This window comes from Polypterus senegalus, chromosome 9 (assembly GCF_016835505.1).
Source record: "Polypterus senegalus isolate Bchr_013 chromosome 9, ASM1683550v1, whole genome shotgun sequence".
NCBI lineage: Eukaryota > Metazoa > Chordata > Cladistia > Polypteriformes > Polypteridae > Polypterus > Polypterus senegalus.
The window spans coordinates 157,495,542-157,639,720 of NC_053162.1; the positions used below are offsets into that span (position 1 = coordinate 157,495,542).

Consider the following 144,179-nt stretch of genomic DNA (forward strand, 5'->3'; position numbering starts at 1 on the left):
ATTGAACACCATGGTTACTTCATTTGAGAAGTAGCAGCTTGATACAAAAGTCCCAAAACTCACTTTACTGACCTACACCCCAGTATAAAGACAGCAAGCGACTCTGGTGCAAAACTGCAAAAACATCAAAGAAAAGGAGCTGAACAAAGTGCAACTCTGCAAAAAATTAAACACTCTGTTACTGTGATCATCAGGCTTGGCAACACATAGCTGGAAGACAGCTCTGGCAGAGACGGAACAGATGTCTCCAGCCTCAACTGATCCTCCTCATTGATCACAGAAACGTGGAGACAAGTAGCAGGGTAAGTTGACTTGGATGTGCTAAGATACACTAGTAATCAACAGTGGGCATAAACACCCTATTAAGAAAGAGAAAGGAGATTCATTAATTTGGTCAATGTGAGTACACTGATTTGCTGCATCTGTGGAAGATATACAAATTTGGCAAGAGTTTTACCTTTTTTTTTGCATAAATATTCTTCAGCCAGACATTTAAAATTTTAAGCTTAGAACAATACCATTCAGTCTGGAGGTTATTATTGTGTTGAGAAGAAAATAAGCTGCTGGCATCACAACATAGGCAAAGAAAAAGTGGCTTCTCCAAAATTAATTTTAATTTATGGGCATTTTTAATGTTAAAACCTAAGAATCATAAAACACTGGTAAATAGTACCAGATGAACATTTTAACATGAATGTAGATTATGTGACAGTGGCATTTCTTGCCAGCTATGAAAATAATGTCAAAGTAAATGCAAAAAAGTCCCCTTCTATTAAATGTAAATCCAGCAGATATTTATAAGATGGAACTTTATGCCATAAATCTTGAAAGTTTATCTCCAAGTTTATATTATATATGATTTTTGAAAATAGTATTTTTTTAAAAGTGCTTTGCATATCAGTCTTTTATAGCTCCCTTCAAATCTATCTATCTATCTATCTATCTATCTATCTATCTATCTATCTATCTATCGCACGGCTTCTTCCTTATCTGTTGATATATCTATTACATTTTTGAAACAGTGCCTTCCTTGTCTGTCTGTCCATCTAGAGTGGCACAGGGCTTAGTATGCAGCATTCCTGCTTCAAATACAGTTTTGTTTGTTGTCTTAATGAAATCTACTTGTTCTCTGTGTTTTTGTGATTTTTATGCTGGGTACTCCGGTAATCCACCAGTATCCCAAAGACATGTGTGTTAGGTTAATTCTGAATTGCCATTATGTGGGTGGATGCATGTTGTTTTGTGTACAAGTAGGCCTAGCATCCTGGCCACAGCTGGTTAAAACCTAATGCATTAACACTGGCAGGAAAAGCTCAGGATTAAGCTTACTTCAGAATGGTATGTTAAAAACTTCTGGATTAGGCTGAAAAATGACTGTGTTAATTAAACTGAACTAGAGTCTATCAATATCTCTAAATGTGAAAATACTATAAAATACTATAATAAAATTATATGTACACACACACACACATATATATATATATATAGGTAGTGACATGTAGGAGGTGCATTAGAGCACCAAACCCCCCACACAACGACACAGACACAAGTATCAGGTTCAACTGCAAGACTTAACACAATCCAAATACCTTCAGCAGGTTTATTCACACAGTCATAGTTCAACAAAAGCACAATACAATTCTCTCCTCTTCTTTTTCTGTCTTTTTCTATCTCCGCCACTCCCAGATGAGCTTTGCCCAACCCTCACACCCGACTCCAGTTTGACTGAGTGAGGCATACACAGGACACAACAGGGCTGCATCAAAGCACTACAGATCCACCCATACATGTGGGTGTCTGTTTATATAGGTATTATATACAGGTATTATATTTGTATCCCAGGGATTCTGACATGTCTGGGGAGTAAACAGTCAGAATCAGTTGTCTCCCCCAGCTTCTTTAATATATTGGCAACCCTGTAGGGCAAGGTTCTTTGGTACCCCTCTGCTGGCATACCAGCATACTTCCTTTGATAATGGAATCTTTTGCAAGCCCTTTGGAGCATCCTGCCTAACTTCTTTATCATTTATTACTCCGGTCTCCTGACTGGATAAGCAACTGACATATATATAGTTGGGACATCATGTGTGTCCAGTTTAATTACCTGGGTTCGGTTAGAATGAAAAGGGGAAAAAAACTACACTGTTTGGTAAAATCAACTCAGCAAAAGCAGTTTAACTGAATTCTTCAGAATGGTCCTCTCTTCTTGAGTCCTTGGTCTGGTCTGACATTGATCTCCTGCTCAGGTTAATTTAAATAAAAAGGCAGAAGCTGAAGGGGTAGAGTGTTTGTCAGGTTGAGTGGAAGTGACATCATGGCCCTTCTGGATTGTGCTCCTCCATTCTAGGGCAAACAGAAATCAGGCTAATGGCAGTATCCCATCCACATCCTTTCCCCATAACAAGAGATGTCCCAAGCCCCTACTGATATTCCCCAAGCTCATGTGTTTGATTGGACAGTATATATATATATATATACAGTATATATATAATATATATATATATTATATATATATATAAATACACTGCTCACAAAAATTAAAGGAACACTTTTTTATTGGGCCTGGCATGAAATCAATTAAACCTGTCTGATAATTTTCTGGTTGGTTAAGCAGCTGAGGTCATTGTTAATCACTTTCAGCTGTATTGGTGTTCATGGACTTAACGACAGGTGCACTAAAGTGGCAACAATTAGAAAACCCTCAAAACAGGACTGGTTTTACATGTGGAGGTCATTTCAAGTTTCTCCCTCTTGATCTTTTTGGCTGGTTTTCCACTCGTGCTAGTTTTGGCTTGAGTAATTATCTCTACTGGCAGTATGAGGCGATTCCTTAACCCTACAGAAGTTGCACAGGTTGTCCAACTTCTCCAGGATGGCACATCCACACGTGCTGCAGCAAGAAGGTTTAATGTGTCTCCCAGCACAATCTCCAGAACATGGAGGAGATTTCAGGAGACTGGCTGTTATTCTCGGAGAGCTGGACAGGGCCGTAGAAGGTCCTCAACCCATCAGCAGGACCGATACCTGCTCCTTTGTGCAAGGCGGAACAGGCTGAGCACTGCTCGTGCCCTACAGAATGACCTCCAGAGGGCCACTGGTGTGAATGTCTCTACCCAAACAATCAGGAACAGACTTCATGAAGATGGCCTGAGGGCCCGACGTCCTGTAGTGGGCCCTGTGCTCACTGCCCAGCACCGTGGAGCTCGACTGGCATTTGCTCAAGAACACCAGAATTGGCAAGTCCGCCACTGGCCCTGTACTTTTACAGACGAGCAGGTTCACCCTGAGCAGCTGTGATAGACGTGAAAGAGTCTGGAGAAGACAAGGAGAACGATATGCTGCCTGCAACATCGTTCAACATGACAGGTTTGGTGGTGGGTCAGTGATGGTCTGGGGAGGCATATCCATGGAGGGACGCACAGACATCTACTGCGTAGGAAATGGTGCTCTGACTGCCATAAGGTATTGAGATGAAATCCTTGAACCCATTGTCAGACCCTACGCTGGTGCAGTAGGTCCTGGTTTCCTCCTAATGCACGACAATGCCCGGCCTCATGTGGCAAGAGTATGCAGGCAGTACCTGGAGGATGAAGGAATTGAAACAATTGAATGGCCTTCACGATCCCCTGACTTAAACCCAATAGAACATCTGTGGGACATTATGTTTCGGTCCATTAGGTGGCGCCAGGTTGCTCCTCAGACTGTACAACAGCTCAGGGATGCCCTCATACAGATCTGGGAGGAAATGCCACAAGACACCATCCGTCGTCTCATTAGGAGCATGCCCGATGTTGTCAAGCATGCATACAAGCTCGTGGGGGCCACACAAGATACTGAAAAGCATTTTGAGTAGCAGAAATTAAGTTTTTGAAAAAATGGACTAGCCTGCCACATCTTCATTTCACTCTGATTTTAGGGTGTCTACACAATTGAGCCCTCTGTAGGCAGAAAACTTTTATTTCCATTAAAAGACTTGGCATCCTTTTGTTCCTAAGACATTGCCCTGTCGTTATTTGTATAGATATCCAACTTCATATTGAGATCTGATATATCTAATGTGTTTCTTTAAAGTGTTCCTTTAATTTTTGTGAGCAGTATATATCCATCCATCCATTATCCAACCCGCTATATCCTAACTACAGTGTCACGGGGGTCTGCTGGAGCCGATCGCAGCCAACATAGGGCGCAAGGCAGGAAACAAACCCCAGGCAGGGCACCAGCCCAACACAGTGCACGCACACACACACACACCCACACACCAAGCACACACTAGGGACAATTTAGAATCACCAATGTACATAACCTGCATGCCTTTGGACTGTGGGAAGAAACCGGAGCACCCGGAGGAAACCCACGCAGACACGGGGAGAACATGCAAACTCCATGCAGGGAGGCAGGGAGGACCACCGTGCCGCCCATATATATAAATATACTGTATACATATATATATATATACATATATATATACACACATACACATAAAAAGTATGTGTATGTGCATGTGTGTGTGCTTGTGTGAGTACTTTTGTGTGTGTGATACTTGTGTGTATTTCAATGTACAGTATGTACAGTACCACATGATCATTTTTGTTTTGTTGTCAGTATATTATATTGAATGATGCCTGCAGTACTCTGTAAGTAAACTGAACTGAATTAATTTCTTTTTAACAATACTGAACATCCACATTGTAGATGAAGACTTATATTTTTATTACTAAAACGACTAGTGGGATTTCACTGAGTGAACAGCCATTAAACCCAGCCAAGATGTAAGATAACAGATTCCCTGTTCACTTTGCTACCATAACAAATGTCGCCTTTTGGGTCACACAGTCCGACTGCTGTCTGCCTATCTCAGTACAAGACGGATATCTCCAGCTCCATCTCAAGATTTCCTCTGTTGGCAGCATGTTAGCTAAATAAATAACAAATTAGTCTTTGGACTTATGGAATTAATTACTGCTGTCTCCAGCTTCTGAAAACAGAAAACAGGGAGCGTTTGCTTCTTTTTTATTGGATTCCCAGGATACTGCAGTGTGGATTCCATATTTACACTTGACGGACCATATCTTAAGGGATGGAAAGATTGAAATCCAGCCAAGCTATTAGAGCACAGGTTATTTTGTAGTAATTCTCTATCTTTATCTCTCTCTGCTGGTTTAATAGCCTTTTTCTGGATTACTGTAGCTTAATGACTTGCTTGCTCTGAGAAATTTTACTTAATGTTCTTTTAAAACGAGAGACATTTTAAAGGCTGATTAACAAGCAACACAAACTAATTCAGCTGTTTAAATTCCATTCCTGTAATTGTTCAGTTTCTAATTGGCACTACCCTTAGAAGCTCTCCTCCTCTTCCATGCTTCTCCAAAGCGTTGGTGCTTTGGACAGTTAACATTCCAACATAGTTGATGCATTAGTTTTCAAAAACACATTAATTAATTTCTGGGTTGTTTGAGCTTTTCTTGGTAGTATCAATGTTTTATGAGCCTATCCGGGTAGTATCAATATTTTATTTGATTACATGCTTTTTTTTAGTGTTGCTATGTTCAGTACTTGACTTTGTATCATACAACAGTCCACTAGTTTATTGATACAAGTGCCTATAAAAACTTTCCACATTTTATTATTATACATCATTGAATCACAATGGTGGCGCAGTGGTAGCGCTGCTGCCTCACAGTTAGGAGACCCGGGTTCGCTTCCTGGGTCCTCCCTGCTTGGAGTTTGCATGTTCTCCCCATGTCTGCGTGGGTTTCCTCCCACAGTCCAAAGACATGCTAGTTAGGTGGATTGGTGATTCTAAATTGGCCTTTGTGTGTGTCCTGCAGTGGGTTGGCACCCTGCCCAGGATTGGTTCCTGCCTTGTGCCCTGTGTTGGCTGCGATTGGCTCCAGCAGACCCCTGTGTTCAGATTCAGCGGGTTGGAAAATGGATGGATGAAATTAATTTGGCTTTTTTTGTCATTGATCGAAACAAAAAAACTTTAATGTCAAATTGAAAACAGATCTTTGCCAAATGGTCTAAATTAATTATAAATATAAAACTCAGCTATTCAAGTCAGTGTTTACAAGATGCATCTTTGGCAGCCATGACAGCCTTGAGTCTGTGTATACAAGTCTCTTTTTCTATCAGATTTGTACATCTGGACATTTCAATTTTTTCCCCATTCTTCTTTGCAAAACTGTTCAAGCTCTGACGGTTTGCATGGGCATCATGAGCGAACAGCAACAAATTTTTAATTGGATTGAGATCTAAACTCTGACTTTGCTGCTCCAGGACATTAACACTGTTATTTTTAATCCATTCCAGTGCATCTTTAATGTCATGCTTGGGGTTGTTGTCTTGATTGGAAATAATTCTTCTCCCAAGGCACAGGCTTCTTGCAGAATCCATCAGGTTTTCCTTCAGGACTTTCCTTTATTTTGCTCCATTAATTTTACCATCCTGCGGTGGGCTGTCACCCTGCCTGGGCTTGCTTCCTGCCTTGCGCCCTGTGTTGGCTGGGATTGGCTTCAGCAGACCCCCATGACCCTGTAGTTAGGATATAGTGTGTTGGATAATGGATGGATGAATGGATTTTACCCTCACAAGCCTTCAGGGGACAGCTGCAGAGAAGCACGCCAACAGTATGATGCATGCACCACCATGCTTTATGGTGTAGTGTTTGATTTATGCCAAACATGGCATTTAGTCTGATGGCCAAAAAGCAAAATTTTGGCCTCATCAGACCATACAACTGTCTTACACCTGACTTCATAGTTCCCATGTGCCTTCTGGCAAACACTAACTGAGATGTCACATGCATTTATTTTAACAGTGGCTTTCTCTTTGCCATTCTCCCATAAAGGTGTGACTGAATAAGCACCTAGCCATCAGCTGTTGTCTGCACAGTCTCTCCAATCTTGCAGTGTAGCTTGTAACTTCTTAGGAATTCCCAGAGGTCTCTTGGCCTCCCTCATTAGTCTTGTTCTTATATGATAACTCATTTTTTGTGGACAGCCTGCTCTAGGCAGATTTACAGCTGTGCCATACTCTTTTGATTTCTTCATGATTCCTTTAGCTGGAGTACAAGGGATATTCAGTGACTTGGATATTTTCATATCTTCATCCCCTGTCTTGTGCTTTTCAATCACATTTTCACAGAGTTGCTTAGAGTGTTCTTTTGTCTTCCTTGTGTAGTATGCTGACCTACCAAATGCTGTCACGTGCATTTATTGTATACTACAAACAATGGAAACCTCTTGACAACAGAGAGGTGGTCTCCATTTAACTAATAATGCAACTTCTTAAACCAGTAGGTACCCACGTGATCAGTTACTTTCTGTTATATATTTGTAATTAATTTACAAATGATGAAGATGATGAGATGAAGAGTCTCCATCTGTTGATCGTTCTCAAAAAAACAAATTAAATCTATTGAAATTCATTATTGTATAATATAAAATTCTAAATTCTTCTATAGGCATAAATACTTTATATAGGCTCCATTCATCCATTATCCAACCCGTTATATCCTAACTACAGGGTCATGGGGGTCTGCTGGAGCCAATCCCAGCCAACACAGAGCGCAAGGCAGGAAACAAACCCCGGGCAGGGCGCCAGCCAATTGCAGAGGCTCTATTGTATACTGTATAAAATAAAATTTGACAGATCATAAAATGAAAAGTCCTATATTCAGCATTTTGCACCTGCACTCAGTGAAGTGTGCAAAAAAATATCTGTTTTATATATATATATATATATATATATATATATATATATATATATATATATATATATATTCTGACATGTTTTAATACAGACAAACTCATAATTAGACAGTAGATGGAAGCATGTTACATAACTGAATTTTAGTTTAGCATAGAGCCAATAAGTGGATTTGAAATGCTTATTTAATGGTGTAGAGTCTAGCAGCTTATCTACACGATAAGAATTGCTGTCTGTTATGTTAATTGGTTTCAAATAAAAAGCTTTATTGTGTTTTATGATGTATCTTATGCTAATAAAAAATGCTTTAATCAGTGCTTTCTTCTTTTATCATTCAACATTGTGGTTCCTTTTGTTTTCACTTTAGATTATTTCATTTATAATCCATCATTTTTATGAATAACAATATTCGATATCTGGAGTGGATCTACCATTAGAGCATCATCAAGCCAAGGTGGACTAAACCAAGCTTGATGCAATAATTAAACCTTCACACACCAAAATGACCTAGGGGGACCCAACCACCCTGCTTGATGAAATGATCAAGTAAAGTGGGGAATACTGAGCAGAAACAAATTACTGGGTGTCTGCGCGCTGCATTGTTAAAAGTACGCTCTGTTAAGGAGGTAAGTCACCTAGGGACTGTGGAGGTCTTAATATGTGTATTCACAAGTCTTTGTCAACTATACTTTTAAAATAAATTATTATTTTGAATAGTGTCTTTGTAGAATAATACATTGACCTTTGTTTCATTTACATCCTCTTCTTTTCTTTAATTACCACATTGACGTATAAATTTGATCCTAAAGTTCATAAACTGCACATTTAAATAATATTCATAAGCTCTTGGTCCCTTAAATCCTGCCCAGATGAAATTATATTTATTTAATGGAGGGGTGGTTAATAATGCTCACATTATGAAATGGATGGGGAAAGTGGATTTGATCAGCTGTAGTGGATCAGCTCCTTCTGATGGTGTCCAATGTCACTCCTTTCAACAAGCGTATTATGAGACTCAGATTAAGGCACTCTCTGGCTTCCTTTTCTGTTGTCTCAGTGCATGCACCGGCCATGGTAAGTGATGTCTCAATGAGGAACACATTTTATTCTTGTCTTCGCTCAGTAGTTGATGAGTGCCCACAAAGTGGTACTCTTCTGGACATGTGTGATTTCAATGCAACCACTAGCACTATCAAGGCTGGCTATGAAGACTGTGTTGATCCCCATGGGTCCAGTGACCATGGTGAAAGTGGCTATATGTTCCTTGACTTTGCAAATGGTCAGGGGCTGCAGATCATTGGATCCTGGTTCCAGCACCCTGAGCTACATCATTAGACTTGGCACTCCAGTACTGGTGGTGTGGTGAAGGAGATTAATCACATCCTCGTTGGCCGACGCTGGAACCTCTTACAAAACTGCAGGGTCTACAGAAGTGCCCAGTTTTTTAATTCGGACCACAGATTTGTTGTTGCTACTCAGAAGATCCAGTAAGCTACCACCTACTAGAAAAATTAGGCTGGAACTGGCCAGATTCCAACATCAGGCTGTCTCTAACAAGTTTACACAAAGTTTGTGTGAGAAACTTACAGGCTTGGATGCAATTGCTGATTTTTTTTTTTTGAAATTTTATTAATTTTATTGCAATCACTCCATACAAATCAATCAATTTTTACAAAAAGTAAAATTAAGAACCAGTCGACCCCCACCCCTGAGAGAGAGAGCAGGGCAAACGGCGTAAAATTTAAGGCTTGTAAACATACCTAAATTAATAAGTTTGATAAGCCAATAGAGATGAATGCAGAAGACAAAGAAATACAGAAATAATTGCTTCCTCTGTGCTTAAGAGCTTATTTTAAAATATTACTGATTAGATCCTGCCATGTTTTGAAAAAAGTCTTTACAGATCCTCTAACTGAGTATTTGATTTTTTCCAATTTCAAATAGTGTAAAACATCGCTTTCCTACTGACTTAAAAGAGGAGAGTTTGGGTTCTTCCAGTTTAGCAGAATAAGTCTGCGTGCCAAAAGTGTAGTGAATGCAATCACAGTTTGTTTGTCCTTCTCCACTTTAAACCCATCTGGAAGAACCCCAAACACAGCTGTTAATGGGTTAGGAGGGATTGTGAGACCAAGACTGTCTGAGAGGTAATTAAAAATTTTGGTCCAGAATGATGTTAATTTGGAGCAGGCCCAAAGCATGTGAACCAGTGAGGCTGGGGCTTGGTTGCAATGTTCGCAGGTTGGATCATGCCCTGGAAACATTTTGGAGAGTTTTAGTCGAGACAGATGTGCTCGATATATAATTTTGAGTTGTATAATTGTATGGTTTGCACATATGGAGCTCGAGTGAATTCTCTGCATTGCTACTTTCCACTCCTTTTCTGATATATTAATTGAGAGATCTTTTTCCCAGTGTCCTCTTGGATCTTTGAAAGGGAGGGACTGTAAAATAATTTTATATATTGCAGAGATGGTGTCTGAGTCCTTGAGATTGAGCAATATTTTTTCCAGCATGGATGAGGGTGCAAGATGAGGAAAATCTGGAAGGTTCTGTTTAACAAAGTTCCTAATTTGAAGATAGTGAAAGAAATGTGTAGCTGGAATGTTAAATTTGGAATGTAAGTGTTCATAGGATGCAAAGACATTGTCTATTTAAAGATCTCTAAGCAAGTTAATCCCAAATTTTTTCCAGATATTAAAAACTACATATGTTCACGAAGGTTGAAAGAGGTGGTTCTCTTGCAGAGGTGGCACGCAATTGCTGATTTTAACATGATGTGGGAGACCTTCTCTGACAAGACCCTGAAGATTGCTGAGGGTTGTGTTGGTGTTACCTGTGTTCCCAGAAGGAGGTGCTTCATCTCGCAGGCTACCCTGAATTTTAATCGAGATGAGTTGCAGCGCTCAGCTTGATGGCAACTGAAGTCTGTATTGGGAACTGAGAAGGACAGCTGCAAAGGATCTAAAGGCAGATAAGAAGGCATTTATTACAGGAATCTGTGAGCAAGTGACACCATAAATGATCTAGACCCACGTCCTGCTTACAGATTAATCAATGCATTATGTACATACCAAATTTGTTCTCTTGGAGATTCGTAGTCAGGGCAGCTGAAGGAATGGTCTTTACGAATGACACTGCAGTTGTGACCCACTGGGCTGGCTACTTTGAGCAGCTGTTTGAAGTCGATCCTCTGGCTAGGACATTGGATATCTTCAGGTCGACGGTCCTTGAGTCTGATCCTCCAATTAGCTGTGAACCACCCACTTTCACTGAGATTGCACAGGTGGTGAACCAGCTGAGGGTAGGCAAGGCTGCAGGGATCTGTGGTATCCAGGGTGAACTTCTCCAGGCTGGTGGTAAGGTTGTCCTCTTGGCATTGAAAGTAATCTTTGCTTTCATTTGAGAGACAGGCATCATCCCAACTGACTGGAAAACAGGACTTGTCCTCCCTCTGGAAAGGAAAGGGTGATTGCCTGGATTACAGCAACTACAAGGGGATAACACTGCTCTTGGTGCCAGGTAGGTTCCTTGTTAAGGTTATCCTCAATAGAATCCATGATAACTTGCTCACCTATCAGCGATTGGAGCAGTCTGGTTTTATATCTAAGAAGTTTACCATCAACCGTATCCTGGCACCAAGGGTCCTCATGGAGTTTAAATGCAAATATTGGCAGAGTTTCTTTGCAGTCTTTATTGACTTTCGTAAATCGTTTGACTCAGTTGATCGAGCTGCCCTGTGGGAGATCCTGAGACTTTGCGTGATCCCCTCAAAGTTGCTGGATATCATGGCTGGCTTGTACACTGATACTGTGAGTGCTGTGCAGAGTGGAAGCAGAAGCTCAGCATTTTTCAAAGTTGATTCTGGGACTCCTAGGAATATAGAGAACAACATGTTAAACAATAAAAGGTGTGTTTTTGAATTTAGGAATCAAACATTGGTTCACTGTAGAAACCAGAACAAAAGGATAACAGATAAACTTCAAATCTAAGGTACTTAAATTAGGATTTATCCTTGAAAATATGTTTTTATGAACTTTGTTTTCATTTATTTTATTATATTCATTGTGGATGCTTCGGCTCAAATGCTGTTTCTGGTCTTGTCTGTGTGGACTTTTTACATTATCCCTGAGCTCAAGTAGGTTTTACTCATTGCACTTTATTTGTGAACAGTCTTAAAAATAAAGGTGCCAAAATGGTTCTTTAGAGAGATGCCATATGGGAGAACCATCCACATGAACGTTCCAGTATTGTATCAAGTATATGTTTAGATCCACAACAGGCTTAATTAGGAGCCATGAATAAATGACAGCCGGTTTGTTCCTGAAAAGATTTTTGCACACAATAACACTGGCAAAGTTCAGTTTTTCTTAATCTGTTAGTATTAAATTTAATTTTGTTAGTTTAAACAACCAATTTCATATGTGGAGAACTTTTCCAATGATGAAATAGTTCTTTGTCAAGCAAAGAGTCTAAAAAGAACCAAACAACCCAGTTAAGTGCTATTTTTGGATCATTATTTTTACAAGTGAAGATTAGGGTTTACTGGATATTCTGAACTGGCCCTGTATCAGCGTTTATGGGTGTAAATGTTAAATGTTAATGTCCTGTGGTAGAGAGTTGGACCATCCAGGATTCAATCAGTGAGTTATGAAAATTGACAAATGGATTATGATTTGCGGTTATACACTGATTCTTCTCTGTCTAACAAGTGCAATGAAATTATTATTGTAATTCTGATTTGTTCTTCTTTAACGGAAAAATGCAGAATTAAATTGAAATTAAGGAAAACAACAATGAATAATAAAGGGCTGTTGAAATATACCATAAGTCAATTCCTTTAAAACATGTACCATAGTATAGATAATGTTTAATAAACATGTCAAGGTACCTAAGGCAGTTACAGGAGCCCTTTCCATTGATTTCCCTTTGATTTTGACTGATTTGCAGTTCTCTCTAGAAGTACAAAACAAAATCATCTGTCCTGATGAGCATATTTTCCCAGAGGTCCCTTGTGTGTTAATCTATCTAGCTACATTTCCTAGCTACAGCTAGGAAAGGAAAATCCCAAAATATCCGAACACATTTCTCCAGTTTTGATGTCACTACACTGGTTGCCTGTGTCTTTCAGAATTGACTTTAAAATTCTGCTTATGGTTTATAAAGCCTTAAATAATCTCGCTCCATCTTATATATCGGAGTGTCTGACACCTTATATTCCAAATCGTAACCTCAGATCCTCAAATGAGTGTCTCCTTACAATTCCAAAAGCTAAACTTAAAAGAAGTGGTGAGGCGGCCTTCTGCTGTTATGCACCTAAAATCTGGAATAGCCTGCCAATAGGAATTCACCAGGCTAATACAGTAGAGCACTTTAAAACACTGCTGAAAACACATTACTTTAACATGGCCTTCTCCTAACTTCACTTTAACTTAATACTGATACTGTGTATGTTCAGTTCATCATAATTACTATTCATGGTGGCTCTAAAATCTGTACTGACCCCTACTCTCTCTTCTGTTTCTTTTTCCAGTTCCTGCCCCACCACCACCTACTCAAAGCATCATGATGCTCCAACAATGAGGGATGGATTAAAAGCCAGAAGTCTACGTGATCATCATCATCAAGTCCTTCCTTGAGAACCCTAAATACAAAGAGGACTGTTTCATTTATGTTAGGTAGAATGCCCAGAGGGGACTGGGCAGTCTAATGGTCTGGAATCCCTACAGATTGTATTTTTTTCTTCAGGCCGTCTGGAGCTTTTTTTGTTTTTTCTGTCCACCCTGGCCATTGGAACCTTAATCTTATTCTATGTTAATTAATGTTGACTTATTTTATTTTCTTACTGTGTCTTTTATTCTTCTATTCTTCATTATGTAAAGCACTTTGAGCTACATTTTTTTGTATGAAAAGTGTGCTATATAAATAAATGTTGTTGTTGTACATTAAGGATCGATTATTGTTGTAAACTACAGCACATATTTTTTTGTAAATTTAAAACCCCAATATGAAATAAGTAGCAGAGATTCCTCATTTTGGACAACTGTTTGAGGCATGTTGCATTGTCCAGAACAAAAAACAAAGACCTGCAAGTCCAGCTCAAGATCAATTGATCATTGCCAAATAATAGAGCTTTATGAGTTACAAACATGCTTTAGTTCGAAATGGATTAATGTCAACATACCACTAAGGTAGTGGTTTACCATTTACTAGAGTTCTTCTCAATTGTCTGCATACATTTCCTGAAAGTATGCCTCATCCAAAACTAGAAGCACAAATTCAAAAACACAGCTAGTCTTTTTCTCATAACTGAACGTAAATATCACACTGTGTTCCCATGTACATCCTCACTCAAACTACACTTTTTTGCAAAATTGCACAGTCTAGTGATGAACATACAGTAATTCAGTCTTCACAATTTGCACACTTGATGCACACATTAAATAAACTCTTTTCATCGTACTTTATCTTTTTTGTGCGTAGGTCAAGTTTTACAAGAAATATACAGTATATACCCATTAAAACAATAAACACAGCAAAACTTCTTAGGCTGGTTTGCAGTATTACTTACTTTCTCTGTAGACATGAAAAATAAAAAAATGAACAGTACTTGAAATGTATGGAAGCAATGGAGGAAGTATTTTAGGATGGAGAAGCTTTAATCCTCAACCGCTGTACATGATGCTAGTTATTTCATGGTTCTTCAGCCTCATTATACTCATCCTATGGAAATCCTCATAAAATTTATAGAGCTCCATGTATTTACATCCTTCTTCTGGCAATGCTCTTTCTCTTCTGTTTACATATGATAACCTACGCAACCCCCAACACTCAGCTTTTATCTCTAACTATTCCTGAAAGATACTGGCTAGTTTGGATGACTATCCAGGCAGTAACCTCCAGAATATATGAAAAAAATTCAAGGATCTTACCTCTTGGTGAACTTAAGGAACAATGGGAAATGGATTGTTCAGTAAACAGGTATGTAATTTGGCTTTTCACAAAAGACACTCAGTGGCAACTTTATTACAGTAAGTACACCTGTTTACCTTCTATTCATATACTACAGCCTCTAGAGAGAGAGAATGGTGAGATAAATAAAATTTAAAAAGCAAGCAGTGATTAACAGTTCTCAGAGCAAAAACCAACTAGTTAATGAGAATGGTCGGAGGAGAATGGCCACGCTCAGACAAGCTAACAGAGAGTCCACAGATACTCATTTTTAGTTCTTTACAATAGTGGTTTGCAGAAGGGCATATCTGCATGCAAAATGATTTGAACTTTAAAGCAGATGTGGCACAATAGCACAAGATGAGTAACAGATTCAACTACTCTCAACTTAGAAGAGGGATAATGAGGGCACATAGCTCATGAGATCATGAAAAATGGATATATTAAGATATTAAAATGTAGCCTCATCTGACGAATCTTAGTTTCTGCTGTGACATGCATTTTTATACTGTATTGAGGATTTTTTCTGTTTTGTGAATTGTATTGTATTGACCCCCTTCTTTTGACACCCACTGCACGCCCAATCTACCTAGAAAGGGGTCTCTCTTTGAACTGCTTTTCCCAAGCTTTCTTCCATTTTTCCCTACAAGGTTTTTTTGGGAGTTTTTCCTAGTCTTCTTAGAGTGTCAAGGCTGGGGGGCTGTCAAGAGGCAGGGCCTGTTAAAGCCCATTGCGGCACTTCCTGTGTGATTTTGCGCTATACAAAAATAAAATGTATTGTATTGTATTGTATGTAGATGGTAGAGTCAGAGTATAGAGAAAACAACATGAATACATGTATCAATCCTGTCTTATATCAAGGATTCAATCTGTAGGTGGTGCTGTAATGGTGTGGGGAATGTATTATTGGCATATATAAAACCTTGCAATGCCAATTACAGTAAGGGTCATTTGAATGCCTAAGTATTGCTTTTGACCATGTGTTTCTCTTGTTGCCTACAGTCTAACCTTTAATCAAATAGATACTTCCAGCAAAATAAAGGAACATGTCACAAGGATTGCATCATCTCAACCTAGTTCCACAAACATGACACAAAAATTTCTGCAATGGCCCGCACAATTCCTAGATTCCAATCTAACAGAGCACTCTTGGGATGAGGTGAATTGGGAGGTTCACAGCATGAATGTGAGGTCAATAAACCTGTGAAAATTGTATGAACAAAAATCCTTAAGGAATGTTTTCATCACCTTGTTGAACCTATATGTTGAAGATAGAGTACTAGTGCGTGTACCTAATAAAGTGGCCAGTGAGTGTACTCACTAGTTCAAGATGTACCAGGCATGTCAAAGCATAGTTGCAAATTTCTCATAATTCAAATATATCTTATCAAAATGTTTTCAGGGCCTGATCCAACCTAAGAGGAATGTCATCAAGTGCCTCCATCAGTAGGTCACATTTTATGAGAATGCGCAAAACATTTTGGGCAAAATATTTTGTATGCCTTTGTCAGATTGCTTTGAATCTAAAATCAGGACTAGAATGCTTTTATATAAATATATGAATAACTAGCAAAATACTTGCGCTTCGCAGCAGAGAAGTAGTGTGTTAAAGAAGTAATGAAAAAAAAAAAGGAAACGTTGAAAATAATGTAACATGATTGTCAATGTAATTGTTTTGTCACTGTTTTGAATGTTGCTGTCATGTATATATATATATATATATATACACATACATATATACACACATACATATACATACACACACACACATATATATATATATACCTGTATATATATATATATATATATATATATATATATATATATATATATATATATATATATATATATATATATATATATATATATATATATATATATATACCCTTTGGGGTGCGAGCAGCTGTTGCTGGAGGTGCCAGAATCCATCGAGGAAGAAAAATGGAAAACATTATTTGTACAAAATCTTAATTTATTTATCCATTCCTAAATAATTAAATGGGCAGGCTATTTTGTATCAGTGCAATACGCTGCTTGTTAAAACAGATGACTCCTGCTCTTACGTGCACTTAGTGCTGCGTGGGTATTATGAACTATCGTATCTGTTCAAGTTCTATTTAAATTTTAAATATAAGTAATTTTTATTTAGTCGACAGAAATATGTTTGGTAGGAATGTAAGTTAAATTTAGTCATCAATGAATACATTTTTCTTCACCATAGAAATTTAAAGACTAAATTCAACTTACATTCCTACCAAAGATAGTTCTGTCGACTAAATAGAACCTACTTATATCCAAATAGAACTTGAAAAGATATATTTTTTAGAATCTGATCGCGCATTTTAGATCGACTTGACGCGCACTACATCGAGCCCGCATGCTATTGTGCTCTCGCCTGTCTGCCTCAATAAGTCACCGTCGCTTCGCTCTTACTTTTTTGCTGTTCATTTAATCATGGCTAGTCGCGAAAAAATTAGAAAATGGAAGGAGGATTACACTGAGTATGGCTTTACCAAAACAATTATTGATGGCGAATAAAGTATTCATTATTCATAAAGCTTCAATTGGTGATCTGTTTTTCTGTGTTAACCTCATATTTTTTCATACTTCTTCTCAAACCAAGGGTGTGTGAAATCGGGATCGTCCGTCACAGGGGGTGTGAGTGTAAAATAAATCGGGAAGCGCTGATATAAATGTATGTGTATATATATATATATATATATATATATATATATATATATATATATATATATATATATATATATATATATATATATATATATATATATATATATATATATATATATATATATATATATATATATATTGAATATATTGAAATAGTTTTACAAATAATGCAAAAGTAGGCGCACGTGTTTAGCCTAATTCTGGGCTCATCAGGCATATACACTCACTGCACCCCCTCTCGGGAATCAAACCTCAGACATCAGCGCTAGAGGCGTGTGGTTTCTTTTATTTGACAGTATGTAGATCGGGTATATATATATATATATATATATATATATATATATATATATATATATATATATATATATATATATATATATATATATATATATATATATATATATATATATATATATAGTGGTGATTATTCTTGCCAAAATAATACGTCACAAAACAAAACAAAGTTTTGGGGACCGTCCCCGTATATTGTCATCCAGACAATAAAGAAATAAAGTGATTCAAACTCTTAAGTCAAACAATGAACATTTTACTGAATCCAAAATGGCAGATTTATAGCAAAAAGGATTATGGGACAGGAAATGGTTGACAGGAAGTGACGTTGCAACAGGAACCGATAAGACGGAAGTGAGGTGATTTGATGGAGCCGGAAGTGACATCATCATGGTTGGCCGGAAGTGACGTAATCGTGGCCATTTTGGAACCCGGAAGTTGAGGAATTATTTTTCTTCAGGTTTTCTGTTGACCAAAAGAGATTTAGGTAAGTACCACGTGATAACCCTCTATCTTGCGATGTTTCACTCACCTTTAGGCTCTTTGACTGCCTCCTAATCGCACATGTGTGACAATTTATATATATATATATATATATATATATATATATATATATATGATAACTCCTGTAGCCACAATAAATGCCTTTATTGAATAGACAAACCAGGGGTGAGCAAGTTCATTTGTACTGCAGCCACAGCCGCGACACACATAAAAAACATCAATAATAACTCATAAACCTGCAATATTATTTAGGAAAATCTAAACATTTTACTCACGAAAAATTTTGATTATTTGTAAACAAAATCCATCCTCCTCTCTTTCCTCAAAAACAGTTCAATCACTCTGTCGTACGGATTATCTGTGTGCTTCAGTTCCATTAAAAAGACCCTTTCTATCGCCATCGAAGCTAATGCTGAAAGTCGAACCTGCCCTGTTGTATTTCTGGCATAAGTTTTAATTAGCTTTAGGGCTGAAAATGTCCGCTCAACAGAAGCAGTGTACACGGGAATGGTCACCACCAAATATACCAAAGTGAACAGCTGCCCCATGCTCTCATTCAGATTCTTCTGATGAAGGAAGTCAAGGAGATCAGTGGGATATTTTCCTGCAAAATCATCCATGGCATGCATTACAGTCAGTTCTGTTTTTAGCAGAGACAGATCAAAAACCGCTCCATGGCTCTTATGTTAAACTGGAGAAGGCTGCATGCATGACATTTTTCTTGTATTCCCAAAAGTTCTGGGGCTCGAGTAGTGTGACAAACATCAGGTTTTCGTGGTCTTGAAATCTGGTCTGTGTGTGGCAAATAATATTGTCCAGAATCCTGCCATGGAGTTGGCCGTAGTGCATGCGTGGACGCTCAGAGCGCTTGCGGTGCATTCAGTGGCCTCGTAGAGTTCCTCGTACCGGCTTCTATCCAATCAATGGGTCTGAATACGGTGACGTTGCCGTACGCCTGCTAGAGGGCCCTACTGACACCAACTCAAAATGTGATTGGTTGAAGCAACAGGTTAATCGACATTTATTCTGTGTTAGAGTGTCTGCACAACAGATTGTGAAGGCCTCTTTGCCTGGCAACAAATGATGGTTGAAATGTGATTGGTTAAATGCTTTAATACGAAAATACATGCCTGGAAGCAGCACAACCATCGGAAAAGCTATGAAAGGAAGCGGACAGACTATTTGGAATTATTTAATAAGTATTCATGGACAAAATATAATTAACATCAGTTTGTGATTCAGATATTTTTACTTATGAATATGCTAAGCACAGTCCTTGACCCACGAATATTTACCTTATATGGGCAGGCACTCAATTACGTGGGAGGCGTGATGATGCGAGACGCAACTCCGCCTCCCATGGCCATCAAGCTGCAGTATATGGATGAAATAGGTTCCAGTTATGACCATTACGCGTAGAATTTCTAAATTAAAAATGCCCAACTTTTGTAAGTAAGCTGTAAGGAATGAGCCTGCCAAATTTCAGCCTTCTACCTACACGGGAAGTTGGAGAATTAGTGATGATGAGTGAGTGAGTGAGTGAGTGAGTGAGTGAGTGAGTGAGTGAGTGAATGAGTCAGTCAGTCAGTCAGTCAGTCAGTCAGTCAGTCAGTCAGTGAGGGCTTTGCCTTTTATTAGTATAGATATCAGATGGGATACAAGGGTGTTGTGAAAGATCTGTTATGATATTCCATATCACATTACTTAAAATGAAGATGTGTTTTGATCAGATAGAAGAATCCTAACCAACCTTTTATAAATCATGGGAAAGCAATGATTTATATTATCACAAACTGAAAAAAAGTTTAGTTCTATTTCTGATGATCAGCTGACATATTTTTCTGAATTTGGCAAGAATTTGTTTATACAATTCTAAAGTAATCATGCTGGGCCGTTTTTATTTGCTGTTTATTTTATTATAAACAATCACTTGGATGGGGGTTGAGTGCTGAGTTTCTTGCTTTGCCCTCAAAAATTATGATTGAATTTTCTATGTTTTTTGACTAGATAATGTTTTATGTGCTCTTTAAATTTAAATTAATTTTAAAACAAATTGTACAACAAACATTTCTAGTAATAAAATGCAATGCTTTTATCATTGTAACACATGGCGCACCACAAACTTGTGTAGCACCATCTGTTAGAATGGTAAATGTAATGCATCAAAGTGGAAGTGGGATTACATCAGGGATTGGCTCTGAGTCCTTTCTTATTTGCAATGGTGGTGGACAGGTTAACAGAAGAGATTAGACAGGAGTCCCTGTGGACTATGATGTTTGCTGATGACATTGTGATCTGTAGCGAGAGTAGGGTGCAGGTTGAGGAGACCCTGGAGAGGTGGAGATATGCTCTAGAGAGGAGAGGAATGAAGGTCAGTAGGAACAAGACAGAATACATGTGTGTAAATAAGAGGGAGGTCAGTGGATGAGTTTAAATACTTGGAATCAACAGTACAGAGTAATGGGGATTGTGGAAGAGAGGTGAAGAAGAGAGTGCAGGCAGTGTAGAATGGGTGAAGAAGAGTGTCAGGGGTGATTTGTGACAGACAGGTATCAGCAAGAGTGAAAGGGAAGGTCTACAGGACGGTAATGAGACCAGCTATGTTATATGGTTTGAGACAGTGGCACTGGCCAGAAAGCAGGAGACAGAGCTGATGATGGCTGAGTTAAAGATGATAAGATTTGCACTGAGTGTGATGAGGATGGACAGGATAAGAAATCAGTATATTAGAGGGCCAGATCAAATTGGACAGTTGGGAGACAAAGTCAGAGAGGCGAAATTGTGTTCGTTTGGACATGTGCAGAGGAACGATGCTGGGTATATTGGGAAAAGGATGTTAACGATAGAGCTGCCAGGTAAGAGGAAAAGAGGAAGGCCTGAGACAAGGTTTATAGATGAGATGAGAGAGGACATGTAGGTGGTGGATGTAACAGAACAAGATGCAGAGGGCAGGAAGATATGGAAGAAGATGATCTGTTGTGGAGACCCATAATGGGAGCAGCCGAAAGTAGAAGAAGAGATTCATAAAATACATTCCAATAGACCTTAGCAAACATTAATGCTAAGGTCCACGTTGGTTACTTAGATTTCAATCACCTTAGACAGGTTAGTACAGCTAGTATTGTGATAATGCAAATCATAACACAAGGCTTACAAAAGTATTGCAAGATAGGTATTAAAAAGTGGAGCTATTTAAAATTATGCAAACACAATTTGGATATTTGGATGTTGTATTTTCCCAGAGAGGCCTTGCATTGTGGTTAGTGAAGATATACGAACAGTTCTTACTTACATTAAACTTAAACTTCTTCTGTTTACAGTAATGAAAGACCAGAGACAGTTTACTTGTAGATGGAATTTTCAATAAGATAAAGACAATCTGCAAAAGCATAAATAAAACCCAAGGAGAGTACAAATAACATCACTTAACATGAACAGATTTCATACTTTAAATCACGTTTGGTATTTCATATACAACAATATTTTGTCTTGCTGACTTTGTTAAATATTTCTTTGCCATTATAACGCACCAATTTCTGGATCTTGGAAAACTAACATCTCATGTAAAGCACATGCTATTTGTCACGTGTGTTTTCAGAAACGCAATCTCCTTTTGTGTCCACAGCTCATAGGAATACCAGCTGGAAGAAGAGTGACCTCACTTTCAATCTGTCCCTTCCAAGAGGCTGTTGTAAAACCTCAAAGCTTTCAATTTAAGACCTGCACCTGAACAAGAACTAGCTCTGACTCAAAAGCGCTCTTCTCTCTTTGGAGACTTTTTGCTTTGATCCCAGCAGTTTAGCTCCTTTGCATGTTATTCACTTTCGGTTGTTTTTCAAATGCCATAATTAAATGGAGATACCAGGCTGTTACCTCACCTCTTCAGGTTGGCTCTCTCTTATTTATTGTACAGTTGATATTGTCTACATACTGTATTATAGTACAGTATATTAAGGTATATTTTACACAAAAGAGAATTAGATAGTATATTTTATGCATTAGATGACTGCGGAAAATGCCATCAAGCTATCACCTGTAGTCAATTAATCAAAGGCACATAGTACAAAGTGTTAAACTTTAATCAATAGGTATCTCAGGAATACATCAACGGGGCGGCACGGTGGCGCAGTGGTAGCGCTGCTGCCTTGCAGTTAGGAGACCCAGGTTCGCTTCCCGGGTCCTCCCTGCGTGGAGTTTGCATGTTCTCCCCGTGTCTGCGTAGGTTTCCTCCGGGCGCTCCGGTTTCCTCCCACAATCCAAAGACATGCAGGTTAGGTGGATTGGTGATTCTAAATTGGCCCTAGTGTGTGGTGGGTGTGTTTGTGTGTGTCCTGTGTTGGCTGGGATTGGCTCCAGCAGACCCCCATGACCCTATTCGGATTCAGCGGGTTAGACAATGGATGGATGGATGGAATACATCAACAATGATGCATTGTCCACCTATGAAGAAAACAGGCGAGGTAATCCAAAAACACTTCATCTTGATAGGTTTGGGTAAAATAGCAGAGAGCACGTCACACACTTAAATCTCAACTTGCACAATCTTCTCAGTTATAGGAGAGCGATGGCAGAAGTATCTCCACCTGCTTTTCAAATAATGCTAAAAAGACATTTCAGTCAGGCTGTCTGAGACATGCAATGAAATTCGCAGAAATGCCAAATATACCAAAGTGGGAACTTGCAGAATGTGCAGGCTTAGTAAAATTTTCCAGTTATTCACACACTTCTAGTCAGACTAGTCTGGTCTGAATACATTGCTGTCTTCTACAAACTTGCAAAGTAATTTTTTTTCACTTTATGTGTAAACAGTGGGATTTAAGAAAGAACACAACGGTAATTCACAACACATATACAAATACTATGACAGCATTCCAAAATAATAATGTTCAGCAATATATTTTCAAATTCTGGCACAAGGTCCTAAAAGAACATTCTCCAGTTCCCATTTGTTGTGAGACAAACGTTAATGAGACAGAATGCTCTGTTTGAATATGCCAACACATTACCCAACATGCAAACAAAATTGACTGTGGTTTATAATATACACCTAGCTTAGGCTGATATTTTGGAAATGCCAGCATCATCCACATTTGTAAACATCAGGGTTTGGTCATATTCATTAGATAAAATACTACTACATACGAACAAATTGTGTATAATTGGCATCTATGTCAAAGACCTTGTTTAGCCATTCTTTTTTGGTGACGTTATGGGGGGACTGTTTTATGGTATGTACCTGGTACATTTGTTTTCAGAATGGGTTGGCCTCAACTCTATGAGTATATGCTGAACTCAAACAATTAAAAAATAAAATAATAAATTGTATTATCAAAAGAATAGCAAAAATATGGACAATTAATTTTTATAAAATTTGAATCTTGAATGCATCTTTATTTTTTTTCATCAATCAAACAACCTAAAGTCGGCACCAATTTTCCAAAATGCCACTATGCATGCCAACTATTTCACTGAGCCAGCCCTGTAACCAAGGCAGGATGTTGCCTTCAAATTCTGTGGTTCTTTGATATACTGCATGTAGCTAGCTCTGGCTTGTTCATGGCAAGCGCCCATGTTAGCTATGTGGCTAACCTGCCACTTGAAATAAACACAGAGGTATTTTGGCATATGGCACCTACACAAATGTCTTTTTTTTTTAACAAAAGGTATTTATAATGTCTGAAACATGTTTATAATGTTTAAAATATCTAAAATTAGTGATATAACTGAAATCAGATTTTAGCTTTAGATTTACTGAAAATATGGACTTAATTAGGTAAGAAATGAAAGGTGAGTACAATTCCAAAGTTAGAGACCACTGAAATGATTTATGAGGCCCATGAGAAAAGGAGCATTTCAACATACCAGCAGGATATAATTCTACTTACAGCACTGATGTGTTGCCCCTATTGTAGATTAGAATTTCCTCTAGATATACTATGTAAAAATTAAAATCGTTTTTGCTGCTACAGCAGTCAAGTTTTCTGCAATCTAATCATTTCTGACAGTAGTCTACAGTCAGTGTTATAGACCTAAAGCAATTACTCATATCTGCTTAGGGACGGCTCGGTTTCAGTTTATTAAATCCTGATTTCAATAAACACAATTTATTCACCTTTTCTTGAAAATATTGTGAGGTTTTTCTTGGTTTTGAAGGTTTATTCTTGCCCACCAACATTGGACTCAGGAACCATATTTATAATTAAAACATAACATAATTTTGCAATAATAAATGTTTACTATACAGCAGATTATATATATATATATATATATATATATATATATATATATATATATATATATATATATATATATATATATATATATACTCAAAGTAAGTTTATCAGGTACACCTTGTTAGTACTGGGTTGGACCCCCTTTTGCCTTCAGGACAGCCATAGTTCTTCATGCCATAAATTCAACAATTGCTCACATTGGCAATGACAGTGAGACCTGGAAGGGTGTGGTTGGGAGGAATGGCCCCCCCGACCTGAACCTGAGCAGTGTTTTGTTATTGGACTTCTGTGTTCATCGTGGATTGTCCATAATGAACACCATGTTCAAGCATAGGGGTGTTCATATGTGCACTAGGCATCAGGACACCCAAGGCCTCAGTTCGATGATCGACTCTGTGGTCGTGTTCTCGGACCTGCGGCCACAAGTCTTGGACACTCGGGTGAACAGAGGGGCAGAGCTGTCAACTGATCACCAGCTGGTGGTGAGTAGGCCTCGATGATGGGGGAGGATGCCAGTCAAGCCTGGTAGGCCCAAATGTGTTTTGAGGGTCTGCTGGGAACATCTGGCAGAGTCTCCTGTCAGAAGTAGCTTTAACTCCCACCTCCAGCAGAACTTCGACCACATCCCGATGGAGGTGGGGGACATTGAGTCTGAATGGGCCATGTTCCACACCTCTATTGTTAATGTAGCTGACTGGAGCTGTGGCCATAAGGTGGTCGGTGCCTGTTGTGGCGGCAATCCCCGAACCCGTTGGAGGACACCGGCGGTGAGGGATGCCGTCAAGCTGAAGAAGGAGTCCTACAGGACCCTTTTGTCCTGTGGGACTCTGGAGGCAGCTGATAGGTACCTGCAGGCCAAGCGAAATGTGGTTTCGGTGGTTGCTGAGGCAAAAACTCAGGCATGAGAGGAGTTTGAGGAGGCCATGAAGATTGACTTTCTGACGGCTTCGAGGAGATCTTTTTCCACCATCCGGCGTCTCAGGAGGGGGAAGCAGTGCAGTGTCAACACTGTATATGGTGGGGATGGTGCGCTGCTGACCTTGACTCGGGAAGTTGTGGATCAGTGGGGGGAGTACTTCAAAGACCTCCTCAATCCCATTAACATGCCTTCCAATGAGGAAGCAGAGCCTGGTGACTCAGAGGTGGGCTCCCCTATCTCTGGGACTGAGGTTACCGAGGTGGTCAAAAAACTCCTTGGTGGCAGGGCCCCAGGGGTGGATGAGATATGCCCGGAGTTCCTCAAGGCTCTGGATGTTGTAGGACTGTCTTGGTTGACACACCTCTGCAACATCACATAGACATCAGTGACAGTGCCTCCGGATTGGCAGACCGGGGTGGTGGTCCCCCTCTTTAAGAAGGGGGACCAGAGGGTGTGTTCCAACTACAGATGGATCACACTCCTCAGCCTCCCTGGAAAAGTCTAGGAGTTTGCCCAACCAGTCTACATGTGTTTTGTGGACTTGGAAAAGGCATTTGACCATGTCCCTCGGGGAATCCTGTGGGGGACACTCCAAGAGTATGGGGTACCGGACTCCCTGAAAAGGACTGTTCAGTCTCTGTACGATCGGTGTCAGAACTTGGTCTGCAAGTTGGACTCCGTAAGGGCTGCCCTTTGTCATCGATTCTGTTCATAACTTTTACGGACAGACTTTCTAGGCACAGCCAGAGCATTGAGAGGGTCCAGTTTGGTGGACTAAGGATTGGGTCACTGCTTTTTGCAGATGATGTTGTCCTGTTTGCTTCATCAGGCCGTGATCCTCAACTCTCTTTTGATCTGTTCGCAGCTGACTGTGAAGCGGCTGGGATAGGAATCAGCACCTCCAAATCCGAGACCATGGTCCTCAGCCGGAAAAGGGTGGAGTGCCCTCTCAGAGTTGGGAGCGAGATCCCCAAGTAGAGGAGTCCAAGTATCTCGGGCTCTTGTTCACGAGTGAGGAAAGAATGGAGCATTAGATTGACAGGCGGATCGGCGCTGCAGCTGCAGTGATGCGGGCTCTGCATCAGTCTGTCATGGTGAAAAAGGAGCTGAGCCATAAGGCAAAGCTATCAATTTACCAGTTGATCTATGTTCCTACTCTCACCTATGGTCATGAGCTATGGACATTAACTTTGACAGGTGCACCACAGGCAGGGTGGCTCAAGAACATAAATAAGAAAAACATGCTGAAGACATTAATTGTTGGTGTTGCCTTAAAGTTTAAATTAATTTATAAAGTTTGTGATACAATCTTCTGGCTTCTCCGAACAAAAGAAGAAGTGATAACTGTTTGAAATGTCCTGCTCGACAATGGGAAAGGACACTATAGCTTAAAACCGCTTTATTCAGAAAACTTTTCCTTGTGTAATAACTTTGGGATGAATTAAATAAATTGACAGTTAAGAATTCTATGAAAATAGCTGGGAAGAGGCGAGGATGTATAATTATTATATTGTCTAAAATTTAAGTTAAACCTGACACGTTTTTCGATTTGGTGCTATAGAAATGATACAGTCTTAAAAATAAAGGTGCCAGAGTAGTTCTTCAGAGCGATGCTGTAGGGGAGTCATTTTTGGTTCCCAAAAGACCGGTCCACATGAAAGTTCCAGAAAGAACCTTTATTAACTTAGATACTTGAAAGGCACTGTACAGTAAATAACCATGAATAGATGGTAACAGATGTGTGAAATACCAATGGTTCCTGGTTTTTAAAGGACTCTCGCTGCATACCATAACACAGGCTAACTACTGGTTTTCTTAATGTGTTAGTGTCTTGCTAAGTAGCTTACCATACATTAAAGATTTTTTTCCACATTTTAGGAAGTTTTTCAAAGCACAAAGAACCAACTTAATATGCAAAGAAACCATCCCAGAATTAAATGGTTATTTTTCAAGCAATAGCTCTATGAGGAATCCAACAAAAGAACCGCATAGTGCCATTAAAGAAACAGGATTGTATTTATTATTTTCATTGAGTAAAACTAGTCTCCACTGAATTATGTAACGTTATTTTACCTGCTATGTTTCCCAGTTTTTCGGGAATACACTCTATAATTTGTCAAATTAACGAACTTTACAAGTTTAGTTTTCTGCGGCCGTTTGTTTCTACGGGAATAATCAAATGATCCAGTTGATAAACAAACCCCAAGAAACTGTTAAAAAAGAGGGAGCCTTGTAGACTAATGGGAAATGGAAAACGTTTTTCACACTGATAATCACCGACTTCTGAGGGAGCTTGAAATGGCGTTCTCTGGGTGAAAAATTATTTGCTTTCATACCTCTAGCATCACTGTAAACGTTGCTGTCATGCATGGTGTTAACCATGGTATAACTTTTCTTTCTTTCTTTCTTTCAAAGCAACGAGTCACTGGCGTTTTTTTTTTAAATGACACTTTTTTCCCCAAATGTAAATCAAGGGTGGCACAATTGTAAGCTGCAAATTGGGAATCAAACTAGATTTCCAAGAGCGGTAATCACTAACTATGTGAAGTTTAAGCGACTTCCTCGTGTCCACATGACCAGTTCCGTCTCATTCCCCCCAAACCCCCCCCAACACACACACATACACACAAGAGTATCGGGCTGATTGGCCCCCAAGTAAGTACGCTACAAATGAACGCAAGCTGTCTGGCGTTAAGTGCTATTAGTGTTTGTTAACGTTAATATCAGGTTATTTTTAATTCAGTAGGCAAGATACCAATATGCGGAAGACCTTGGAGCATCATTCTGTTTAAGGAGAGAGCTTGGCTGTAAAAATCGAGGATGATATGATTAAATAAAAGAGCATAGGCTCGCCATCATCACCCATTCACTGCAACGTTTATCTATCACTTATGGTCAACAGATAGTTGCTATAGTTCCTCTTAATGTTTACGAGAGGGAAAATGGAATCTTAATATCTAAAAGGGCATTGGAAAGAAATTGAATGAAGATAGCAAGCATTAAAATAAATAAACTGTAGTTTAAAATCCTTCTTCTTCTTCTTTTGGCTGCTCCCGTTAGAGGCCGTCATAGCGGATGATCTTCTTCCATATCTTTCTGTCTTCTGCATCTTGTTCTGTTACACCCATCACCTGCATGTCCTCTCTAACCACATCTATAAACCTTCGCTTAGTCCTTCCTCTTTTCCTCTTCCCTGGCAGCTCTATCGTTAGCATCCTTCTCCCAATATACCCAGCATCTCTCCTCTGCACATGTGCAAACCAACGCAATCTCGCCACTCTGACTTCGTCCTCCAACCATCCAACTTGAGCTGACCCTCTAATATACTCATTTCTAATCCTGTCCATCCTTGTCACACCCAATGCAAGTCTTAGCATATATAACTCTTCTACCTCCAGGTCTGTCTCCTGCTTTCTGGTCAGTGCCACTGTCTCTAACCCATATAACATAGCTAGTCTCACTACTGTCCTGTAGACCTTCCCTTTCACTCTTGCTGATACCTGTCTGTCACAAATCACTCCTGACACTCTTCCCCACCCATTCCACTCTGCCTGCACTCTCTTTTTCACCTCTCTTCCACAATTCCCATTACTCTGTACTGTTAATCCCAAGTATTTAAACTCGTCCACCTTCTCCAACTCTACTCCTTGCATCCTCACCATTCCACTGACCTCCCTCTCATTTACACACATGTATTCTGTCTTGTTCCTACTGACCTTCATTCCTCTCCTCTATAGAGCATATTTCCACCTCTCAGGGTCTCCTCAACCTGTTCCCTACTATCGTTACAGATTACAATGTTATCAGCAAACATAGTCCATGGGGACTCCTGTCTAATCTCATCTGTCAACCTGTCCATAACCATTGTAAATAAGAAAGGGCTCAGAGCTGATCCCTGATGTAATCCCACCTCCACCTTGAATGCATCTGTCACTCCTACCGCAGACCTCACCACTGTCACACTTCTCTCGTACATATCCTGTACAAATCTTACATACTTCTCTGCCACTCCTGAGTTCCTCATACAATACCACAGCTACTTTCGAGGCACTCTGTCATATGCTTTCTCCAGGTCCACAAAGATGCAATGCAACTCCTTCTGGCCTTCTCTATATTTCTCCATCAACACCCTCAGAGCAAACATTGCATCAGTGGTGATTTTTCTTTCTGCTGCTCACTAATCATCACCTCACTTCTTAACCTAGCTTTCTTTACTCTTTACTTCATGCTGTGACTCATAAATTTATCCCCCTGTAGTTACAACAGTCCTGCACATCCCCCTTATTCTTAAATATCTGCACCAGTACACTTCTTCTCCACTCCTCGGACATCCTCTCACTTTCCAAGATTCCATTAAATAATCTGGTTAAAAACATCACTGCCATCTCGCCTAAACACCTCCATACTTCCATAGGTATGTCATCTGGACCAACGGCTTTTCATTCACTTCATAGCTGTCTTCACTTCCTCTTTGTTAATCCGTTGCATTTCCTGATTCAGCATCTCCACATCATCCAACCTCTTCTCTCTCTCGTTCTATTCATTAGTCAGCCTCTCAAAGTACTCTTTCCATCTGCTCAACACACTCTCCTCGCTTGTGAGTACGTTTCCATCTTTATCCTTTATCACCCTCACCTGCTGCACATCTTTCCCAGCTCGGTCCCTCTGTCTAGCCAATCAGTACGTGTCCTTTTCTCGCTCCTTAGTGTCCAAGCTCTAATACAACTCATGATATGCCTTTTCTTTAGCCTTCACCACCTCTCTCTTCTCCTTGCGCCTTTTCTACTTGTACTCTTGTCTATTTTTTGCATCTCTCTGACTATTCCACTTCTTCTTTGCTATCCTCTCACTCTTTATACTCTCCTGTACCTCCCCATTCCACCAACAGGTTTCCTTTTCCTCCTTCCTCTTTCCAGATGTCACACCATGCACCCTTCTTGCTGTCACCCTTAATTCTTCACTGCCACCCAGTGCCTGTTTCACCTTCTCCCTAAACTCAGCCTTCCAGTCTTCCTTTTTCAACTACCACCATTTGATCCTTGGCTCTACTCTCACTCTCTTCCTCTTCTTGATCTTCAACGTCATCCTGCAGGCCACCATCCTATGCTGCCTAACTACATTTTCCCCTGCCACCACTTTGCAGTCTTCAATCTCCTCCAGTTTGACTCTTCTGCATAGGATGTAATCTACCTGTGTGCATCTTCCTCCACTCTTGTGAGTAACTCTATGTTCCTCCCTCTTCTTAAAATATGTATTCACCACAGCCATGTCCATCCTTTTGGCAAGATCCACTATCCTCTGACCTTTTTCATTCCTCTCCTTGACACCATACCTACCCATCATCTCCTCGTCTCCAATTCCCTTCACCAACATGCCCATTGAAATCCGCTCCAATCACCACTTTCTGTCCCTTGGGTACTGTTCATCACTTCATCCAACTCACTCCAGAAATCTTCTTTCTCATCCATTGCACACCCAACTTGCAGGACATATGCACTAACAGCATTCATTATCACACCTCCAATTAACAGCTTCATAATCATTACTCTGACTCTCTTTTCACCTCCAAAACACTCTTGAGATACTGTTCCTTCAGAATAACCTCTACTCCATTTCTCCTCCTATCCACACAATGATAGAACAATTTGAATCCACCTCCGATCCACCTGGCCTTACTCCCCTTCCATTTAGTCTCTTGTACACACAATATATCAACCTTCCTTCTCTCCATCATATCTGCTAACTCTGTCCCCCTACCAGTTATACCGCCAACATTCAAAGTTCCTACCCTCAGTTCCACTCTCTTTACCTTCCTCCTCTCCTCCTGCCTCTAGACACGTCTCCCCCCTTTTCTTCTTCTTCTTCTTCAGCAAACAGTAGCCCAATTTCTGCCAGAACCCTATTGGCTAACAGTACTGGTGGCAGTTGTTGTTAACCCGGGGCTCGACCGATCTGGTACGGAAATTTGTATTGTTATCCACATATTGATTTGGCAAAATTTTACACCGGATGCCCTTCCTGACGTAACCCTCCCCATTTATCCAGGCTTGAGACCAGCACAAAGAAACACACTGGTTTGTGCATCCCCATGGCTGGGTTTACTTTAAAATCCTAAAAACACTTAAAGGAAGGGAAGGAGTTTTCAAGATATATAATGCATATTATACCTTTCTACTAAATTCATTATTAAAATGTGTAATAAGTGAAACGTTTTTCACTTCTTCCTTTTAGTATATTACTGTTTAATATTTATCTACAGTTTAGATTGACAGATTTTGTTGCCTATGGCGGACTCATCAGGCTAGCTAGCTTTTCACTTACGGATTATCACATTGTAATCCAATTTTAAGGGTCACGGATCTTGAAAAACACCTGTTTCCTTTACACAGTAGTCCTTACTATAATTGAGCAATTTTAGTAATCAAAATGTGTTGCTGATTTCTTACCCTGTATTTTCATTCATGCTCCTGCCTTGGATATGGATTATACATAAGAATGTTTTGTTCTGCTAAAGGTTAATCGAGAAAAATACAATAAAATAAAAATCTTAACATTTAAATACCGATTACGAACAATTCTCTGCACGATGGTGCCGGGATGGGCTCCGTCCACCTTATCTCTAAACGGATTAAGCGAGTATATGCCAACTCTAACAAAACAGATAAATTGCCTTTAAAAATTAATCATTTGGTATCAGCTCATTTAGAAACTGTCTAAGACAACAGCTGACTTCAATCTTATTGTCTAAGTTTTAAAATGATCTTTACGAAGCTATCCTTATTTATGTATCTATTTATCACAAATTCTTTAAATAATAACCGGACAGTGTTAGGTTACATTTTCCAAGAGGTTATTTAGACTGATCAATCCCTCATCCGTTATTTTTAACAGACAGAAGATGCGGGCTCGATTCGCAAGTCTAACATATTTAAATGAGTATACGGGCGCGTGGAGTTGGTATTTACATGCACAACCTGGTTTACGATTTTAAAATGTAGAAACAAATCATTTTTTCACCTCGCCGCTGTGCCCTTCATATCATTAACTTTTCAATCGGCTAGTGTTACTGTGCCCTTAACTCACAAAAAGAAAATTGTCAGTGTTTCTTCCTGTAATAAAATCAAATAAAAATAAAAAGTTACTTTCGCATTTAAAGCATTTTTCAAATGGAAAAACGAGGCCGATATTATAAGTGTGAAACTTTCTTTTTAAGCAGTCGCCTCGGCAGCTTTCCACACGGGTGCGGTCCGTCACACGAGCTTTGATGTGCTGCCGTGCTCTTTTATGACGCGGTTACGTTGTGGCATCTTGTTACCCACATGCCAATGGGAAAGACTCTGAGGCTCCCCCGTCCCAAACCTGTTCAGCCCACCTAGATGCCGATGTCCTGTGCATGTGTGCTCTCCAGAGATGTCTTATTAATCTTTTGTTTATAGGCCTGTATTAAGGTGCCTAAGTGGTTCTTCAAAATGATGCCATATAGTTAAATAATTTTTGGTTTCGAAAAGAACCATTCACAGGAAGGTTCCAGAAAGAGCCTTTATTAATTTAAACCTGGAACAGGTTTCCTAAATAACCATGGATGTATGGTAACAGATTTCTGAAATACATGGGTTCACGATTTTAGAAGGTTGCTTGTTGCATACAATAACATTGGCTAAGTTATTTTTTCTTGATCTGTCAACTTTCTGCTAATCCGCATATTACACACCAAAGATTTCAGTTTTGTCCACATCTTTTGGAATCGTTTTAAAGCCTAAATAACCGAGTTCTAGAACCCTTCCCGGAATTAAATGGTTCTTTGTCAAACACTAGTTGTATAAGAAACCACACAACCCAGTACAGTGCCATTAAAGAACCGTTCTCTTTATGAGTGATAGGGTCATTATTGTTACCGCTACGGAGTACAATGAAAGTCTGATTGGTATGTGCCCATCAAAAGTTCGCCACTCTCCGGCACCGCATGATTAGTGAGCGTAGACATAAAGATACTGTCACCTTATTTTTTTACGGTTTTTCTACTGTAAATTTAACATTTGCTTACGGTGTTGGCTATAAAAGACTTGCCTCGAAACTTCTGTCTTCTTAACCTGAAAAATCTAATATAATCTAAAAGTGGCTCGATCAAATTACAATCGAGAAACTGCGCGCCAGTACCCAAAACATTTACACAAACCAAATAACAACAGGATTTAAAAAGTATATGCTTTCAGACAAAAGAAGAGGGGGCGGCATGGTGACAAGGGTTCAAGTACCGAAACCTCCCTGCGTGTAGTTTGCGCGTTCCCCCCGAGTTATCCGGTTGCACTCCTCTGGGATGCTTCGGTTTCCTCCCAGTGCTCAAAGACTTGCATGGTTAACATCTGACTGGTGTGTGTTCGCTCTTGGATGGACTGGCGCTCTGTCCAGGGTTTGTTCCTGCCAATTCCGCCCTATGCTTAATTAAGCTCCACAGACACCCGCGACCTGGTCCGGAATAAGCGGCTTATGACACGGCGTGTCAAAGGAAGACAGAAAAGGGCAGATAGCCACTCTTTCATAACAGAGCTTCGTATCCGGTCCACTTCGCATCGATTGCCTTCTGTGCGGTATGTGCATGTTCTTCTGTGTGTATGTTCTCCTAGGATTTACTCGCGTTTATGCCTTCAACCCGACAATGTTGAGTGCAGTAAGATTAAAGTGGTGGAATCAAAGTCGTGCTTAACGTCTTCATAGCACCTTATAGTTTGCAGGTGTGAATGTCGAATAAATACTTTTCTTGAAAAACGAGTAAACAGATAACTAAACATTTAGACGGAAAACGAAAAAACTCAATTAAACCAGTTAGAAATAAATTCTCATTTATGATTCATTTAAATTAAAAATGCGGACGAAAATAAACACAGGCACACAAATCAGGTATGTGTTTATCTATTGACGTTGTAGTCTAAAAAAAATCGAATGCTTTACTAAATACGAGTGATTGCTCATCACAGTTCCTCCTGATATATATTAGACGGTTAGATAACTAGGCTGGCGTGCTTATCAAAATGATCAACTGCCTGGGATCCTACACTACCACCCTGTTCGGTATCACTCGCGAAACGATAAGAAATTCTTCTCTTCAAACTTTGCAGACAACGAGAAAAAATGTTTTCGGTTTGGCAACACACGGTCGCTGTAAAGGTGGACGTTTTCCTATACTTTTCTGTTTTAAAAGACACTTCACTACTAAATATAAAATTCCTCCTCAGATTGAAATATCATTATTAAGGCACACTGAAAAAACGGTTTTTTTTTTTTGTAATTTAGGTTGCATGAAATGCATTAATGTAAAACAAGGTGTAAATAATGAAGTTGTTTTTGTTAAAATATTTTTTTCGCAGTATCAGCTCAGCTGATTTGAGCGGAGTATACAATTTGTTGGCTGAATTTGAGTATGCAAGCAGAGTTTACGTAAATGTTCTCCTGAAGTAAAAGTGTTTTTTTTTTTGTTTTTTTTTTAATAAATACATCTTGAGTCTCGATAGCTTAAGAACTGTAATGAGTTTGTCTAATATACGTGCTATCGATAGCCCCATATACTGTTTTGTTAAACTGGACTATTGGGAATATTGAAGCCGCATATCGTATTAAGTTCTACTTCGTGGATTCTCATATAGGTGACTCATTGTTATGCGCCTCAGCCGCAGCGCTCCGGGGGACCTTGTAGGATTCCCAGACTGAAGAACTGCACGTTTCTCTGTGGCTATCTGATGTCTTCAGTGTGCTCTTCACCAGCAGCTTAAATACTTAAACTTTCTGTTTATTGGGGGTTAAACTATGAAGTTTCCTTGATACGGTGTTCACCCCGTCGACACTCATAAGATGGCTCTTTAATGGCACTTTAATGGCTTGTGTGGTGAACCTTTGCTTGACAAAGAACCATTTTATTTTTAGAAGTTCTTTAAAAATACAAACGTACTGGCATTTCACAAATGTTACCATCTGTTCGTGGCTACTTGTGGAACCTGTTATGGATCTAAGAAAATCGTGGTTCTTTGTAGAGCTCTCTTGAGGATGGATCTCTTTTCCCCTCGGAAGAGCCACTCTGACGCCCTTATTTTTGAGTCTGCCGGGCGGCTTGCTGCTTTACACCCAATACTTCTGATTTCCTTTTAGACATGTTCTAAAAAGGATGCATACTCTTGTCCAGTGACTTAATGCTTATATGACTGATACAAACGATGTTTTATTCAAAAAGTGATTCATCCGTTAATTTAAAATCCAAATTTTCCAAATAGGAGCCGAAGGACATATCTGTTAGTAATTGACAGTGCTACAGACAAACGACCCTGGCAAGGAACACTCACTCATACAGGACAATTTACAACAGAAAACGAATTTGCAATCTGTGAGAATAATATTTGAAATCAATCTAACTGCATGTATGTGCTCTGAGAGTGAAACCAGAGGGTGCTTTCACTACTTCACACCACAGAAGCCTCTGTTCAGTATCCAGTCTTTAAGGACCCATGCAAGAAGGGCTGGATGAAACGATTATGACACAACCAATCTCCATAATTATGTGCAAAGTTGACAACTTTTATAAAGCTTAATGAATTCTATGGCAATAGGACTTTTTCTAATAATAAGTAATACTTGTAAATGACTTGTTTTACTATATCAGCAATTTATGATGGTCTGTAAAAAATCTATCCAACTTCAAAAACAACAGATTTCACTAGTTATTAGAGTTAATAAATCCACAACAGGTAAATGTGAATAAGCAATGGGAAAAGTTGAATTCACTCATTCATCCATCCTCCCTTCTATTTAAATCTTGATTATTGCAGGGTGCACTCTCGAAAATAAAGGTGCCAGAGCAGTTCTTCAGAGGGATGCCATAGGGGAACTACTTTTGGTTCCAAAAAAGATCCATCCACACAAAGCTTCTACAAAGAATCTTTATTTATTAAGATTCATAATAGACTCAATACAGTAAATAACCAAAAATAGATGGTAACAGATTTGCGAAGCACCAATAGGACATGAATTTAAAAGGACTCAGGCTGCACAGCAAAAGAGGATAAGTCCAGGTTTTCTTAATCTTTTATTGTCCTGCTAGATTGATTGCCATACATTAAACATTTTATTTTTTACTATATATTAAAAAGGTCACCACCTGGTGGTAAGTTGGATCAGATGGCAGGAGAGGCTGCCGGACAGATCAGGCAGACCCAAACGAATAATGAGGGTCTGCTGGGAACGTCTGGCAGAGGAACCGGTCAGAAAGATCTTTAACTGCCACCTCTGGCAGAACTTCAACCTCATTCCGAGGGAGACGAAGGACATTGAGTCTGAATGGGCCAAGTTCCGAGCCTCCATTGTCAAAGCAGCAGAACGGAGCTGTGGCCGCAAGGTTGTCAGTGCCTCTCGTGGCGGCAATTCATGAATCTGGTGGTGGACACATAAGGTTTGAGAGGCCGTCAAGCTGAAGAAAGAGTCCTATTGGGTCTGGTTGACCAGTGGGACTGCAGAGGCAGCTGAGGGGTATCGGTGGGCCAAGCATGTGGCGGCATCGGCTGTCGCAGAGGCAAAAACTTGGGCATGGGAGGAGTTTGGGGAAGCCATGGAAAATGACTTTCGGTCGGCACCGAGAAGGTTCTGGCAAACCGTCAGGTGCCTCAGGAGGGGAAAGCGGTGCTCCACCAACACTGTGTACAGTGGAGATGGGGCCCTGCTGATTTCAACTGTAGACATTATTGACCAGTGGAAGGAATACTTCGAGGATCTTCTCAATCCCACCAGCATGTCTTCCTTAGAGGAAGCAGAGCTGGAGGACTCCAGGGAGGGCCCGTCCATAACAGGGACTGAGGTCGCCGAGGTAGTTAAAAAGCTCCAAGGTGGTGGGGCCTCTGGAGTGGACGCGGTTCACCCTGGGTTCCTCAAGGCTCTGGATGTTGTGGGGCTGTCCTGGTTGACACATCTCTGCAACATTGCATGGACATCGGGAGCAGTGCCTCTGGATTGGCAAACTGGGGTGGTTCCCCTTTTTAAGAAGGGTGACCGGAGGATGTGCTCCAACTTTAGGGGGATCACACTCCTTGGCCTCCCTGGTAAGGTCTATTTAGGGGTGCTGGAGAAGAGAGTTTGGTCGATGCTTGAATCTCGGATTCAAAAGGAACAATGCGGATTCCGTCCCGGCCGTGGAACACTGAACCAGCTCTACACCCTGGCCAGGATCCTGGAGGGGGCATGAGAGTTTGCCCAACCAGTCCACATGTGTTTTGTGGATTTGGAGAAGGCATTAGACCGTGTCCCTCGAAGCATCCTATGGGATTTGCTCCAAGAGTATGGGGTACAAGGCTCGTTGTTACGAGCCATCCAGTCCCTGTACAGGAGGAGCAGGAGCTTGGTCCGCATTGCTGGTAATAAGTCGGACTCGTTTCCTGTTGAGGTTGGACTCCACCAGGGCTGCCCTTTGTGACCGATTCTGTTCAAAAGTTATATGGAGAGAATTTCTAGGCGCAGCCAAGGAGGGGAGGGGGTTTTGTTTGGTGACCTCAGAATCTCGTCTCTGCTATTTGCGGATGACGTGGTTCTGTTGGCTTCATCTGACAGTGACTTCCAGCTCTCACTGGAGCGGTTCACAGCCAAGTGTGAAGCAGCAGGGATGAGAGTCAGCACCTCTAAATCCGAGGCCATGGTTCTCAGCCAGGAAAAAGGTGGAATGCTCTCTCCGGGTTGGGAGCACAGTACTGAGTTCAAGTATCTTGGGGTCTTGTTCTTGAGTGAGGGAAGAATGGAGCGGGAGGTTGACAGACGGATCGGTGCGGCATCCGCAGTAATGCGGACTCTGCAGCGGTCCGTCGTGCTGAAGAGAGAGCTGAGCCAAAAGGCAAGGCAGTCAATTTACCAGTCGATCTACGTCCCTTCCCTCAACTATGGCCACGAACTTTGGGTAGTGACCGAAAGAGCAAGATCACGGATACAAGCGGCCGAAATGAGTTTTCTCCGCAGGGTGGATGGACTTTCCCTTAGAGATAGGGTGAGGAGTTCAGTTATCCCAGAGAGACTCAGAGTTGAAAGGAGTCAGTTGAGGTGGTTCAGGCATCTGGTTAGGATGTCCCCTGGACGCCTCCCTGGGGGGGTGTTCCAGGCATGCCCCACTGGGAGAAGGCCACGGGCAGACCCAGGACATGCTGGAGGGATTATATCTCCCAGCTGGCCCTGGAACGCCTCGGGGTCCTCCCAGAGGAGCTGCAGGAGGTGGCCAGGGAGAGGGATGTCTGGGCTTCCCTGCTTAGACTGCTGCCCCCGCGACCCAACCTCGGATAAGCGGGGGATAATGGATGGATGGATAGATGGATAGAAAGGTCTTCAAAGAACAAACAACCAGCTTCATCTCAAGCTGCTGAAAATGTTCTACCAATCCATAGTGGCCAGTGTGGTGTTTACCTCTGAATTCTTCTGGGGAAACAGTCAGTCAATCAGTCATTTTACAACCCGCACCTGAGCTCAAAAGAAGAGCAATGCCTGAATATTTTTATCAAGAAAGCGTGGACACACTGGAAGTTGTTGTGGAAAAGTGATTGATGGCAAAATTAGATGTCATCATGAAAAATCCCTTACATTCCTCTCTAGAACGTGCACTTTTGAAACACTTTTAGCCACAGGCTCATTCCACCATGGTGTGCTAAGAAGTGCCCCTGATGGTCTCTTCTGCCCACTGCTACTGTATCAGGCAATTCAAAGCTTCCAACCATACCTTGTACTTTTTAGGTTTATTTAATTACTTATTTGTTTGTTTGTTTATTGATTTATTGATTAATTGATTGGATGTATTAAATGTCTTGTGAATCTATATTCTTGTTTTATGTTTCTGCTGCTGCATACATTTGAATTTCCCCATCAGACAAAGTTTATATAATTTAATCTAATCAAATCAAATCATTTGCCAAGAATCCTCCCCAGAATAAAATGGTTCTTGGTCAAGCAATAGTTCTGTGAGAAATCACACAGCCTAGTAAAGAACCATATCGTACCATTAAAGAACCATTATTTTGAAGAGTGTCAGCGTGCTGGCAGCAGGCCTCAGGCCAGGGTGCCAATCAGTTGTTGGGCACATTACTCACATTGGGATAATTTCAGGAAAAAAATAGTCATCTACTCTGCAAGTCCTTGAAATGCAGAGAATATGAGAACCCAGAAAAAAATAAAACATTTGGAAACACAGTGCTCCACTAAGCCAACCAAGTGATAATAGATTATAATATACGGTATTTTTATAAGACAGAGGGTATTACTTTCTCTTTTGAGAACTTTAAATTGGAAATAGTGAGTGATGGCAGACTGTACACATGTAATATTACACAAAAGTATTTATTTATACACTATCAAGAAGCTCAAGTGTCATAGTGCAGAGTCACAGGATGGATCTGATTTACTTGACTATCTTGTGATTTCCAGTGAAGCTCTCAAGCTTCTCCTCCTCACTGCCCAACTAGTGCTGCTGCTACACAGTTTTAGTATTAAGTCCATGTATGTTTTTACAAGACAAAATGACCAGTGTAGTAAATAATAATATTTCAGCACATGTCTTAAACAGCCACAGATGAAATCAGCCCATAGACAAGAAAGAAATTTAAGTAAATTGCAGTGTAATTAGGACAGGAATCTGTCAAGTAATTTATGATGTCTCCTGCCTAAATTCAGAGCCACTCATTGGATTTCAGCCAATGTCTGTGTGCAGTTTAAACACTTTTCTTATGTTGTTTCCAAGTTGTGCGTATTTGGCTAATTACCATTTCCAAATGAACATGGCTGTGTAGATGATATGGGACAGTGTTTCATTGCTGCAGGGCAAGAACAGGGATTCCATGACCCTGCAATTGACTATGAAAATAAGGTTGACTGGAAGGGCCTGTGATAAGTTTACATTTTACTGTAGAATTTCATGTAGGACAATTAGATAATCATACTTTATTAGTGTAAATATTCTTTACAAAAAACAGTATTTATGGAAAAGGCAACTCAAAGATTATTCCAAAAGGGCAAGATATTTATGTCACGTTTGCATGAAAATTGCCATGTTGACAAATTGTTGTTATATTTTGCACTGTTTGTTGAGTAGGTGTCTTCAAAACTAATTTTTGACGACAGCAGCAGATTTTGATTTCCGGTCTGAAGCTACTAGCAGCTCAAAGCAGTTTCTTCATTAAACTGAGTTCTTTGACCAACTCCTTTAATTTATGAACAGTTAGACCACAATCCATGCAAAATGGACAGCCAGACAACAAAGCATCTACTGCAAGACCATCCACTTCACGAGACCATAAGATGTCAGATATGACTGGAGGAGACTCCAGTGATACAGAAGCTTAATGGCAACCTGGAGGAACCATAATTGAAATCCAGAGGACGGCATTTCCATCTGAGTGAACAACAAGAAGACTGACATTTTTTTAATATTGTAAACAATCTGTATCATTTGCAAGAATAATAATCAGGCCCTTCCCTGTAACTAAAATGGCAAAATATTGATTTCATTTTCAATGGCTGTTATAACTGAGGAAAGTAAAGAGTCATAAGATAAATATACTCCATACTCCTGTTAATTTCAAATTATTTTTATTTTAAAATGAATAAGTGGTAAAAAATTAGAGGGCTCTAAAACAGGACAAGTACTTTGTCTGTGCTAGCCCATGTGTGGTCTGGGACTATGGAGTTGATGCTTAGCATATACATTTAATGCCAACGTGACTTATGATGTTGATCCGCCTCCATTTCGCCTTGTATGAGGGTCTCAGTGAGTTCTACAGCATTAAGTGCTCCTTCCAGTGTATTGTCCTGCCTTGCATCTAATAAAGCCATAATGTAATAACAAATTTTTAAATGGTAATAATGTATTGAATTCACAAACTGGCATGTTAAAAGTAGGGAAAAGTACCATAATAATAAAGTAAGAAGAGCGACAAGAGACAGGAAATAGTTTACATGTAACAACTCAGTTGGAACAATACAGTCTGGTGCCAGCTTCCAAGGCTAGAACTGAAAAAGGTTTAGAAATATGCCATTTGTTATCTTATTTCACTTCCTACGCCATGACTGCATCTTGCATGAAGGTTCCTCTAAACTTTACTTATTGATGTTTTTTTCAAGTTAAGAGCTAATATTTAATTCTTGTTTCCGTTACTTAGCACCTTATTTTTTGCATTATTTTCCAACTTAAAAGTTCAATAATCATTAAAATAACAATAATTATAGCAAAGGAACAGAAAAAAATGGAGAGCTGTAGCCAAAACGCTGATAAGGTGTTTTAGACGGAGCCATATGGGGAGAAGGAGCCTGGAAGTGTGATGGGGAAAGATAAGAAAGAAGGAAATCGAGTCAGTGGACTGAGTGGGTGCAGTTAAACAGAAAGGGCAAGAGGCTCAACAGTGACGCGTGTCGCTGTCAGGAAAGCACGACTTTTTAAATGAAAATTAGGAACCCATCCATGTGTCAAATGTTGTTTACACAAAGAAAGAAAGAAAGAAAGAAAGAAAGAAAGAAGCTTTTTGGCTACATACCGTGTTTATGCAAATATAAGATGTAAATAAGGATTTTCAAAACTGACATGTTTTCATGCTATTTTACCTAAAATTTGTATATGAATCAACTGAAATATATATGGATATTATCGTTATTCTTGCATCGCTCAAAGAATACCATGTTAGCTTTTGCGCGTCTTCTTCGTCTTCATGATCATCATCATCTTATTATTATTATTATTATTATTATTATTATTATTATTATTATTATTATTCACTACTACTTAATTGTATGTGTATAAAAGGAGACCATTTCCCGGTTTTCGATAGGGCAGTCTTACCGTGCGTATATACAGTACATGTTCACTCTCATTAAATACATGTGAAGAAGGCTTTTCTGTGGTAATAATTGATTGCAGCTGCTTGACGAGTTCTTTTGCTCCTCTAAGTCGCAGTTACCAGTTACCAACAAAAGGTATGTCGTTAACAATGGTGTATTTATCTTTTAAATGTATTACTGTGTTTCATATTTTTAATTTATTGCTTAGTTGGGCTAATTCATCTTGTCAAAACATAACATCACTTTAAAATCAGCTTTACGCCAGGTAAGTGAAGTCGCAGATTATTTGCGTATGTTTAAAAAAATTGACCTATACCATTAAAGAGCAGGTGTTTTACCGGACATTACCTTTGTAGTGTAAACGGCTTCCACAAGCCTGCAGTTTTCCAGCTTTTGGACATGGGTGGGAAGTGCAGATATTAAAAGGGAACCTCGGTCAGTTATTTGCTATAAAAACGGGGAGGGGCGCGTGGAGCCAGTTTTCCTTTTTTACGGTTCTGTTCCCATTTATTCTAAATTTCCTTTTGTTTCACGGATCACTTGACTTGCGGGACTCCGACTCCCTCCTAGAAGAGAGGAGAATGGGTGGTATGAAGGAGTGGGTGGAGGATCGTCGCTACCTTTTTAGTGGTTCAGCTTCGGCATCAGGGAGCCATTCCTACTGATGTACACTCCGCTCTTGTCTTGAATTTTTGACATCAAAATCGGGAAAAGGCGAGAAAGAGGCAAATCAATGTTCAGAATATCAAGATAAAGACCTCTTTTTATTGTTACCGGTAGTTTAATTCCGGAAACTGGGCAAATTAGTACGACCCCCTTCGCCTAACTCTCCAGCCTTAAAAGGTGAGTAACACCCCTTCTCTGCAGAATTTTTTTAACGATCATTTCTCAAATGTCTGGACCATATTTAAATTGTTACTAGTCTAGCAGAAACAGCAGGAAAAATTACTGAACGTAACGAGAGCCTTGTAGTTTTGTTCATCTTGTATTTGTTGAGTTATCACTGGCATGGCTCTGTGGACATCTGGGAAGTCCTCTTACAATACTGTACGACCACAGGGAACCACTGGCAGAAGAGGCCGTCTACAACTGAAGGATAAAGTATAGAATCACCAATTAACACCTCGGCAACCATCTGCAGTAATATAACCTTTATTGTTTGGTGAATCGGAGTGAATAACACAGGGAGATCGTAAGAAGACACGCTCGTGGTATGCGTTAGTTGGGTGTAAGTTCATAGGAATCATATAGCGCCTTCATACGAAAAAGAGTGCGCATATTTACGTTTATAATTATGATACTGCAAACGATTTATATCATATTTTTAAATTTCATATTTTCGATATTCATGATTGATGAGAACTGTACGTATTACAAGACCCAGTTTACCTTAAAGATGTGATGTGTTCGAGCTGATTTTATTTTAAATAATTCGCTGATACTGAAGTGTATTCTGTGTTTCTAAAGGAAAGCACGTCGGATTTTCTTACTTTCTTCGGCGAAAAATAATAATAATTCATTTTTAGAGTGTTAATGTGTTGCTTATCTTAAATTCGGAGGAAAATTTTTATATTTTTAATACACCAGAAAATGTATGTGTATTAGTTTATCATACTCAAAACACTTTTTTACAATAACAGCTTGCTGGCCAGTGAGAATAAATATGGCAAACTATAAATTAAAATAGATATCAATCATATTTGGTAATAATAGACACTGCATGACACTGTATCTCAGTGTTTTAGTTCAGTCTCCTATCAGTTCCCCGAGAGGCAGTGCCGGTTAAAATTTACTTCGCCCCTCTCCACTCTGTTAAATGCATCTTGTAATTAACCTAGGCATACTTTACCCATTTTACTCTATGTTTTCAGGATTACGAAGTGATACCCAAACTTTAGCTGAAAATGCTCTCTTAAAGTTACTCTTCTTGGTGTTCAGATACCCTTCAACCTATTGCTTTCTGCCTCCTGCTTGTGGTTGCAAAGATTGGCCCTGCAACTATAAAATTGTATTCGGCAGGTTCAATAAATCGATGGGTTCAATTGTCGCATTGACGAATGGTGGCATAGATAATTATAGTATCATAGAGTATCTAGAAAAGTGAATCGCAATCTTTACTTTTAAACATTACCTGTTGACTTGACAAAGTGAATACTTTATTTTTTTAAGCAGACGTTCATTATCCCCATGTTTATACATTAAGAAATCTGAGAGTCTGCAATATTTTAACGGTTGTCTGTATTTCTACTGATTTAGAATGTCAAGCATAAAGTTGAGGTAAGCTGCGGGGTGAAATTCCAAGACTTTTACAGACGCGCCCTATAAAAATTGTATATGTAGTAAAATCACCACTGATTTTTCTATTCTTTTCTCTTTATTTTGTTATCTCAGTAAAAAACTTTTTCTTGTTTAAAAGTTAATCTTCTGACATATTAAGTAATAGTATTTTTATCCCAATATAATACTTACAGCAGAAGTACATTTAAAACGTGCTAGCTGTGAAGCTTGAATTCATGTTTCAAACTTGACTCTGCCTTCTGCTTATATATGTGTTAGTATATTCGAAAATTGTTACACGATCCCATGTGTTTCTAATTTGACATCCCCCACCGCCTTACCGCCCTTACCCCTGCCCCTCCCCTTTTCTCTTCATCCTCTCCCGGTTCGTGAAAACCAGTATGCAGTCGCCCCAGGTCAGTCACGTGCGTGACTGTGGCGGAAGAAACACAATCCATTTAAAGGTTAGGTTACAACACCGAGTAAGCAACCGCTGTCCAGACTCGGTGTGTATTGGTCGTGTGGATATCAGAACTTAATGTTCTGTCTCGTAAGACATTATGTAATTCCATGTCAATGACTGTTACCTTTGTCAAATTTCAACTTTTTTACTTTTGTCCCAATGTTTTCTGTAGAAAATAGAATAAAATCACGTAATATTGTTTTTTACGGGTCACATAAAATAAGTATACAGTAGTCTGGTTCATTATATAAAATATTAAATGATTCGGTTGCAATATGGCTAAAAATATGGTCAATTTCAAATTGTTCATTTCAAATACAATATAATTCAAGTCTTTTGGATTTGTAAATATCAAAATGCAATATTTTCACACACATATATATACATACATATATATTTCATGTTAAATATTTTTGACTGTAAGGAATGTTAAATGCAATGTTTGCAAGTCAGCTTGGTAATTGCATCTTGTAGCAGAGGCTAAAGACATACAATCCTTGGTCTGCCCTTTCACCCCAAACTTTATACGCAGCACTTATTAAGGAGAAAACTGTTTCAATATGTTCAGGGGTTTTCTGAAATTAGAAAAGTGGGATTGTGAGACCATGCATGTGAACAGAGAGGCGGAGAATGTGGAGTGTAGAAGACCTGGGGAAAATGATTCTAAGGCGAAATCCACAAGTTTGTGAATTTTACATTTTTTCTGTAGGGCATATTGCACCCGGAAGGTGATCTGTATAATTATATAATACGACACACAATATCCATCTATCTATCCATCCATTTTCTAACCCGCTGAATCCGAACACAGGGTCACGGGGGTCTGCTGGAGCCAATCCCAGCCAACACAGGGCACAAGGCAGGAACCAATCCTGGGCAGGGTGCCAACCCACCACAGGACACACACAAACACATCCACACACCAAGCACACACTAGGGCCAATTTAGAATCGCCAATCCACCTAACCTGCATGTCTTTGGATTGTGGGAGGAAACCGGAGTGCCCGGAGGAAACCCACGCAGACACGGGGAGAACATGCAAACTCCACGCAGGACCCTTCTATCTATCTATCTATCTATCTATCTATCTATCTATCTATCTATCTATCTATCTATCTATCTATCTATCTATCTATTTATGTTGACCATAAGTGATAGATAAACGTTGCAGTGAATGGGTGATGATGGCGAGCCTATGCTCTTTTATTTAATCATATCATCCTCGATTGTTACAGCCAAGCTCTCTCCTTAAACAGAATGATGCTCCAAGGTCTTCCGCATATTGGTATCTTGCCTACTGAATTAAAAATAACCTGATATTAACGTTAACAAACACAATAGTACTTAACGCCAGACAGCTTGTGTTAATTTGTAGCGTACTTACTTGGGGGCCAATCAGCCCGATACTCTTGTGTGTATGTGTGTGTGTTGGGGGGGGTTTGGGGGGAATGAGACGGAACTGGTCATGTGGACACGAGGAAGTCGCTTAAACTTCACATAGTTAGTGATTACCGCTCTTGGAAATCTAGTTTGATTCCCAATTTGCAGCTTACAATTGTGCCACCCTTGATTTACATTTGGGAAAAAAAGTGTCATTTAAAAAAAAAACGCCAGTGACTCGTTGCTTTGAAAGAAAGAAAGAAAGAAAGAAAGAAAGAAAGAAAGAAAAGTTATACCATGGTTAACACCATGCATGACAGCAACGTTTACAGTGATGAGGTATGAAAGCAAATAATTTTTCACCCAGAGAACGCCATTTCAAGCTCCCTCAGAAGTCGGTGATTATCAGTGTGAAAAACGTTTTCCATTTCCCGTTAGTCTACAAGGCTCCCTCTTTTTTAACAGTTTCTTGGGGTTTGTTTATCAACTGGATCATTTAATTATTCCCGTAGAAACAAACGGCCGCAGAAAACTAAACTTGTAAAGTTCGTTAATTTGACAAATTATACAGTGTATTCCGAAAAACTGGGAAACATAGCAGGTGAAATAACGTTACATAATTCAGTGGAGACTAGTTTTACTCAATGAAAATAATAAATACAAACCTGTTTCTTTAATGGCACTATGCGGTTCTTTTGTTGGATTCCTCATAGAGCTATTGCTTGAAAAATAACCATTTAATTCTGGGATGGTTTCTTTGCATATTAAGTTGGTTCTTTGTGCTTTGAAAAAATTCCTAAAATGTGGAAAAAAATCTCTAATGTATGGTAAGCTACTTCGCAAGACACTAACACATTAAGAAAACCAGTAGTTAGCCCGTGTTATGGTATGCAGCGAGAGTCCTTTAAAAACCAGGAACCATTGGTATTTCACACATCTGTTACCATCTATTCATGGTTATTTACTGTACAGTGCCTTTCAAGTATCTAAGTTAATAAAGGTTCTTTCTGGAACTTTCATGTGGACCGGTCTTTTGGGAACCAAAAATGGCTCCCCTACAGCATCGCTCTGAAGAACTACTCTGGCACCTTTATTTTTAAGACTGTATCATTTCTATAGCACCAAATCGAAAAACGTGTCAGGTTTAACTTAAATTTTAGACAATATAATAATTATACATCCTCGCCTCTTCCCAGCTATTTTCATAGAATTCTTAACTGTCAATTTATTTAATTCATCCCAAAGTTATTACACGAGGAAACGTTTTCTGAATAAAGCGGTTTTAAGCTATAGTGTCCTTTCCCCATTGTCGAGCAGGACTTTTCAAACAGTTATCGCTTCTTCTTTTGTTCGGAGAAGCCAGAAGATTGGATCACAAATTTTATAAATTAATTTTAACTTTAAGGCAACACCAACAATTAATGTCTTCAGCATGTTTTTCTTATTTATGTTCTTGAGCCACCTTGCCTGTGGTGCACCTGTCAAAGTTAAGTTCAAAATCCGGAATGTCACGCAACTTGAATTGTTAATAAAGGGCCGCACAGGGCTGTACCGTGTTTCTTGAGGTCCTAACAATTTGTAAGGGTTATTAGAACTGAAATATTAACTGTATTTCCTTTAATTTAAATGCCAATTTGTTTTAAAGAATAAAAGCAATTTGCTAAGACTCTAATTTAAATATAATTTCCACCACTGCTCTTTTCAATTGAAAGACTTTTCATAATAATTTGTGATCTACAGTTTTATTTTATTTTATGAATCTGTTTTTCAGGACCTACACCTTGAATTGTGCGTGATCTTTTCTGGCCTCTTTTCTAATGAAAATGTTCCAGACTGTTCCCGACACGTCGTCTTACGTCAAGGTAAGACAAGAACGTCCCTATAACCAGGTAATGTCATTGAAGAAGAACAGGCCTTAAGTCACTTTTGTCTTCTTTTGTAGTACCGGGCTACATGATTGTTTCACAGTCTGTCTTCCTATTTGTAAATTAAAGGATGGTTAATGGGATGGACTGGCATTGTGCACTTGGTTAACGCATTATCCTGTGTGTTTTCTCTGGAAAGGGAACTTAATTGGTTTAAAATCTGTACTTGTGTTAATTGGCTTAAACAGAAACAAATACGTTATAAGCTAAAGAGATCTCGTTATAATAAGCATATCTAACAGGTTAAAAGTAAGAGGTGCCAAAATTTTTCAAGCCACTATTGAAACTGGGTTTCTTGTATGTTAAGATGGGTACTGATCGATACATGCTAAATGTGTGAATTTAAACGCTTCTTTTGTATTACGTGTGCAACAAATTCGTGTGTTTGACTTTGTGGACCTTGATTAAAAAATGTATTATTATTATTATTATTATTATTATTATTATTATTATTATTATTATTATTATTAGATAGATAGATAGATAGATAGATAGATAGATAGATAGATAGATAGATAAGAACAGGTGTTGAGGCTGTTTGTGTTCAGTTTCAACAGCAACATTTTTTATTAAAAGTTCTAATTTATAAAATGTACACAGAAAGTCTACAATTTACTTTTGAAATCAAAAGTAAATCTAAATTCACATCATTCTTACGTATAGAAAGTGGTTACATTAACTGCACAAAGCAGTCTATTATTTTTTGGTTAGGGAATTCGAAGCAACCATCATTGAAACAAACAGATGCAATTAGTAATTAGCATTATATTTAATTATTTGAAGTGGTAAATTGTAGTACTGTCTTAATAGCCGTTAACAGTATCACTCCAGGAGAAGAACTTTTAAATAATGAGATGAAATTAGTGTTGAAGAACAATTTATGAAGCTTTCCTTCCACAACGTTCGCAAATGAAATTACTCAGTTGCTTTGTAATGAGATGTTCTAGAGCAGCTTAGTGTTGTTAAAGCAAATTTGGAGTAACAATGTTGCACAGCTATTTTCGCGGGCAAAGTTGTAACTATTAGTGTTCATCCAAACGAGTAAGGCTGGCAGTGGTGATGATGATGATGATGATGAGTTCAGGTTACATAACTGCATGTTCTTACTAAAGAGTTTCTATATGTGAAGACGTTCTTTAGAATATAGATGATACCTGTCTTAAAAAGAAGATGACAAAGCGGTTCTTTAGGGTAATACCATAGGGGAACCATATTTGGTTCCCGGAACAGCCGTCCATATGAAGGTTGCAGAAAGAACCATTTTTTCTTTATATTCGTAACAAGTTCCATGAATAGATTATAACCGATTTCTAACATACCTTTGGGTTCCTGATTTTAAAAGGACACCTATACTGCCCACAATAACTCAGGCTAAATTCAGGTTTTCCTAATCCCTCAGTACCTTTCAGTCTGTTATAAATTAAAGATTTCTATTTAATTCACATATTTGGAGCCTTTTAATAGCTCAATGATTCAACAGGACCCTTTGGAGTTCTTTGTCAAACAATGGTTCTATGAGGAAGCAGACAACAGTTAAGCGCCATTGTAGAATCGTGATTTTAAAAAGTGTATAATACTACAGTTGATACTGCTCAGTATGAAGAGAAGTACCGTTAGTGTTTATATTTATTTAGTAGATGCAGTAGCAATTTCATATTCGTGCATTTAAAACGGATGCTACTGGTGTTTAGTAAAATAGTGGATACTTTAATTGGTGATGGGAATGAGGGGGGAGCAGAACCGAGTTACAGACATATAATGTTTTCCATAACATTCATTCATGCATTTATTGGTTCCCAGCTTCTCTTTCCAATGTAGCATCTCGGTTTTATTTGGGGTATTCTGGTAGGGGGAGGTGTATGAGGGACCCCATATAGCAACGTTCAAAAGATTAAAAAAAATAGGTTCATCGTAATTATAAACGAAGCAAGAAATCGGCACAGTTTGGTAATTATATGGTATAAGATGCACCCCGTTCCTTTTCTGGGGTCTTTAGTCACATTATTTATGTAAATAAAGACTCATCTGTTTCCTGAAGCCTACAGAAACGGTGCAAGCTGTCTACAAACTTTAAAGATCCATTTTTTGGTGGTCGCCGTTCCAGATTACCTGTTTCCTTGCATGTGTGTATTTACAGGGTGCTGACTTCTCTTCATCTGTAGTACACGCCAGTAGTAATTTCTACTCTAAAAAGAACTATATAACTCATTAATACATTGACTGAAAGATGGTTGATTCAAAACGTGTATGTTTTGCTTTCGTTCTTTTTTTTCACGTCAATCCAGTCTCAGCGGTTAGTAATATACCGTTAAGCGGTCCCGGTATGTTTGTACTGCCTTTAAACAAAAACCTTCACCAAAGTATGCTTATCTTCTGTATGTAAAGCTATTTACCACAAAGTGTGCGTCATATCGCGTAACGTTAGGCAACCTCTCGTTTACTTAAGCGCACTATTATATTTGACATCATACTTTTTTTTCACCGCAGTCCCAAAGAATGTAAACAAACCAAGAGGCGGACATCTGGCTTACACGTTTTAAAACAGTCTGTACATCAAATCACATGCAACCAGGGCGAGTTACTCCTGTTCATTTACATAGCAAAAAAAGCACTGCAGTAGCCAAGCCATTAATTAACGGTTGGTTTGTCCTAAGAGTTTATCACCTCTGTGTTTCGTGTAATATTATAAGCTTGTGAGTAAAACAATGTCATCACGCTAGAACGAAAATAACTGGTCCTGCTCTTTATAACCAAACGATCGTTTTAGAACGGTTAAAGAGTACTGCATGTGCTACAATTAGAAAAGACGAGACCCTTCGGTAACAAATATGATAACACTGTGAAGAAAATATAACATTAATAATCTAACATATTAATAAAAGCGCGGGACTGGGATCTGGGTATTACTTTTTTATTAAAAAAATATATAATAGGTCCTTTTCTCATTTAAACATAATCTTACCTTCAAGATGTTCCAAACCATAAACACCTGAAGGTTATGTTAAAACCGATGTCTAAGAATTGAGACCGGCGTAGAAGAGAAAAAAAAGTATGTCTCTCTCTTAAGTAAAATAAATTAAAAGTTTTATCAATATGTTTGTCAGATACAGTTTAGTTCATTTTGATTACCTCCAGGCAGACTTATTCTGCTCCTTTTTATAAATGCTTTGATCGTGGTAGTTTTGTCTAGCTGTATATAGTACTCCTTTTTATTAATGAATAAATGATCGAATAAAACTAACAAGTATACATCAATGGATTAATTGGAAATCATTTTTATTACATCAAGTAATCCCTTGCAGAGAAAGAAATGGTAACTTTTCCTTGTTACAATACAGCCGCTGTGTAATATTTCATTGCTGTCTTTTTATTTGTAATGTTCTTTAAAATACGAAAACTCTATGAGCGAATTCCTAACCTAAAATGCTTGGCCACTTCTTACTTTATAAAATTATTTGGGGCGCGGACTTCAGATGAGCGCATCCTCGTCGTTAATATTTTTTGTTTCGTTTTGTTTTTTTAGGTATTTAATTTATTCAGAAAGAGGAAATATAATGATTTAGCTTTCGTTCTTTGTGTTAAAGCAGGTGTTTTTTTGTTTTTTTTTGTTTGTTTTTACTTTTTTTGTTTTCACTTGTTTGGGTGTACAAACCTAATATCTGATTAACGGCATACGAAGAGCAGCATTCTTGATGGTAGTTCTTGGGTATTTCATGTGATGGTGGGAAAATTGTCCAATAAACAAATACATATTACAGTATTTACTTGTTTTAGAAGTTAAAATAATATAGACCAAAATACATAACATAGCAAAAAAATGTGTTTCGTTTTTTATCCTCATTTTTGAAGCTGAAATAATCAAATTCATAACGTTGTCAAAAATCGTGTGTTGAAAGAAAGAAAGAAAGAAAGAAAGAAAGAAAGAATTGATGATTTGGAAATACTGTTTATATTTATTATGATAACTTGTCCTAATGCAATAACGTTATAAGTATGCGAGGAACCGGTTGCTTAGTAATATGGAGAGTTGATTAAAAAATGCTGTGTGTGCTCGTTTACTCAAAAATGTAAAATGATATAAAAGGAGGGAATGGAAAGCAGGCACGCCTCAAGAAACGTTTTACAGAAATATTCTGCTTCATTCAAGCGAATCCATGGTCTAGCTGCAGTCTTGTTTTGGTAAGGTCAGGCGAGACTTGGGTTCTCCAATAAAAATAAATCTCAAATTAATTACGGCCTCAAGGAAGGGGCCAGACAGTTTGAGCCTGTGTGCTGCTGTCTGAGTTTTCAGCTTGCACTGTTTGTGCTCTGGCTTTTTTTTTTTTCTTCTTCTTTTTCTTCTTCTTTTTTTTTTTTTTTTTCTGCCCTATGAGACTAGGGACTTAGTAGAACGCTATAGCCAAATGTAGATAGAGCCTGAAAAAGTACCGATCCTTATCAAACGGACGCTATCTGTGGTTAGATGAAAAAAAACCTTTGTCACGACACCACATTTCTAAATACCTAGACTTCTTGAGCAATGCAAAACCTCTTCTTATCGGTTTTTGCTTTAATATCTGAAGGGGACATATTTTAAAATTGTGCAACTCATAGTTGGCTTAAAAAAAACAGTGCAGTTGCGGTGTGATGGGAATACATAAAGCTAGATGTCAACTATTTATAGGCAAGTAAAACTGTAATAAAAACGCCTGAACCGTATAATTTTAAATAACTGCCTCCTCCTCCTCCTTCTTCTTCTTCTTCTTCTTCTTCTTCTTCTTCTTCTTCTTCTTCTTCTTTTTCTTCTTCCTCTTCATTCAGGATAACTTTTTCGCTTTACTGCAGCCACATTATTATATCAGTACATATACGTGTATATGAGAAAATAATTACAAATGTAAAACTGCAACCATTTAACTATATATACAGTAATATGTGTGTGTGTGTCTGTGTGGTGTGTACTTGGTTTATAATCTACTCACAAGAATAAAAACGAGAATATCCCTGTATTTACGAGTTTTGTCATTTCTTGTTAATTATCATAAACTACTAGTTGCCTATCCTGTACAAAGTATTTTGAAGGCATGCCAGCATGCACTTAATTAATATTTTACAGTTTTGTTAATAAAAACCAGGGCTAATGTAGAAGCCTTGGTTTTTGGTACCTGCTATATATTTTAAACTTATAGTCTAAAAAGCCTGGTAAGGCTTCTCCGTTTATGACATGAATTAAATGCTGGCTGTCAGAATGCATCCTTAACACAGATGTTTTGTGGTCCCTTATGATAAACCAACATTCACTTGTTTACTGCCATTTCAAAAATGTTTTGTTATAGTTAAAATCCTCTGGGTTACTCTCAGGTCTGCTCTGTGATTTAATTTTATGAATTACACAAAGTCATACCTTGCTATTACTGCTTTACTTTGACATTCTTAATCTGTTAATGCAGTGGCTTATAAGCCAGTATTCTTGGTTACACATTTCTTGGCTTTACAGTCTGCCTGATATACCCCCACCTCAAAGTAGCCAAGATTAAGAATAACCAGGATATCAGTGGCCCCAGTCCAACTGCATCATCAAGGGTTGTGTCTCCACCCAAGCCATCAAATTCCTTACGGGGTTAGTTTATAATATAATAAGTAACAGTAAGTGATTTTTGCAGTAAACAACAGAAGGCCTGTAAATAACATTACCAGTGTAATTATGATTTGAAGAACTGTATAGTAACCTGATGTGACATTTGAGCTATGCCATTCCTTTGATGAGGGCAATATTTCTAAATGCTATGTTATACAAATATATTAATAGATAAAAGTTAATTTAGTGTATATAAAGTTTTGCATGGTCTCTTGGTGCTTCAGTTTCCACCCCCAGTCCAAAGACAAGCAGGAGAGGTGAATTTTCGTTGCTAAATTGGCCCTAGTTGTGTATGTGGGTGTTTGTATTTGCCCTGAGATGGGCTGGCGCCCTGTCCAAGTGTTGTTCCTGACTTCTATCCTATGATTGCTGGGATAGGCTCCAGATGTCCTACAACCCTGCCCCGAATAAGCAGGTTAGGAAGATGAATGGATGGGTGGATGGATTGAATTTAATTTGTGTGACTGTGTGTTTCTTCTGACGAATAGTTATTTTAGAAGAAAAAAAGTGATATGTTTTATGGTTTCTTTTCCTCATATTTTACTTAGCAAAAAATGTATTCGTGAAAAAATGACAATTTCAAGAAACCAAAGAGTTAACTAAAGGGGGTCCAACTTAATTGGTCTGCACTGAAGTGGCCCCAGGCAAAAGGCGCCATGACCCCTAGCAGGATCCAGATGTGGAAGCCTCAAGGGTGGTGCAGTTTGTGTGAGTGAGTGTGTGTGTATGTGTGTGTGTGTTGAGAGAGGTGGCGGTAGAGTGTGTGTGTATGTATATGTGTATGTGTGTGTGGAGGGGGGGTGTTCTATGTGTTCAGACCCCCAGGTTTGGAGCAGACAGCACGACCCCCCTGTCAGCCTCCCTTGGCTGAGTCCTGTACAGATTTGCTCACGTTCATTTTTGGCTCCATGTCTGCCATCTGTGAAAGAAAGTGAGAGAGAGAAAGACAGAGTAGAGGGATAGAGAGGTTTCTCCACTTGCGACTTTACAGCTTTACTATAAGCTTCATTTTAGTTCAGTTTCAAGACATAACTTTAAAAAGGAGACCGTCTTTTTTATGAAGTGTTTGCTGAGAAATTTGACTTTCTAATATAAGATTTGCCAAAACTTGGACTCGAAGGGGAGGGTCCTAGCTTTAAGAGTGGCAATACCTGCCTTAAAAAAGGTAAACTATGACATTTTAAATTTGTTTTTATAGATTTTTTTCCTATGTGAAATGGTATGCAGATATTTAGTTTTGAAAGGCTGGCTTGTCGGAATTCTAGACATCGGAGCTGAATAGCCCGTTATATTACACAGTGACGACTACACAACCTGTAGACTTCATTTTCAAGGCAGGTAAAAGTGACGCAGAAGTCTCGATCTGCTGGGATTCTCTTGGTGCTCCACTTTGTAGACGTTATGGTGATGTACTCCAGAATGTAGGTAATGCTTTTGTTTTCCTGCAATGATTTATGGCTTATTAAAAACATTAATGAGCTGCAGATGGATTTTCAAAAGGTCCTGACTTTACTGTTACATATTACTCTCGGCGAAGAACAGAAAGAAGACTAGAATTACAAAAACGAAACAAAATAGAACAAAAGGAAGCTAAGCTGATGGACATCGGGGTTTGTTTTGTTAATTTTAGAAATAACAGTTTTAGCGAGTAGATTTATGGTGATGTGACGAGGTGGTTGTGTAAATATTTTGGAAAGGAATATTTCAAATAAAAGAGCTAGTTTTATTTATGTGAGTGCGAATCAACTATTCATTTTTCTTAACTACAGTAGCCAAAAGGCTTAGTAGAGGAAAAGGGTTCCATTGTTTCTCCCCCTTATCTATTTGGGACAAATATCCTGCTTTTAGTCTTGGAAGGCAGGGCTACAGTGACACACGCATAGTTTCCTTCTCAGAAGCAGTGACTTCACTTCCCAAATTTAGAAAAAAAAGAATCATCCGGTTAACTGTCTCTTTCTCTTCGCCATATATCGGAGGCAATACAAATAATTCAGTAGCGTGTCATGTGTGGGATATTCCTTGGGCCCGCAGGAATTTACCCAAAATGGACGGAACGATTAAGGTAACGCTGTCTATACTTTTTTTTTTTCTGGTTTGGGGGTGCGTCCTGTATGCAGTATTGAGAGCGCTGTCTCGCTGCCTTTTTCCAGTCTGTTTTTACATTCTCCTTTCTGTTTCCGCGTCTCTAAAGCGCTATACATATTTCAGTGGTTACTTCCCAATTCCCCAAACCCAAAGCGGTAACCCGATTTCCTTATTTTTTCCTCTTTTTTAAGTTTCCTTTTCCTTTCTACCGCAGGCACGTTCAATGCGAAAGAATACGCGGTGATAAAGGACTCGCGAACCTGCATGAGTTTTCAGTTCAGAAGCACCAGTTAAATTATATGATCTTGAGTCATTTTAAACGTGTTAACTGAAACTGTTGTCTCGGATCTGTGTAAATACATGCCTTCCATCATGTGTTTTGTTTACCGATAAATAAGAGCATTGAGTGTAGCTCGTAGACTTGCACTGAATTCAAGATGCTGCGCAACTGTGGTGGCAGCGCGCCCAGGAAATGTTTGTGACTTGCAAGTAAAAGTGAGCATTACAAATAAACGGGACATAGCGGAGGATGGTGGCACATCAGTTGAACTAAGGGCACTCTTACGGTCTGCTAAATTGTGCTTTGGTGGCAAAGTGTCAAGTAGGATTCCGAATAATCTAAAATGTACAAAATCTTTCTAGCATATGTTAACATTCTCAAATCAGTAAAAAGACATTCAACGTCTGAAGTAAAAACAGTGGTGGTGATACGTGTGCTGTGTGTGTGTGTGGGGGGTGACAGAGTGGGTTAGGAAGAGGAAATGATTTTTACAGATGACTTCTTATTATTGATATAGGTACATCCACATACTTTTTATCTTTAAAAGCAAATTACTAGAATTCAGCTCTCTTTATTAGTTGTTCGAGTAAAATATTCAACATTGTATTATTTACTGAAGTTTGTTCATTTCATTTTAGTGACATTAACTATTGCCTTTCCGTGGATTAGCACACCCGAGCGGACGCAAATATTCGGTTTAAAAAGAAAGATAAAAAAAAAAACTTCGAAATTAGTGCCATATCTTTAGTGTTTCTAATTCATTGAAGGCTTGTTTTGATCCAAACTAAATAAGGACTAACAGCGCCCGAAAATGGTCACGGTGATGTAAAACTTACATATTCTACTGGTCCATTTACTTTGTCTGCATTCTTTAAAACAAAAGCTCTTTATTGGCACTTTACTGGGTTGTGCGGTTCCGTTGCTTGACAAAGAAGCATTTCATTCCGAGAAGGGTTCTTTGCACGTGAAATTGATACTTTGAGCTTTAAAACATTCTTAATATGTTAGCATAAATGAAATCTTTAAAGAAGGGTATGATAAACAAGCAGGGTACTAATCGATCAAGAAAACCTGAACTTCGCCCACTGTTACTGTAACAAGCAGGAGTCCCTTTAAAATTGGAACCCATTGGTATTTCACTAACCTGTTTTCATTTACTCATGGGTATATACGGAATGACGGTTCCAAATAAGTAACGGTTCTTTCTGGGCCCTTCATGTGGAAGGTTCTTTTGGGAACCATACGCAGTATCCTTCCGTAGCATCGAACCACTTTGGCACTTTTATTTTTTAAGAATGGGCCTAATCAGTTTATAAGATGGAAGAGAGTCAGACGTTCCTGAAAACATTGGGTGCAAGACAAGAATCCCACCTGGATGACGATAAGGTCCTTCACAAAGGTACCATTCATGCAAACACTCTGCAACATTTTACGGCTGCCAATTAACCAAATGCAGGGTCAACGGGAAGCCGGAGCACCCGCGTAGATACACAGAGAAAACACAAACTCCATATGGCAATGAAGCAGGCTGGACCTCTGCTGTGAAGTAACAGTGTGTACTTCTGTGTGCAATCCCTTTTGAAAGTGCTTGAGTAGGAAAATAATACATAAGGTATTAACTTATTCATTTCATGAAATGATGCATTTACGTTCAAGATCAATTGATTCTTCCAGGGTCAAAACGCTTAAACCGACTAATGTTCAATTGCATTTTATTTATTTAGTTTAGCTTTAGTTTTTTTTTTTTTTTGTTTTTTTTTGTTTTGTTTTTTTTTTTTTTTTGACGCTGAAATCAAATGTCTGATTTATCTTAAATCTATTACATTTCCTTATTGACCACAATTCGCGTTTTTCTACCGTAAGCTCTTCTACCGGTGCGCATTTTATTTCTACAAGCTACATGTGGGTGGCGCTGTCGCCTCACTGACTGGTATCCTGGCTAGTCTCGTGCCCGGCAGCTGTCTCTGTGGCGTTTGCAGGTTCTCCCCATGTGGATTTTCCTCACGGTCTCCCGGTTTTTCCTCCCACACTCTCAGTGACGTGCCTGTTAGGTTAATTACCAGTGGCATCCATCGCTGTGTGCGTGTCAGTTTGGGTCTGTGTGCACGAGTGGGCTCTGCCATGGCTTTTTATTGTGCTGTGCCCAGTGCAGTCAGGATAGGCTCGGGTCTTTGCAATCTTTAATTGGATTAAATGGATTTGGGATTGAAAATGTTATATTAAAAGATGCCTATGAAATATGAATCATCTTTCATGTAAATAACTCTAATTTCTGGGATGTGATCAAATTAAAAATTATACTTAGCAAAGTTTCTTTTTATGGAAAAAAGAAATTTACGAATTACTCTTTAAAATATTGGTTCTAAAATAGCATTGTACTGGGCTGCATGGTTCTAAAAAGAACCATTTCATTCTGAGATCAGTTTCTTCCTTAAGAAGTTGGGTCCTTGGGCTTTGTAAAGGTCCCTAATTTGTGGATAAAACAAAAATCTTTATTGCACAGTATAAGATATCAGGAAACTGACAGATTAAGAAAATCTGAATGTAGTCTGTTATTGTGCATAGTGAGAGTCCTTCAAAAATCAGGATATTATTGATATTTCACAATTTTTTTATCATGTATTATGGAGCTTGTTATGGATCTAACTAAATAGATGTTATTTCTGGAGACTTTATATGGATGGTTCTTTTAGGAATTCAAAATGGTTCTGCTGTGGCATTGGCCCAAAGAACAACTGTGGCACTTTTATTTTTAACAGTGTTATGGAAAATATATAGGACAACTTGCACCTGTGGAGGATACATTACTTTTTCAGAAGTTTTTATCCAATGGGTATGCAATTTCATGGTTTAAAAGTCAGTGCCTTATGGTGCTACGCCACAATGGAAACCTTAAAGTAAAGCCATGGAGCTTCATTAATGTGGACAACAGCTTTGGTTCAATTGTCATTATACTTACACTGCAATGGTTCTGTGTATGAAGCAGTCTCCATAGTATTATTTAAAGTATCATTACAGTGTCAAAGTGAAACTTCAGCTAACAACAGATTGTGCCTTTACTGTATGTTTTTCTGAAACTGTATGCTGTCTATTTTTAAATGCAGTAATTTTGTACCTTAACCTACAATTAAGAAATGAATTGAACTTAAGTCTAAAATATTCTTTTAAAAATATATTAAAATATTTTAACTCATGCAATAAACCTTTTTACATTTATAATTCCGGTAAGTCATTCATTCATTTTCTGAACTCAATACAGTAAAGCTCTGAGCTGTGCTGGCACCGAGCACTAGGCAGGGCAGGGCACACCCTGGCTCACGCACACACACACCCTGCCATAGAGTGCTGGATCACAGTTGCCAATCACGGTAACTCGTACATTTGTGGGATGCAAGACACAACTGAACTAGCTGGAGGAATCCCACAAATAGACATCCTTGGATTTAAACCCTGGACTTTAGGGCTTCCCACAGTCCAAAGACATGCAGGTTAGGTGCATTGGTGATTCTAAATTGTCCCTAGTGTGTGCGCCCTGCGGTGAGCTGTACCTAACCCTGCTGTAGTTAGGATATGGCGGGTTGGATACTGGATGGATGGATGGACTTTAGGCCTGTAGTGCCCACTACTGTGCTTTTCCTTAACCTGATAACAGAAAAAAAAACTATATACAAAACTCACAACTGGTTTTCCTGCAGTAAAACTATTTTATTAGACCAATTTAAATGTCAAAAAAGTCTTATAAAGTGTGCCTGAATATGTTTGAAATATGTCAAAACTTGAAGTGAGGTATTATACTCAAAGTGTCTCTTTGCTGTGTTTTTTTACACAAGGGTCCATTTAGGGTCAGATGTAATGTCTAAAATGAGGAAAACCATTGTTTAAATAAACTTCACAGGGCACTTGTCCCACCGTACTCCCTAACCCCACCCCCGTCCCAAACGTCTTGCTAAGAATAACACAGTCTGCATTAAACCAAAAGTTAACAACCATCCCTTGTTACAATTAAACAAGGAGGCCAGTGTTTTCCCAAATGTGAAAAAAATGGTTTGTTTAGAAATATTATTTCTTTTTAAATGCATATTTGTTTGACTGTGTAATCGATCTGTTAATAAATGAAGGCTTCTTGACATAGCCATCAAGACCACATTATCATAAAGGACACCTTTTAAGTCATATAATGCCTTTTCTAGAAGTGTAAAAAGCATAAACTAATACTGCAAGTATGCATTTTACAGGAAGCCATAGCTTTGTCGCGTGTTTAACTAGTTACCGGGGTTGTCCTTGAAGTTCTGGACGCTGGGTTCAAATCTCAGCCTAAACATCCCTGTGTGAAGCTTTCACACTCTCCTCGTGTCTGCAAGGCTTGTCTTTGTTTCCTTCCTTCCTTTAGTTTGCCACCCATGTAGATAACTGGTAGCTCTAGATTATTCCACTGTAAGTATGTGGGTGTAAATACTCCGCCATAAACTGACATGCAATCCAGTTCAGCTCCAGATTTGTGTCTCGTGCTGTTCGTGTGGACTCCTGACCTCACAACCCTAGATCTGGAGTGAGTGACCTTTAAAAGAGAAGGGATGGTTGAATGGCTGAATTCTCCTTTATTGAGTTCAGGCACTAAAAATGTACATTATACATCCAGAGTTCAAAGTGGCCAGGCAATAAGGGAAAGTTGTCAAACTGGTGGAAAATAAAGCATTAGTTCAGTGAAACAAGGCACACTTCATGATCAACCAAAATGGTTTATCTTGCTCCAAATTTTATAGATTTTTTAAAATGTGTTTTATTGTAAATGATAATCCGCGTGTATTTGCATAGGTATTGTGAGCATTTCCAAGATGTGTCTAAATGCTGATACCTAAGCTGAGAAGAGAGTGTGCTGACACAGAGCATTAAATAGTACGCAATTTATGGTACCTTGAAGAATGAGTATATGCTCATAATTTGAACAATCCACTGCACTCCATTATTACTAATGAGCAGTCTGTTTATAATGAAGTGGAATGGCATTATTTAGAAATAAACTGAACTGAATTCCAATCATATTAAGATCATGTTCATCACAATTCTAGTGTAACTGGAATTTTCTGACATCTGTTGCTTCCCTTTCTTCACTTCTATTTTTCTTTAGGACTAAGACCTGCTGCAGATAAGGTTCACAAGAATGTTCTCCACTTGTCATGTTCCTTAATTTCCCTTCTTAGTGAAGACTATAATTTGTAACTGATTTCATTTTTTTCCACACTTGCTTCTCATTATGTGAAACAAAATGCAGCAGCAGCGGACTAATTGATCTACCTGCGGAATATGTAATGAGAACAGGAAAACTGTAAAAGAAGAGCTTTTGTTGCATAATGTATCATTTAAAATATTGATTATCATTTAAAATACTTTTTTATGAAAACTGAAATTATTTTGAATAATTTAAAAATACAAACCTAACAAATATAGAACAAACAAATTCACTAATTACTTAAAATGTAATGCAATTCGGAGTGAAAATCTCACAAACCACAGGAGCTGTGGGTGTGGTGGGACGCTGGATTTATGACCCATTCCTTGCTCACTGCTTGCTGCTTTCTTCTTGATTCTTGAAAGTCGAGAATAGTCTTGTCACTCTAATAACCTCGCCCAGGATGAGCAGATTTAGTGCAAATCTTTTGTGACAATCACTCAGTAAATGATATGGTTAAGAATTAGTCAGTGGTTATTATACATATGTTTTTTTAAACTTTTGATAATAAATTACACATCTTTGAAAATGATGAAAAACTGGTCAGGTGGACATGAGCTAAATAGAGTTTTCTTTCTTTCTTTCTTTCTTTCTTTCTTTCTTTCTTTCTTTCTTATGACGTTATTACATTTTCCTCCTTTGAAAGCATCGTGAGGTGTAATTGACACTGTTTTAGTACATAGCTCTGAACGGTGTCAACTCTTTCCAGTCGTCTGATCTACGACAATCTGGGACTGCTTTCTAGTAATGACGACGTTCTTCTTAACATTCTCTGTGCAACCATGCAATACACAATGGTGTGAGTTTTCAGTGAACTCTTACCCGGTTCAGAATTGGACGACGTTACTGTATAAGTTATAAATGTGAAGAAACTTTAACATAAAATCCAAACATTTTCCATTTAACGTCCTCCCGGATGCATCACATTCGCCGCATTCTTTCTGCATTGTCTTCCTGATGTTTGCTACATTGCCAGCGACTTGATTGACTTAAAACTGTACCGAAACGTTGTTCATTCGAGTTTTAGCTTTATCAGAAGAGAAGTAGCCTTCCTGTTCAACACAATCTCGTTTCCTGACATGCTTCCTCATCCTTTTTTAAACAAAGGCCCAAATGTTTCCCATTGATGCCTCTCTTTCATCCCATCGCAAGTGCAATGCGTTTGCGTGGACCGCGCTCTTGTGCTAAAACTGAAGCGTTTGTACTTCATAAACTGCAGGAGGTCGTTTTGGTAAATTTCGTCACATTTCGTTTAGCTGTCTATCGGATTTCTTTATGTGGATATCTAAGCAGGTATATTTTACTTAACAGAAGGTATAGTGATATTGAAGACTGTCTGTATTAAGCCAAAAAAAATGAACACAATGATTATATATTTTTGTGATGCCTATGCATTCAAGGGTACAGGGCTGAGAATGCGAACTATTCGATTTATATATTTTGATGGTATTTCGAAAATACTACCTAGGGTAATATTTAATTTAAATCAGATAGAGAAAACACAAAGACAGGTGCCAGTCAATCGTTGAATAAAAGGGTGCATGGGAGGTACAGTCCTATAGGAGTTACTCACACAATTTCGTTAATTTATATATTCACCTTTATCAAGGCATTATTCGTTGTTTGCGAGAGTATTAAAATTGTCTAAACGAGAATGAGGTATACAAATAGATATGAACCTAAACACGGAAATAAAGATTAACTTATATTTGGCTATGAAAAATTAATAGAATAGATTTTAAAAATAATAAAAGGTGGTGCAAATGTAAATAATTTCTTATTCGTATCACATCATGTCAGTAATAGATGGGAAAGCTGTTTGAGAGTGTAATATTCCTGACCACAGGATTCATTTCAAACTCTTATTACGTGTTTATATGATCAGAGTTTCAAGGATTCCGGAACAATAAGCGACTTAAACAGTGCAGAAGGTTTATGTTTTACACTAAAAATTATTATTTAAAAAATAGTTCATTTTGGAAAATTGGAGACGAGTAATTAAAATGAGAATTAGCGATTAGTGACAGTATGCATGCTAAATTCATCGAAAATGTAGATTTGTAATAGCTGTTTGTAGTTTCCTATTGCAGCCTTTTTGGGGATTTTTCCATGATGATTTAAAATAATAAAGATTCATCTTTATTGTGGGTTTTTAATTTAAATTCGATAAAACAGGAAATCCTAACTTAATTAAGCGATTTATCATAACATCTTAAGAGGAGACTAAAATGAGTCAATGCAATTTAGAAGGTTGGGACATTTGTGCAATCGTCACTTGTGGCGTTCTGTTTTAATGTCGATAATTGTTTTAATGTACGTTTTCGACATCGCATGCCACTCAAAAACTATTAATAAAGTGTAGGCACCTGTAAAAAACTGATTATAATAGGCAACAGCGTATTCATGTTAAAATGTAAGCGTCTAAATACTCTGAATTATCAAAAATTAATCAAATCGATTATCATTACCTACCTGGTCAGTTTTGTAAATCGAAGGTACCAAGATAAAAATAAACTTCAGTTCTTGGTTTAGAAAATAACAATATGTGTAAAACCAGTTATTATTTTCATACAATGGTAATTTAGAAATTTCAGATTAACACAGCTCAAGTAAGAGGCTTTCTTTCCATTTGTACTTAATTAATAACTGCTATTTCATATTAATAGGCTATATTTATGTTCCTTAATTATTATTTTTTACTTTGTTCAGGTCTCTATATTTTGAATTGGCATACATAGCTCAGATCAAAGTTTTGATTAAAACGGAAACGGAATGTTCATCCCAACAATATTATTTGCAATACTCGAAAGTATGTTATTATCCTACTGTTTGTTATTATTATTATTATTATTATTATTATTATTATTATTATTATTATTATTATTATTGCCTTCCCATAAAACAGAACGTATTGTCTGGGGTTATGCTGTGGTTTTGCAGACTCCATGAAATAATCTTCAACAGTAAATGCAGACTATTGAAACAAAAGCCTTAGCCACGCAATATCTTTCAAAAATCTCATTCTTGGAAGTTTTCAGTGTAAAAAAAATTTACTTAGTGGAGATTCTTGAAATCCCTAAAAGTTATAGAAAGACGCCATAAACAGGAGAGTAGGAAAGGGGTCCTTAAAGTCACTGAGCAGAAGACAGTTCTCAGATGGGTTTACAGAGCTACGAGCTTCTAGTTACAATACATCGCTAGAGGAAATGGTAGACCAGAGATTTGTCTGGATAGCCAAGAAAAAAAAATGAGTTTCCACTAATGTGCTGAAAATAAATAAAGTTTAAACATAATAGTCTTAAATTTGTTCTATTGGAGTTGCCAGTTAGATATTCTTAAACATTCTCATTTTTTTAACTAAAGAATACAAACTATAACACTTTTAGTAGTAGTAGTAGTAATGAAAATAATAACATTAATAATAATAATAATAAGCTTCAGCGCAATAATACATCAAACATACGCTTTCAGATGAGTTACAGTTACTCAAGCTTTGTCTGATGTCCCTCTTATATAGTCCCTAGTATATAGTTTTTGATTTTTAAGTGGCAGATGGCATTATTTTTATAATTGTTATTGTTTTCATTATTATTATTAGTAGTATAGTAGTACCACTCTTAAATAAAGGGCCAGAGTAGTTTTTTAGAGCGATGCCATCGTAAAAAACCCATCCACGTGTAGATTCCAGAAAGAACCTTTATTTATTTAGATCCATATGGCTTCGTACAGTAAACAGATAGGTAACAAATGTGTGACATCTTAAAGGTTATGATTTTAAAGGTACCCTGCACACAATAACACAGGCCAAGTCCAGTTTTGTTCTTAATCTGTAAGTGTCGTGCTAGATAGCCTACCATACATTAAAGATTTCAAGTTTCTTCTACGCATTTCAAGTTTTTCAAAGCAAAAAGAACCAACTTCATTGGCAAAGAACCCTTCCAAGAATTAAATGGTGCTTTGTCAAGCAATAGTCTTAAGAGGAACCACACAATTAAACAACGGTAAAATGCAATTAAAGATGTATTTTTAAGAGTGTACCGGGAATTTTTTCCCTAGAAATTTTTACGAAGACGATAATGTTTCTGTCCGTGTAAGAATTTCATAATTTTTCAGAAGTCTTGTCCAGAGAGCTAGCTACTGCTGAGCTCAAGGGATACGAGAAAAAAGGGGGAAAAAACTACGACCGCACCGTTTAAACTGTTAATATTCTGATTGTTAGTCCAGTGTTAATAACTTTCTTTAGTATGCTGATAAACTTTAGCATATCTTACCTTGTTATTTCATGTTGTAAAGCTATGAAGAAATTGACAGATTGCCTTCTTTTCGTCATTCCAAGACAGGGCAGATAACGTTCGAAAATGTTAAGGAAAGTCCTTAACATATTTTTAATGACTTTTTATAATAATTTAGGCTCTAGAGGGAACGAATGTTTTGGATGTTTTATACTCCTTATTCACAATGTGTAACTAAACATTAACTTGGACTTTCGCTAAGAGAGATCTAATGTTAATCGATTTGAAATTTGGAAAGGAATAGAAAACATCATGGGTCATAATGTATTTCTGTAAAATACTTCCAAAATGACATCAGTTTTACTTGGGCATTGACAGAGCTGCAGCGTGTGTCCCTGGCGGCACATAACCCCCTTTATGTTAGTATGTCGTGGTCACTCATCTCCTACCCCTTGTACAGGATCAGCACTTTAGACAATTGATTATTATTTTTTATTAATGACAAACTAAAGGGGTACATCTAATACGCCTTAAATATTTTTAGTTTCAACAAGAAATCAAAACTGCCAATTCTCAGCATTTTATTTTTTCAAGTGAATATACGATATTTCAATTAGAATGTATTAATTGATTAACTTTTAACTTCAATGCACTTATGACAATATAGGAAATATAGCAAATCAAGATTGGACAGCACACTTTAACCTTTATTAATTAAAACCATTTTAAAGTCCATGCTTTAACAAATATTAAAGGAGAATGTTGAAAATAAAATATTAGAACTATAATACCTGTGTGAATTTTTGCTTGCTTGGTTAAACAATAAGATGGTATTGATGTCATTGATTTTTGGCATTCCTTTGAGTGCAGTTAAATTCAGCCACCCTTAGCTACTCTTTTTGTTTCTCAAGAGAAACAGAACTCAGTGTGTGTCCCAGTAACATCACCCAGAATGTATTGCTAGCTGAGCACACATATCCTTTCTGGCTAGACATGTTCACCATTGCAGTTTAGATACACGAGCTGAGCTGAAGGAAACATTGTGACACATTGTGTTAGGCTGCCATCGCACCGATTCAGCAGAATAGGTATGAATTGTGCACTTGTGATGTTTTTTGCAATCTGCATGTTTTCCCCTTCTGTTGGATTACTCCTTGTACTCCCACATCTCCAGAGATATTCAGGTTAGGTTAGTTAGAAAGTCTAAATTGTGTGTGTGAGTGGGCCCTGTGATGGACTGGTTCCCTGTCTAGAGTTGTTTCCCACCTTGTACCCAGTAATATCAGAGCAGACACTAGCCCTCCATTACACTGCAGGTTTGAAAGTATTAGGCTATGTTACGTTTTAACCTAACCAAATATTTAAAAGCCATGGGAGGAAACCAGAAAGCATTTCTGAGGTGCCAATGACTGATTGGCCATCCAGCTCTGTGAAGAGGATTACTTGTGTTCTGTTTTTGTGTGCTGCATTTCCCCCATTGCATGCCCAAACTGCATGGAAGGGGGTATCATTCTGAATTGCCTTTCCCATTAATTCTTCCATTTTTTTTCCCTAAAAGTTTTTTGTTTTAGTTTTTCTTGACTCCTTAGAGAGTCAGGGCTGAGGGGCTGTTAATAAACAGGTCCAGTTAAAGTCTACTTAGTCATTTCTTATGTGATTTTGGGCTATGCAAGAAATAGATCGTTGTTGTTGTTATGTAAGTGAAAGTTAAAATTTTTATAAAATTGCTATATAATGATAAATCTAATTTAATTAAACATCTGCATATCTGTGCAATATAATTCTTGCAGTATGGATTGGGTGTACTGTAGAAAGTATTGTCTATTTTTGCTCTATGAACATTTTCTAGTAAATATGATATTAAGTTACACATTTCATTAATTTCAATAACATATAGAAGGCCGTACACTCGTTAAAAATAAAAGTGCTAAAAAGGTTTTTCACGGCAGTGCTATAAAGCAGTGTATTGGTGGTGCACTTTTTGTAACCAAAAACATCCCAAGGCACACCAGTATTTTACTACCCACAAACACATTATATCACATACATGTGCTCAACTGTCCAAAGCGGTGGAGAAGCCGGTGAAAAAGCATCTCCAAGATCAGAACTTGCAGACAAGGCACTTAGTGAGCATTTTGGTGGCATCTCCAGGCTGCTTCGTCCCTTTGCCCATCCTTCTCTGTCTCAGAGAGATTTTGTATGCCCACAATCCACCAGCTCTGTGGTGACCACACACCCGGCAGATGGACTCTAGCAGCCAGGGGACGTGTCCAAAATTCTCTAAGTGATGCCTCTGAAACATAGCGATCACAGAGCAGCTTCTCCAGGTAGGCCTGTCTACCTCAGACTGGTCTCAACCACATGCGGAGCTTGTCGCTCTCAGGTTCTGACCCAGGTGCGCTACACTGTTATTTCTACGGCACACTTGGGGACCTCTCACACAGCACCAGCACACCAGAAAGAACCTTTATTTAGCCATGAAGAAATGATAGCTGATTTATGAAATACCAATGTGTTTAATGATTTTAAAAGGACTTCTGCTGCACACCATGACACAGAATAAGTTCATGTTTTCTTGATCTGTTAGTATCCTAATATATATTAAACATTTCTGTTTAATCCGTTCATTAGGAATCTCTTCAAAGTCTAAAGACCCAATTTCACATGCAAGGACCCTTTCCAGAATTAAATTGTTCTTTGTCATAAAAGGATTCTACAAGGAACCAGATAACCCAGTAAAGTTCTATTATGGAAACAATTATTTTTAAGATAATGCTTACACTTTGAACTTAATAAAACAAGTATAAAGTTGGACATATCTTAATGTATGACTTTAATTACTTCTTCATAAACAGTAATCATCTTGGTTAGCAAGTAAAACAGTGCATGATAAGAACACTACATCAGAAATTGGGTTCTTAATTTTCAGGATAATTAGGAATAATAAACTTTGCTTTAATGCTTAATTTTATGTTATTTTTTTTAGGAGGCCTTGTCGGTGGTAAGTGACGACCAATCCTTATTTGAGCCTCCATACGTCACTGCTGCTCAAATACCCAAGCCAGATATGACTGCCTCAGGAACACCAGATTATGGACAACCCCATAAAATCAACCCTTTACCTCCTCAACAAGAATGGATTAATCAATCAGTCCGGGTGAGCGTGAAGAGAGAATATGATCACATCAATTGCTCAAGGTAATTTTACAATGGGTTGCAGTATGTGCCATTATCTATCTATCTATCTATCTATCTATCTATCTATCTATCTATCTATCTATCTATCTATCTATCTATCTAAAAGCAAGCTTTCAAAAACAAATAAACATAATAAACCATTTGGATATGTTTAATGAAGTATCTTTCTAAATCCCCTGCATTTGTTATCTGTTTATGTGATATCTGGGCTCTCCTCTATGCATGGCATTTAGTTCTATAATATAACAGCAAAAAAAATAAGCTTGTCAGTCATGTTGATCGCATCATGTCTTGACTCTGCTTTAGTTTGTGATTTCATAGACATTTTGTCAGAATGCAGCTGAACTGATGGGTTGGGGATGATGGAGGTGAAGCTAAATGTATATAAAAAATGGTATCACACACTGTATTGCTTAGCTGTTCAGTATCACACTCATTATGTTGACATTTTATAAATCTAATAAACACTGTAGACATTTGGAGAGTACCTCATTTCAGAACTTGAGGCTAGCATGTCTGTAGTTTGCAAGATATGGTTACACTACTTACATTACTATAGTAGTTCCCAATTTCGAGCGAGACCCTACTATCTTTGTGCATTCAATTATTAGCTTAAGCATGAAGCAATGAGCAACCAACACAGAAAACAACTCTTTGTTATAATGTTTGCATTTGGATATCTTTATGTTGGAAAGCCTGCTCCATGACAGGGCTAACTAACCCTGGACACACTGGAAGCTGTTGTGGAAAAGAAGATGGTGACAAAATTGGATGCTTTCATGAAAAATCCCTTCCATCCCCTCCAGGAGGTGCTGTTTTGGAGGACGTTTAGCCACAGGCTCATTAATCCTCCACTGTGTGCTAAGAAACGCTTCTGGGTGTCTTTTCTGCCCGCTGCTATCAGGCAATTCAAAGCTTCCTCCTGATGGCCCATTACTGATACCCTTTAAGTTCATTTTGCAATTTCTATACATTATACATTGATTGATTGGTTGATTGGACTATGAGTCTGTATACTATTTTTTTATGTTTCTGCTACTATCTAAATTTCTGCTTGGGATTAATAAAGTTAATCGAATCTAATCTAGTCTAATCTGATCTTCAGAGTAAAGTCATGGGCAGCTATAAGGGGCTTGCAAAATCTGTTCAATAAAAAGACAGCAATTTTAAAAAGCCGGTTATGCAAATTACATGTGGGCTGCCACTCAGACAATTCAGGTTTATCATTCAGTGGTCTGCTGCAGTGCTGGCTGTTTCATTGGGAAAAAATGTAACTGAAATCTGATGTTTTTATTAGATCATATTTACAGTTTTTGTAGAACATTTTACTCAAAAGAATGACAACTTTTAAAAGAGTAAATGAGGAAAGTAAGCAGGGAAATTGTCTGAGCTGTCATCCATTTATTCATTCATGTACCTGCTTGTGCCGTTACTTGACTATGGGAAAACAGAACACATCTCAAAAGCAGTGAGCACAAGTCAAGAGATAACTCTGGAAGAGGTAACAGTACGTTGTACAGCACAGTTATACACATATTTGTCCAGACCACATCCTGAAGTAGTTTTCCATGCTACTGCCAATTCTCCATTGAGCTAATGGATTTAAGAAAATGATTTTGTAGTATGAAGTATCATAAAGTTATTACAAAATACAGAATGCTACCACAGTCTTGATACTGATCACACCATCACAAAACTGACTCATTTGCAGTATCATCCTGTTAAATGCCACATCATTTACAAATCTGTGGGTATTAATTATAAGGCAGTTTGTTCCTAATCTCCAGAATATCTGTCTACACAACTTACATCATATACACATTTCAGACAGTTGCAGACCTCTCTGTAAATGCTGCAGGTATGAAGCTCCTACACACTGAATGTCTCATTCTGGGTTTGTTTGTAAAGCCTCTTTTGAAAAACTGAACATCCACCTGCCGCTTTATTTACTGTATCTTCATTTTGAAAACAGTATCAGTTATTCTCTGAGATAATTTTGTCATTATCTCTATGCATTCTACAGTATATTAACTTTGATTTTGAACTTTGAACGGTCTTCCTATAATTCATTTATTTATTCTGTACTGTTATACTGTCCATTATTCTTACCATGTAACTTTTTCTAATTTTATATTCTACATATCTACATTTTGCTTCTTTAGATTCTTGTACTTGAGTATATTTCTGTCCACCTTCAAAAATCTATTAGTGCTCTATGTATCATTTTGCGTTTTGTATTCTCTTTCATTTATTTGCTGTGTTCATTTGATTGTATATTTTATGCTATATTTTTAACATGATTGACTACCTACTTCTGGTATAAGCTTTAAAAGGCACTATATAAAATACTGGCCGATCCATTGGTTGATGTATTGATTTATTTTGCACATGTCTCCAAATCTGTATGGGTACTCAATTTTTCCTAACTGCATAAGAAGCAGTCAATTTCAGATTCTTCCTGCATGACTGAGTATGGCAGTGTGTGTGTGTGTGTGTGTGTGTGTGCCTTTTGGCGGAGTGGGACTTCATTTACAATTTGTGTCTACCTTTCTCCCAGGGTTACTGGAATATTCACAGGCTAACAATGAAACAATGATTCTGATCATGGAATAGGGGCCAGAAAATGCAGTGATTGATTGATTGATTTTTCTTTCTATTCAGGGATTGTTTCATCTTTGCACCAGTGTTTTGGTATAGATTTTAGCCCAAGTAAATTTAAATATAAATTAAGCCAAAAACACTGACTTTTCACCAAATGTATAGTATAACTCATAGGATTATAAGGGTTCACAAAAATATTTCAAAATAACAACAAACAAACTTGAGAAAGGTTGCGGTCTGTAGAAGAGCTGGGTGTCATTAGCAGACTGCAAGCAATATCCATTACACAGAGAAGAAGAAAGATGTTGCCATCCAGTCAGAGACAATTAATAGCTAGCTTGGAGAACTTAGTTAACTAATGATAATAACATTATAGTGGTGGACAGTAGGTGGGCTAGTGGGCAGAGTCCAGAATTTTTTGAGTATGTGGTACACTATATTAATCCCCAAAGGAACATTGTCTTTTTCACATGATATTAGAATGATAAAAGTCCTGACCATACTGTATAAACACAAAAGACAAAGCAAAAACAATTTCATTTATAGCACCACAATGATATATTCAAGCCTATGGAGGAGCAAGTACATTGGATCAATATGATGACTTGTAACAGTCATAGATATACAGAGTATTATTCAAGTTTTTTTTCTAAGAAATGACCTAAGCAAATGTTTCATAGCAGTTGACTAAACCATTTAAAACAAATGGGTGCCAACTGTGTCATGAGACTACTGGGTAGAGTCCGTTCTTTACACAAACACTTTCAAATGACATAAAACTTTATTATTATAAACTATAAACTGAATTCATTATACAGTGAGTACAGATCCATACTCACATCTATTGAACTGAACACTTGACTCTATTAATTACTTTTAGACAGATGTCATAGAGAAGGAATTTGGTGTATTATATGCTGCTTATTAAGGAATCTTTAAGGTTTCATTGAATTAGGATTTAAATATTGCAAAGTTTTCAATAGATTCTAAAGAAAAGTAGATGATGATGTTTCAAAGTGTTTCACACTGCTTTTTGATAGTATTTGTGCAGAAGTCAGCTAATACAATTGTCATTATAAGGAGACTTATTCATGTCACCTTATGTGGGCAGCAATGTTTTGTAGAAATTTTCAGTTGTTCTTTTCAGCTGATTTGAAAGTGTGACATTTGTCACTTTTTAATAGTTTCACAAAAAAGCCTCATAAAAAGCAAACAATAGATAGATTTGTAAACACCCAAGCAGTTTCAGTAATGCTCCAGAATGAGCTACACATTATTCTATATATAAAATATTAGGAAAAGGCATCTAATAATATGAAAACTGATTAATTTTCCATTCACTGATTACTGTATATACTGCGGTGGGCTGGTGCCCTGCCCAGGATTTGTTCCTCTCATTTAAATATTTGATTAGACTTTGTTTTTTGATTGGCTGAACAGATTATGAAATATGAGAAATGAAATAATGTAGAACACGTTTATTTTCTGATATTTTCTAAAAGACCTCTGGAGGTACTGGAGAAAGTGAAGTGCCATTATGAACAATGCTACACAACCTCTCTACCTGACACACTGACACTGAGAACTTTCATCCTATGAATTATTCAGCAGAAGTGTGTGAAGAAACACTACGGGTCCTCCTTCACGCTGATGGCATTATGCATTTATAATGTCTCTCTGTGATGGTCACGTCAAAAAATTTCTTTGTTTACTTTCTTTCTTTTTAGGCATTCTGATATACAGTATGTTCAGACAATAGTGCATGTGTGTGTATATATTTATTTAATCATCTTCTGTGGAAAGCCAATCCCCGCAAACCAAATATCTATCTATCTATCTATCTATCTATCTATCTATCTATCTATCTATCTATCTATCTATCTATCTATCTATCTATCTAAATGTGCAATGACATCGGCTGAAGCTTTGTCAAAACGTCGATATTATTAATGATTTTTGGTTTTCCATACGAAAAGAAAAACGTTTTTACACTACGATTTGCAATATTTCATTCCATCTAAGCATCTCATGTAATGCCATTCTCTGCAAGTTCACTTTACAAGCCTGTCTGATGGTGTCCCTGTTTATTTTCAAATAGAGGTGCAGGTGTTGGGATGACATAACTGCAGCAAAGGGGAGGAAAAAAAAGTCGCCTGACGTACCAAAACAGCGGGCTTATCAAATTGGCACTCGCTAATTCGGCTAACCTTCCAGCCACTTTCAAATCCGCACACTTTCCACACAAAAGGCGGTGCTTTTGAGCTCTCGGTGGTTTAATACAAACCTCGATGCCACCCTCTGCGTGATTGACACCTGATGGTCCTTAACCCTCTGCTTAGGGTCCTTCTACGCCTCTAAAGTTACAGTATTCATCAGCTTTGCAATCGTTTACTTTTCGTAAATCCCTGTCGCACTTGCTTCTGATTGGTAAATGTATGATATTGTGTTTGTGCATGTTACTAATCGTGTAGTTTTTGCAACTGTATTCCTTGGTGTTTGTTTACTGTGTCTGTTGGGAATTGTGAATAAATATAATTTAAATTATATGTTGGTTACTATCGCACAATTTCACTATCATGATTTTTAATCTTGAAAATAATTTTGTTTAGCAGTATTTGTGATTTCTTACATATCCACAGTTATCTACTTTTGTATTAGCTAGGAACTTATATTGTATCGTGTTGTTGCACTGTGGTACAGTATTCGTTGCCTCCTGACTCTTTATTTTTCACGTGACGGCATGCCTGTTATATTTTGATCCTATCCTGTCACCGCCTGTCAGTGTCCTCTTTCTCTCAGCTTCATTGACGGAGTGCTTCTTTCCTAACTTTTACAGGGAGTCCCCGGTGGACTGCAGTCTCGGCAAATGTAATAAATTGGTTTCCACCGCGGAGGCGAGCCAGATGAGCTACGGCAGTTATATGGATGAGAAGAATGGCCCTCCACCCAACATGACCACGAACGAGAGGCGCGTTATCGTACCGGCAGGTGAGTTGGCTTGCATCACTCCCTGCCTTACTGGCGGAGTGCGGAGATGTGTGCCTATATACTGTGATACATTTCATTTTATTAAGCTGGTGAAGTTGTTTCGTTATAATTTAGGGGTTGTTTCTCCGTACACGGGTGTGTATTCGTTCTTTATGTATGTATGTATGTATGTATGTATGTATGTATGTATGTATGTATGTATGTATGTATTTCTTTATTAGAACGTCTCTTGTGTTCGATGAGTTTTACGTTAAGGATTACATGACCACCTGGTGTCGGAGTTTGTGTTACTAGTGTAATAGTGCAGTAAAAAAAGAATTTATATTTAAAAAGTTAGAACGAGGTGTTTTAGTATAAAAATACAGATATTTATATTTGATTTTCATAAATTGATTTGTATAATTTCAAATGTTTTTTACATAAAATACTAATGCAATATCTCATTCAGACGAGTCATTGTGCTCTAATTGAGGTTTATTCAATATTTGCTAAACACTGAATTTGCATATGATCAGGCTGCCGCTTACCTTAACGCAATTTGCCCAATTGTCGTCTGAATATGCGTCGTCGTTGTAATTCATTTCATCTTTAATTTATGTATGGCTTCATTCATGATCAAACCTGCTTAATCCAAAGCAGAATCGCGAGTTCCGCACACAACGCACACATTCACATTCACTCATATGGGGCCAGTTTTCAGTAGACAGACAATTAACTAAAAGTGAGCGTTTTGAGACAAAAACTGCAGTAGCCGAAAAAAAAATTAAACCGAAGTGGTGAGATAACGTGGCGTTACTGCTGTTTTTTATCTTTGATTTTTCCCCCCAGGTCTTCAACACTCTGGAAAACATCGGCGCCTCATATATAAAATATGCTACGTTTTCTTTATAAGGCTGTATTATATTACGAATTATTGAAAACTGTGCAGGATACGTGGGACAGTTAAAGTTCCGTTGTGTTGCTAAATCTGATATACTGTACTAATCTTTGGAGCTCTGAATACGTGTATGTTTTGCAAAGCTTTTAAATAAAGTATGGTGTTTTTACTTTTGAATAAATGAAATGAATGTAATAATAATGTTTTTATTATATTGTACCTGATTTAAATGTTAATAATACCTGTTTTATTATTTAAAATATCATCAAAATATTTTGATAGCAAACTTTTGATACTGTAATCATAAAATGGACATTTAGTGGGAAAACATAAAATTTTAATTTTGCTTAAGTTGAAGAAACTTGTAAACTGATTAGGGTTAGAAAGGAAGATTATAAAGTTATACATGTCATAATTAATTTATATTGTTTTGTTGTTATTAATTTCAGACCCCAGTTTTTGGTCGCAAGACCACGTACGGCAATGGCTGGAATGGGCAATCAAAGAGTATGGCTTACTAGATATTGACACATCATTACTTCAGAGTATGGATGGCAAAGAGCTTTGCAAAATGAACAAGGAAGATTTTTTAAGAATCACTTCAGGGTATAATGCTGAGGTCTTACTGTCACATCTCAATTATCTCAGGGAAAGTAAGTATTGATTTAGTCTTCCTGCCAATGTAGCTGTACCCTGTCAAGTGTTTGCATGGGCTAATTGGTTGGTTGAACGAGCGACTCTTGCAATAAAAGCTAACAGCTTATATTTGGCCACAGAATTTTTAGTGTTTCTGTAATGTATGTTTTATGGCATTGGTGAACCAGAGAATGTGACATTTGCTTCTGCTACATCTCTCTTTAATTCTAATGTACTACACTGTTGTGTACAGAGTTTATTATAGTGATTCTCTCCCTTCTAATGGGATGAGACTTGTATTTGGTGCTTGGTGTAAGAACACTAAATGTTTTAGAAAATATGCTGGTGTAAATCAAAAAAGTGCAAGTAAAGTCTAGCTAGGTTAAAACAGGTTGAACTTATATACATATTAATAAATATATATAAAGAGAGAGAGAGAGAGGAACTGATCCTGCAAAGAAGGACGGCACAAAGAGCCATTAGTAAGATTTGAAGCACCACCAACAAATCCCATTTCATAGGTTTTGTCAATAGACCTGGTTTAACGAGTATATGGTGTCTGTTTTGGGCTTTTTCACAAATTACACTTTGCTGGTAATTATGGCAGTGTGAGAATTCAGATAATGTTGTGGCTCATGAGGTTGATTGTGATTTTTTGGTTGTAGGAATAAACAGAGAGAGATTGGCTGTTGTGACCCCAGTTCTTTTCTTCCATTAAATTTCTACATCAGACCATGGAAAAGGTAGACTATTGGTGCACTAGAAATATACAGTATATATATGGAAGAGAAGGTCTGCGATACGGTTTGCATATTTGCAGCTGGAGATCCACAAAGGGAGAAAAAATGAATTACGTTACATAAAGTAGTTTTTATTCCTGAGCTTTCAACCCCTGCCAATGGTCTTCATCAGAGGATAATGCTTAGACTTAAAAGAATAAAAGGTAATATATAGCAAAAATGATGTGGGGGGGCAGTGAGGTGGCTAAGTCAGTGTGATCGGGGGGGGGTATTGGGTGTAATGTCTTGTTTATTATGAAGATGTTCTTCTTAAGTTTGCATATGCTGGATTTATGTCTAAGTGTCTGTTGATGGCGTTCTCATTTGACAGCCAAGATTCGGCCAGCTCTCTGGCACTTTTAGTACTGGCTTTAAATTTTACTTGTACATTGTCCCAGTTAAATGTATGTCCTGTTGATTTAGTGTGTGTATAGATCAATGATCGTGAGTCATTTTTTCTGACGGTGTTGTGATCTTCCTGTATACGTGTTGCGATTCTTTTTGATGTTTGTCCTATATATATATTTACTGATACACCAGCATAGCAAAATGGCAGTTTACTAAAACAAGCGTAATGGTGCTTTGATAAATGCATCTGTTTCAATCACATAATGCATTTACAAACTTCTGTTCACTGGATATGCCGTACATCCATCCCTTTTTCTTTGTACTTCTTGTTTTCTTTCTTTGGCTGACATTCCAATGTGGGCATGGGCACCGGCATGGGCAATATGTGTGTGTGTATCTCAGACTTTCCTAAACCAGTTGGGGGTCAGAGTAGACACACGTGTACACCCACACTCAGGTCTTTGGAGTTGTAGGGTAAAAACCCAAACATACACAATGAGAATGTGCAAGCTCAACATGGACAATGTTAGAGCAGGAGATTAAAAGCCAGGATTGTGGATCTGTGAAGCACAAGTATTTACCTCTGTTCCACACTTTCATTAAAAATGTATTTTGTTATTTTTGACTGCTTGCCATCATTTCAAGTATGAAGAGATGCTATGAGTACCCCCTCTTGTGTTACAGTATATACGTTGATAGTCACTTTCAAGTGTATCAAAAGCAAAGCACTGCTGTGGATGACAATGGTGCCTGATAACTCCGGAGACCGGTGTTCAGTCTTTGTCCTGGTTACTGACTGCAGAGAGCCTGTATGATTGTCTCAAGAATATTCAGTTTATTCCCACAAGCCAAAGATGTGCAGGTTAGGTTGGTAATTCTAACCAGAATTGTGTGGACATAATCATCTGCCAAGTTGAACAGATACCACTGCATAGGTTGGTTCTCCTCTGTGGAGTCTTCAGCTCCTTACAATCATATAACTGAATTTAGTGGAAATGAGCAATGGATTGCTAAATCTCAATATATTATGACTCGCTTCTGAGAAATAATAGTGTAAAAACTGCAGACTCAAAGCATATTTCAGTTTACCTCCTGGGTTCATTATTTCCCAAAAGCCTAAAAAACTTTTACAATCTGCCTTCAACTGAAAATGAGTGTATAATAAAAAAAAACAGCTCTTGTTTTTTATCAAAATATCCCGGGCTGATTTAAAAAGTACAATGACTTGTTTAATATTAAACGTTTACACCACTTATGTCTCAGTGACCGATCTGAAGTAGAGACCTATTTGTGACTAGGTTAAGAATTATACATTGACTGTTTTAACTAACACAGGAAAATAGTCATTCAATTCACATGTTATATAGGATCAATAGGCACAATGGCACACTAACTAGCATTGTTGCCCCAGAGACCTGGAGATTGGGTTCAAATCCTAGGTCAGATCACTAAGTGTATGGAGTTTGCACATTGTCTTTTGATTTTGTGGCATTCTAAGAACATGCAATAGTCCTCGTGTGAGGGATTGTGGGTATGTGTGTGTTCATTTTGAACTATTGGGGTATCCAGGGCTGGTTCCTGCCTTAAGCTAAATTAAGTAGATATAGACTTTAGCCGCTATAATAAGTTAGAAAAACAATGATGGATGGGTAGATAATGTAATATACGATTGACCGACATGATGGTGTTAGGTTAATTTGAAACTCTAAATTCAATTTATGAGTTAGCCTGCATGTTTGTGTGAGTGCATCCTTTGTGGCACTAGCTTTGATTCCAGGATAGCCTCCAGCCTCCATCATATTCTTAGGGGACTGAAGATGGTTGATAACGGACCATAAACAAGAGGCACTTTTACAGAATTTACACAGTTTAATACACCAGTCAAAAATGATATTTTATATGTTATTTATCCCATGTAGTTTCTAGTGGTGACCAAGAAAAATGTTTAATGTAACGTTTTAATGCAAAGTAAGGAACAATAGTTTACGATATAATGGAAACCACTAATGAGAAAGGCTGTACAACATCATATGGATCTCTCTGTCGTTTGTTGGTCAAGAGTCCTGTCTTCGGTTTAAAAAGTCATTTCTTTTGTTTTTTGTATATGATGTTCACTGATTATCACAACAGTATCTATGTAACATTATTCTAGCAAAAAAAGCATGTGTTTTACACATTTTGAGTATATAACTGATTAATTGACATGGAGAATATGCACATGAGTAAAGTGAGATTTTTTTTTTCTTTTTCCATAGACATTTTACACATCATTTGCCTTATTTCTTTAACGTATCCATTGCATCAAATAAGAATAGTATGTGCAATTGTGGCTCAGTGATCTTGTAGCTCCAGCAGGTGGTGTTCAACTCCTGGCCCAGTCATTTTCTTAGTGTGCATGTGCATTGTCCCTGCCTCTGTATTATTGTTACCATTTTTTCTCTTTTCTTTTTGCTTGGTTGTTCTAATCTTAAATTGTCTCCATTCTGCGTGATACTGGTTAAAGTATGAGAGGGCACTGCTTTCATTTGATGATAGACTATTTGTGTATGCAGCATTTAATCTGCTAAAGTGTCAGAATGCTATACAGCATAACTAATTGTATGTTTCACTAGAGGATAATTTCAATATCCAGTCAATAATGGAGCACTGTGGGAACACCCTGATTACCACAGGGTATTGCATACAGTGAGTGTGCTCTGTTGTACTAGTATGCCATCTGGAAATTCCTTGTGATGAGTCTTTAGTGGAAGAAGTGTGTTCAGAAAATGTATTATTTAACATCCATCCTTCCATCTTTCCATTTTCCTAACACTCTTATGCACGGCCGGGTCATAGGGAAGGTGGAGCCTATCCCAGCAATCATTGGGCACGAGGTAGGAAAAAATAAGGGCAAGGCACCATCTAAGTGTTGTTTAACATACAGCAACTTCAGAATTAAAGAGTGCTCCCTAAAGTAATGTTCTCAACCTAAATTCAGGGCTGTAGGGGGCCACAAATAGATAGATAGATAGATAGATAGATAGATAGATAGATAGATAGATAGATAGATAGATAGATAGATAGATAGATAGATAGATAGATAGATAGATAGATAGACAGTTTAAGCAGCATCAAGCACATGACAGGGCCCAGACCTGGAAAGGGTTCCAGTCCATCACAGGGTCCATACATGCAGGCATCCTTACACATACAAGGACAGTATACAGTCATCAGTTAACCTAACATGCAACATTCTTGACATACGAGTTTCACCAAACTTTTTTGAAAAATGACAAAAATATGCTTCAATAAAGAAACAGAAAATGTATTTCTCACCTCCAGGTCCAACTGAAAATTATTAGATAATACAGTTCCCTGTTTCTGCTGTGACAGAAGATAAGTAAAACTTGGCTATTTATCCATTTCAGGTGTACACAACAAAAAGTGCAAGTCAAAACCCACCCCTGGGTGGAATGACACACTTTCAAACTCTGGGCCATTTTAGAGGAGTGAAGCAGTCTAATAACAAACTGTATAAAACTGGAGCCTCTGGAATAAGCCTATAGTTGTACAGAATCAATACGAAAACTCTGCAAGGAAGGCGAACTAGTAGGTGATCAAACAAGGCTTCAGCAAGAACAGTACACACTGCTCTACTTTGCCAAACAGATTTTAGTTTTAGGGATAATTTATTTAATCTGAATTTTTTATAGGTCTGATAAAAAAATCACATATTACACAATATGGAATAGTGTTGTTCTTATATATTTCATGACACACACACAAAAATAAGTCATTTCTCTTTTTAAAGATTATGAACCATTACGTAAAGTGTGTTAGCATTTTAGGGTTAGTTAGTTAGTTAGTTAGTATCATGTTTTTTCCAGATAATCCCAAATTTTGAAGCGGTGGGTGTTATGTATTATATTGTTAGATTTAGTGCATTCAAAAAACATAAACCAGGCAAAGGCCTTCCGCACCTGCCTAGAAATAGACTTCACCCCAGGCAACCTGACCTCAAACTCTATAGACAGGCAACAATGAGGAACACGTTTTTAAAGTTCAAAAATATCCTAAATTTCCAAATTGACCACCAAGGGACAAGAACTGTAAGAAACACCAGGCTTGAATAACTACACCATAAACTGGATATTTATAAAGAAAGCTATTTGGTGATTAACAAAGGACAGCATCTGCAGAAAAAGGCAATCCACTATGAACAAGGCTCAAGATGAAAAAGCACAAACAGAAGCAACATATACAGCATTCAGAAAATCAGTACCCACAATAGATGCCCCCCCTTCAAATGCTAGTGTTCCCATGAAAGATCCACTCCTCAGACTCACAATATATGGGCAGGAGTCGGTCCTTCAGGGTGATATGAGGGGGGCCCCAACACTTTGGGTTCCACTGACAAAACACAAGATCAACATAGTATATATACGTATATATCAATAGATGATAAAAAAAACCAGAATAATAGTAACAAAAATTTCAATAGACATCAGAAAAAGTGTACTCTACAACAGAGGAAGAATATAGCAAACAGGAAAATCAACATAAGCCAGAGAACACACACTGGCTGAAACATGACATATATAGTATAGGCTTAGCTCAGAAGTTACCGTGTAAGTTTATAGTAATGCAAAGAAAGATATGCATTATGGCATAATTTTCATTTTTAGAATTCTTAACAGTTTCTAATTTCTGTTCATATACAAGGTCAGCATGTACTTGTTTTCCAAACTTGTGATCAGATAAGACTGTCTTTTAATTGTATTATATTTACTTGTGTTGAAGGTTAAAATAGACTTCTTATCATGTATACAGTCTTGCACCCTTGCCTCTGTCTTTGTTTGCTACTACTGTATTATATAATACATTTGAACGGTTTTCGTTGGCTTACACATTTCCTTTTGATGCTCTCCTCATGTGTTTTACAGTGCATCAATCTCTCATGTTTATTACATGTCACTGCTATGCACCTAGAAGTACCAGTCAATCACTGTTTATTGGAAAAAACAGGTTTATAAAACAAATGAATTGACTCTATTATGTTGCTGTGGTTATTTGTTTGTTCCACAATCTATCAGAATGCATGATTCCATACTGAGCAAACATTTTCATATGAAATGTTAATGACCCAAAAGGAGTTATCTGTAGAAATGCTGCGTTAACTTCTCTTAAGCTTTTGTGTGCTTCTAAGTCCAGGAGTAGCTGACACATACAGTATGTAAAGTGCAGGAAATGTTGGAGCATACTTGCATAATGACCTCTCAATATTATGATAAAAAGGGAAAAAATAAAATGCTTGACAAATAAAGTGATTTAAGTACATTGTATGGTATAAATACACACTATATGGGAACTAAAATCTTACCATGAATACAGTTCTAGGCAGCATAGTCAGTGGTGTTAATGCAGCTAGTCCATTAAGATCACACACCAAAACATATTTTCACTTGCCCGTCCATAAATTCTAGGTTTTTGGTGAAAATGAATGTGTATACTCACGTATATGAAGTTTTATAAAAAATAGAAGAACAATCAATACTATAGCAAATTTTGCAGAACGCATACCATCAAAGGAATCAGAAAAATGTTCAGCTTCATTTCAGAGTAATACTAGGTATTAGTCATGCATTAATATTACAACTTAATTTCATGTCTGTGTGCCTTTTATAGAATTTTCCATGGTGAATATAATTTTAATAGACATTAGTTTAGATAAATGCATTTTATATACACTGCCTTTCACGATTCAGAGCACCTCATTCACTTAATTCTTCAAAAAATCAAGTTAAATATTGATGGTTCCAATAGTACTACCATCTACCACACTTCATGGGAACCTGTTCTATGTATCTACTGTTCACTGTGTGAAGAAATATTTTCAGATGGTTGTGTGAAATTTACCCTAATCAACTTTCATTTGTGACCCTGTATTCTTGTTGAAGTCTTACTGTTAAAGTAACAGAATCTATCAACTGGACTAATTCCTTTAATACTTTTAAACAATTCTGTCATAGTATCTGTTAAACTTTAATTGCTTAATATAAAATTATTCATTCCTTCAATCTCACCTTGTAGCTAACATCCGATTATCCGGAAACCAGTTGAATTGCCTTGGTCACAACTCATCTTTGCAATGTTGCCACTATACTTCACCCACCCATAGTGCAAATCCCATCCCAACAGTAGAAAGCATCTCAGTTTTAACATAGTAAACTGTGATGGTCAGTCGCAAACTCACAATGTTTGGCTCAGAAGCAGTCCCTGTGCATCATGAGCTAATAGGAAAACTCCATTAGTCAGCCATTTTTGAATACTGTCAGTGGGACGCTTTCTGGTGAAATCAGCTGAGCTCTGTCACTGTCAGCTCCCTTCTCTTCTGTGCAATATGGCCACTTCATCAGTCTACTAGCTAATTTTTGGACTTTCTCAAATGTCATTATGTCATTTTTATAATATGGAGACCACAACTGCACATAATATTTCAAATGAGATCTTAGAGAGCTGGAGTCTATTCTAGCAAAATCAAGCCAAAGCAGGGACTGACCATGGTAGAGACACATACCCACACTTTCTCTATCATTACCAGCTAACATAATGTCCCTCTGTGGACTGAAACCAAACTAACATGACGAAAGCACATGAACACAAAGATAGTTTGGAGAGTCCAAACATAAGGCACTCCAGCCGGTAAGCAAACAAGTGTCAGAGGGCTGTGCATTATATCAGCTTGCTGCCAACATAAAACTAGTGTGCAGTGTAATAGTATATTCAAATGCTTCATAGGTTTAAATTCAGATTTAACAGAGTAGAGGAAAGCAAAATGTGCAGTGACCCTAAGGATCTTTAATTGTGGTGTCCTTGCCGTGTGGTATGAACACTGAGATCAACAGTTTACTTAACATAGGTAGAATGCTCAGAGGGGACTGGGCGGTCTCTTGGTCTGGAATCCCTGCAGATTTTATTTTTTTTTCTTCAGCCGTCTGGAGTTTTTTTTTTTTTTTCCACTTCACCCTGGCCATCGGACCTCACTTATTCTATGTTAATTAATGTTGACTTATTTTTATTTTTTATTGTGTCTTCTATTTTTCTATCCTTCATTTTGTAAAGCACTTTGAGCTACATTTTTTCTTGTATGAAAATGTGCTATATAAATAAATGTTGTTGTTGTTGTTGAAACATAATCACACTTTGTTTATTTCGCCTCACCAAGCTCGTAGAATAAAATTTAACAGTTTCAGTGGCTATCATTTTTTTAATGACTAATTGCAACTCTGCTGTAAAATTAAATTAAAAGAAGGTGTCATTCAGCCAAATGGGACCATAACCAGGAGCAAACACAGTTTATAAGTCAAATCAGTCCCTATTAATTTGACCCTTCTTTAAACTTGAGATGTTGTCAGCCCTCTGTGTGCAGCTGTCCCATTGCTACTCTTTCTGATCTTGGATTTTGCCAACTCTGTCCTTTTTCCAAAAAAATCATACTTTCCGTTGGTCTCATTCCCTTTAGTAATTTAAAGACCAATGCTACTGTCCCTTCTCTTTATTCTTGTATGCTGTTTATTCACGGTATTCTTATACTTACAGTACCTCCGAAATTGTGTTTTTTCTTCCTGTTTAATCCTTGCAAGAGTGTCCTTTTTGTGTACAAGCAAATGATTTGCCACTAGAGTGCTAAACAGCGTATGCCACTGATATACAGAAAACACAATACACTGCAAACCTATCTCTGCCTTGAGGAACACCAAGTTGGCTCTTTCATAAATCCTGTTGTAGGTCCTTTTCACATATAATGGAGCTAATAAACCTCTGCATCTTGTGCAAGTCTATGTCTGTATTCTGTATATCAGCCAAATTATTACCCATTCACTGGTCATTAAATGCAATGTGTCATATTTGATTCCATAAAAATGTGGAAAATTTAAAGTACATTCAAAAAAAAAAAGAAGCAGAGTTTAGATCTAGAATTCCGGTAACACAGAAACAATTTTAAAGTACCGGGAAATATATTCTTTCAATTTTTTCAGTGGGAAAATCAACACAGACCTTGTGAGAACAGACACATTTTGCATAGACTATAACCACATACAGGATTCAAACCAAGCGCACTGGATCCATTAGGCAATAGTACTATCTGCTGTGTCACCATGCCACATATAATTAGACAACATATTCAAGGGGAACATAAATGAATCATCATTAGAGGAAAGAGTTATATACACTTATGTATAAACACAGGCACACATTCTGCATATGTGCACACAAACTGATATGTTTTCAATATGAAAAACACACCAATATTTAGCTGTACAGACTACCCAGTTTATGTATACACACACACACACATACATGTTGACAACATTAACACATGCATATGTGCACATATACACAAACACACACACACACATAGGTCTATAAATGTTAGTTTACTCAAATGTATTGGTACATACATACACCAAATATTGTCTCTCAAGGGTGGATATAAATGAAATTACAAATATGTTTCATTTTATAATTAATATTGAAAGATCTTGTTTTTAATGTGGCTAAAAACTGATTCTGTATGCATTTTTAGTGTTGTAAAAAAAAAAGTGCTTTTGGTACTAAATAGAACAATAACGCTAAGTTCTCATTGCCTGCAGCAGCACATGAAAGGGTTAACACCTACGGCAGCCTTCCCCCACCCCCAGTAGTGTATGCCCCTAGCTTGTGTGCTCTGAGTAAGTTTGCAATTATTTTGTAGAGTATTCAGGTTTGATTGCTGAGCTGAGACTGCATAACAGACAATGGCAGCCCTGTTCTCTCAGTCCATGGCCAGGAGAGCACGGATACCCTGGGGGGTTTTAAAAAACCAGACGTGGACCAAATTTACCCTCTTCCCAAATGTCTGAAATAATATATAATGCATACACATGTGCTTATATTGTTATCCATATTTAGGACACATATTCTAGACTTACTATTGATAATATATTATTAACCTAGATGTTAGTGTGAGTTCAAAACGTTGCTTTCAGATTTGTGTGTGACTTTACCATATACAAAATATTTTATCAGGTGTGAAGTAGCAGCCTCTTCTGCCAACAAGGTATAGTTTTAATTGTTTCATATTAAATTCCATCTATGCTTTATATTTACATAACATGTACGTGTATATATCCACAATAGGAGGCAGTGAGATGTTAATGTTTCCCCTGCTGAAGCCCTGCAGTGTAGAAAACATCGAAAATTGAACATACTGAAAACTTTTATGTTTACTTAGACATATACTGTATATTATCATTGTCTTGTTCCATTCAGTTGAAACTTTCTGTCTCCTTCAATGAAAAGACACCAATAAACAGGGATTTAAAAGGCAGAAAAAAGAGAAATAAACAGCCTTTGTATTTACTCTGTCTTAGATTCAGAACATCTTAAAATAAATTGAAGTTTTTCAAACTGTAGTTTCAGTATGCTTTCTGCAAAAACATTCAAGAAGGAGGAGTGGTTGTTATTTTAGGTTTGATGCAATCACAAATACTGTTTTCGAAATTAAAACGGTGAGGACAGTGGTAAGAAGGGTACCATCAGGGATGGCTAGTGTTGGCTTGTGTTACTAAGGGCTGTAGCGTGAACTGTTTGTGTTAGTAAGAAGTCCTTTTTAGAGCTTTTGCTGATCAAACAAGTAAGGTTTGATTTACTGCAACTGAATTTTTTGGTTTGTTTTGAGATATTGCACCACTTTTTCTCATTGATAAAACATAACAATTAAAAGATACAATTATAAAAGTTTTGTTATTGTAACATTTAGTAAGAACAGTAATTCAGTATAAATGTACAGTCTAGCTATATTATTTCTAATTATTTTAACAGTTGTTAACCGAGTGTTTGGTGTATTGCAGGTAGTTCAACGTTACCCTACAACACCCCATCTCATACGGAGCAGTCCCCACGTCTCCAAGCAAAAGAAGGTACTGTAAATTTTACTCTGTTAAACAATCCACAGAGATGTCCATGAATGGGTACATTGTCTCTCTGCAAAGCAGGCAGCTTGTTTTCTTCTTTGTTTCAATGCATTTATGGACAGCAACTAATACCCATGGCATGAGTTTGTTTACCCATATGGAATAAATGTATAATCTAGCTCACCAGTTGTGGACTACTGCTAGGCAGGAATATGTAATTATCTATCTATCTATCTATCTATCTATCTATCTATCTATCTATCTATCTATCTATCTATCTATCTATCTATCTATCTATTATATAGTGCCTTACATATCTATCTATCTATCTATCTATCTATCTATCTATCTATCTATCTATCTATCTATCTATCTATCTGTTATATAGTGCCTTACATATCTATCTATCTATCTATCTATCTATCTATCTATCTATCTATCTATCTGTTATATAGTGCCTTACATATTTATCTATCTATCTATCTATCTATCTATCTGTTATATAGTGCCTTACATATCTATCTATCTAATATCTATCTATCTATCTATCTGTTATATAGTGCCTTACATATCTATCTATCTATCTATCTATCTATCTATCTATCTGTTATATAGTGCCTTACATATTTATCTATCTATCTATCTATCTATCTATCTATCTATCTATCTATCTATCTATCTATCTATCTATCTATCTGTTATATAGTGCCTTACATATCTATCTATCTATCTATCTATCTATCTATCTATCTATCTATCTATCTATCTATCTATCTATCTGTTATATAGTACCTTTCTATCTATCTATCTATCTATCTATCTATCTATCTATCTATCTATCTATCTTAATGGTGCCTTTCATCTACCTATGTAATTGCTTATTTGTTTACTGTTATTACTATATTAGAATTTGAACGAATAACATCAATGAACCCATGCACTTACATACTTGTAGCTTGCAGCTATGTTTCTAAAAATAAAAATATTATACATCCTTTTTCTAAACTCACTCTTTTAGTTTCAGTATCAGAGGAAGTCATATTCTATCACATCAGCATCAGACAAAAGGCAGGAAACATGCTTAGATGAAATGACAATATATCATAGTAATCACACAAAGCACTACAAATAAGATCTACTATTTAATTTATTGGACTTGTCTTTTGGACGTGGAAGGAAACAGGAGTACATGGAGAAAATTCATGCTAGTGCAGGGAAAACATCTAAAGTCAATTAAAGCATTCAAACTTAGGTCCTGGATGCAGTAAGGAAGGAGATCTATCAGCCACAGATGATACTCTTCTTTTTCTTTTTATTCTTCTTATGTATTATTATTATTTTTCATTTTTTTTGTACTCCAGTATAACCATTTTGTTGAATTTTACATAAATTGTATTTAATGTTTGTTATATTTTATTACACCAATAGGACTTCACATATGACTGCAAAGATGTATGAGTGTGTACTGTATGTATTCTGTGACTGAAGCAGAATCCCATTCAGGGTTTTTTTTGTTTGTTTGTTTTTTGTTTTGCTGGATTCTTTCTCTGTACCCCAAAATAAATAGAGCCAGAATTGAAGAAAAACCTGGTAGCACATTCGCCTTCTTAAGATATTCACTTTTTCCTGACTGGGTCCATGAAAAGCTGCAACCTACATGAGAACTAATGGGTGCAGACGTAGTCTATTCCTGGACAGTGCCACAGTTCATTGTATACTCAAAATGAGTGATTTTAGATTTTTGCCAATCAGCATGGCATCATGTCCTTAGACCACTGCAAAAATCAAACTCCTGGAATGTACCATTGTAAGAATCCATAAATTCCACAGAAAAGAAACTCAGCCTCAAAACTGAGTCCACATGCTGTGAATTGGCTGCGCTACCTGCCGTGCCATTGGAGTCTACTGTTGGAACTGTAAAATACTTTTATGCATTTGTTATTTTGTTTGAATATTAATATTCTTTGGCTCTCTCCTTGTTAATATTAATGTGCCTGACCCTCATCTGTCTGCACCTGGCACTCAAAGAAAGCATTTAGAGGCCAGCAATATCTGTGTACATGTATAATGAAAGATACAGAGAAGAAACTAAAAACTGAGAAGTCATTTCTAAAAGAAAAACAATGTTGAATTTAAATGTGCAAATCACATTAAAGTTTTTTTTTATTATTTTTTGCTGGATACATGGTAGATGCAACAAACAAAAACGGCCAAAAAGAATACAATACTATGTGAAAATGAAAATCCAATGTTACAGAAAAGAAACCCTTTCCTCCCACTCTTCCCACTCTGTGCACTTCACTGCTAATCTTTATCAGCTAGAGACAACCCTGAAATTATAACAAATGGAGCAATTGGCAGGTGCATCTTTTGTGAATGAAATAAAGCCATGACTACTTGAAGTTCTCATTCAGGCTCTCCTCATCCATCCTCTACCTGATCTCGGGCTGCTAAAAACTCATCCACAATGCTAGGGCATTAGCAAGACAAAAGAGGAACAAGGCTGTCTTCCTTTCTTCTCTAATGACGGTCTGAACCAAAAAGAACGAAAACTGGACAAGGTTTTTAATTTTTTTTTTTTTTATTTGAACAAGGCTCAAGTGAAGGGGTCGATCTCATTGCCAGGTTATTTCAAAAGAAGCTTATCGGGAGTGTGTACAAGTGTGTGTGTGCGTATGTGGCTAAAGGGGGGGGGGTTACAGAAGAGACAGGTGGTCTCTCAAAGTAGAAAGGCAAGCTCACTTTGTTTTTAGGAAATTAATTGATGGTCTTTCTTTGAGGAAGGGGAGCAATGAAAGTGATGTTTGTGCAAAAATGGGCCTTCTTCGTTTATTGGTGTGTGGACTGCCATTAACGAATGTAATAACCACAGTGGTACTGAAAGTATAAGAGATGGATGACAGATTGGTTGTTGTTTATTTTCATAATTCTGAATTGCTAAAGATGGACTGCCATCTTTTCTTCAGTCAGTCGTTGCTTATTTTTGTTCTCATTGATGTAGGTTCTGGTAGGTTCAGTGCGGGAAATGGAAGGTTCACAAAATGCATGTTTGTACTGTAGTCCAGTGTAATATTATATATCTTTTATTATCCCTGAAAAGTTTTCAGGCATCCATTGTAATATTTGACAGAAGACATTCCAAATAGTTTTACATTTTTTCACAAGATTGTTTTTGAAAAAAAACATATTACTCTTTCAATTTTCAACTATTCAAATAAGTCACTTATATTTACACTTGCAAAAAGTATTTTTTTTGGATTAGGGATAAAAAGCTAAAATTTAGCAACTAGACAATCACAAGACGTGAAGTGAGCCAGCTAGCAACCTGATAACTTGATCCCATTTGCACTTATGTGTCCATCTGTTTGAAAAGAAAAAAAAACCAAGAATATAAGAAATATGCTCTTGTATGGTGCTCTCAGAAAGAAGACAAAAAATAATTTTGGAAATGTCATGGGTCATAGACAAGACCACTAACAAGACACAGATAAGAAATGTTCCATAATCAGCAAAAATTGACTTGACTAATTAAGAAATTGGCTCAAGTGAAAATGGTGGCCCTCCACGAACTGAGCCTTTTGACCTCTGAAGCAACTTGTCCTCTGTTCGCCTGCTTTGCATCTTATTATTATGTGTGTGCTGATTAAGGGGAAAAATATTAAATATTAAGGATTTTGAATCTTTAAAAGAATTTTAAAGTTAGTTTAAGAGAAGCATGTTTCAGCATTAATTTGTTACTAACTAAGAAAGCAGCTGGAACAAAAATCTGCTACCAAATCAGCTCTGCAGAATTTGAACTAGATCTTTGTCTAAGCAGTTACTAGAACTATAATATAATATAATATAATATAATATAATATAATATAATATAATATAATATAATATAATATAATATAATATAGGCAGCACGGTGGGGCAGTGGGTAGCGCTGCTACCTCGCAGTTAGTAGACCTGGGTTTGCTTCCCGGGTCCTCCCTGCGTGGAGTTTGCATGTCCTCCCTGTGTCTGCGTGGGTTTCCTCCGGGTGCTCCATTTGTCTCCCACAGTCCAAAGACATGCAGGTTAGGTGCATTGGCACTCCTAAATTGTCCCTAGTGTGTGGGTGTGTGCGCATGCCCTGCAGTGGGCTGGCGCCCTGCCCGGGGTTTCTTTCCTGCCTTGCACACTATGTTGGCTGGGATTGGCTCCAGTAGACCCCCATGACCCTGTAGTTAGGATATAGCAGGTTGGATAATGGATGGATGGATAACATAATAGTAGAGGTACTCTGGGCTTCCCTGAGAGGGGGCACCAAGTGCATTTTGGAACAAAATCTAACCTAACATTTTCCCTTGCACAAGTGGAGAATCTGCCGAATTTGGAGAAGATAAGTTCAAAGGTGTGGATTTGCATACTGGACAATTACACATACACAAACACTTCATCTTTATATGCTGTATTACATTATATTAGCCACATTAGAGTACATCTAAAAATATATATCATATTTGATATTTCCTGCCCTCTTGTACCTCTATTTCTTGTACCTTTAGCATTCTTGTATGCCTTTACTCAGTATTCTAGTGTGTCTCAACCTCTCATCACTGAGGTCCATCTGTCGAACACATGAAGCCTGGTTCTCTGACTCTGTCCACTTTTGTTCTACCACCAATGGTTGATGAGCCCCCACTACCCACTGTGAAAACATCATTTATATTCTTAAGAATGCTTGCCATCATTAAAGGTGACTCTCAGTGTGCCTCCTACACATTTACTCATTCTCATGTGCCCCAATCCTTATTGCCATGCTGTTGTGTCATCAAAGCTAACTTAACCAATCAGACCAAAGTCAAACTGAGCAATCATATTGCTCAGTGGGACTAGACACTCAGACACTCTTTCACACAAACACACACACACAGAGTAGTGTTTTACTATATGTATTATTATTATTATACTGTATTTAAACATGACATTTTCAAGTTCACATGACCAAATATTACATTATATAGTGTGAAGCGAAAAATACTGATGGTTGTGGAAATCTTTGGGTGCCAACCCAGCAACACCCATTTCATCATGAAAATGAACATCCATCCATTTTCCAACCCCCTGAATCTGAACACAGGGGTCTGCTGGAGCCAATCCCAGGGCACAAGGCAGGAACCAATCCTGGGCAGGGTGCCAACCCACCACAGGACACACACAAACACACACTAGGGCCAATTTAGAATCGCCAATCCACCTAACCGGCATGTCTTTGGACTGTGGGAGGAAACCTACACAGACACAGGGAGAACATGCAAACGGCACGCATGGAGGACTCAGGAAGTGAACCTGGGTCTCCTAACTGCGAGGCAGCAGCGCTACCACTGCGCCACCGTGCCGCCCTGAAAATGAACAGTTCAACAAAAAAAAATCATCTTGTAGGATGCACAAAGCACAAATTAAAGTGTTGCTCCTTGCATAGTCAAAATCAGCTCTCCAGCTCGCCATCTCAGGGTTTCTTAGCTCATATTCCTCAGTTTGTTGTTGTCCCCTGGTGATAGGACAATGCTGTGGAGGAAACCAGAGACACAGTTAGCCGCAGTGTCTCCTTGCTCAGCGGTAGAAGTGTTCGGCTTAACTCAGCCCTCTGGAACATTGCTAAAAGTACATGCATGACAACAGAGATGTTTTAGTCAACAGAGTCAAAGCAATGAACAATAATCACAATGTATCTAATCTATAAAGGAATTTACTAAATTATATTTTAACTGGGGTGGCACGGTGGCGCAGTGGTAGCGCTGCTGCCTCGCAGTTAGGAGACCCGGGTTTGCTTCCCGGGTCCTCCCTGCGTGGAGTTTGCATGTTCTCCCGTGTCTGCGTGGGTTTCCTCCGGGTGCTCCGGTTTCCTCCCACAATCCAAAGACATGCCGGTTAGGTGGATTGGCGATTCTAAATTGGCCCTGGTGTGTTTGTGTGTGTCCTGTGGTGGGTTGGCACCCTGCCCAGGATTGGTTCCTGCCTTGTGCCCTGTGTTGGCTGGGATTGGCTCCAGCAGACCCCCGTGACCCTGTATTCAGATTCAGCGGGTTAGAAAATGGATGGATATTTTAACTGTTTTTTACAATGCAGCGATTATGGTTTAGAAATTAGTGCAAGTGGCAGGAGCTCCACCAGAACTCCATTCCAAAGTGTTGTAGATCATTGCTTATGGTGACTTGATTACGTAACAGGATTCTCTTGAGTAAATTTATCCAAGAACTAAACTAGTTTTACTGTTTCCACAATTTTCAATTGAGTTGCACACATTCTATTTTAGTCTTTTGCTAGCAGGGTGGGTAAATGAGCAAAGCACCATCCCAGTCATTATCAGTTCATTGGTTTCCTGTTCAAGGTTATGTTATGATAATATTTGAAATGGGATATTTTAGCTAAATTAGTCATGGATAAAACCAATGACCACAATTTATGTGATCATCAGTTAAGTTGCCCAAATGTTGAGATTTGCTTCAACCCTTTTATAATAGGTGTTATATGTATATGTAATTCCCAGAATTTCTGGCCATCTTTTATTTTTATGTAAAGTATATACTGCACATTGATAAGCAATATGCTGCTAAAGAAACAGAATTAATAGCTTTACAGTCAGTGAGGGTCATTATTTTAATATAGGAAAAACTCCAGAGAGGAATGAAAAGGGCTGTTGAAGGTAGAATGGGCAACTGGGCACAGTGTATTCTGCCCTTTGAGGATAAACTAGGGAAAGTAATTCAAACCAAGACCCACAGCGACATTCATAAGTTTTACAGCCACTAACTCACATTTAGCCAACATGTTTAACATTCCACTGCAACATCCGAACAGTTTAATGACCACATGTTAAGTATAGGTATATAAAGTAATAAAAACTCCATATGGTAACTCCATGTATTAAAGCAAGCCCATTTGATATCCGTAAAGGAGTGCCACAGTTATGGTTCAAATAATTCTTATGGGGAACAAAATTCAAATAAATATATATATAGACATATTAAATCCAATAGTTTGTGCAGTGTTATACTCTAAAGTAGTCTACGCTAAAAGTAAAACAAGAAAAAATCAAAGAATGAGCAAATAAAATAACTTATCTGAAGTTAATCGACTACTGTTTGCATAGTTATTAATTGAGCAGGTTGTCATTTCTTTTTTAAGTACCTTGCTCACTTTTAAGTTATATTCTCCGTTTTCGTTCTTTCTTTTGTGCTTTTAATTTTTTTTTAAATATTAAAATATTTTTATACTTTGGCTTTATCTATGAGAAATCAAAATTATCATGGGGAATTATATTTAAATACATGACTAAATAATGCATGTATCATTATTTTAAAGATATTACTCAACTGCAGAAAACATTCAAGGACAGATATATCCACAAATCACATATAATTTGTGGATTTATTTACATGATTTGTAATTGCTGGTTTTACCAAATAAACTGCATTATTCTCTTTCTGCTATGCTATCGCTTAGCATGGATTATAAGAAAAATTGTAACATTTTTATCTTAGTTTGGATCTTAAATTAATTTGGCACATCACTGTTTACAACATGAAATAGCACAGTGTTAACTGAAAGTCCAGTTTGCTTTCCACTTACCTACAAGGTAAAGAAAGCTGAAGATACTTTAATGAGAATAACCAAAGAAAAACTCACATGTTCTTTAAAATACATTTTTGTGCTTGAAAAGATTTTAACAAAGTTGTCTACTTTCAGGAAATTGTGAGCCCATAAATGAACTGTAAGAGCTCTTATGTGAACATAACCGTACGTTTTCAAAATAATGAATTTGGCCATGAGCCTTCCAGAATGTAATTCTGCATCTGGATTATTTAACTGTCACTCATGTATTAGGAATGTGTAATAGTAATAGCACTAAGGATCTTGTCTTAGAGTTCATATGTGCCATTTGGCCAGAATAACCCTTAACTTGGTGTTTTAAATCAAATTTAAATAAATATTCAGTGCACAGCAATAATTTCATATGTACATGTGTCACTACTACTCCATTATAACATCTGTCTATCTATTTAATACTCATTACAACATCTATCTATCTATCTATCTATCTATCTATCTATCTATCTATCTATCTATTTATCTATCTATCTATCTATCTATAACTTTAATTTTTATTTTACTTGCAAGTCATAAAAGCAGATCATTCAAAATATCTCCATTTCCAAACATGCATCATAATTTTAATTTAAAGCAGTTCTCTTAAGGTTAGTCCCAGTTCTCAGTTAAACAGAAGGGGTCATCTTAGGTAGCAAATTAAACAGTTCCAAAATATATAAAAAAAAATCTTTCATTCTCATTATTTATCCAAAGATGAGTCCTTTTCCAGACTTAGTGGGTACTCTTAACTGGATGAGTTTCTTGACAAACTTTACTATGTGCTTCCTATTCCTCCCTGTAACTGTCCGGGGTATTATGACCTGAAAGACCTGTCCTCTTTTTTGTTTTCCAATTTTCCTGGGCTGTCTCAGTTCCATAGACCTTTTTGCGGACCTTCAGGGGAAGGTCCTATCGGTTACACATCCCCTTCTCAAAAAGATGCAGAGCAGACATGGCAGAATCTAAAGTCCTAACCCCCTTTAAGGTATTTGTCCTGTACTCCCAGTATGTTTTAAACAGTGAAGTGAAGGAAACTGCAGAAAATTCTTAAACATACAAATCTAAGTGAGCAATCAGTAAAAGAGAAGTGAATCTCCTCAGATAATACAAACAACATTGTACCAATTTAAAATCCTGTTAGCAAAAAAATTAAATATAGCCAGTTGACAACAGGAGAGTCAAACAAACACTTCACTTTCATAGAATAGCTACAGTAAATAAACCCAGCTTTTACAAAAGGGTTATTATGTTCATCTCTGAATTTTGAGTTTTTCTTGATTTGTATTTTGTTTTTTCTGCTCACTTTCTCAGCTTAATTTTGGTTAATTGTTTTCATTTAGTGTTTTATATTAGTTTAGTATTTGCTTCTTATTTATTATTTAATTAAGTCCTGTGATAAGATTCATGATTAGGTAATTATGCTGTAAGGTCATGTGTATGTATGTTTATGTTAATTTATTGTTTTTATATATAATTATAGAGTAATAATGTAATGCACACTACTGCCACTATTGCATATATTGGTATTTATTGACATTTATATAGTCATGTATTTATTGTTATAGTATTTTTTATGTTATTTTTAATTCACAGTCTTGGAGCTAAGCAACTAAGCATTTCACTAAATATTGTACTGTGTAATATTGTATGGGACAAACAAAGTTTGATTTGATTTGATGTGATTTTCATTTGGTCATTCTGTAACTCCTGTAAATATTATTGGTTGTCACCCTGTTGATGGTGTTAGAATTATTGGTTTTATTGTGTCTTTGCTTCAGTTTTGAATTTTCTCTTTTGATTTTTGGTTGGTTTTTGGAGGTCTTTGACTAATTAATGTATGATGGATTTTAATTTTTGACTTTGGATTTAACTCTACTGCTTAGAATCGTGGACCACAATAGAGAGGAAATGCAAAATCTCTGGCTTGAGAGACAAGTTCAAATATAAAACTTTACAAATGTTTATAATTCTCAAAAAAAAAAAAGCAAAAATGGTAATAAAAAAGCCACAAGGTTTGTATATAAAGGGAAACCTCCAACAAACAAATCCTAAATGAAAATACAATACACTTGAGAACCAAAGACAAGAAACAAGAAAAACTTCAAAAACAGATACTCCCACATTACATATTCACTCCAAATGACAATGAACCCCTGAAGGACCCTCTACCCACCTCAGAATATATAAGTTGAGGGCAGTCCCATAGAAGCCCTGCCTCTTGGAGTTCCACACACAGGACACATGTCACAGAACAGGGGACAGATGATACATAGATAGGAAATGATAAATATAACCGAACAATAGTAATACAAAATGATAAATACCTGAAAAATAATACTTCATAATAAACAAAGGCAATGCTGAAAAGGAAAATAAACAAAAGCCACAGAACTCACCCTGGCTGAAACATAACCATATTTTTGTTCTAATTTTTTTAATTTATTACATTAATTAATGAAGCATCCTACAAGGCCAGATTTATTCTATGTGGTTTCCCTGTAATGTTTTTTCATTTTAAGGCAAGATCATAACAGCCTGCTTTTGTCTGAACCCGCATACACATCACCACCAGTTGCTCTCTTTTCTAAAGATTCAGTGCTTAAGAGAGCAGTGGCTCCTAACTATATAAAGCGATGAGCCTTCCAGAATGGTTTGTAGTGGAGGCTTTTCCAAAAGCGTAGGCTGTTGCTTTAGGCAGAATACCACACAGCTAGAGTTGTTGAATAAATTGTGTTTCTAACACTCCAGTATTGTTAAATTGAGTTAATTTATTCTAACATGATTGTTTGGGCACAAAGACACGAGTAGAAGAGTTAAATCTTATCTCACTGTTGATTGCCTTTTCATGCACATTACAATTATGTAGGACTTGTTCCTTGTGATTTTTCTGGTACTTTTCTTATTTTTTTTTTTTAAATTGGTTTTTAGGGTATTATGCAAAAACTTTTAAAAGACAACATATAAGGAGATCTAAATACATTTAAATAGAGTAGCATGTGCCAAATGTCATGGTATAACTGGCAACAGAAGTATACTGTATATACTTCACCTCATGACAGGACGTCTTTCTTGTGGTTCCCTTTTTACCAAAAATGTGTGTTGTATGTTTATGAAAAGTAATACTGTTTGTCCACATCCATCTACCTGCTTATCCGACTTCAGAATCACGAGGACTCAGGAACATTTCAAAGTGCCCATCAATTACCATAGGCTTCTGATCTCTACCGCATTCAAACACAGAGTCAGATATCAGGTCAGGGTAAAATTTGTAGCTGGGCTGCAGTTATTAAAGGAATCTTTTTGTTAACATTTTAGAAGTACGGTGGTTGATTAAGTAACAGATTGTTAAGTATTTGACTCCAAAACCCCAATGTTTGTTGTTGCTGTGGTATGTGGAGTTCATTTTAAAACCACAAGGCAATTGGTTAAATTCCACTTCTGCATTTCTATGTGACCCACAGCAAGTTTTTAATCTGATTGTCTGCAGATTGTGGGGATATGCATTTTTGTAAAAAGAAAAGTCGGGATTTAACATAAAAGGCACAGTATAATGCAGTATAGAAATTACAGTATTTAATTCCCCTTTTTAGTTGTATTAACTTGCTGTATGGCGATAGCTGTAGATGATGATCTCACACTGAAATGGGACAAGTGGACTGGAGGGGAATTGCCTCAGACGTTTCTTTTTGACCAGTCTTGTTTATTCTATGAAAGCTGCAGTCCTTATACCTTAACTATTAACCTTGGTGGCTTATTTTATTGTCTAAATGAGCAAAATGAAACAGAATGCAGGATCAGATCCCTTTTTTCATGATTTAGACCCCTAACTTTGTACTCTTCTGGTTTAGTTAACTGAGCGATATCTACTTGGGCCTGCACTGTTAGTCAAAAAACACTATTTTTATTAATTAGCCAAGCTAATAAATCCACATCAGAGCTGACAATGGGTCAAATGGGTCAGCAATACTGGATTGGCTATGTGGGTCACAGGTCATTGTCTGTGACCCACTGACCCATAGCAGTCCGAAATTTTAATGTAATGCTGAAAATACTACGTTTTTAGTCCCATGTCACTGTAATGCAATAAAAAGAAAATGGCTGCAGAATTATTAGGCCTACTTACTTACTTATCTGTAGGATGACTGACAGATCAATTGACTTTATTTCTACATTTACATAATATGAGTTCTATTGACACTGCCTTTCTGTGAACTCCGACGTATGCCAGCTGGACAGCTATTCCCATGAACTGGTCAAATATGTAAGCCAGGCATACACTCCAACCTGCCAAAAAGCTTTACACATGGGTGAGAAACAAGGCCTTGAGTAACATGTTTTCATCAATTTTGGAGAATTGTGATGTGCTGATTCCATTGCTGAAGCAAACAAGGAACACTTGATTTCCAAAATTGATATAGACCTTTGAAAGGACACGGTGTCCTTCATGAACATTTTTCATCTGTTATTTGATTTTCTTGAATATGCCAATATTCCCACTTTGTAAAATGCCAGTTTATTACACTCTTCAGGAAGCCTGGCATTCTGACAGTGACATAATTAGTCTGATGAAAAATTAATTTCTAGCAGCATTAACCGACAAATACTGGAGCAGTTAGACCATTCTGCACTTTGTTGCACCATATCTTGATCCAGCTTTGCAAGGATTGAGCTTTGTGTAAAACCTAAAAGATCACCAAGGGTTCTTTGAACAAGTGAAGGCTTCATGCTAGCCATTGAACCCGACTGACTCAACTGCTGATGATGTTACTAAAACAGCCTCAGCTTCTGCAGATGTTTCCAGATGTGTCAGATTTCAACTTGAGTGCACCATTGGAACTGTTACACAAGAAGCAGAAAGCCGATCCACTGGCATGCTGCAGAAGTTCCAAGACAAGTGCCAGTAAAGTGAGTCAAGTATCCATGCGCACACTGGAACAGAGTCAATGATGAAATGAGAGATTACAGGAGAGAAGCAAACCCACCTCATCATACAACTTCTGCATCTGATCACTTTGCCCTGCCACAGTGGTGGGGTCTTCTTTGCAAGACGTTTCCATTGTTATCAAACATTACTAGACAACTCTTTGTAATTCCAGCGTCTTCAGCTGAATGTGAGAGACACTTCATTGTATTCAATGCGTGACAAATAATTATGTCACAATGCAGTAGCATGTTTCCAGAAACTGTTGAAGCCATTTCAATCGTGCTTGAGGGGTACAACAGTAAGGTGATCAAGTGATTTTGGCATAGTGACTGGCACTGGCAACACTGGCTCAGGCTGACACTATTGTCTTTGTTTAGTAAGATAGTAATACTGTGACCATTGCAGCTGCAATGCGTGTCTTTCTCCCCATTCCTGAATGAATGGTAATTGCATTAAGCTTATAAAGTGTGTAATGAACCAACAACCTTTCTTATATTCTGTAAGTGCCTTGAGCATGGGAAAGGCGCTACATAAATAAAATGTATTATTATTTATTATTATTATTATTAACCTTTTACAAGCAATAGAATGTCATGGCAGTTATCCATTAAAGTGCAGAGGGTTAAGTTCAACAAACCAAAACTCTTTTTATTGCACACCTATTTCTGACGGAATGAAAATTGCAGAGAGCATAAAAAGTAAATGTACAGGTGCGTATACAGTAATCTTAAAAAAATAAATAATACTAAGAAATATAAAACAAAGAGGAGGACTTGCACCATTGCTGTCACAATGAGAACTAGTTTAACAATGCAGTGTCACTTAGCAAGCTTATATTCGTCAACTGTATCCTCACCTGCTCATGCTGTGTCTGAAAATAGGAAAATGGACTGTGGGTCGTGGTTCATGCAGGTCACGGGTCAAAGGCATGATGGGTTACATGTGTCACAAAAGAGTTATAACATGAAAGGTATTATATCAATTGTATACCATTGAAAAAATTTGATTTTTTTGTTATTTTATTTAACACCAAGAATGCTTAATATCTCATATCCACAAAATTACTACATACATAATAATAATTGTTATTATTCATACAAATCTGCTTTACATAACATGTGACTCAAGATGATTCACAGAGTGACTAGTGTAATAAAATAATGTGTTTTTAAGATGAAATACATACAAATGAAATGAGAAAATATAGAATTAATTATGAAAAAGCTTATGTAAGGATATTAGCAGATCTATCAGACTATTAGCAATTAAAACAATTTTATCCTCACTATAGAAATAAAATCTAAACTTTAAAAATACAAAAAAACAATCTAACTAGCTTTGCATGGTTTTTTAGTTAATGACTATGAAGCTTTAAAACCAAGTCTTCTTTACTAGGTGGAGTCAACTTAAATTTAATGTTGATAAGAACATCAAAGACTGATTATCTTTGCTAAAGCTGCTGATATTTTGAAAGTCATCTTTTTTTTAATTCAATTGTCCAAATGAGCAAACTGGATAAGACTGCAGGATCAGATCACTTTTCTTTTCTTTTCTCTGCGTGCCAGCCATTTGAACTAACAAAAACAGCAGGGTGTTTCTGCTGATTCCATCATTTCCCACTCACTTTGGCCAAAAAAACGGAAAGAACAACTGAATGAATCAAAAAGCAATATTGGCAAACAGAAAATTACAAAGAAAAAATAAACTCCATTCTAGTGTGTCTAACAAAACTGAGACATTATTAGATTCCATTAATAGATGATTTTATTGTACTTAATTGGGTTTTGGTTAAACATCTTTCACTCATATGTTACACTCGGACTAACCAGATATACTGACCACGCACTGGAACACTTTGTTCCCTACCTGGCAAAGGACAGCTAGAGAAATGGGAGCCAGAATTTTAGTCATTTGGAGCTGATGATTTTCCACTTCATGAAAAAAAAAAGTTCAAAAAAACGCCTTTGAAGGCTTTCCTTCAGTGCATGGGAAAAGATGCTGCATATTTCATTCTAAATGCTTTCTAAAACCCATTTTGTAGGCATTTTTATGCTAATATTGCACACTACTTATGTAATTTGTTTTCTGGTCAATTTGCTGAAGCAATGAGAATATAATATAATAGAATGGAATAGAGTTTACTCCCACAGTCCAAAGACATTAGATGAACTGGGGTTGTTAAATTGGCCCGTGTGTGTGTGTTCACCCTGCTGTGTACTATCAGATGCTTGCTGAGATAGGCTCCAGCTTCCTAGATGGATAGAGGAATATAATATAATATAATATAATATAAGAAGTTAGGATATACCGGGTTGGATAATGGATGGATGGATAATATAATATAATATAATATAATATAAGAAGTTAGGATATACCGGGTTGGATAATGGATGGATGGATAATATAATATAATATAATATAATATAATATAATTTTTTCAAACCTGCTTGGTTCTGGCAGCATCGGGCACAAGTCAGAAGACAGTGCGCCACAGGGCCTGCTGACGCACACCTATATACAGCCAATATGAAATCAACAGTTAACCTAACTGAAAATGTCTTTAGGGGTGTGGATAGAAAACCCAGAAGAGTAGGAGAAGGAAAATTCACAGAGACGCAGTACAGACTACAGCTGGGCATGGGAGTTTAACCCAGAAAACGGAATTCATTATATAATGTGCATTTTTATCATAATTCAATTGTGAATCACAGTGGCTGCAACCAACCTTGGCAGCATTGAATACAAGGTGGGAACCAACTCTGAGTGGTACATCATAGTAAGATACGTCCATTTTCTAACACACTCATTCTGTTCAAGGTGGTATACTCATAATATAATATTATATAATATCATATAATATAAGCTGCCTGCTGGTTCTACTTTCAGATTCCTTATGCTGCTAGATATGAAAAAAGAATATGAGGGTGTAAAGGGAGAATAAAATCAAAAAATATATATTTCAAGTAGAGTTCTAAGATGTAATATGCAAATCTCTTTAAAGGAGCTAGGGTTTCAGTTGCTTCTCTAAAGCAGACATTTTAACACTTTCAGGTTGCTTTTCCATTGCTATGTATACATGAGAAAGAACAACAGTAGGCTGCTTTTTCGATGGGAGTGGGGGTGAGATTTAGAAGTTTTGTTTTGTCTTTTCTCTAGGAGCTAAGCTTGATATGTTTTTTCATGAAATGAGAAAAAAGAGAGAATCTGGCGAAACAAAGAAAGGCTGTCTGAAGTCAAGGCGAGCAGGAAACATAACTCTCTGAGGACTTTGCTCAGCCACTGTAGCTCAGCTCTCCAAAATCTCTCTCTGAATTAGAGTTGACAGTTTCTCTGCAACTCACACTATATGCTCATTATCCCTGAACCCCTTTGCTTCCTCTTCCTTTCCCCTTATGCACCACTGTTGTCTCCTCCAAAAAAAAGTTACTTTTAAAGTGATCTCTGCTGTTGCCCTGAAATGAGACAAAAGAAAAACAAAGATGAAAAAGTTGAGGCTGATAGTCAGCATTTCATTGTTACTCTGACTTAGCTGTATCTTTTTGTTTTGGAAAGAAAATTAATTAGTAAATTTGCTCTCTTTAAGGGTTTACATATACTAAACAAACACATTTTTACAGAGATTGCAAAGGACTGATGAGTTTTTTAAGTCTATTGTAAAAATGTACAAGATTTGTGTTTTACACCTTTCATTCATAGGTGTCTCCATATATTTAAGATCACTATTTAAGACAGGTCTGATATTTCTTCACTAAAAGAATCATTTTTTCTATATGCATTTCCTTAATATGTTTTTTTCTACATTAAGGAATACTAAAAAAAAACTTTCAAGTATTTCAGTTTAATCTTTCTAAAATGAACATTTCTAATGTTAGTGTTGAATTGTTGTGAGTAAGGCGTATTTTTGGATTATGTGTTTTTTAAAGAGTTTTCTTAAGCCCCTGCAGTTGAACTAGACCACTGCATGTCTAACAAAGTATGTAATCTGTTAGCTTTAATTTTTGAGAGGTTTGCATTACTGCAGAATTAAAGCAATGTTTCACAGGGACCCTGTTTATAATGTCTACACTGGCAATGTAAGGCAAAAAGGTCTTTTCCACAATAGCTTTACTGTTAGCTTTTCTCAGTTGAGACTATATGCTGATGCTTAAGAAAGTTTGGGCCAAATGCCTTACAGATAATGCAAAAGATTTAAAATATTGTAGATCTTCTGGTATTCTCTACTGTGCATTTTTAGTTTTCACAAGCAGTAAAATGTGAATATTTTCAAAAAGAAATAATGTACAGTATGTGAGTGAAAATGCCACTTTGAGAAACTATAAAATCCTTATGTTTAGGACAAGAGATACAACTTTACAACTCAGACTATAATATTTATAATTTTATCTAATTAAGCTTTTATTGCCATACAAATATCCACTGGCTTACCTAATGTTACCTTCCAAATGTTAAAATCACTATTAGTAGAGTAACTATAAAATCCTTATGTTTATAATTTATCAATTGCACATGAGTTTAATCCCATACTAATGTATAATACTAATATCTTTTACAACTAAATCTTTATTGTCTTACAAATATTCGCTGTCTTAACTAATGTCACCTTTTCAAGCATTAATATCCCTAATTAGTAACTGTAAAATTCTTATGTCTATAATGTATCCATTACACTGGAAACTTATATCCTGTACTATAATGTTAATATGTTTTACAATTAAGGTTTTGTTGTCATCCAGATATTCATGGTTTTAACTAATGTTAGCTTTTCAAAAGATAGAATCACTATTAGTGACTATAAGGTCTTAATGCTTAATAATATATCCATTTGATGCTATATTCCCATACAGTAATATTAACATTTGTGACAATTTTTCTGGCATCCCGATATTCATAGTCTTAACTAATGTTACCCTTACAAACGTTCGTTATGATCAGTTATTCAGGTCATCTGTTTACTAAACCAGCTTAATGCAGTTTCAGAGTCACAGGACCCTGGAACTTGTGCATCAGCATTTGATCTACAGTAAGGTAACCTAAAAGGGCACAACTAAAGAGCATGTCTTTTGCATGTGGGAGTAGGCAAACCCAGACGGATACCTCCTGAACCTGCAGATATTGTGATTCGGTTGAAATCTGGACTGAGTCTCCTAGAGATGTAAGGCAGGAGTGCTACCCTCAGTGTCACTGTATTGCTGTTATTACATTATTACTATTGTTGTTGCTCTTGAACCTCAGAAATGTTTACAGTAGGGGTAAATTAACAACCCCTTATGTTGTATTTTTGTTTTTTAGACTCTCCAGAAATGACTTCACATGGAAAATATTTTCTTGCTTTTCATTAAAACCTCCCTTGATAGTTTTAAGCACTCCCACAATTATTGAATTTATGCCTGCATTCATATTACACATATTTCCAATATTACATTTCTCTTGACTGCAAAGAAACCATTAAATTGAAAGCAAGGACAACAGGGCACTGTGGTTAAACAATGGATAGCATCATTTTCTAACAGTTCCTAGATCAATTCCCTACTGGAGTTTTCATGTAAAGCATTCATGTTCTCCATGTGAATATGTAGGCTTCCTCCTAGGACTCCGGTTACATCTCTCATTCCAAAGACCTCTGAGATACGTCTCAAAAGTCCAGTGCTGAGGTTTCAGTATTTACGTTTATGTGTTGTATACATTGCACCAGTGAACTTATAAAATGTTTGGTTGATGCAGCTTTTTTGTTATTGACCATTGTAAAATTATTTTGGTAACATTTCATAAGAGAGGCTATACTGTTTGTTATAGTTCCCTCAATTAGTGACTTATTACTATGTAACACAAGCAAAACTTTTATTAAGGCCCTCTTGTATAGCAGTAAGTGACTAATTCATGCAGTATAGGCAGCACCTATTCAAATGACATCAGTGCCCTGTAAATCTTATTAAAATTAAAAAAAGCTTCTTGTTTAGGTCCTGTTAGTAATTAATGGAACACTATACTCGGTCTGTGTTCCAGAGTATCATTGGTGCTTTATAATTCTTACTGAGACTAAACAAAGCTTTTATTAACGTCTTGGTATATAGCAGCAACCAACATACCTATAGAATCCCTTGCTCTGTTAACATTTATCAGTCAGTCAATCATTTTCCAATTTAACATTTATATTTAAGAAAAAGACCATGGAATCAATGAAGACACAAGAGGGCAGTAGTACTTTTTCTGTGATTAACTGGGAGCAGTTCAAGACAAACACGCTGTGGAAGGGGACACCACAAAGCAGCCAGTCTATGGGCCGCGTCTCTTAACACCTTTGAAGACAAGACAGACATGATTTCAGCAGGGGTCTAGACAGGCCAGATGAGAGATAGAGTGAGAGAAAGCAAAGATTAGTGGTTTGGGACTTAACACATGCCAGCCTGGCTTGCCGTGGGCACTTGCACAGGCCTCCAAGGAGAGTTTACGGAAAATAAAGCAGAGCCACAGCAGAGGCCTAATTCAAGTGCCAGGCTGTGCTCACTTGTTTGGGTTTCAACATATCATGGCTCTCTACCCAGTTTGTTTGCTTTGCTCGTTTTTGTGGTTGCCTGGTGGTGTGCCCACCTCGTGATTGCTTGCGTGCCTTTCCAAACCACTGACATTTGGTGACATAGGAACCTTTGGATGTTGTTCAGTTGGGGAGGCTTCTTATAGCTGGCGTTTTGCTCTGGCTCAGTTTTTCTTTTTCCACAACAAATCTGGTTAGACAAGGAACCCAGACAGCAAAAGCTCCAAGCACTGCAACACAAGCGCACTTGCTTGTGGCTTTCACTTTATTGCATTTGCTGTTCTCCCATAAGACAGACACAGGCAGAAACCAGAAGCAAACCAAAACTAACAACAGGTGATCTGTGGGGAATATTGAGCACAAAAGAAATCAAGTTGCCCACTTTGATTCTACAGTTTTTGTCATAAAGATCTCATTTATTTGAAGTAACATTTTTAGAATAAAGAGCAGCAGTTGTAACAAATACATAAATTATGAATAGGATCAATGATTTACTGCTTTCTTTCCACAGCAAAAGGTCAATGTAAAAGCTAAAAAAGTATATTTGTTGCTAAATTCACAAAATGTCATATTACCCATTCATTTAAGAAGGTGTTTTAACGGCAGTATCATCTATGTTTGCTTTTCAGACCCCTCCTATGAAGCAGTCCGACGATCAGGATGGACCAATAGTGTTCACAATTCCAAAGGTGAGCAGCACACTAAAGATATTTTGTGGAAGACTGCAGCGTTGAGGCGCCTGCACTGTCTAATGATAGGAGATGCTTTATTTTTCTGAAAACTACACAACTGTAGAGCACATTGAATTTATTTACCAGCCTTTCCCTTGTGGAGGCAGAGGCCAAAGGTGAGTTTTGCCTGGTGGTCTTCTTGAGCTTTGGGTGGACAATTTTGACCTCAGGAAACCCCAAAGTTTCAGAAAGAGGAAGAGAGGTCGTCTGGGGCAAGTTAGAGGTCCAGAGGTTAAACTCTGTGTGGAAGTCGCTTGTTGCCTGAATGTGACTGGTAGTTGTGGTTCTAAGAAGGTTAGTGATTAGGCTGCAGACTTACATTTTGAATGAATTTGCTTTGAAGTGAAAAAAAGGTAAGATATTCAAGACCTTGTAATAAACAAGTATTTCATTCTTGATTAATAGTATAAGCAATATATGTATATTAAGAAATAAAGTAAATACTTTAAGAGTAGTACAATCATAGAAAAATGAAAACTAATACAATATACATATAATATTAACAAAAATATATAAAAAGATTTTATATATTTAAACTTGTGTGAATGTGTATGCACAATATAGACATTGCCTAACCATTACTAGTAATAAAAAGGCTTTCATTTTGCATGTCATTTTGTGTTTCTCGCAGAATGAATAGCACAGCTATCATAATAACATATATAGGAAGAGAGAAATTTACAGAATATTAATAAGGTACTTATGATCTAGAGTGATAACTACAGTGAACTGATGAAGAACAATGCAGGATAGATGGAGACGGTGATGATGGCTCTGATTTCTTAACGGATATCAGCAATCTAGCCAGTTTTAATTACAGAATAACTGCACAATTAAAATATAAGATAGTGGTTCTCAAACTGTGGGCCAGGCCCCCCTAGGGGGGCGCGAAGATGTGAAAAAAAGAAAACAAGAATCAAAAATATGAAAAATACATCTATTTAAACCAAAACAAATTGACTTAAACTACATTCTGATACTAGAAAAATAAATATAGAGTTAGATAAATGTCGATAAAAGTTAAGTAGGTATAATAAAATATGCATCTATGATATATCATTAATTAATAAAGAACAAATTGGTATTAGTGGGATCCTTTCAAAAAAACATTAGGGGGGCACAATTAAAACTGTTAGGAAAACTCGGGTTGCAAATACTTAAAGGCTGAGAAATGCTGACATACAGTAAGAAAAGGATTGAAGTTACGAATCAATGGTGTAAATGCCTTGCATTTTTTACAATTGGACAATGTTTTTTTCAGCGATAATTTTAGAGTAGTAAACAATTAGTTTTGATTTTAATAACACATAATGTAGTGTTAAAAATATTCTTCTGAATATATTTTTGTATGTGAAACATAAACAATATCAGATTAAAGAAATGATGCAGATGAACTCACGCCATGTGCAATATTCTGCAACCTCTGTAAACCAGGACTAACAGCAGCTTTTTCAACTATTACATGCAAAATATCATTGTAGTTTCCAAGGTTTTTTTTACAATTGTATCAATTTTCAGTCTGGTTAGATTTTTCTGGTTTTCAGGGAGAAAAGATGAGATTAATCCATTAGTGAAAACTGTATTTCTTTAGATTGTATGTAGTACTAGGGTGTTGTACCGTGTTAGCCATTATGAATGTAGAGAAAAGCCAAGCAAAATGACACCTTTTATTGGCTAATTGCCTGAAGAAGGGGCCTGAGTTGCCTCGAAAACTTGCATATTGTAATCTTTTTAGTTAGCCATAAAAGGTGTCATTTTGCTTGGCTTTTCCCTTAGATTGTCTGAAAATAACCAAGTATTTCTAATCAGTCAGTAAATAAGTTGGATATGTAGTTTTATAAATAACGCTGACGCTGTATAATACGTACACAGAATATATTGATGAGTGCATAGTACATATCAGTACTTTCATACTTCATTTTAATATGTACAGTACAGGCCAAAGGTTTGGACACACCTCCTCATTCAATGTGTTTTCTTTATTTTCATGACCATTTACATTGGTAGATTCTCACTGAAGGCATCAAATGTGGAGTTATGTACTTAACAAAAAAAGGTGAAATAACTGAAAACATGTTTTATATTCTAGTTTCTTCAAAATAGCCCCCCTTTGCTCTGATTACTGCTTTGCACACTCTTGGCATTCTCTCGATGAACTTCAACAGGTAGTCACTTGAAATGGTTTTCCAACAGTCTTGAAGGAGTTCCCAGAGGTGTTTAGCACTTGTTGGCCCCTTTGCCTTCACTCTGCGGTCCTTCACTATTTTGAAGAAACTAGAATATAAAACATGTTTTCAGTTATTTCACCTTTTTTTGTGCTGCCATAAACAAATAATGTTTGATTAAATTAATACATATTTATCAACTTAATGCTAAATACTTTAATTATATGAAATTTTACTCAGAAAGATACTCTAAAATTTTTGGAAAGGGTTAATGAAATAAATAATAAATAAATAATAATTGGGGTCAAGAATATTTTTCTTTACTCTATTTCAATGACTGACTGACTGTTTCAATTAATTAAATATCTTTTGTTTAAGCTTTTACTGTTTAATACCTCTATTTTATTTAGCCACTGGAGATTATTACAGTAGCCCCCATGTTTGTTCAACTGGATCATGGGCAGGTTTAGCTGCTGAAGTCTCACCAAAACATTTTGTGACTTACTGTATAGCCCAGCATGCTAGCCACCACTACCATTTTGTTAATCTTTTCTATACCTAAACATTTCAGTGTATATTTTGGGAATGTAACTATGACAGATGTGACTAGGAAGGATTTAAAAATACAATTTAAAAGAGATGCTAAACGTTTTGCAGTTTAAATGTTTCTGTATAAATGCAGTAAAAACAGTATAAGAATAAGAAAACTGGTGATCTAGTAGAAAGTGATATCATCATTGAACTTTCATTGTCTTGGAAATGCTAACTATAAAAAAATATTTTTCAGCTTCACCAGCTGTGGCACAAAATGGGTCCAAGAACTCTGAACAGCAGCGACCACAACCAGGTAGGAGTTATGTGGGCGCCTGTCTGACAGGTCGATTAGGCACAAAATCCGCCTTTTCTTCCGTGGTCTACTTTTTCTTAGGTAGACGATGATTATCTCAACCCAAAGGGTTTTTTTTTTCTTGTTTAATTGCTTGTTTAAACATACCCAGCTTTTTGAAGTATTTTTCAACTCAAAGTTGTGCAATCCACTATAATGGAAAGTTGTCGTCTAGTTCAGAAGTAGTTCCTGCCTTGTTTGCATGCTCCAGTTCCCCACACCCACAACCAAAAGTAAGCAGTTACAGAAAATGGATGAATGTATGTGCTGTTCTGTCATCCTCTACTTTTACTACTGAACTCTTTGCAGTCATGTATTGGAATCTGTACATGTTATTGACTACCCTTAAATGAGAGAGCAGAAGGATGTCTGCTCTACAGAAGTGATTTCTAAACTTGGTGTTGGGATTTCCTGTGGCTGCAGGTTCTCAATCTGACCAATTTTATAAAGTGGCTCTGAGGCTAAGGATCTGCACTGGCAATCGGAAGGTTATCTGTTCAGATCTCGTAAATGTCAGACGTGATTCCACTCCGTTGGGCCCTTGAGCAAGGCCCTTAACCTGCAATTGCACCATCCTGGGTATGACGATAACCTGCATCCAGCCCTGCCAGCAGGCCCTTCAATGGCTGCACTCGGCTCCTAATTTGGGATCCTGAGGTGGTTTGTCTTGTGGTTGGTGTTGGCAACATGCTAGCCAGAAGTCCAGCCTCCAGCCTCTCTCTCTTTCTCTCGCTCAATTTTATAAACAGCTGCTTGTTTGTATATTTTTAATTTAAGTGCAATCGTTTGCCTTCTTTCTTTTTAGTTCACTTTCTGCCTGCACAATTTGAGCTCATCAGTTGATTTAAATAGAGCTAAAGATGAGCAGTTAATTCAATATGATTTAAGTTTATCATCACATTAATAATTATTGACATAAATAGTGGAATTATTTCAAAAGAAACTACAAATTGCAAGCTAGGGGTTGGATGGCTTACTACAGCAATAAATAAATGATTTGTAGAGTATGTCAAAACATGATGATGTCATTTGTCTGGTTCCAGGTGTGCAAAATAAAAATAAGCAAAAGGAGGAATGAAAATTCAGTGAATAGTGACAGTAAATATAGTCCATGCATTAAAATTTCTTTCTGATATACTGTAATTAACAGGTCCTCATATCCATATAGTTTTGGGTGATGAAAACAATTCAGATTTATCACACATAAAATTATTATTTATAATAAAGTAGTTGTAGCCTAATATAACAGCAAGTTGTAGAGCCATTAAAGGTCAAACTGTGTAATATTACATCACTTTCATTTGCTTTACTACCACCGCCATATCTGACACCAGGCATTCAATAATAGGCCACCAACTGTCCAGGGCACCAGTTCATCTCAGGCCACAAAACTTGCCACACCCACAGAAACAATTCGAAGATATAGAGACAACAATCATCTTAATTGTATGTGTTATAACGAGTGGAGGAAACCAAATATTGGCAGGGAAAAATTCAAATTCTGCACAAAAAGTACATAATCCAGGCATCTAAGAACTGACTTCTGGAAATGCTACCTGTTAAACTACCATGCCATCAGCTGCCCAGATTCTACCTCGGGGCTTGCAAGTTCTAAGATAACAACACAAATATTTATTTTGTTATGAGTCCTTATATATGATAACAAAATATAATTTACACTTACTAGTTTGACTTTTGTAAAGTCAATTTGTTATGTTCACAACTCCCAGAGACCAGGTTTGAATCCTATCTCGGTCATTGTCTGTGTCATGTTTGCACCTTCTGCCTGTGTATTTGTGGGGTTTCTTTTCAACCTTTTCTTATGTTAGCTTGATCAACAATTTGACTTTGTATTACTGCAGAGTATAATCTGGTGATGGTTTTTTCTAAACGTGAGTGTGTGTGGTGAGTGCAATCCCGAGTGACCTGGTGTCCTGTCCAGGTTTGTTCCTTGCTTTACATATTTTTGCAGATATCTTTTGGTTTCTTACAACCTGAATTGGAATATTTAGGTGTATACTTCCAATTTTTAACCAGTATTTACGTGTCCCTAATTGCACTACAGTCATATTACTTTAAAAAATATTGGTTTAATAGTAGTCAAGGGTACAATGAATTATGATGTGGTAGCTAATTTGCAGTCCCTGCATGGTTTATGTGGGATCCTGTCCAGAGTTGCTTCCCAAACTACCCAATACTGATGGGATGGTGACCAGGTGCCTGCAATCCCGAGCTGAATAAGTGAAGTTGATAATGAATAGAGTAACAGTATATCTAGGAAACTAGTTGTAATTCATAATTCACACTGTAAACTCTACATCTAATTTCATTCTCTACCATTTGTGTTTTCTGATTATATTGACATTGCTATTTGTCACATCTAAAGTTTGATCATTGTTTTTCATTCATCTACAGTTTTGGGGATAATGTGTTAAAAGTAACATGCAATACATAGTCTGATTACTATTTAAAGTAATGTGTAACCTAATGCAATAGTTATTTTACTGAAGTAAAAATGCCAGCATTTCTTAAAAACAAAAACAGATATGCATTACCGCTTTACTACTGGAGCTTATTCCCAACACTCCAAAAATAAAAGGAAAATGTCTGCATTATTTCACAGAAGTATTGCATTTAGTCAGTAACATCATGCGTGCATGTGCTCTGGCTGTGAAGGCTAGTGAGGAACTGGTTAAGCATGTGCATATCATGCAATCAAGTGAAAAGAACTGAACAAAAGTTATAAATATACAGTACATTTAACTCTGCATGGGACAAATGTAACTGGTCAAGTTCAGGGTCACAGGGAGCCGGTGATTATCTCAGACAGCAGCACTGGGTGTAAAGCAAGAAGCAAATGTGGTGGATGGCATGCTGGTCCTTTGCAGGACTCAGTCACACAGCCAAGCAGAAGAGAGTGTGCTGCATACAGTATAGTAACAGAAATCTGTTAATAAAGTTTCATCCAGCGATTTATTATAGATATGGTGTTGAAACACTATGATCTGAAGGAGCAGTGGCCACTGTTCAAATTGCTAATCTTCGGGGGCTCATTTTGAAAATGGAAAAATGGTATTGATTTATTTCCACAACATGTGAATAACAAAATGTATTTATAAAACACAAGAAAATTACTAAATGTCTGGTCCATTTCATGAAGGTTCATATATTGACTTAGGATTTATTAGGTTTAGGATTTATGCTGGAAAGGAAAATGTGCAGTTTTTCATAAAATAGAAGAAAAAATAACGCAAAGTATTGAACTGCTTGTAACGTAGCACATGTGAACATGTGACATATTTAGTTCCTTTTTTGGTAAGTAATGAGTAATGTAACTAAATTACTTTTAAAAACAATGTATCCCAACACTGCTTATTTATTTTCTTACTCTCTCGGTCCTCTGCAGGGTCTCTACAAGCTTTTTCCATTATCATTTATGAAGAATGCAGTTAGTCACACACGAGATGGCTTGTAAATTCTGACTTCATTGCTTTAAGGCTGACAATGATCAATGAAAAACTTTGCTAGGCCTAGATGCTTGGCACAAATTACAGAAAGAAAGAAATGTATTATTCAGCTAGATTATTGCATGTATACTCAAAATGTCCATCCCTTATCTAAAAACATTCTTTGCTTTAAGACTTTCTGTAAACATTTTTGGATTCATGACTGCTTTTGATTTATTCCATATTTTCCACCTGAGTGACACTTTTCTGACCGCCTTATTTTATTTTTTTAATTTTCAGACCCCTACCAGATTCTAGGCCCCACAAGCAGTCGCTTAGCCAATCCAGGTAAGATTACTTTTTTGCACTTGTTCCATTGGCAGTGTTTGCAATGCCTAATGTAAAAAAAAATAATAATTAAGTGAATAACATTGATTATCGCATTACTATGGCACATGTCAAGGGGTGGGATATATCAGACAGCAAATGAATAGTCAGTTCTTCAAGGTAATGTTTTGGAAGCAGGAAGAATGTGTAGTGTAAGGATCTGAGTGACTTTGACAAGAGTCAAATTGTGATGACTAGATGACTGGGTCAGAGCAACTCCAAAATGGCAAGTCTTGTGCGGTATTCCCAATATGCAGTGGTTAGTACCTCCCAAAAGCATTTACAAAAGGCTTGTGAGCATCAGAACTGGATCATGGAGCAATGGAAGAAGGTGGTGTGGTCAAACAAATCACATTTTCTTTAAGATCATGTGGACAGCCAGGTGCGGGTGTGTTGTTTTCCCGGGGAAGAGATGGCAGCAGGATGCTTTCTGGGAAGAAGGCAAACTGGCAGAGGAAGTGTGATGCTCTGAGAAATGTTTTGCTAGTAAACGCTGGGTTCAGGCATTCATGTGGCTGTTACTTTGACACGTACAACCTCCTTAAAGGTTGTTTCTGACAGCACACAACCCTTCACAGCAACAGTATTTCCTGATGGCAGTGGCCTATTTCACCAGGATAATGTACCCTGCAACACTGCAAAAATTGTTCAGGAATTATTTGAGGAACATGACAAAGAGTTCAAGGTGTTGTCTAGGCCTTTCCCAGATTTCATATGTGGAGTGTGTTGAAGAAACAAGTCCAATCTATGGAAGCTTCGCCTCACAACTTACTGTACAAGGCTTAAGAGATCTGTTTCTAATGTGTTCTGTTGCTAGATACCATAGGAACACCTTCAAAGGTTTTGTTCACTCCATGCCTTGACGAGTCAGAGCTGTTTTGGTGGCACAAGGGCATTGTTGATGTTGTGGCTGATTGGTGTATACTGTAAATACAGTAGTTAAACTGTAATTTTAGACATCTAAACGGAAGTGCTGTGCAGTAGATGTTTTGTATAATTCCTCTAGACCACCAAATCATTTGTTATATTAATTACAGTCCTGTGTAGTTTTCATTCATTCTTTCATTTTCACTTTGCTTATCCTGAACTATCTAAACTATGCAACGTCTTGCAACACCTCCTAGGGAATTTCCTGCCAAAAAAGATACAGGTATTATCACTGAAGCATATCTTGGAACTACCACTGGGTCTTCTTCCAGTGAGCCATGCTTTGTACACCTTCCCTAAAAGACGCAATGGTTGAAATATATATACAGTACATACCTAAACCATCTCAGCTGGCTCATCTCAGTGTAGACAAGCAGCAGTTCTCTTTAGTCCTCCCATATTGCTCAGCTCCTCATACTATCACCAAGAGTTAGCCCAGCAACTTTGTGCAGGAATGTAATTTTGTCTGCTTGTACTTGCAGTGTCATTCACTGTCTTGAGTTTATGACCATAGCTGTTGATGGAGATATAGACTGAGTGGGAAATCAACAACAACAAAAACAACAACAACATTTATATATATAGCACATTTTCATACAAACAGTAGCTCAAAGTGCTTTACATATTAAAGAATAGAAAAATGAAAGACATAATTATAAAAAATAAATCAACATTAACATCGAATAAGAGTAAGGTTCAATGGCCAGGGGGGACAGAAAAAACAAAAAAACTCCAGACGGCTGGAGAAAAAATAAAATCAAATCAAATCAAATCAAAACCTTCTACTACTGATCTAGTTATCACTTAACCACCAAAATCTGGAACAATTCCTGCAAAATTGCTACTTTGCTGCACTAACTCATGGACAAGACATTAAGGTACTAGAACTCCTTCATTTGTGGTAGCTGCTGAACCTTTATCTCAAAAGAACAAGCTCTTTTCCATTAGAGTACAATTAACTCAAATTTGACAGCGTTTATTCTCATCCCATCAACATTACACCCAGCTGTGATCCATTCCAGAATGCGTAAGAGATTAAGAGGATAGCATCAAAACAGTAGATTTTGTTTAAACTGGATGATTTCCAAATCTTGGCTTTGCTTTGAGATTACTATCTAAGAAAAATGTGACCAGAGGAGGAAACAACACACCCTTGGTGGCATCCAGTGCATACTTAGAATGGACTTCACTTATGTGAACACAGCTCTCTGTTCACAAATACAAGGGCCAAAAGGCATGCGGCTTTGACCCCAGAACCCCATACTCTTAAAGCAACTACAGCAAGACACTGTGGTTTTTACAACTGTAAATGTTTTTGAAATCCGCAAAGTACTTGTAAATAGGATTGGCAAATCACCGTGACTGGCAAAGACAATTTTTTCCACTAAAATATACATTTAGTTTTAGTTATAATTCATAACTCATTATTGTCCAATGAATGATTAATTGTGGACACATTCCTTTTCACATTCTCAGGCAACATCAAAGTTTTATTGATATGGGAAATGTAGTTATAACTGACTAATGTCCTGATTCCTATACGTACACCATGTTGATATCTAATACTTAATTCCTGAGTCATACAAACTAAAAGATGAAATTACTTCAGGGGAAAATATTATTATTATTATTAGCTTTCTCCTGGACAGCTCTTGTACAGTACACAGAAAAAGCAAATACTATTTCCAGGATAGTCACCCAAGTGGAACTTCGAGAACTCACCATAAATGTAAACTAAAACCTATTTATTAGTTATCCATGGAAGTAGAAGATATACGGTGGAGAATAATGTCAAAATAACCAGTCACTTTTTGTCTCCCTCTTGCAGGTAGTGGTCAAATCCAACTGTGGCAGTTTCTGTTGGAGCTTTTGTCAGACAGCTCCAATGCTGGCTGTATAACCTGGGAAGGAACCAATGGCGAGTTCAAGATGACAGACCCAGATGAGGTGGCTCGACGCTGGGGAGAACGCAAAAGCAAACCCAACATGAACTATGACAAGTTGAGCCGTGCCCTTCGTTACTACTATGACAAGAACATCATGACTAAAGTGCATGGAAAGCGCTATGCTTATAAGTTTGATTTCCATGGGATTGCTCAGGCCTTGCAACCCCACCCTACTGAGTCATCCATGTACAAGTACCCCTCAGACCTGGCTTACGTGCCCTCCTATCACACCCATCAACAGAAAATGAACTTTGTGTCCCCTCATCCTTCCTCCATGCCTGTCACATCCTCCAGCTTTTTTGGAGCTGCAGCCCCCTACTGGAGTTCCCCTACTGGTGGTATCTACCCAAGTCCTAGTGTTCCTCGGCATCCTAACACTCATGTGCCTTCCCATCTCAGCAGCTATTACTGACACTGCTGCAGGGGGAACTGTACTTAATTCTGAACTTCTTTTTTGGAAATCTTTGAACTTGTGGAAACAAGGAAAACTTGGCAAAAACTGGATTTACCACCTACTTTGAAATGGAATACTACTTAAAATACCTGCTTGTACAGGAAGATTGTTTGGTTTTTACCGTGGATATTTTGTTTATCTTCAAAATACTTTTCGTTTTTCATGATTCTGAGTGTAGTTCCAGGAGCCAGGATTATCACCATATTCTCTGCATTGCAGACATTTCAATGACGGAGGGGATCCACCTCTTGTGCAGTTTTGCTGCACTGGTGGTCCTTGCAAATCACGTACCCATATGTAAATCTCAAGGAGGATCAACCAGCATTGACCATAACAATTCAGAACCCATCTAAATAAACCAAAATATATATTTCTGTCTTCAAAATCTGAGGTTTTTTTTAACAACAAAGCTTGAAAATCTGGAAACTATACAATGAAGGTTTGGTCAGAATGAGAACGTCTCACTGTGACTGGAAAGGCAACTGGAAGACTTGATATTTTTGGCAGCAAACTGGAATAAGACCAGCAATGGGACTGTGTATTGTGGCACTGAGAAAAAAATTCAGTGGTTATTCTCAGCTATCGTTCTGCATTTCCATTTCTTTTCTGGATATATGCCCATTATAATGTGCACACCAAGGATCTGCAAGTTCAATGGCCTGCCAGTATCTACCTGGGTCAATGTTGGATTTTCCTTCTTCTTTTTATACTTCTGTCTCACACCTCTATGTAGGTTTGAAAATTCCAATGGAATTAACAATGGCATTCTAAATAAAATTCCTAAAGTTGAACGAATGACATGTGATCCGCACCTTTAAAAGTACATCACTGATGGCGAAGCAAAAAAATAAACTGAAAGCAAAACAAGGCCTTGGATTCGCGAACGCTGAGCGTTTGTCAGACCTATTTTTGTAATACATTGGATAACTCACGTGTCAGAGCAACTTACTGTATAACTTATGCAGAGTTATTTTCATATGATACAGTATTAAAAAAAAACGAGTTGACCTCGGTCACAAATGCAGTTTTTACTATCAGAAGAAAAAGACGGTTTTAATGTAATTTGTACATCTTTTTTAAAGAATCTGTACATTTGGTTATTATGTTTTTAGTTTTTTGTACTTTGTAACATACATTGTTTCAGGTTTGTTGTCTCCCTTAAAAAGTGCATTATATCCATTTCTTTAAAAGTTTCTCTGGCCTGTACCGTGTCTAGTTGGTATGATAAATATGTAGGTGGATGGTGGGGTGAAGGCGTTTAAGGCGGATTATAGGACGACGTATATGGGTTCAGGAGAGGAAACATGACAACAATGAAAATATCAAAATATCATAGTCCAAAGGCCAAACTATTTCAGAAGATCACCAAAGCTAAGGCCAACATATGGCTATGAAAATAAAAAAAAGGTTGGCTGGCTGCATCTGGTTGTATCTGGGTGCATTTAACTTTATTGTATGTAGCATTACAGCAATAATCCAAAAGAATCAATGTAACCCCAATTCAGAGGGGCACATTCGCTACTTATATATATGCAAAGATGTACTATTTGGATATTAAATATATATAATTTTGCAAGTTATCACTTTTTTATGTTGTTCAGAAAATGTTTGTAGTATGAAGGTAATGTCTTGTCAAAGGGCTAATTTGTAAAGAAAAAAATGTGAAAAAATAAATGATTTTTTTCTCTGTGAAGATTTTTAGTCTTCATACTCCATACAGTGTATTTATAAGTGTTTTGATGGCACTTTTGACTCAAGTGTCTCCCCTTTGCTGTTAAAATAATTCAGTGTTTTGTGGCCAATAATAGAAGAATGATTAGTTGTCAATCATGTAGGAATCATAAGCATAACTTTGGTACAAATTTAGGGGGACTAAATGTGGAGAGGTCTGTCTTAAACATTTAGCCTGCAGTTAGATGAATGGATCCTAAGTAAGATTTCAGGGCAGGTTTGGTATGGATAAAGATCTTCTGGCCTCTGAAAAGCTATATCAAGTGTAAGAATAATAAAAATGACAACTTAGCATTTAAAAATCAAACTTTTCAACATATACTAAGACTTCTTGCGTCTACAATCTTGCAAACTGCATCACAGCATTAAGCCCAAAACCAGCAGCTTGACTTTTTCCCCTAAATTCTGATTAGAACATTAGAGTAATCTAGATAAGACCAGGCCATTCAGCTCAACAAAACTTGATAGTCCTATCCAGTTAACTCATCTGAAATAACATCAAGTCGAGTTTTGATAGTCCCTAAAATCCTACTGTCTGCCACACTACTTGGTAGCTTTTTGCATGTGTCTATGGTCCTCTGTGTAAAGAAAAAGTTCCTAATTTTTGTGTGAAATTTACCCTTAACAAGTTTCCAACTGTGTCCCTGTGTTCTTGATGAGCTCATTTTAAAATAACAGTCTCAGTCTGCTAGAATAATTGCCTTCTTAATTTTAAACACTTCAATCATGTCTCTTCTTAATCTTCTTTTGCTTAAAAAAGGCTCAGCTCTTTTAATCTTTCCTCATAACTCATCCACTGTAGCCCCGGAATTAGCTTGATTGCTCTTTCTGGACTTTTTCCAGTGCCGCTATCTCCTTTTTGTAGTCTGGAGACCAAAACTGTACCCAGTACATATATTCCAGTATAAATAGTGTGAACACAGAAAAATGTTGTGTATGGCCATTTTCACACTTGTATCAAGATGTATAAAAACTAAACTTGGTGTAAAGCTGCACACATTTTCGCGGCAGCCTCAGACTATGCGTATGCACGTTTCTTCTCGGTTTTATAAATGGGTGGCACTCAGCATCAAAGCTGTGCGGTTTCCCTTTCTTTTTTATATTTGCATCCATGACATGAGCTTTATCAAATAGACCAAAACGAATTGTATATCGTTTACAAATTTAAAGCACTTGATTGTAATCAGTCTGTAACAATATAATGTGCACAGAATAGCCAAACTATTCCAACAACCATGGCTACTTTAGCGTTGTTAGAAGACATCGCAAATGGAAGAATTAGAAAAGAGAGTGTATTTAAAGATTATACTGATTTCTTGTCCCATGATAATGATTGGCTTCTAAGTTGATTTAGATTTCCAAGTGCTATCCTCTTGGTGGGCGGCACGGTGGCGCAGTGGTAGCGCTGCTGCCTCGCAGTTAGGAGACCCAGGTTCGCTTCCCGGGTCCTCCCTGCGTGGAGTTTGCATGTTCTCCCCGTGTCTGCGTGGGTTTCCTCTGGGCGCTCCGGTTTCCTCCCACAATCCAAAGACATGCAGGTTAGGTGGATTGGTGATTCTAAATTGGCCCTAGTGTGTGCTTGGTGTGTGGGTGTGTTTGTGTGTGTCCTGCGGTGGGTTGGCACCCTGCCCAGGATTGGCTCCTGCCTTGTGCCCTGTGTTGGCTGGGATTGGCTCTGGCAGACCCCCGTGACCCTGTATTCAGATTCAGCGGGTTAGAAAATGGATGGATGGATCCTCTTGGTGCTATGTGCTGAACTGGGGCTGGCATTACAAAGGCAGACTTTGAGGAATTGCACTCAGCCTGCTGCTTTGCTGTCCATCCTCTGGTTTTTAGCCACCGGAGCTTTTCAATGTGAACTGGATGACCACCAATTGTGTATTTCATATATACTTGGCCCCTAATTATCCCCGGTCTCAAATTGCTTATCTCTCTTACCAGCTTACAGCTAATGAGTGGTGAGAGGACTGCTGCAATAATGGCTGCCATCGCATCATCCAGGCGGGTGCTACACATTGGTGGTGGTTGAAGTGGTTCCCCTCGACTCTGTAAAGCACTTTGAGTAGCAAGAAGGAGCACTGTATAAATGTAACTAATTATTATTACAACTGAGGTGACCAACACAGTTGTAGCATATTTCTTAAGAGTATGCTATATTGTGGTGTTGATGGAGCTGTACGAGGGTCTAAACAGGATTATTCTTTAGTCTTGAGCAGAGAAGACCTAATCCAGGTGTTCAGAATTGTCAAACTCATCAATAAAATTAATCGAGGAGCTTTCTTTCAATTAAATAGTGAACCATGTGGTTGATTGCACAAGTGGAAATGACATGGAGGAGGATTTAAGATGGGAGACCGGAAGCGCATCTTCATACAAAGAGTCATGGGAATCTGAAGCAAATTGCTGAGTTATGTAATTAGAATGTAAACCTTGATATGTGTATGCAATAGGGGAGCAAGTTATTTAGACAAGTTTTACTTGGTCGGTAAGTATGTCAGGTACCTCTGTATCAGGTACAGTATACAGTATGTTGTAGGTGCTAGCTTACTACCGCTCGGTGTGCATTATTCACGTTGTACCTTGCATCTTTCTCAAGGCATGTATTCATGTAGAGTGAGCTCTGTATAAACAAGTGCATTATGCATGTGTGTGCATTGAAGTGAGCGTCAGCGTGGAAGCATTTATTTCCTAAATGACACCTTCATTACATCACAAAATAAGCATTGCATTGGAAATGATTTAATGATTTGCAATTTCATTTTATTTTCTAGTTTCATCATATTTACAATTTTATGTACTGTGGTTAGTACATATCGTGATTGTTTATCTTAGAGGTAATGCAAATTCATTCATGCGTCGTGGTAAGGGAAACTAATAGCAAATTCAAAAGTTTTTACTCAGAATTAAGCATTTGCTGAAACTTAAAGCCAGCAAGGACTTAGGCAATTGTACCACAAGAACCTTCACAATATGAGACAACATGCCAAAGGAGGTCCACATGTTCTGTCCTTGGTATGGATTAGCTGATGCTTCTGCAATACAACTGTATTTTAACTTGTCTATTATCTACTATCTAGCCAAATGAGATTAATGGGCTGCAAGGCTTCTTGTTTCTCAAACTTATGTTCTCAGGTTCTCACAGTAAAGAACTAGTCAGCTAGTGGAATGGTTATGGCATTTAAAGGAGACAGACACGAAATGAAATGAAATGAAATCATTAGTGCATAATGAACATGAGGAATGATGAGCCAAACCAAAAAATGAAGTGTCATTATAAATGGAACAGAGAAAAGTGTGAAAGGACATGACACCTGTAATGACTGTGCAAGGAGCTGCAACTCGGAGGGAGTTTTCACCCAAGTCAGGTTCACTGGTCTATTGAGAATGGGCTACTGCTCAATAAACATCTAGCCTGTTATATTCTTTTGTTAAAGTCAGACCCGGGACTGACAAAGATTGTCACAATGTAACCACAGATGGTTAACTAAAAGTGGTATACAAAAATCCTGGCCCTCCTCTTTTAAGTCAGTGAGTAACTGATGTTACATACTATTAGAAATTGGAAAAAAAAAATCAAAGAGGATCTGTTCAAAGCTTTTTTAAAACCTGGTAGGATCTAATTAATAACATTTTAGAATAAGCATTTATATTGGGGGAAAAGATTCCTCCCACTTTATTGTACTCTCAGCTGGCTGTTGGTCTTCCTCTCTTTCTCATGGGTGAGGGTTGAGTTGAATTTAGCTTTGTCAAATTTGACTTGCTAGTATTCGATGCTACTTGCTTTTAATAAATTCAAAAAAATGGAAAAAAGTTGTATACAACTGCAGTGCTACATGAGAGACAAAGGTGTAACCGAGTGAGCTAGGAAATTCAAACACAGCATATTCTAGGAACAAAAACACCTGTTTTGTCGGTGCCAAGTTCCCTTACATTCAAGTTAATGGGAGGTCAAGGATATGGGAAAGAACTTTTAGTCTACTGATCCATTCTGTCTTAGGGCAAAAAGCAAAGAAAAACACAGGGCTTGTTTTGAGGGGACCTTCAGTCCCCTTGGTGTTACAAATGCAGGACTTGAGTTGCATTGCATATTTTAAGGAGAAAAAGTAAAGGTTATCTCCAATGTAAGAGACTCGATAGCATTCAGTAGGTTTCCAGCCTTACCTTCTTTACTTTTCAATTGTCATTAACTTTTTATACCCCTGCTGATGCCCACTGATGGCGCCCTTCACTAAATCCATAGCCTGAGTTAGTTTTGGTGTTTTTTCATGGAAGCTGCACGTGCATCAGTGTGTCAGCTTTGTCAGCAGGGTAATGTATCATGCCACAATGCTAGGAACGTTCTGCAATGGTTACAGAAATGTGACAGTAAATTTAGTTTAATACAGTTGCCTCTCCACACACAATGCCATCAATCATCTGTGTGGTGAAAAACAACAAGTAGACATTTACTGCCATCTAATTTGTAGAAACTGTGGACCATAACAGAGCGGGGCCTGTTTTCCTGTTTCATTGCTATTTAAAATATGTCCAATTCATTTCATATACCTCTAAAAGTTAAAATGGCTGGTCATAGTGGCGTCCTTTCAACAGCTGGTTGACTTAAAGCCATGATAATTTCTGGCTACTTTGATAGTAAGGAAGGACCAGTTAGGTATATACAGTACTCCACAAAGTGGCCATTTAATGTGTTTATAAGGGACAGTCTTTTATGTAAGATATTTCATTACAAATGTGTATACTGTAAAACAGCTGTTCATTTTGACATACACCACAACTAAACAAATTACACGGCTTGATCTGAAGGAGACCGCATTGCATGCAATTAAGTGGCGGAATGTAAAAACTGGCATCTGTCTTGTCATTGATGGTGTGCTAAACTAGAACAAGTGAGAGTGAAGTCAGCATTATTCCCTTCATGTCCCCGTCCCCACACATCACCGGTACTGATGATGTCTCCCCCTAGCATTCATCTAGTTTGTTTTAATCATTCTGTAACTTATTGAGTAAGTTCAATAAAAAAAGAACACTTGCATGATGAAAATATTAGAAACTGACAATGACTATCGCCCTTGACAAACGTCTGCTTCTATAATGCTGTCCATGTCAATTATTCACATTGCTGTAAGAGATAACTTTTTATTTAAATACATGGTTAAATCATATTTGTTTCACTAAGTGTAATATAGCAAAAAAAAAAGAGGATTCAGTTCTGCTCCCTGTCCAATATGTGAAAAGGAAGGCTTCATGCACCCTATCAATTTTAGTGCAAAATGCAGCTCCTTCGATATGATAAAGGGCAGATGGCATTAAATATAACATAACCTGCTCAAACCTGCTTAATCCAGCTCTGACTTTGGTGGGCAGCACCTATCACAGCAGTACTGGGTGCAAGGGCCCACTCACATGCACCGGAATTACTTATTAACATAACCTGCCTGTGTTTGTCAAGCATTCTCCTTTATTTAAACTAATTATGTTGAGGCTACACTCTTCTTTTAACCGAGGGCCAGTTTCTGAGTGGGGTGCCTTGTATGTGGAGTTTCTTGATTTTTTCAGTGTTCACACATTTTTTTTTCCTCCACGGATCCTTATTTCATCCACAATGAAATTCAATCATGTTGACTGGTACAACAAAACTGACCTGTTGTAAACATATTTGAGTGCAAGGATGTGACTGCTTTCCTAATACCCTCATGCCCACATTGGACTCCTGCTCTGTGTTGTTTGTGGCAGGGATAGGCTCTGACTGCAGACCTGTAATGGAAAAAGCAGTCTTGGAAAAATAGCAGACAGTTGGGTTTAGAAAAAGCAGTCTTGGAAAAATAGCAGACAGTTGGGTTTAGAAATCATCAGATGTTATGTAACACCATGACGATATTAAGCAATATGTACCCAATACCATACTTTGTTGTATTTAATTAAAAATGCTGTATACGTGTATATACTGTACATATATAGATTTTTGTTTTCAGATTTATTTTAAATTAATTTGGGAATTGTGCAATCAACTTGTAATTGGTGATGAAACGCTTGTAAAGAGTATGAATATGGGCATCTTTTGTAGACTATACAAACTGTTCATCTTCCTTGGATTTTTTTCATGTTGTTTCATCCCATTAATCAACCTAAAACCTCAGTAATATATAAGCTGAAATGGATACTCCTAAAATTAATTAGACATGAACAAGCCTGATTTTATCATTATTCACCCTCTTTTTTAGAATAAACACATACCGACCTCGGTGCAATGGTTCGTCTGTAAAAATTCATTTATTTCGTTTATCCGAGTCCAGCTGTGTGAAGTATGCTACGGGTGTCTCTTCTTCGCACTATCCCAATCTACGCGAATTCCAGGGTTGCCTTCTAATTTTCACTGCCCCTTTTTCTTTTTCTCATTTTTTTTTTCCTACTTTACTTTGTTACTGTTTTTTTTTTTCAACTCTTTATTCAGATCAAGAGCTGGGTGCTGCTGCCTAATGTCACACTAGACTAGAGCGTTGCAAGACAAGCAACGGCGCAGGCGCAAACCCTCGAGCAGTCGGGCCGATTTCAGTCCATAAACTGTTCACGGTCGGTACGGTGATTTGAATGTCTGTCTCAAATGCAAGGTAAGTGATTACTAATTAAGTTTTTGTGATAAAAGCGCAGCACTTGACCAAACCCCACCCCCTCACCTTTGGACTCGTTGTATCCAATGAGTATTTCCGAATCGGCTCGTTCCATCTTGTGCAAAGCAACAGAAAAACTTTGAAGGGGACGCGCGTTGCACTGCGCAAAGTTAAAAAAATAAATAACAGTTCCTTAACGGCACTTTTTCTGGGATGTGTAGATGCCTCATAGAACCATTTTATTACCTTAAATGTGAAATTGCTTCTTTTATTTTTGAAAAGGTTCCTAATAAATGTGGACAAAACAGAAATCCAAACAACTTACAGATCAGGAACACTTGAACTACAGTTTATGTGATTGCATGCAACACGGGTGCTTTTAAAATCATGAACCCAGTTGATTTCACAAATTTGTGATCATTTATTCATGGTTGTTTATGGGATCCTGTTACATGTCTAAATAAATAAAGGTTTGCAACCTTCATATGGATGGTCCTTGTTGGATTTGCAGTGTCTGGCCATCCCAGGTACAGTAGCAGCAACTGAACTATTTGTGAAACACGATTTTTATGTTTTTGTGCACCACGTAAGAAAACAGCATGTAAACCAACATAATTTGGGTAGACAATGTCAAATAGGGCACCTGGAGATAAGAGGATGATGAAAATGAAGAAATTCTGGATCTATCATCATCAAGGATGACACATGTATGGAAACAGCATTAGTGGCAACTATAGACATGGGTGGCAAGGGCAGACACCTAGAGTGTTACAAGGTACCCACAAAAAAAAAAAACTGGAATGGTTATTACAGTCTTAGCCAGTCAATCCATTAGGGGTGTTGTTTATAAAAGTTCAGGACCACGTGCACACAGTCCGCAATTTGCAACACAGAGTGGTGCTGTTTATGTATCTGAAGGGACGTGCGCTCCAGACAGTAACGAAGTCTAATACTGCCCACCTGCCAAGGACACAGAAAAGCACCGTCACCCATTCCCTAAAATCAAGCCAAATCCTTCATCCCTAGGGCTTCCCCACCTCACCTTCAACAGGCACTTATGAGCCTGATACGCGTGTGTGCAAATTTCTGGTTCCCCAAACTCAAGAGAAGCACAGTTGTCATCCATCACGGTGTGCAGTTGGCTCAGTTATGTTAGTCTCCACTTGGGTATAAGTCACTATGTTTATGTTTTGCTCCTCGAACAACTGACATTTTCCTAAAGTTATCCATCCATTCATTTTGGGACTCATTTAGTCATTTAATCCAAAAAAGGATTTGCTGTAACCCAGAGACAATGTGTCCTTAAAAATGAACAATCTACAATGGCATACTGGGTGACTGGTTTCTTGAAGAACATGCTTGGCAAAGAACCTTTTCATTCTCTGGTATTCTTTGCATATGAAATTGTTCTATATACGTATTCTAAGTGGACAAAAATGAAATCTTTAATGTACTGTAGACAACCTAGTAAGATCCTAACAGATCAAGAAAACCTGAACTCGGATGATTGCATCAAGAGTCACAAAGCAATTAGAATTTCACAAATCCTGCATCATCTCTCCATGGTTATTTATGGGGTCTGTTATGGATTTAATAGATGTTCTTTCTGGAGCCTTCATAAGGATGGCGTTTTTGTAACCAAAAATGATTTCCCAATTCATCGCCAAGAGAAACCCCTCTGCCACCTTTTTTTTTTTAAGAGTGTATGCCAATAAAGTCATTTAGCAGAAACCAACCATAAACAAGACGCCAGTCACTCGCAGGAAACTGCAGGTCTCACCTCCACACTCACTTATAGAGGTCTAATTTAGATGTGCCAGCCAACCTAATACATATGAATATATTTGGGATGTGGTTGAAAACCACAGTACCAGTGGGAAAAAGCTGGTGGACATGGAAGGAGCACAGAACTTCAGGTGATGCTTGGGAAGATTATATTAGGAGGTGATTAGGGAGTGAGAAGTTGCACCAAAGTGGCATAGTCCAATATAAGAGTAATACATAAACTGGGATCCAAAATGATAAGGTCACCCCACACACAGCCCTAGAATATGACATATTATATAGTAATTTTCCTGAGCACAGTCTGTGAGGGAATTTTCATGTGCTCCCCGTACTCACGCGAGCCTTCCTCATTTTCATGATTTTCTTACACATGCCATGGACATTTTGTTACGTTAAACGTCAACTAAGCTGCATGGAATTATAATGTGCTATGTCCATCCAGAGTTGCTTTGTGCCTTGTGCTTAAAGCTGTGGGATAGAAAATGACTTTTTGATGATGGGTGAGAATACACTCTTAAGAATAAAAGTGTCAGAGAGGTTCTTCAGAGCGATGCCACAGGAAAACCATTTTTGGTTGAAAAAAGACCCATCAACATGAAGGTTCCAAAAAGAACCTTTAATTATTTAGACCTGTAACAAGCCCCATACAGTAAATAACCATGAATAGATGGCAACGGATTTGTGAAATACCAATGGCTCATGAATTTAAAAGGTCTCTTGCTGCATACAATAACACAAACCAAGTCTTGATTTGCTAAATCAGTTAGTTTCCCTGCTATATAGCCTACCATACAATAAAGATTTTGGTTGTTCACTTCATATTAAGTTTTTCAAAGCACAAAGAACCCCTTCCCAGAATGAAATGGTGCTTTGTCAAACAACAGTTCTATGAGGAACCACACAACCCAGTAAAGAACCATAAAGTGTCATTAAAGAACCAGGATTTTTAAGAGTGTACAGTTATTAATCTTGTGGGATGTCGCTGTAGTATTGGGTAACTCGAAAAAAAACTGTCATACAGAAATCCCTCATCTATTATTCACAAAAGGCTAATGTGGATTATATTCACGTATGATTTTTCTGAGAAAATAAATTGTTTTTAACGGGGCTTACAACTGATTTCCATCCAGTCGTGTAATGTGCGGTCTCTAAACTGGCCGGTTAGACGAGTGCTCGTGGATGCATTCACTGCTACATGGATAATGGTATGATGCAGAGTTGCTCCCCAGTAAGCAAGCAAGCAAGCATCTGTTGCTTTGCTGGCCGTTTTGGGATGGCACAAGATCATCAGTAGGCCAACCCTGAGGTGCTGGTGGTTGGAGGGATTTGCAGCAAGCTGACAGAGTTTTCAGTCGGTGACCCACTGTCGGCTTGCTGGTGACTGGCCACTCAGTAGTAAGCAATTTCCATCCATCCATTATCCAACCCGCTATATCCTAAATACAGGGTCATGGGGGTCTGCTGGAGCCAATCCCAGCCAACACAGGGCGCAAGGCAGGAAACAAACCCCAGGCAGGGCGCCAGCCCACCACAGAGTAAGCAATTTGAATTTCACAAATCCTACATCATCTCTACATGGTTATTTATGGGATCTGTTAAGAATCTAATAGATAATCTTTCTGTAACCTTGATAAGGATGGCTTTTCTGGTAACAAAAATGATTTCAGAATACATCACTGAGAGAGAGAGTGTGCAAATAAAGTCGATTAGCAGAAACCAACCATAAACTAAACACCAGTCACTCACAGAAAACTGCAGGTCTCACATCCACGCTCACTTATAGAGGTCTAATGTAGCAGCCAGTAGTATGGAAGAAGATGATCCGCTGTGGCAACCCCTAACAGGAGCAGCTGAAAGAAGAAGAAGAAGAAGCTGCTAGAACTCTAGTGATAACCATCTAGCAGGTTAACATCGTTCCTCTGCTGGCTAACCAGCCACCATTATACCTGGAGGTCCTGCAGTGGTTCACTGGCAGCATTTATTAATTTCAAGGATAACAATGTTCATTGATCATGCATGGGCTACTTTTTCACAGAGACGAAGTTAAACGCCTAACTTTTATCATATTTTACCTAAGGAGAACATGCACTGAAAAATTCTAAAGACATAATAGGGTCACCGTTTCGTAAATTTATTTGAATGCAAACTAAATAAGCAATTAAGGCCACTATAGGGTGTATAAATTGATATTTTGTTTCAGTTTGATATGAACTAGACACATTGTTTTCATAGCAGGTAAAAGGCTTAATTGGGTCAACTTATCAGCAAAAACAGGCAACTGAAAATGTTAACAGAAGCAAACAGTTCTGATAAACCAAAGATTAACTACAATTTTAAAATATCTATATATATAACTCACTAAGGCAAGACACCCATGGAACGGCAAGACACCCATGGAAAGCACGCCGGAAGGGGCGTGGATTCACTAAGCCGCCGACAAGTAAGATACCAATGGCGCACACAGGGAGGAGCCACGCCCACCAACTCCAAGATCATTGGATATGATGACAACTCGCAGAGCCACGCCCACCAACTCGGACGCGACGACACAGAAGGAACGGCGTCATTTATATTCGTCTGTCGTAGAGGCCTCACGTACCTCCGTGCCACCTTGACTGTTCATAGAGGCATGTTTCTCGGGGAGGTGAATCGCCATATGCAGCGTGTAAAACAGTTTGCGAGGGGTATCCCATGGGATCCTTAAAACAATCCTTTACAACTAAGGTTAAAACACAATGAAGTGAGCAGTCTTTAAAAAACGAGTTTTCGGTTACAACGCACAACCACGTGCACCATAGCAAACTGTTTTACACGCTACATACAGCAAATCGCATTCGCGACAAACATGCGTCTTCTTCACTCACGTACAATTATATGTTGCTCTCTCCAGAGTTCCATCTTTTCATTCACTTTCTGTTGTATCCTCAAACCTCCCTTTTTAGACAACTGTATCTTTCCAGAAGTGTTCAACCATCAATAAATAATTATACGGCGTTTGTTATTCTACGGGTTCACTATTGTGTTGTATTTTGCTCTCTCCAGAGTTCCATCTTTTCATTCACTTACTGTTGTATTCTCACACCAACCCGTTTTAGACAACCGTGTCTTTTCAGAAGTGTTTAGCATTCAATAAATTATTATGCATGAGATTGAGCGTGTGTCTACCCGGCACAGAGAGGCGTGGGTAAGCCGTTGAACCCCATTTGGGCTGCAAACCGTGAAATTCCCACTAAGTGCGAATCATACGCTCCCACTGGTTGCGTCCCAACCCTTTGTACACACCCCCCTCCCACCTCGCTACTACCGTGGTTGGGTGTCTTCGTGGATTATATATAGAAAAGCAGCCAAAACCGCACAGAGCAATGAAAAGTCTACGTGAGTCACAGGTGCATCTGGACTGTGTAAAGTCGACAACGACTCAAGTGACGAGTTGGAGGTGGGCACATGAGCAGGCAGTGCATACTGAACGAGAAATCAGCAGACTAGCATGACAGAGGGAGTGGAGCACCGTGCACCCCCATCCCTCCGTTTGGCAAGAGAAGGCACGATTGCGGTCCGCCAGTTTTCAGTCACGGACGATTGTGTGTTGGTTCATTCCGTGCATTGTTACAATGTTGCTTTTCTTGCTGATTTATTACATTACCGATTTTTCAAATGATAATTTTCTCCCCGTGCTTAAAAATCATTAAAAAACCGGCCTGATTATGCGGTGTATGGTACGCCGCGGGTTGGCTAGTTAGATTTTAATACACATTGATATTAAAAGCACTCAGTTTCCTGGATCTTACACGTGCATGTATTAATTCTTTGGGGACAACACTTGTCAAACTCAGGTATTTTTACTGAGGAGCAAAATGTTTTTCCTGCTCTCTGAAAGAAGCGGTTTTACACTTGCTCTACTCGGTGGAACCCCCTGGCGACAAGCATTGGGTGGGAAGGAGGGAGAGTTCCCATTCAGGTGCTGCCCATGAACACCAAGTAAGAAACTTGTGACTGATTGCAGTCATTCTCAAGACAAAGATAAAACAATGGTGTCATCACCATCCCTTTTTAAATGACAGATTACTTCAGAACGACAATGACAGTGAAGATGCAGGAGGAGCTTACTAACAAACTCTCTAACGTCACACAGAAACTGTGCAACATGCACATGTGCACAGCATTCTACAATATACAGTATTATTAATAATATTATTGCTACTTTTATTATTCATATTTTAAATTGTGTACATATTACATACTCTATATTGTGACCCGACATTTGCGTGATAGACATATGAGCGCCGACAAAATAGCTCTGATTAAAACGCGGCGTCAAAATCGCGCTGACAAAATCGAGCAGACAAAATCGCCCCGACAAAATCGCGAAAGTTTCATTAAATATGAATTACTAGTTTAAACCATAGCCTATATAATAATGTTTATTTTAGAAGTCAATATTATGAGACGCGTCATGCCATCAGCACAGCACGCAGATAGTCCTTAAGATCACGCCCTGCATATGTAGGAAGAATTGCAGCAAGACGCCTTGATAGTTGAGCGTATTTAGACTTGCTGGCTGCCTGACTGCTGGTAATTCCTCTTTGTATACGACGCGTTATGTCAACCCTCGACTGAGTTATTTGTTCACGGCATGCCATCAGCAGTTATAACAGTTATAACCTAGCACATAATGTGTACTAATGCGCACGTACGCGTCCCACTCTCTTGGCCTCTTTCGCGATTTTGTCGTGGCGATTTTGTCGGCGCGTATTTATCGAAAATCAGTTAGCGGGTTTGTTGGCGCTCATTTGTCCGTCGCGGTTTTGTCGGGGCGCATATTTCTATCGCGCTTTTGCTAGTACCCTTTCGCCTTCAGAACTGCCATAATTCTTCATGGCATTGATTCAACAAGGTGCTGGAAACATTCCCCAGGGATTTTGATCCACATTAACATGATAGCATCATGCAGTTGCTGCACATTTGTCAGGGGCACGTCCATGATGCAAATCTCCCATTCCACCACATCCCAAAGGTGCTCTGTTGGACTGGGATCTGCTGACTGGAGACCATTAGAGTACAGTGAACTCACTGTCATGTTCAAGAAACCAATTTGAGATGATTTGAACTTTGTGACATGGTGTGTTATCCATCTGGAAGTAGCCATCAGAAAATGGGTACACTGGTTTTATAAAGGGATGGGCATGGTCAGCAACAATACTCAGGTAGGCTGTGGCATTTAAGCAAAGTTCAGTTGGTACTAAGGGACCCAAAGTGTGCCAAGAGAATATCCCGTAAACCATTACACCACCGGCCTGAACCATTGATACAAGGCAGGATGGAGTCATGCTGTCATTTTGTTGATGCCAAATTCTGACCCTACCATCCAAAATATTGCAGGAGAAATCAAGACTCAGCAGACCAGGCAATGTTTTTTCCAATCGTCTTTTGTCCAATTGCAAACTGTAGCCTCAATTTCCTGTTCTTAACTGACAGGAGTAGCCAGTCTGGCCATTCTCCTCTGACCTCTGGAATCAACAAGGCCTTCTCACCCAGAGAACTGCCACTCACTGGATATTTTTCCTTTTTCCGACCATTCTCTGTAAACCCTACAGATGGTTGTGCGTGAAAATCCCAGTTGATCAGTCTATCTGGCACCAATAACCATACCACATTCAAAGTCGCTTAAATCCCCTTTCTTCCCCATTCTGATGCTCAGTTTGAACTTTAGCAGGTCGTCTTGACCATATCTACATGCCGAAATGGATTCAGTTGCTGTCATTGGCCGATTAGATATTTGTGTTAACAAGCAGGTGAACAGGTGTATCTAATAAAGTGGCCAGAAGGTGTATACATTTTACTTTATTATTTTAGTCTATTTGTTTAAATTTCTTATATTATGTTAAAATGTCTGTTATAGGTAGGCCTTATTTCAATATTATTTTCTTAGATCACTATGCTTTTTTTTAGGCAACATATTTTGGGCTGTGTTATGCCTTTATTTTTTGTATAGTAGGCTTGTTTGTGCTACATTAAGGCTGGATTTGTATACTGTGCAATCTTAGCTGTGTTTTATATTGTGTAACAAGTGTGTTGTCTAGTTAAATTCTTGTCTGCATGAGTGGTGGACAATTAATGGTCTGCCAATAATAATGATAAAATTAATACTCATATAGTGGCTGAACGGTGGATTTCTGTCGGTAAATGATCTCCTGCCAAGACCGACCGACTGCCTGCTGTCCGCTGCTGACACTAGCAGGCCGCCAAAAAGCTTATGCACAAAATCCCAGTGACCCTTTGTCGGCGGCCAGTAGCGGTCCACTAGTGCCCCGTTGGACCTTTCAGAAAAAAAAAAGGATGTATGAAAAATAATGTTGTCTTAAGAAAAAAAAAAAAAGATGATAGTTTGAAGATTTAAGTGATCTGGCAGGTTAAGTGATCTGGCCATTCCACATTGGTCCTGTGTGAATATCTGCGTGAGTGGGCACTGCGATAGACTGGTTCCCTTTTCAAGGGGCTCTTTCCTACTTTGCGTCTACCACTACCGGGTTAAGCTCCGTCTAGCGACCGTAAAATAGATTAACCGGTATGGTATATCGGTTTGCCCTTTGCAGTTCCAACATTAGCGTGCTGCCACCGTGGCCCTCAAAAAAACAAGCGTTTTCAGAAAATGAAACGAGATGAGATGAGTTCAAAAATAACAAATCATTTTCAAAGCTTCGTAATTTAATTTAGGCTCGTGAGATTTCCGCTGCCTATGCTGGCAACATCGGGTACAAGGTGGGAAACAAACTGAGCACGGGACGTCAACCCTTCGTATATTGCTGTGTAAATGCTGCCATCTAGTGGTCGAGAAAAAAATGAAACGGCCGGGAACTGTGAGACCGTCGTGAACCGCAGGCAATGCTGCCGCCGTGTGGTGAAGTGATTCGTCTTACATTTCCACTCCTCAAAATTACCTTCAAAATTCAATTAACTTCTAAAACCGCAACAAAAAGTAGAAAATTTCAAGTTAGTTCTTTTTTAATTTGTATTTTCAAAATATTTCCTCTGAGTACTGTATGTGCACATTGTATAGAAAAGCTTGATTATTCCTTAGCATGTATTTTTACTTTATTTTTGAACTGTTACCAGTCTGCAGATAATAAACATGAGCTAATAAAGTAAAACTGATAGGCAACATCTGTATTCAATAAATGTGCAAAACGTATTCAAATAATAAAAAGATTGTTTTCTCCCTTCAACATTAAGTGGATGACTTTTGCTCATAACCTTAAATAAATTTTAAATTACCCATTGGACCTTCGATGCAATAATCATGTTATATGTTTATCCTTTGTGCCTGATAATCAAGAGAGTTTGTGAGAAAAATCAGTTGTTTTAATTTTTTTAGGATGCAGGTCAGTGCATGTGCAGCTCCTGGTGTGTCTCAGAAGATAACTGAAAGGAACCTCTCATCGGTAAGCGAACCCGTTGTAAAGATAAGGCCGAAGCTTTGTTTACATGACCACTTTGTTCATTATGCTTTCATTTCCCATCTAATTAAGTTTTTGTCAAGGGACTGATTTTATTCTTATGTTGATGTAACATGTAAAATTACAAATGAATGTTAGTCATCTTTGGTAGAAAGCAGTAATAATAATTTTTTAGGCCATAATTATCTCCAGATTTTCTTAACCAAGAGAAGAATTATAACCCAAAGGGAAAAGATGATACGTTCCATATTCCTTGACTGATCTTCCAAAGATTATTTGTTCTTTTTTGTTCCTTGAAATAACATTCCTTTAACATTTAATCCTTGGAACAGAGGCTGTTAATCAAGAAAGTCAGATTCCAGTACATATATAATGCCCTTCACTGATTTGATCATTTCTTACATATATTATTGTTAGAAGTACACAGTTAACCCTTAAATCAATATTCAGTTTTATCGTAATGTTCATGATGATTTGTTCAACTTTTTCAATAGTATTTTGAATCTAACAAACTTGTGCTTCAATTTGTGCTTCCTTTCATTAATTATAATAAAAAATACATCTTCTATGATTTTATATTTTAATATATTTAAACATTTGACCTTAACTGATTGCCCATCTAGTACTAATTACTCATAAATCTATCTTAACTTTACAAATAACACAGATTACCTACTGGTGTATCCCCTTTTCAGCGTTCCATTGACCATGCGGGACACAATTAATATTATTTTCTAAATTCCCCAATTGTCATTCTTATCCACATTTTGCTGGCTTATTTTCTAATAGATGTTCTGTCATATTAAGAAAACTTTAAGAATGATTTTTCTAAAGTTTTAAAATTTTAAATACAGTGCATCCGGAAAGTATTCACAGCGCATCACTTTTTCCACATTTTGTTATGTTACAGCCTTATTCCAAAATGGATTAAATTCATTTTTCTCCTCAGAATTCTACACACAACACCCCATAATGACAACTTGAATAAACTTTACTTGAGATTTTTGCAAATTTATTAAAAGTAAAAAAATTGAGAAAGCACATGTACGTAAGTATTCACAGCCTTTGCCATGAAGCTCCAAACTGAGCTCAGGTGCATCCTGTTTCCCCTGATCATCCTTGAGATGTTTCTGCAGCTTAATTGGAGTCCACCTGTGGTAAATTCAGTTGATTGGCGTAATTTGGAAAGGCACACACCTGTCTATAGAAGGTCCCACAGTTGACAGTTCATGTCAGAGCACAAACGAAGCATGAAGTCAAAGGAATTGTCTGTAGACCTCCGAGACAGGATTGTCTCGATGCACAAATCTGGGGAAGGTTACAGAAAAATTTCTGCTGCTTTGAAGTCCCAATGAGCACAGAGGCCTCCATCATCCGTAAGTGGAAGAAGTTCGAAACCACCAGGACTCTTCCTAGAGCTGGCCGGCCATCTAAACTGAGCGATCGGGGGAGAAGGGCCTTAGTCAGGGAGGTGACCAAGAACCCGATGGTCACTCTGTCAGAGCTCCAGAGGTCCTCTGTGGAGAGAGGAGAAACTTCCAGAAGGACAACCATCTCTGCAGCAATCCACCAATCAGGCCTGTATGGTAGAGTGGCCAGACGGAAGCCACTCCTTAGTAAAAGGCACATGGCAGCCCACCTGGAGTTTGTCAAAAGGCATCTGAAGGACTCTCAGACCATGAGAAACAAAATTCTCTGGTCTGATGAGACAAAGATTGAACTCTCTGGTGTGAATGCCAGGCATCACATTTGGAAACCAGGCACCGCTTATCACCAGGCCAATACCATCCCTACAGTGAAGTATGGTGGTGGCAGCATCATGCTGTAGGGATGTTTTCAGCGGCAGGAACTGGGAGACTAGTCAGGATAAAGGGAAAGATGACTGCAGCAATGTACAGAGACATCCTGGATGAAAACTTGCTCCAGAGCGCTCTTGACCTCAGACTGGGCTGACGGTTCATCTTTCAGCAGGACAACGACCCTAAGCACATAGCCAAGATATGAAAGGAGTGGCTTCAGGACAATTCTGTGAATGTCCTTGAGTGGCCCAGCCAGAGCCCAGACTTGAATTTGATTGAACATCTCTGGAGAGATCTTAAAATGGCTGTGCACCGACGCTTCCCATCCAACCTGATGGAGCTTGAGAGGTGCTGCAAAGAGGAATGGGCGAAACTGGCCAAGGATAGGTGTGCCAAGCTTGTGGCATCATATTCAAAAAGACTTGAGGCTGTAATTGCTGCCAAAAGTGTATCGACAAAGTATTGAGCAAAGGCTGTGAATACTTACTGTATATACATGTGAATTCTCAGTTTTTATATTTTTAATAAATTTGCAAAAGCCTCAAGTAAACTTTTTTCACGTTGTCATTATGGGGTGTTGTGTGTAGAATTCTGAGGAAAAAAATGAATTTAATCCATTTTGGAATAAGGCTGTAACATAACAAAATGTGGAAAAAGTGATGCGCTGTGAAAACTTTCCAGATGCACTGTATTATCAAGCTGCCATAATTACTTGATAAGTTCAGTAAACATACACTATTGTTCAAAATTTTTAGAACAGCTTAGCTTTTCTTTGTATTAAATTCATTGAAATGCAATTAATGACCTAAATTGGTGAATAGGTTAGTAGTAAACTGCTGGAGGTTTAGATTTAAAGTTTAGGTTACCAAATTTCAGAATATTACAAATGGTCATTCTTCAGAAAAGACTAATATTTTACAACCTACAGATGTTGTTCAGCAATTAAAGTAAATTAGACCTTGCAAGTTAAAGCAAACAATTTGCATAAGTGTCCTGATGTCTGTTGTTTACTTACAAACCCTCTGTCTGTCTTAAAGCAGAGTTGGAACAGACTGCATTTCTTCACCCTCCAAAGTACTACTTGGACAATATTCTAGGCATAATGGCTAGAACATGGCAGTTAACAAATGGAATGAGACAGAGCATTATTACCCTAGGAAGTGTAGGCCTTTCATTTAGAGAAATTGGAAAGAAAACCAAAGTGTCATTGAGTACAGTGGTGTCCAACACAATCCAAAGGCAATTGGAAACTGGAAGAAACTCTGATAGGAAGATATGGCAGACCCAAAATCATAACTCAATCAGAAGTCAAGTTTCTCTGGGTCACCAGCTTACGTGATGAGCGCAATGAGCACCCTTCATAAAGAGGAGGGTGGTTTCCCAATGTCCTGGCTAAAATATCCACCATGGCCTGGTTATTCTGGCCCCCTAATCATTCTGTCCATACCTGGCTAATTGTCTCTCTTACCACTTCACCACCTAATAACTAATGTGTGGAGAATGTACTGGCGTAAAAATGGCTGCTGTCACATTATCCAGGTGGATGCTGCATATTGGTGGGGATAGAAGCGGCTCCCTATGGACTATGTAAAGTACTTTGATTAGTGAGAAAAGTATTATATAAATTTAATTTCTTCTTCTGCTGCTGCTTGCTCAGATGCCACCCAACATTTCAATGGATACTCATTCTTTGGTCAGAAGTCCAGCCCAGTAACAGCTTATTCTCACAGCAACACTGTCAGACTCCATGCAATATCAAGAAAAAGGATGCACTGAGAGATGCATACAACTAAAAATTAAAAGTTAAAGAAAAGTAAGTCTAAACTTTATCAAGAAGAGCATGTGCCTCATACTTGTGAATATCAGAGATGTTTCAACAAGGAGAAGGTCAACTAAATAGCTGAGTGGTGGCTCACCACCATGAATATCAGAGTAATGATTGGAGACAGGTCTTCAATTCAAGTACTCAACTACATCTTCATGTGTTTCATTTTTGCTCACAAGAGCGTTTTCTGGAAGTAGTTTATTTAACAATATTTAACTAAAAATACATGTGTTTGGAACAATGTGAGTAAACGACCGGATGAGCTAGCATATGGTTTATGTGATATGAGTAAGGAAAGTTTTTCATGGACTTTTTTGATATTGAGTGTTGTATCCAGCATAGGTCACCAAATACCTTATTATATTTTAAACATTGTTATCTCCATTTTGTATAAAAACATGAGAATGAAAAATGTTTCCATTCACCACTACAAACTACATGAGGTAAGCAGCACATTAACAGGTGGATTATTCTTTTAAGGGCCAAACCAGGGTCAATGTTGAGAACCAAACAAAAAAATATAAACCAGAATAATTTCTGAGGTTTGTTTTTCTTAATTGTTAGACTATTATTCCCTCACAAGGTCTTTCCATTAACAAATTAAAGTTGGTGAATGTGACTGGCCATCTTGTATGGCATGTCTGTTGTGATGTCTTGGGTCAGGCAAAGGTGCATCACACATCTAGCATCCCACAAACACGTTAAACCCAGAAACAGGGTGACAACATACAGTACAAAGAAATACACAAAACAGTGATAGCAATGGCATTTAAACCAAAAACTGGTTAGTATGTTGAAACAAAAGCAAGCATAATAAACTAAGAAAGTGTTTCTGGCATTTTGAGATGATATCTACCGTAAGTCCCCAAAATATAGAAAATCCATTAAAAATGTACAAAAATAAAATAAAAACAACATTTTTAAAAATGTAAATAACATGCTGATGTCCAAAACTGAGGAGGTGATAGCCAGAGACACCACCATGAAGACTAAGACAGATTCAAATGCAAGACTGGCAAGATCTGGGCATACGGCCACAGTGGGTCATGTTAATCATATATTTGGACTCCATAGAAGAATGCAAAATTAAAAATAAACTGTAAATACATTAATTGTAGTTTGTAAGTAACACTCAGATAAAGTATAAGATGGGTATATGGTCTAATGAGGTCAATATTGCCTTTTTATGCTCTCACTGTTAACCACTGTACTGATTCATTTACTGTATGGTGAATTTGTTGTTCACACACGTTTACTCCATGATGAGGGGAGTAACTAGAACTCTCAACTGCAGAATATTCAAGTGGTCTATCAAAATGATTGACTACCTAATGATTCAGGTATTTTAGAATTGAATATAAAATACATTTTTTCTACCCAAATAAATACATTTCTCCAGCCTTGGCTAGAGCCTGTCCTGGCAATGTCAGATGACACACGGGCACTCACTTTGACAGGGAACCAGTCTATAATAGGCTTGAACTCACACTTTAATGTTAACAATTCCTCTAAAGCCAGTGGTTTTCTCTTTTTGTGGCTTTCATAACACATACGTTTTACGTGGTGGGCTTGTTAGCCCTACACACAACCCAGTGGGGTGGCGCCTTCATAGCTCTTCCGGATAGCTACCTTTTTTTTGGTGTATGGTCCCAAAGTCAACTGCTCCAATTATAAAGCACCAGAGTCTCACCTTTAATTCACTACTCCATGAAGGGGGCATTGCTGCCCTTCCACCACAATAAGGTCAAGAGATATGGACTTCCTGTAACATAAAGTATTGTGAAAAATGTATTGGCCCATACAGGATAATGGTGTCTGGTAAATCTGAACCAATGCTGGGCTGTACAAACTGTATAACAGTGGTTCTCAACCTGTGGGCGGGCCCCCCTAGGGGTGCGCGAAGTAACAAAAAGGGGGGCGTGAAGATGTGAAAAAAAGAAAACAAGAATCAAAAACATGAAAAAAACATCTGTTGAAACCAAAACTTAATTAACTTAAACTACATTCTGATACTAGAACAATAAATATAGAGTTAGATAAATGTCGATAAAGGTTAAGTAGGTATAATAAAATATGCATCTACATTTCAAAAAAATGTTAGGGGAGCGTGATTAAAACTGTTATGTCACAAATACTTAAAGGTTGAGAAATGCTGCTGTATAAAGACCCCCACCAACTGTCATCAGATATAAATGATCAGCCACCTTAACATAATGACAGGGTATCTGCAAAAGTCTTCCATAAAATAGCAGAAATGAAAAGACCACCCTGGCCGACCACATAAGAGATAGTGATATGGAGGAGGATCTATGAAGGCTCAGAGTGTGATATTGAAGACGTCAGGCAAAAAATTGAGATTGATAGAACAGGCCAGGGCTCTTTCCGGCCCATAGTGCTATGGCATAATATATCTGTAATTAATCTAAAGCACAGGTGTTTGGGGACTTAGGAGAAAAAACATCATATCTGAAGAAAAGCCCATACAGATGTGAGGACAACCAGTGCTAACCATTGCACCATTCTAGCCTTTAACTTTATAGCAAGTTTCTAACAAGAACCTCTTGAATATATATCTTGGGATGTTATGTTCATACTCGTTAATGCACTAGTGAGCCTACATGTTGAGTGTTACATGCAGTTCTGGTCACCACACTACAAAATGACATAGCGACACTTGAAGCTGTGAAGATAAGATTGTCCAAGTGCATCCTAGGCCTTAAAGTTATGTCACAATCTGACAAACTCGAGAATTAAACCTGTTTAGTCCTGAGCAAAAAAAAAAAAATTCTAGACAAATTCTTTTTTTGCATTGGAGACTGAAACCAGGAAAGACTTCTTTACACAAAGTGCTGTGGGAATCTGAAGAAAACTCCCGAGACATGAAGTTGAAGCAAAAACCCTCACAACCTTTCAGTAGTATCTGCAGGAGACATTTGGACATCTTAGCTTTAGCTAAACAAGTGAACTTGACAGACCAAATTGTTTCCTCTCTTTTGTCAAATTTCTTATGTTCTTATTTGTGTATAGTCTGGTGGAATCTATAGAATTTTGTTATCAGATAGTCAGTATAAAGTTTTTCTGTTGATCAGTGTCAGAAAATCTAAATTAAAATCATTAAGAATGCATATTGCTTCAAAATCGTCTTCTGCGTCATCTTCATCTTTCCCTACTTCGATGTTGGGTCAATGTGCTTGATCAATCTTCTCCAAATAACTCGGTCCCGCACCTCCACCTCAGTCAGGCCCTTTTCCTTCAGATCTTCTTTTATTTTATCCATCCACCTCCACTTTGGCCTCCCTCGCTTTCTCTTCCCCTGTACTTAAATTCCTCTCACTCTTTTGCCCATGTATTCATTGTCTCTTCTCAGGACAAGTCCATACCACTTCAACCTACTTTCCTATACTTAGATATCTCTCTTGTTTTTGTTGCACCTCTGATTGTCTCATTTCTTATTCTGTCTTTTTTTTTTGTAACTCCACACATCCATTTCAACATTCTCATTTTTTGCCACATTAAACGTCTTCTCCTGCACTCTCTTTACTTCTCATGTCTCAGCTCCATACATTACTGCTCGTCTTACCAGTGTCTCAAAAACTTTACCTTAAACCTTTGCCTTAATTCTTCAATCACACCAATACTCCTGATACCTTCTTCCAATTGTTCCATCCACACTGCACTCTATGGGTTATCTCAACCGGTAATTTTCCATCTTGGAAAACCACTGATCCTAGATATTTTAAATGTATCCATTTATTTCAATAGCTCTGCCTTGCCTCAGCATAAAATATGAAAAATCCAAAGTGGTGGACATTTTATAGGTGCTTTATATCATCTGTTGAATTATATTTTACTTGTGTTATTTTCATATGTATCACAGTTGTTATTTTCCTTATGTTTCCCATGCTATGCTCTAGTGCTGCATATTTCAGACTACTTCCTCTTTAAAACATTTTTGCTCTGTAGGGACTCTGACTTCAGAAACAGCTTCAAGCAGTGCTTTACATAAGGAATTCTTAATTAGACACCTTTGTTTTTCAAAATTAGCTTTCAGGAAAAAAAAGGTATTAATCAAAACGGTCTTAAGAGTAATCCTGTGAGAGTTTAAATGAAACACCTTTTACATTCTTACAAAAACAAATTCTTTTCATAACTATTTACAATATAAGCTTCATCATTTTTAATAGACTTGCTGCTACTGCATCCTTAGGAGCATTAATATACTGGCATTGGCCGTGTTTGCTGATTTTAATAATATAACCGACTTGTTGGAACGTTTCACCTGTTATTCTTAAACATTTTGCATTATTTTGATCAGACAAACAGATCTCTTCAGGAAGAAACTGTGCAAAATGTGTCCGGAATGAAAGGAAACACCAAAAAACAAGCACACGCATGTGTTTTGCAAGCAAAATTCAAAAGAAACCTACTCTGTTAAAGAAAGCACATTTAGTGACCAGCATCCCCCAGGACTGATGGGAGTGAAATTAAGTGCCAAGTCTAAAGAAAATGAGATGCACTAATTTACAGATCTCAAAAATTTAAAAAAATACACATAAAAAAATATTGGAAAATATAACTTCAACAGTTTAGTGCCTGTTCCCTTAATTGAAAATGGTTTGTGTTCATCTTGGACAGTGTACCGATCAAAAGAAGTGCTTGAAAAGCAGCATTCTATAACTTCCTTTTTAGCCTCCAAATATTCATAATGAGAAATTTTGTTGTAGTACAATGTTAAAGCAGAATGCTAAAATTAGGCACTTCTGCTTGATGTGGCACTTTCTGACATCTAAAGGCTAGTATTCACTTCTTGCCGACTATTAAATAAAATTAAATTAAATTCATGCCCCATCTACATAGCCTTCAGAAACAATAGATCTGCTGGATAAGCCCTTTCTTCATGGTAATGTGTCCTTCACATTTTGGTGTCATCTGTACTTTCACTACCTTCTGCCATTTCAAAGCCTGGATTGTCATATCCTTTTCTCGCTTTTGCTCTGGCTTCCTTTTCGTTGTACAAGCAGAAGGCACAATGGGGTGTAGGTACCTGGATTGTCTTACTGAAGTTGCTGAAATCCACGCGGTACTTTCCTTCCTTTGTCTTAGAGACAATGGGAGCAAAGCGGTAACCCCATTGAATCTCCTCTGGAGTGTAGGACGTTCTTACCTGGCAGGTAGCACTAGTGGACTCCACTGTCCCATCTAGGAAGACTACCAACTCAAAGTCTTGCTGATGAATAGTGTCCACTGACAGTTCAAAAAAAGGACTGGTCTTGTCAATTGTGTGGAAAATGGTTAATGGGCAAATGAAGAAAAGATTTTCATTGCCAGCATCCACTACAAAATCGATGTTAACCTGGTCCAGAATAATAGTTTCCCCTTCAGGTGTCACTGTGGTCTTCAGCAGCTTGCCATAAATGCGGCTTCCAATAAGAAGACTCTTACGAAGGTTGGCTACACGGATGAGAAGACATAGTTTACCTCCTCGCTTGCCAATGACAGCAGTTTTACTAAAGGTTATAGTCTTGGCTCTCTTCTTGGGCCTTGAAATCTTTGCCAGAATTGCACCGCACATGAAGGAATTAATAATGACCCCCAAGATAGACTGGACAACCAGGAGGAAGATAGCCATCCCACACTGTTCTGTCACACACCGGAAACCATACCCTATAGTTACCTGCGTTTCAAGGGAGAAGAGAAAAGCTGAGGTGAGTCCATTGATATTTTCCACACATGGAGTGTGATTAATTGTCGGTCTAAATTCAGGAAGGTCTCTATGTAAATAGGCCACTGCATACCACATCAGTCCAAAGAGGAACCAGCTACCCAAAAAGGCTGAAATAAAAATAGTCATCTTATATCTCCAGCGTAACTCAAGGATTGTTGTCCAGATGTCCATAATGAAAGCCATACGGTTTTGATCTTCCACATTGCCAAACTCAATATTGCAATGGCCATCTTTAGAAACTAGCCGGGCCCTCCTGGGTTTAC

General features: G+C 37.8%; 2 protein-coding genes and 1 long non-coding RNA gene across 8 annotated transcripts in view; 2 read left to right on the forward strand and 1 right to left on the reverse strand.

Annotated features, from left to right (window-relative positions):
- The first annotated feature begins 42,682 nt into the window (after positions 1–42,682).
- fli1 (Fli-1 proto-oncogene, ETS transcription factor) lies at positions 42,683–118,649 on the forward strand. Of its 5 annotated transcripts, none has more exons than XM_039764059.1 (10): positions 42,683–42,966; positions 48,015–48,132; positions 68,599–68,810; positions 74,248–74,399; positions 75,726–75,929; positions 86,912–86,980; positions 106,677–106,736; positions 109,731–109,790; positions 113,576–113,623; positions 116,418–118,649. In XM_039764059.1, the coding sequence occupies exons 2-10, from the start codon at positions 48,061–48,063 to the stop codon at positions 116,945–116,947; spliced, it is 1,407 nt and encodes a 468-aa protein (XP_039619993.1). In that variant the 5' UTR covers positions 42,683–42,966; positions 48,015–48,060; the 3' UTR covers positions 116,948–118,649. The 5 variants fall into 5 exon arrangements, with proteins under 5 accessions (XP_039619993.1, XP_039619995.1, XP_039619998.1 ...); XM_039764061.1 differs by having other exon boundaries at positions 48,015–48,105; XM_039764064.1 differs by lacking the exons at positions 42,683–42,966; positions 48,015–48,132 and adding an exon at positions 54,861–54,950.
- Positions 118,650–125,121: 6,472 nt separating this feature from the next.
- LOC120535899 overlaps positions 125,122–144,179 on the forward strand; it is a 28,561-nt gene continuing 9,503 nt past the window's right edge. Inside the window, exons 1-2 of the long non-coding RNA XR_005634987.1 lie at positions 125,122–125,328; positions 134,486–134,552. This is a non-coding gene — a long non-coding RNA (uncharacterized LOC120535899). The remainder of the gene's footprint in view (positions 125,329–134,485; positions 134,553–144,179) is intronic.
- The window catches only part of LOC120535898 (ATP-sensitive inward rectifier potassium channel 1-like), a 10,302-nt gene continuing 8,554 nt past the window's right edge, over positions 142,432–144,179 (reverse strand). For both annotated transcript variants that reach the window (XM_039764066.1, XM_039764065.1), the window contains exon 2: positions 142,432–144,179. This exon is cut by the window's right edge and continues 66 nt beyond it. In XM_039764066.1, the coding sequence (XP_039620000.1) occupies positions 143,104–144,179 (1,076 nt within the window). In that variant the 3' untranslated portion in view covers positions 142,432–143,103.

What these genes read in the sequence shown, in the direction of transcription:
- fli1 (XM_039764059.1), top strand. Translation starts at nt 48,061, where the DNA reads ATGAAAATGTTCCAGACTGTTCCCGACACGTCGTCTTACGTCAAGGTA. An exon ending in GATCACATCAATTGCTCAAG is followed by an intron (nt 68,811 to 74,247) that starts GTAATTTTACAA and finishes TAACTTTTACAG; the next exon opens with GGAGTCCCCGGTGGACTGCA. An exon ending in CAGTCGCTTAGCCAATCCAG is followed by an intron (nt 113,624 to 116,417) that starts GTAAGATTACTT and finishes TCCCTCTTGCAG; the next exon opens with GTAGTGGTCAAATCCAACTG.